This window comes from Ictidomys tridecemlineatus, chromosome 7, assembly GCF_052094955.1.
Source record: "Ictidomys tridecemlineatus isolate mIctTri1 chromosome 7, mIctTri1.hap1, whole genome shotgun sequence".
NCBI lineage: Eukaryota > Metazoa > Chordata > Mammalia > Rodentia > Sciuridae > Ictidomys > Ictidomys tridecemlineatus.
The window spans coordinates 52010357-52154535 of record NC_135483.1 but is presented as its reverse complement, the minus strand read 5'-3'; the positions used below and the strand labels follow the sequence as shown (position 1 = coordinate 52154535).

The window sequence follows — 144179 nt, the reverse complement described above, 5'->3', positions numbered from 1 at the left end:
CTCTTCAAAATGGCTCAGTACATCTATGCAGCTATGTTGAAAGATCATGCTGTCAATTCAGGTCCCAAACTAGAAATTGTCAAAATAATAGTTTCACACAGGGCATTCCCCCATTCCTACAGAAAGCAAATGTTTTTGGAAACGTAAATTCAACTGTTATCTCGAGTTTTCCCAGGTGGTAATTCCACTTGTGGGCAATTGCTACTTTATGGAAGCTGGACTCCCAAATTTTACTCGTTTTGAAAAGTAAAGCAATCCTGACAAAGGTGCACACAACGCTGTATGTTGCCTTGGGTTATAGGAAGCCTCTGTGACCACTCTATTTTCTGCTTTGTATTTTTATCAGGGTTGAAAATTTTTATCAGGATCTTCTTCAAAGATCCAAATTCATTTCCTTCTAAGTCTATGATTAATCTATTTTGATACTACAGAAATTGACTTACTGTCAGTTTTTCTGGACAAAATCAGGGAATAACTTTCCTTCACTGATATGTATGCCTATAGGTCATGATCAAATATGGTGAAAAGCACAAATTGCATGACTTTGATCAAACAAACTAGAATGATGCAATGTTTTTCCAAAGGGTAAGATTTTAACCTCTAATCCCAGCAGCTCAGGAGGCTGAGGCAGGAGGATCATGAGTTCAAAGCCAGCCTCAGCAAAAAACATGACACTAAGCAACTCAGTGAGACCTTGTCTCTAAGTAAAACACAAAACAGGGCTGGGGACGTGGCTCAATGGTTGAGTGCCCATGAGTTCAATCCCCAGCACTCCCCTCCCCACAAAAAAAAAAATAAAGAAAAGAAAAAGATTTTAAAACAGCACTGCTGAGCTGTAAACTTCAGTAGGTTAAGTGTGTTATTGAATTTTCATTATATGGCATTTTCAATTGGTTTTTTTTTCCTATATCCCATCATGAGTCAAAGAACATCTGTATATAGTGAGAAATATAATTTTGTGTGATTCACCAAAGACATACTGAACTTGGTCCTTTATAAACATTATTTTGAATACCACATTTAACATACCATTTCTACATCTTAAATTATGGAAACCTAGAGTAAAAGAAGTTAAAAGATTAGACCAAGGTACCAAAGCTAGAAACAACTACTTGGATTTATACCTTCTTCTGGTCTCCAAGAACTTATTCTTGCCATGGAACATTATGTGCCATCAGTACATGAGACCCAGCAAAAGGAGCCCACCATCTCTAGGAATATTTTTTCTGACTAGAAAAGACATACAAAATGATTAAGAATACCAAGACAAACCTGGAATTGGAGAGACTAAACATAAAAAAATCACAGGCTACCCAATATTTACTAATTCATTCAAGAATTTAGTAGAGGATAGGAAAGGCAGCAGAATACAACAGACACTAGAATGGCAATGTGTAAATCAATGGAAGTGTAACTGATGTGATTCTGCAATCTGTATACGGGGTAAAAATGGGAGTTCATAACCCACTTGAATCAAAGTGTGAAATATGATATATCAAGAACTATGTAATGTTTTGAACAACCAACAATAAAAAAAAAGATTTAAAAACAAAAAAATAAAGAAATAAAGAAATAAATACAGGTCACAAACAAGTTACATTAGGGTATTGTCTGACCACTCATAAGGGAATAATCTCTAAGATGGCTGCCCAGACCCCAAGAAGAGCTAAAATGCTGTGGACACCATCCAAGACCTAGTCCAGCCAATGCCTTTCCTAGTATATGAGCTGACATATGAAAAACACTTAACACAGTGTGTGGCTTACAGAAAATGTTATAGAAATGCTAGCTGCTTTTATTCTCTGAAATGTGCCTCCCAGCAACCATCAGTAATGGACTCTTGCAGCCATGGCTCTGCCTTCTCTCTGGCCACAGATGGTTGAACCAGGAGTAGAAAACTGACTTGCATCAATCCAACCAGATTTTCTCTTCCAGAAATTTATTTGGCAGTTCCACATTGTCAGCATGAAATAGAGTGGACAATAAGGAGTCTGGGAAGGCTATTTTTCCAAGATATGCATGAGTCAAACCAGAAAAAGGGAGATAGAGCAGAGGGGAGGAGAGTGCAGAGACACATGTGGGCCCAGAGAGAAGAATGCTGAGAGCAAGACTGAAGCAGATCCAAATGACTCCATTTCTGACTCCTCCTCTTGGTGAAGTCTGACTTCACTTCTCTTATTGGGTCACTGTATCCTTTCAACATGCTTCTAGTTTTGCTTAAAATTATTTAGCGTTTTATTTTGGTGACAGTCGAATGATTGCTGATGAAAGCAGAAATATATTCCAAAAGAAAAGGGAATATGAAGAAAACATGAGAAACTCAAAGACCCTTGTTTTAATTCATTTACTTCAGAAGAACCCACAAGGGAAACTTTAAATCGAACCTGTACTTGGAATACTCCAGATAAGAATAATTCTACCTTGAGAGCCACTGAGTGCACTTCAGTAGTTTGGGACTTAGATATGTGCCCTTCCTGAAAGGCTGTCTGCAACATTTTTCTGTAAGAAGTGCTACTGTAATGCACACACACAAAAAAAAAAAGAAAAGAAAAAGAAAATTGTATCTTCATGGACTGAAAAGATTAAAAAGCTTCCTTTATTAACAAGCTCTCCACTAAGAAATGACTTGGCTATTAGTCAAAAGAGAGGATTCTAAGAAAGACGGCAAAACCTGGATGTTATTGGTGCACAAAGGAGTATAAAACAAATTTTAAGAGAACTCAAGTCTTCTGGGAAACATACAAGAACTTGGAAATAAATAAAATAGCTTCCCCTTCTTCCACAGATTCAAATATTTTATGGTGTCAGTACCAATACTACAAATGTGAGCCTACCTCTAAGTACTCCCATGGAGGTATTCTGTTTCATTGGACTTTATTTTCCTCACAAGTCATCATTTTCTTATGTGAAACTCTCATCAAAAAATATGCATAAATCAAAAGTGGATTAGGAAGATATTTTCTTTAGTTTTATGTTTAAAAAAAAGTTGCCTAATTCAACAATCCTATTCGTCTAGTGTAGATGAGCCTCCTGTCTCTCCTGAGAATTGTTTCTAATGGATGGTTTGGGATGAGAAGTTTGAATGTACATGCTTGTACTAGAGCTATAAAATGTTGAGATGGATTTTTATGATCTACAATAAAAATCAGTCTTTTTTGATTACACACATACACATCATCCTAATTTACACACAATTTTGATGTGCTGAGAGCCTCCCCAGCCAGATACAGAAGTTCTTTCTACCTCACCATTAATATTTCTCTGTCCCTTTCACTTCCCACTCAACACCTGTTCCACATTCTCTGTACCACACCCTTCCACTTCACCAAAGTCCCAACCTAGATGATCCCCTTCTCAGCCACTCATTCCAGCCCAGTGATTCCAAGCTTACTTTAGAGATCCTAAACTGTGGGAAATAAACCAGTGGCCTCAGGAGGGGTCTTCATTCAGTCTTTTGTGTATTCAGAAAAGGATGGAGGTGGTATAAGTTACTGACATTACAACTTAGAATTCTGCATGTACTTTCCAATGGAAGCAACAATATAACAATTAGATCTTCACTGTGATGGGTATTATTCTTCAGTTTTGCTCATTTATTTGTTTATTTATTCCTCAACATATTCTTTATTTTCTGTTTCAGATTCCACTCATGAGTCTGATGATCATAAGCAAACACATAAAATGGTGGATTTTTTTCCATCACTTCTAGACCTTTTGGCTAAGGTCAAATATAGTATCTTTTCTATCAGTTTAAAATCACAAGCTGTTATGAGTTGATCTTAATACATAAGCATATCGTGCAACATTGATTCTATAGGAAATCATAAACTGAATTCCTGATAACCAATCTACAACATGCAACAGTCAATCAGCTCAGGAACACCTAGACATGTATATCTGTGCATTTACAAATACAAATTTCTCTGTCAAAACTTCATTTATTCATAAACATAGCTAAACACACGTCCTTAGTATCCACACATTATACCAGATGTTCAGAACTCAACTCATTGGTTATGACCTTTTCTCAGTATTTTCCAGGACACCACATCAAATTTCTAACATGTATTTTAAACCCCAAATAAAATTCCAATCTAAACATTTTCTGGGATTTTCATATAAATTAAGCCTAGTTACAAAGACCATGTGCTTTGAAATCAGATAAACTTGGGTTCAAATCTTAGTGGTTTTGATGCCTTATAGAAGTTAAGCTCTCCTAGCCCTAAGAGTCCACATCTTAGAGTAGGAGCTGCTTCATACAGTTGACATGGTGATTAAATCAAGTTAAATAAAGAATACATTAAGCCACAAGAACAAGATAAACATTCAAAAACTTACTAATGTGAAATAGTTATACTTTATTTTATTAGACAAATATCAAAAAGAATTAATTGATTTGTACACTGTTGAGGAAAAAAATAGGTCTCATGTCAGACAAGAACACAGTGGAAGGTAAAAGCAGACAAGTCTTGCTAATTTGGTGGTCAATTTTATTTTTCTTTCTATTTCTGATCATCATTATTTTATCATGCTTTATGATATGTGTTCAAATATTCCTTTGCACCTGACTTTTAGGAAGTTAATAAAGTAATTTCAGGAATACAAATACAACCTAGGCCTGAAAGATCATATGAACACTCCAATCAAACTCAAAAAAAAAAAAAAAAGCTGAAAGTGATATCTGTCTTTAATTAAATCTCTAAATCCATCTGACCTAAATGAGGGGGCAGAGGTGGATCAAAATGATATATGAATTGTCAGAAAACCACTCCCCACAAATAATTTCCTTGCAGGTCTAGGAAATGACATTGATTGAGAAATGACAGGCTATTTCTCACAAAGATTGTTAGCTAAGACACCTCTCTAACATTGCTTTCTATCACTTGGCTCCCCAGGGTAGCATTTCAATATACAACGCTAGCATGGGATGGAGATTTATTCTGAAGGAGAAATCCGTTTACCCACAGCTCTTCCTGAAATGCTTCTAGGTGAAGAAACAGGCTCATATGTCTTTGTCCTAGGATCCCATTTCCAGTCAGTTTCCTCAGCATCTGACAGATGAGGAAAAGTACTTCTAATCACTCAAACATCAAGCAAGAAGAAAGAAAAATTGGACTTTAATTAACCTTCTGTGGAAAACCAAGGATCCTCTTTTCTCCACAGTAAAGCCCTTCTGAACTCTGATGAGTGGGGCAGGGGCAGTGGATTAAAGGGAAACCTTCAGGCAGGAGGCAAGTGCATCTGACCACGTGGTTAAAAGGTGTTCCCTCTCTTCCGGCATTGTTCACCCTGGGATGACAGTTTTCCAGGGGGAGGAGAACTCTGCCTGAGTGGGTGAACATGAAACAGACTGAACATGAAAAAGATTCAAAGTTGCTATTATTTCACAATGGACTCTGGCCTTGGATATGAAATTCAGAGTTCTTTTTGCCCCAGAATCCAAAAAAAAAAAAAAAAAAAAAAAACCCATTCACTTTCGGCTCTGTCTTCCATATATGTGATTTTCTCTCTCCATATTTACATATTGTTCTTAATCTACTCAGCTTGATTAGTAGTCTTTTAGGTCTACCTTGAAAATAAGAATTAGAACAAAAGACACTATTAATAATCAAGGAGTAGAAATAAAATAAATGTAATTGTCTTTCTTAGTTTTTTTACATCTTGATTTTGAAGAATAGATAGATAGATGATTCACACACACATTTGCAGGTGCTGGGCATAGATTAATAATAATCCTCAAATTAAAAAAATATATTTAAATAATCTCTTAGTATATCCGTCTCTTTCATCAAATCATAAGATCCTAATTCGAGTCTCATACATCTTTGTAGTATTGTGTATACTAGTATCCTGAAATTTTTACTTCTGTTTTTAATCAGTAGTATTTGCATTCTAATAAGACCTCTCACAAAATATGTACAGTTAAATTCAAGGATGAGTTTGAGTTGACATTATTTAAAATGAAAGTAATTTGTTTTGTCAAATATTTAAAAACAACATCTAGCAATGATACCATATATGTTTGTATGAACTTCTGTACCTTAAATACATAATTTTATACGACAAAGGTAGCATTGCAAGTCAGTAAAAAAAAAATGGGTGTTTTAATATGGTGTCAAACCAAAGAAAATATAAAACTGGATGTTCATTTCACACTGACAGAACAGAAGTCTAAAATATAAAACTAAAATAAGTTAAAGAAATTATCCAATGGAAAAATATAATGAAGATGAATTTTCTTATACTCTGAGAGTTAGAAAAATATCTTGAATTCAAAATTCAGAAGAAGCAATAAACTAAATAAAATTTGACTACACTCAAATAAAAAAATAAACTATGTATAGAAAAAATAAACAAAAAGGACAAACTTAGAGATTATAATTTACATTATAGACAAAGAGATAATATTTTATAATACAAAGACATCCTAAAAAGTGAAGGGAAAAAAATAGAAATGTGGACAAAAATGTGAGCAAACAAAACACAGAAGAAGAAATAAAGTGTATGAGAAGATGGCTAACCTAACTCAAATTAAAACTGAAGATCTCACTTTTCACCTAAAAACTGACAAAAATTCAAGCTAACAATATAATATGTTGTTGTAACAGAGCAACCACACAGATATTTGGCAGTATCTATAAAAACCGTTTATGAATTTTCCTTTTGACTCAGCAATCCCAAATCTAGGAATCTGTCCAAAAGTGACAAAACTCTGAAATGTTTTATATACAACGTTATCCATTGCAGAATTATTTTTAATACTAGCAACTGAAAATAATTCAAATGTCCATCAATAGGTACTGGTTAAATAAATTATGATAAATTAAGTATTACATAGCATAGACAGGAATGAGAAGACTGCAATACCCTGGTATGAAATGGTTTCCAGGATATATTACAAAGTTAAAAAAAACAGTGCAAAATGGTGTATCTGGTATGTCATCTTCTATACGTGAAAAAGATATTTATTTAGCAAATCATATTTCAAAAAAAAATTTTTGTACTAACGAACCACTAGTTATAAAAATAATAGCTAAAGAGAGAAGAAAGGTGAGAAAAGAAACAAGAATTGAAGCAAAAGCCCCAAAATATGAAAACAAAGTAAAGAAAAACCTAATTGTACATCAAATTAGAGATATAAATGCAAAAAAATATTTCTTCACATAGTATTTTAACTTTCTATATTTAGTAGAATCTAATGTAGACAAATAGAGTTCAAAAGAAATCCTAGTAGTCTAATTGTTAGCAATGACACTGTTAATGCTCCTGAAATTACACACATATATATAAGACTAATGCAAATATGTCAAAGTTTAATATTAAGTAGTAAAATTTAAATTAAATGTCATTAAATTTTAATCTTAGGTTATTTAATTATGTTTTACTAAATAATTTAATGTTAAGCAATTTTTAATATTATATAATAGAGATATAAAAGAAAAGCAATATAAGTATAAAATCAAAAAAGTTGAATTAATAATTTTTGTAAGGTTAACATTAACCTATATAAAAGCCAGATAATGACTATGACAAAAGAAAATTACAGACCAATATCCTTAATGAATATAGATTCAAGTATCCTTAATGAAATATTTGTAAACTAAATTCAATGGTGCATAAAAGAATTACACTATGAACCAGTGATATTTAAGCTTTGGATGCAGGTATCATTCAACAAACACAAATCAAAAAAATGTGGTAAACCACGTTAACAGAATAAAGGACAAAAAAAAATCATGATCATCTCAAAAGATGCAGGAAATGCATTTGATAAAATTCAATTTCCTCTCATAATTAAAACTTTCAAGAAATTACTCATAGAAGGAATGTACTTCAACACAACAAAGGTCATATATGGCAAGCCCACAGCTAGCACCATACTTAATGAAGCTTTTCATCTGAGATTAGAAATAAAACAAGGATTCCCACTCTCACCACTTTTATTCAACATAGTATAAGAAGTCCTAACCAGAGCAATTTAGCAAGAAAAAGTAATAAAAGACACCAAATAGAAACAGAAGAAGTGAATTGTCACTATTTTCAGAAGTCATGACTTTATTTTCATAAAACCCTGTAGACTCCATTGAAAAACTACCAAATTGGATTCAGTAATGGTATCAAATGGCTTCAGTAATGGATTCATTTGGTTGTTAGAACTACCAGATGGATTCAGTGAAGTTACAGGATGCAAATAAACATCAGTAGTATTCTATGTACTAACAAATAACTGTGCAAAAAGAACTCAAAAAAGCAATTCCATTTACAATAGCATCAAAAATAAAGTAAAATGCTTAGGGAAAAAAAAACTTAACCATGGATGCGAAAAAATCTGTACAGTGAAAACTCTAAAAATATTGATGAAAATTTTGGTTTATGGATAGAAATACTTAATATTGAGCCCAGACTATTCTACAGAGTCAGTGCAATCCTAATCAAAAGTTCAATGAAATTTTTCACAGAAGCAATAAAGCAACTCTAAAATTTGAGTGGAACGAAAAATACAAAACAAAAACCTGAATAGCCAAAGCAATTTTGAGCACACTTAACAAACCTAGAGTCATCTCATTACTTAATTTCAAAATACAATTAGTCCTCTGTATCCATGGGTTCTTCATCTGTCAATTGAACTACAAATTGAAAATATTTGAGGAAAAAAATTCGTCTACATCTGAACATGTGCAGCTTTTTTGGTTCTTGTTGTAATTCCCAAACAATGCAGCATTACATGGCATTTACATGGTATTAGGTATTAGGTATTATTAGAAATCTAGAAATTAAAGTATATTCAATGATGTGTGTAGGTTATTTGCAAATACTACACCATTTTACATAGAGGACTTGAGCAACCACAGACTTTGGGATCTGTGGAGAGTCCCAGAATAGAACCTCCAGAAATACCAAGGAGAAATCATATCATGATGCTGTTGTATTAGTTATGGTTTGCCATGGAGACAGAACCAAGAAGAGATTAGATAGATGATTGATTGATTGATTACGTACATGACGTACTAAAGGAGTTAATTCATGTGACTATGGAGCTTGACTGAGAAGGCCCACAATAGGCCATCTTAAAGCTGAATATTCAAGGAGGCCAAGAGCATGGTTCAGTCCAAGGTCAAACACTGCGGAAGCAGGGAAATGGATGGAATAACTCTCAGTCCAAGACTGAAGATCTGAGAACTGAGCAGACCACTGGTGCCAGAGTCCAAAGTTTGGAGAACCTGAAGTTCTGAGCTTCAAGAGCAGGAAGAAAGAGGTCCCAGTACTAGGAAAGAAAAAGGATGAATTTGTCTTTCCCCATCTTTTTGTTCTTTCTGGGACCCCAACTTATTGTATGGTATTCACTCACACTGAGGCAGATGTTTCTCACTGAAGCATCTATGAGGATCTATTCCAGAAACACCTTCACAGAAATAACACTTTACCAGCTATGTATTACTTAATGCAGTCAAGTTTTCACCTCACATGAACCATCATATCCATAGCAATCAAAGCAACATGGTAAAAACAGACCTAGAGACCAGTGGAACAGAGTAGACTGCTCAGGAAAAAACTACTCATTTGTCAGTTCTCTTCAATAAAGGCACCACATAATAAAGCTTTGTGGAAAAGAAACATACAACGAGGAAAGGATAGTCTCTTCGATAAATAGTGTTGGAAAAATTGAATATTTATGAACAGAAGAATGAAATTGGACATCTATCTCACACCATTCATAAAAATCAACCCAAAAATTGTGTCAAAGACTTAAACGTAAGGCACAAAGTTATAAAACTACTAGAAGAAAATAGGGCAGGGCGGCATCCAGTTTTAAAAGTTGACTGGAAAATTATACACCAATATACTCTTAATATGTTTTACTCTTCTAATTAAACTAAGTGAAACAATAAAAGAGAAAGAAAACATAGGGGAAAAGATACTTCACATTGGTCTGGGGAATTGTTTTTATCATGACCTCCAAAATACAGGCAATGATAGCAAAAGAAGCCAAGTAGGATTATATCAAACTAAAAACCTATACAGCAAAGGAAACAACCAAAAGAGTGAAAAGACATGAGGAAAATATTAGAATCACCTATGGAATGGGAGAAAACATTTGCAAACCTCAACAGAGAGTGTCCGGACTTCACAAGAATACTAGCCCATTGCTACAAAATAGCACCCAACAATCTTTAGTCAAGTTATTTCCATTTATAAAATTTTAATCAACCAAGAGCTAAAAGCTGCTCTGATTTAAATCCATCTACCGTATTTTTCCTTCCTGGGGAATTTCATGACTATTTAACCATTGTCTATAATGTCCTGCCTTGAATTAATGTTTTCCTAGAAACTCTAATATATTATTTGTTGATAACTTAGGTCTTTAAAATAATCCATGTATATTTTGTGCTAGGCACTCTATCACAGACTATCTTATTTAAGTGTTCTAGTTAACATGCCTTAGAAGTTCATGAATGCAGTTGTGTTTCATGTTGGGTTCCCAGAAGGAGAACCAGATAAATGTGTAAGACATTTAAAAGGAAGGGGAAAGGATAAGATGGAAGGAAAAGATGGCAGAGGATCAGATTGGACTAATTATGCAGTCTTAACCAAGACTTCAAGCAATGTTATGGAGCTCCAAAGCAGAGGTGACCTTTCAGAATTGTTTCCATTTCAGGAAGAAAGTCTAGCACTTTCCTCAATCACTGCAAATAGGATGATGACCTTGGACCAAACAACTGGAGAAAACAATTTTCAAAAGGGCTGGCAGCTAAGGGACTTGGTTCTTCAGTCCAGAAGGAGAACAAAGATATCATAGCTTAGTTTCTCCTACAGGCATGCTATAAAAGAGGTTTTCTAAATATCTGAGATGCCACCACCGAACATGAAGAAAAAAGAAATGACTTATCAGAGGCAGTTCAACATGCAAAGGAAACCTTGGCTGTGAATAAAGGTCACACTTCTGAAGTAAAGGGGTCCTTCCATCCATAAACTATTTTTACAAAGCACCTTTCTTGTGGTTAGTTGTAGGTGTCAACTTGACATTTGAATCCGTAGACTGAGTAAAGCATGTTGCCCTCTCCAGTGTAGCTGGGCATCATCTAATTGCTTAAATAAAACAAAAGATTTCTTTGTGATGATCTTCTAACTAAGACATTGGTGTTCTGCTTTTGGACTTGTACTGAAATTTAAAAACATCAGCTTTCTTGGTTCTTGGGTCTCTGGGCTGCAGATCTTGGGACTTCTTAGTCTCCATAATTATGTAAGCCAATTTCTGACAAAAATATATAAACAAATAATTCTTATTATTCATCCTCCCTCCCTCCCTCTCTCTCTCTCTCTCTCTCTCTCTCTCTCTCTCTCTCTCTCTCTCTCTCTCCTGGTTCTATTTAACTAGAAAATCTTGTCTAATATAATCCCTTATTTATTTTGTTATTCTTTGTATTAAAAGAAAATGTCTTATTTCGTAAATCCAGAAGTTACACAAATATAACAATCTGTCCTTATAGAGAAAAGATATTTCAGTACTGTCTCATGTACTCTGATTTAGATATTCCCAAGACATTTATTCAGTGACACCCAAATAAATCTTCAGCACTTGAGTGCATACACTTCACAAATACTCACTATGGCAAAGGCTTATTGGTCCAAATGTCTAAAAAAGAAAATATTGGTGAGGAAATTTCCTCTGGGAAGCTTAACAGGTGACCAAATTTTCTAAAATTATCATAACCCAAGAAAAATATAAGGTAGTGCAGAACTCACAACTCTATTTCAAGGATACTTTCAGTATGTATAAATGGATTCATTTAATTGTACAAATCACAAAACTTTAAGTAGGATTTAGTAACAATTTTTAAATTTTCTGGGTATATTGAAATTTTCCTTGCAGAAAGAGGAACACTGAAACTTTTTTTTCTTATTAGTTATACATCATAGTAGAATGCATTTGGATATATACATATATGGAGTATGACTTCCCATTCTTCTGGTTATACATGATGTGGAATTACATTGGTCATGTATTCATATATGCATATAAGAAAGCAATATTTGATTCATTCTCCTATATTTCCCATTTCCACTCTCCCTCCCTTCCCTTCATTCCCTTTTGTCTAATCCAAAGTACTTCTATTCTTCCCTACTCCACCCCCCCACCCAACTTATTGTGAGTTAACATCCACATATCAGAGAAAGAGAACCTTCAGCCTTTGGTTTTTGGGGGGATTGGCTTATTTCACTTTGTATAATATTCTCCAGTTCCATCCATTTACCAACAAGTGCCATAATTTCATTCTTCTTTATGGCTGAATAATTTTAAATTGTGTATATATATACCACATTTTCTTTACCTATTCATCTGTTGAAGGGCACCTACATTGGTTCCATAGTTTAACTATTGTGAATTGAGCTGTTATAAACTTTTATATTGCTGCATCACTGTAGTATGCTGATTTTAAGTCCTTTGGGTATAAACTGAGAAGTGAGATAATTGGGTCAAGTGGTGGTTTCATTCCTTCTTTTTTGAGCAATCTTCATACTGCTTTCCAGAATGGTTGCACCAATTTGCAGTCCCACCAGTAATGTATATAACACTGCAACTTTGCAAGAAGAAGTTTCAGAGTTTTGCAAAAGTTAAGTAATTTAATGATGTCTTCTTTTATATCTTTATTTTTTAAAATCCAAATTTACAGGAAGTTGCATGGATAAACTCCTACATACCCCTTATCTCTACTCACCCTTACCTATACTCACTAACATTTTGCATATTTTCTTTATATCTTTCTCCTTCTTTCTCATATATATCTTTTCATATATTCATTATTACTAATGCTAGACCATTTGAAAATTGGTTTCACATATTATGTCTCTTTTTTCCTCCTAAATGTTTGTGTTTAGCACCTCTAAGAATATAAACATTTCACTTTTATAACCAACAGGACAGTCACCAAATTCAGAAAATCTAATATTGCTATAACATTATAATATACAGTTTTTATTCCAGTTCACCAGTTGTCCCAAAACAATCATTATGTCATTTGTTTTTCTTGATCCAGAATCTGGTCCGTGATCACCATTGAAATTACTTATTATGTATCTTTAAGCTCCTTTAACTTGGATCAGTTTCTCACCTTTTTTTACTTTTACAACACTGATATTTTTGAAGAGTACAGGTTAGTTTTTTAATAGCCTCGCCTTCAATATAAACTTTATATATGTTTTGTCACCATTTGTTCTGAACATTGGGCAGGAATACCACATCATTGAGATTGTCTCCTTAATGCATCTTAGTACCAAAAGGCACATAGTGTCAGTTTATTACATTGCCGGTGATGTTCTCTTCAATAACTTAATTCAGATGGCTGCCACTAGGTTTTTTCAAGTAAAATTAACAACATTCTCTTTGTAACTGGTAAGTTATTTCTGGGAAAATAATCTGAAATGGTGTACTTATCTTTTCCCCATCAAACTTTTGCCAGGTAGTTTTAGCATTTATTAATGATTGTTGCCTGAGTCAATTATTAGTGTTACACTTACATAATTTTTACATGATTTTTTCCAACTCTATCTTTTCCTCTACATTTGTTATATAACATTCTATGATAATAAAAAGATTTTTCTGCAATTTATTTCTTTAGCTTTAGTAGAAACCCATGGTTCTTATTTAATGAGTTCTCATCCATTACTATTAAATTTATTTTTATGGTTAGATTGTCCCCGATTTTGGCCATCAGGGTCCCTTCAAACTAGCTCCTGTGTCCTTTTTATGATCTCCATTACTTTTTAGAACTTCCTTACTTTTTGAAACAATAAAATGCTTCAGACTCATTTGAACTTCCTGCATCCCTGCCACAGAATTAGTCATGTCTCTAAACTAATCAGAAACTTATTATTTTTTTTAATCTACTCAAATTTGTTCTCCACAGTTTTATCAATAAGCATATGTCCCCTCAATATACACTCTTAACAAGTGTATATCTTTCCTATGTATCTGAATATTCTTCCTGTGCCAATCCACATGAAAATGTGACCTACACTTTGACGAGGTCAAATATTCTTCCTGTTCTGGTTTTTTTAGTGGAGAGTGACATTGTGGTATTTCAAAAACAGAATTTGGATGCTCACCATGCCCATTGGTATAACTGCTTCTAAGCCCATCAAATGTATATTCCTAATAAATAAATACTAACTTTGATTATAAATATGGCATATTTTAATCATGAGTTAAGAAATGTGTGTGTATAAGAGACTATGGATTTATGAATTTTTAACTCTAATCTACCATAAGATTCTTCCATACCTTCCCCTATTCCATATTTATATCTCCCTTATCCCATAGTGAGAACCATGCTCTCAACAATGAGATCATATTTAGTCACTTTCTTAATCTTACTATCCATGCAAAATGACTTCAGCATTTCCACCCCATACTATACAAACAAGAAAATTTTATGAAGTATTAAAGATTATTTGCAGGTTTTTGTCTATAAAGATATATAGTCAAATAAATATATTTGAAAATTATAATTTAATCATATTTGAAATCAAAAAAGTTCTTATTTATAAAAGAATTAAACTCCCTTATACTAAATTTCAACCTTAGCCTTAATGATGGTGAGATCTATACACAAAATCCCCATAAACTCTCACTCCTTTGATGACCAAAACACCTTGCTATATTCTGATCTCATTGGATGTTTTCAAAATCTAACATTATTTACAAAATCATACCCAACTGATGTAAACTGCATTTCTAAAGAGGAACCAATGATCACACCCTGCATGATGCACAACCAGTAAACTGCTTTTATAAGGAAAGTGAGAGTCAGTCTTACAACTATATTGAAAAAGATCATTTCATGTGTTTTAACTACTAATGCTACTCTTAAGCTCCAGGACGTATAGCCAGTAGATCTATACTTCTCAATGTGTAAACATACTAAGGATCTTTCCTTGTGAATATCCATACCCACTAACAATCTAAGTCTGAGCTTACTAAGTAAAGGTATCCAGAAGCAGGAAATTAACAGAAATAAACATAAAATTAAACAGACAGTTGCCACAGCTTTCAACATTGTCAGTAATAGAATTTCTTGTTTGAGTCAGACCCTTTAAAATAGCTCAAACACATAAAATCCACACACCTCGACTAAATTCTAACCCCACCTCCAAAATCACTGCTGTTACTTATATATCCAGACCCCCAAAATCACACTTGGGATGTGAGGGACAGAAGGAAGAGGTGACTAATAATGCAAGTTATGATCCCACTATTTTGTCATAAATTAATTCAGAACTGTCACATGATTTATTTAACTCTACCTAGAATGTTTTGTTCTTTGTAATTAGACAAAATACATTCAGGCAGCAACTGATACCAATTATCTTTGTTACCTCAACATGCACCCAAGGGACCATTTTTCCTGTAATTAGGTAGGCCTCCCAGGCTACTGTCATCAAGATGTGACCTACACTTTGTCAAGATCATCCTGCCTTTCCAAGGACTGAAAGAATATCTTTCTGTTTCTTGTATTTTGGGGGAAGCCTGACATAGTAATTTACAAGAAAAGACCCAAGACACCAGGTATTACTAGGACTTATTTATGCTGAAATATGTGATTCCCTGTTTATAACTGATGGCAAAAGAATACAAATAAAACAGCTCAAGTTTTAGAAGCTCACCTAATCAACATAAATTTGTTGGTTAAAATAGTCCTAGCTAATAAAATTGTCCCTGACTATTTACAGAGCAACCATCTATTGAGTCAATACAATAACTAACTCCTGGGTAAACACTTCAGGAAAAGTGGACTCATTAATTTAAAAGGGGGAAAAAACATATAGTTATTTAAGGTGTCCAGACTATTCATGGGATGGATTTTCCTGGTTGGTTCCAGGAAAATGATATATTCCATGCTTTTCTAATTATGTCAAAATGGATTCTACTGTCATGTATGACTAAAAAGATGCAATAAAAAACTATATACAAACTGGCATTCCAAATATTTGTCTTTGTACCTTTTAAATTTTCTACTAAATGATATGCAGGTGCTTAAAAATTACTACACTGCTGTGATGCTAGGCTGACACTCAGCTAGCTATGTCTCATTCAATCTGAGCTGCTGTAACAAAAATACCATAAACTGGGTGTCTTGTAAAGAACAGAAATGTATTCCTCACATTTCTGGAGACTGAAAAGTCCAAGACCAAGGCACTAGCAGACTTGATGTCTGGGAAGTGTTCACTTTCCATTTCACAGATCGTACCTTCTAGGGGTGTCCTGACACATGGAAGGGGCAAGGGAGCTATCTGAGGTCTCTGTTATGAGGCACCAATGCCATTCGCAAGGAATCCACCCTCATGACCTAGTCATTTCCTAATACCATTAACTCCTGATACATTATCTTGGGATTTCAACATGTGAATTTTAAGGGGGACATAAACATTCACTCCATTGCAATGCTGCATCAGAAAGAGTAAAACCATCATGACTCACTTAGCAGACATTGACCAAACAAGAAACTAAGTTATCAAAGAGAAATGATGCACTCTTTAACTTAAGTCAGGTGGAGAGTTCAACAGAAGTCCAGAGTAGTAGTCAGCAGTAGGCACATGTAGAAATAAAATAATACTTTCTGTTATTCACAGCCAATAAGATTTCTCAGAAAACTCCCCAATAAATGTCAGGCTGCTGGGGGAAAATGCTTCCCTGCTAAGTTTTAGCTAATCAGCTTTTCCATGAACAAAAGAAATAATATTTTACTGTTCCCTAGACTGCTGTGGGTTTTGCTTTTATAAGTCCTTCCTTGCCTTGATTCCACAGCTGAGTTTCAGCACATGGGAATAAATATCCACTTTGCTTTTAATTAAACTGAATACATCTGAGTAATTCTTTGATAAGATGATCCTGAATCTAATCAACCCTCTGAAGTTGACTTCCACTTACTGGAAACATGGAAATAAGTTGTGATCACATCGAAAGCAGAAATAACATCCAAAATGTAAGAGAGTTCTTAAGACAAATTGAGCCCGTTTCTGCAATAAATTGATGGTGGGAATTTGAAAAAATTAAGGGAAAACTGCTCTAGATTAAAAGAGATTTGAGAAACATAAAACCAAATATAGCTTGTAGGTCACATTTGGATCCTATTTCAAATGAAACAAATATAAAATAGCATTCTTGAGACAATCCCAAAAATGTAATTATGGACTAGGTATTAAATATTACAATGAATTCATGTTAAGTTGGAAATGTATTAATAGAATGGTATTTGTGTCAGAAAAGTTTCCTACATTTTAGAGATACCTTACTAAAATATGAAAGAGTGAATTTAAATGATGTCTGAGATTTCCATTTAGAAAATAGAGCAAAAAATAAAAAGAGAAAAGATACAAAGACAACAAAATCTTGATAATTTTTACTTGATTAGTACAAGTTCATTATTGATCTTTCTCCTTTTTTGTCCATTTGAAATAGGTCATGACAAAAATTCTACTATTTTTATATTTTTATGTTAATATTTGAGATAAAAGACTTATATATTCACAAGTTTGTGGTTGTTTCTTCTTTCCAAAAGAGAATGTTTCCTATACATTCCAAATAAACCAAATAACACAACTGCTAATCCATGGGCAATTTGTTTGCTATTACAATAAAAAGCATTTTCCACCTAACTGCACTTTGCTCTATTTTTACAGAACCGAATTCCTTGAAGAGTTGGGTTGCTTTCTTAGCGTATTATTCAGAGAACAATTGGGGGGAGGGGGGTAATTCAAGGCCTGAAGAGATAAGAAGAAATGGAATGAAATTCTGTTTTCTATAGTTGAATTTGAGGCTATGTTATGTCAAATTGAATTTTTGATGAAATAGCTTTTTAAAAAGTACTACCTACATGTATTATTTCAATTCTATTTGATAATATGGCAGGATGGGGATGGGGAAGTTAAGAGGGTCAAAGAAGAAGTTAATAAATGATTCATGGGAAAATCTCTCTGAAATGCAGTATAATAAAATCCTTTTGCTCTTTTCTTCCCTAAAGCCTCCTCCTCCCCTTTCTACCTGTGATTTAGAAGAACTATGTTCTTAGTTAACCGATGTTAGTTGCATGTATACTGCTTTGTATATAGTAGGGCTTTTGTCTTAATAAATAAATAAATAAAATAATGCCTGTGAGAGAAATGAAGTGAGTCATACTTTTAGGTTTCTTTTCCAGTCATTTCAGCACTGTCACCATGTGTTCCCACTCAAGGGCTGTGAGCTAGGATGCTGAGTGGCATCCCAAGGGGAACCGACTTCCCAGCTTCTGTGATGTCCAACTAATATTCTCCCTGAACTCAAGTTGTAAATCAACTCATGAAGAGAAGGAGCTATTCATTGCTGTAAAGTCAGAAAAGAATTTTTAAACATTACCAATTTAATATAAAGATTAAGCTTATTAAATTTATATCAAACCCCTTTTATGATTAGAGCAAGTTCATTTTCAGAGAAGTTCAATTATAAAACCATCAATAGGATTTACTACTTTTAATAAGTCATTTTGCTTCCAGGGATGGACTATACTAATTACTAATATGTACAAATTCCATTTAGACATCAAGAAAACCCTAGGTACAGAGAAGGAGGTAATAATAATTAAGCATTTTTCATTGGAAATAATGAAGAAAAAATGATGAAATAATGTCCATCTTGTATTTCAAAAATAAATCTAACATACTGGTAAATTCCTGAACCAAATAGATTGTGTTGTCAATAAAGAAAAACAGCTCTCCCTCCTTGGAATGACTTTTTGAATAAACCATAGTGGACAATTCTATTAAAGGCCTCTGATTCTCTTTGTTTTTATTTAAGTAAGGCAAAATAATCAAAATGCTAGTCAATTAACTATTTTTTCCTGTGCTGTTATTTTAGATGCTTTCCTAGATATTTTCAGCTGTAAATGCATTAAATTCTAAATTTCTAACCACCTAAAAATTTCTGTGGCTTTTATTTTTCAAACTATTTTTTTATAATCAACCAAGATTAGATCAAAAGGACTAATTCAATTCTAACATGTTTTTATATCTTACTTTTAATAATTACTGTAGGATTCTTTCCCAGGCATGATTATTAATAGCAAAAAAAATCATATGACTATATTAGATGACATCAGCTAATCCTCCAAAGCAAACTGTTCCTCTCTAGTTTGGAAGAAAATCAACACAGGCCTCCTTGCAAAGATAATACACAATAGCCTATAACCTGCTGTGATTACAACCTCTGTTAGCATGTCTTTGATTTCCACAACTTCAATGGTTAAAGATAACAAAAATTAACAAAGGCCTTCTAGTGACATGAATTCTAACTACTTCTACCCTTTGGGGAATGAAGCAGGATATAAATAAACAACAGTAAATAGTCTAATACCTACTCCCTGCATGAGCTAAACAAAGAAGGGTGTTTGGACCAAGTGTGGTAGCTTACACCTATAATCCCAGTGACTATGGAGGCTGAAGCAAGAGGACAGCAAGTTTAGTTGTTGTTGTTGTTGTTTTTAATTTGTTCTTTTTAGCTACACATGACAATGGAGTCAATTTTGATATAATTATACACACATGGAATATCTCTTATTCTAATTGGGACCCAATTCTTGTGGATGTACACAATGATGGGATTCACAGTGGAGTATTCATAAGTGTTTATCGAAAAAATTATGTCAGAGTCATTCCACTGCCTTTCCTCTTCCTGTCCTCCCCTCCTTTCCCTTTATTCCCTTTTGTCTAATCTACTGAATTTCTGTTATTCCCCCCCACACACACACCCACTTATTGTGGGTTAGCTTCCATATCAGTGAAAACATTCAATCTTTGGCTTTTGGAGACTGGCTTATTCGCTTAACATGATAGTCTCCTGATGCACTGGCAAATGTCATAAAGTCATTCTTTTTAATGGCTGAGTAATAATTCATTGTGTATATATATCACATTTTCTTTGTCTATTCATCTCAAGGCCAATATCATTCTAAACAGAGAAAAACTGAAAGTATTCCCTATTTAAAAAAGAGGATTTCAAAGTCTGAGGCCAGACTGGAGCAATTTAGTGAGACTGTCTCAAAACAAAAGATAAAAAGGGCTGAGGATATAATTAAGGGTAGAACACCTCTGGTTTCAGTCCCTAGTACTGAGGGAAAAAAAGGAAGGAAGGAAGAAAAGAAGGAGGAGGGGAAGAGTGTGGAGGGGAGGGAAAGAAGAAGGTTTAGAAACATGAATATGACTTCACTGGGTTCAATAATTTTTAATCATTTTGAAGTGTATTATCATTTATTATTATTTCATCAGCACTTATTGACAATCTACTGTATGAATCATGAAGTCAAGACCTAGGAAGTGTATAAAATATGTATTCCTCAGTTCTTACTGTTAAAAAGTTTAAATGTGAGGTGGACTAGGCTTGTACTAGATTCAGGCCCTCATACCTACCTGCTTCCCCCATTTCTTTCCCCCAAAATAAGAAACTAAAAAAAGTTTATATGTATTGGAAGCCATAAATACAGTCATAAAACTTATAATTTATTAAGTATCAAACGTGATATAAGTAGTTTACATATGATAACACTTCAGTCAACTGAAATCTCTGAAAGTACTGTTGTCCTTATCTTACACTGGACTTACGTGGCCCCTATGTTTTAATTTGGGTGTTCAGCAATACCCATCAAAACCAATTGCTTCAAGGAAGTAAGACTGAAGCCCATTCCACATTTATAGCTAGATGTGCCAACAAATCCCTTTGCATTGTCAGAGCCAGTTTAGGTTGTTGTTTTTGTTTATATTATTTGCAACTAAAAGTATACACAGAAAAACAGTCTTCCTCCAAAGTTAATGACATTTTCTTAGGTGGGGTGGCATTTTTTTTCCTTCATTTTATATTCTTAGGCATTAAGGAGAGGTTTGGCTGACTTCATAATATAAAAGCCTGAAACTTCATTAAATAAACATTTGTTGAATGAATAAATTGACAGAAGAAAGGAATGGATAAGTGAAAAAACTACTGAAAATGAAATAATTCATCTGTTCATACTTTGCCCTTACTCCCCAAGGCCAAGATGCATAATAGAGCAAAAGATCTTTGACTTTGTTTAGTTTGTCTTAGCCAGTTGACAATAACCTGCTATCTTTATATTCTATTGTAAATAAGATTAACCTATTCCCTCCCCAATTGACATTATTTGAAAATCCAACAAAACCAAAGTTAGGGGACTAGTAACCAGAAAGTCAAAACAGAGAAGAGTCATGCCCCTGATATTTACCCCTGCATAGGGTTTCCTCCTTCTCACATTCTTATCTATCAGTAAGTAATGTTCACCAGAGAGTGAGAAATTAAGACAGTAGAATTAGTATTTTGTTTTCCTTATAGTGATCAAAAGTGCAATAAATCTCACTGAACTGCCAATTGTAGTTGTTAAAGGCCTTAATGCCATGAATTAGGGCCCTTTTTCCCCCGTGGAAGCTGAAGGAAGTATAGAGGAGACAGCTCAGGGGAAAGAGTGTGGTGGGGAGAAGGGAAATACTTTAAAGATATTAGTCACACAGACATACTGAAGATCCCTCATCTCATGACTGGTAACTACTCCACTGAGAGGGAAATAACTCTCACATTTATACTGGGAAATGACTATAGAGACAAAATGGTTATTTATTTCCAGACCCTGCCAATTTCAATATTGCTCTCTTGCTGTGTCATAGTCACAGACCTATACAATAACAGGAACAATAATTTTTAATCTTCCTGTTCAAAAAATAATTCTATTGATCACGACTTTTTTTTGTTTCCCCATGATTCAGCAGATCAAAACTGCTCCAAGTTCCAGTATCTTCCTGTCATTCAGCAAGAAGTCCAAGGCTTTAAGATGTCTCTGTACAAGTTAATAGAAGATGAAGAAATTCATTTCAGCACCAAGGAGAGTGTTCTGCTATTTAGAAATTGCATATTGTTCATGACACTAAAAAGAAATTTTGAAATGTGGCTTGATAGAAAGCTGCTCCAAACTCATTTTTTTAATGAGAAAAATTTGTCAGGGTTTTACATATGTTCATGACTACAAGTTTTTTCAGCTTTCAAATACATTGGAATTAGTGATTCTTCACCTATTTTTTTTTTCAACAACAAAGCCACAATTTCTTCATGGGCTTAGACTGATTCAGTGCAGTTACAGAAAAGTTAAATTAACAGGGATTAAAATTTCCATGAGAATAAATCCTAAGATATCCCCCACTGTTATATCCTCAATACTGTGCACATGACAAATGTACAATAAATATTTAAGTGAGAACGAGTGAATTAGTGACTGACATTCATTAAATGTACAGAAATAAATTAATAAATATCCTATCTGTAACAAAAAAAATCATTTGTTACAGCTGGTCTCAAAGATCCTTACATGCCACACTGCTCAATCTGAAACTTAAACACATCTTTCCTTGGCCTAGATCAGTGGAGTCTCTGGGTGGCAGAAAAATATCATGCCCCAGACCCTGTCTTTGTCTTTACTAAACTTTCAATGTAATGAGGCGTTTTTTTTTACATTGCCTTAGGGAAGTCACTAAAATTTCAATCTGTGCAATCCTACACCCTCCCCAGGGAAGCATGGCATCCACTGATGGCTCCCCCAATGCCCTGTTACCAGATGGACAGAATACAGACATAGGAACTATATCACTCTCTTCCACCAGGTCCCCATGTGAAACATGCGGTAACTACTGTCCCTATTCCCAAGCAGCCAACAGCCCCTTACTCTGTGCCAAAGGAAGAAAACACCAGGCCTCCCTCTCCTGAGTTCAAAGACACCTGAGTCCAGATATAGGGAAGAAAAAAGATCAATAATGCAAGTCTGCTCCAAGCTGCCACTGCAGCCAGACATAGGCTACCCCTGAAAGTCGAGAATCTTCCAAGGTCAGCCCAAAAGTGAAAAAGAAAACATGAAAAGGTAAGAACATGGATTTTTTCATTCTTCAGAATATTTGTGAGGACTTCTCAGGCTTGTGAATCCCTTTCTCTTTTTTATGTCTATTTGTGCAATGAAACGTGTGAACAAAGTCAAGCCTCCTGGTGCACAGGTAGGCACAGCCCAGTTCTTAGCTCCTAGGAGGATTCTAGGCTAAGGCGCACTCTACTTGGACTGTACTATCAGGCCCCCAAAACGGGGGGAGCTGCCAGGGAAGGACTGATTTCCATTTCAAACTGCATTCTGGTACTTTGTACTCCAGCACCATTGGCCGATCAATATTCAATGCTTGGAGATTCTGACTCTGCGGGAGTCATGTCAGGGGACCTTGGGAGCCAATCTGCTTGAGCTTCTGAGTGATAATTATTCATGGGCTCCTGCCTCTTGCTCTTTCTCTAGCACGGTCCCACTCTGCAGACTCAGTGCCTTATTCAGTCTCCTCTCTCGCTCTCTCCGCTGCTGTAGCTGGACCCTTCGCCTTCGCCACCGCTCAGCATCTGCACATCCCCTACAATGGCTAAAACAGCAATGGGTAAGGCATCGCGCCTCGTTCTCCCTCGGCTCAACCAGGAGCTCGCCTCTCACCTTCTTGCTTAGAGCTTTGAAGGCATTCGGAGATATTTTATAAAGAAAAATACGTTAATGGTAACAGGAGCCAGGAAGGTCGGAGGTAGCTCTGGGGGAGGTGGGAGGGCAAAAAAACGGGAATCCTTGAAAATCTAAAGCGAAGGATTTCTTTAAGAAGATAGAAGCAGGTAAGTTGCCCTCTCACACATAAGGAATTTACTTTTTCATATTTAAAATTAAAGCAATTGCGAGGGGAGCGGGCTCCCTTAACTGTTTGCCTTTAATGGGTTAAGGGGCATTTGGGAAAGTGCTTTGTAACATCCTATATTTCTTCTGTAGTTAAAAAAGGAAATGGGAAAGGGATAGAGGAAAGGTTGAGAGAAAGGAAAAAGAAAAATGCAAAGTCAAAGCGGTCCCATCTAGGCTGTTTGAAAGATGGGTGGAGACGAGGTGGGGGAGGAGGACAGCGGGCACATTTTATGGTATTGTCTCGTTGGAAAAACCGCTAGTCCCGGGGCGCGGTGCAAGGAGGTAAGGGAGCAGGGGGAAGGGTGGGAGTAGGACCTTTCCTTTGTTTTAGGAAAAAGGACGGGAAAGAGAGAGGAAGTCGGGGAGGGCGTGGAGGGCGCGGGTGGGCAGCTGCAGGGGCGGGGAAGCGCGCTGCGGGGAGGGGTAGAGGGACCGGGCTTAGAAGGCGCCGGGGTGGGGTTTCTTTGTGTGCCGACCAACAGTCCCCGGGGTGGGGGGGTGGGGGGAGGCACCTGCAGCGCTGGGCGCACAATGCGGACAGCCCCACCCTGTGCGGAACCGTGTGGGCCCCCACCCCTAACCCCCCGCCGGTTCTGCTTCTTCGGTGGATGAGGGCCGAGTGCGGAGCGCAGCGCGACACCCAGGAGCCCAACCCTGCGGGGACGGCGGCGCCACGCCCCGCCCGCACTCCGCACTCCTGGCTCTTGGCCCTAGCTTCCGAAAGAGACTTGACCACTGACCCCACCCGCCCCACCGTAGCCTCATTGTCTGTTTTGGGGAGGAAAGAGGAGAATGGATTAACATTTTTTCTTTCCAGAAACACATTGAATAGGCTGTTTCAAATCACAGAAAAAGGCTTCTTTGAACTCCTTTGATCCTTTTGAAGAAAAGCTTCTGGAACCTAGAAATGTGTGCAAATATACGGATAAAGATATATAAACGTAATATAAAGCAAAGAGGTCAAAGTCTTAAGTTGGGCGACTGAAATTTCTCTTTTGTGGGTTTGACAGGGCGAACTGCCGGCAATTTCATAGGTTTAACCTATATCAGAGAGACCCAACAAGATTCCGGATCCAAGGCCTTAATTTCCCAATAGGTCTTGCGCTTCCAGTGTCCCATGGTTCAGGAGCTCAGTGATCTGGGGTAGACAGGCTGGGAGACCCCGGAAATCTGGAGGTGGCTGGAAGCACCCTTCCCCCAGGACCTGGCTGCGGGCTGCAGAGAGGGTAAAAGCTAAGGAAAAGGCTGGATGTGGACGGCTACGCCCTGCCCCACCCTTCTCGCCTAGCTGGGAAGACCTCAAGCTCAAGACTGGAGGGGAAAGGGAATCTGGGAGGGGCCGTTGACAGGTCGAGGGTCCCGGGACCCTTTTTTCCAGCCCCGCTGTCCAGATCATCCCAACTCCTTTGGGGATGTGCAGACACCTGGCGTGGCTCTCAGTCCTGGCGCGGAGCCCCTCCCAGCCAGTTGGGTGGCTCTGCAGAAAAGCTGATTTGAGCCCCACCCGGATACACAAAGGCGCAGCCCCACCCCTCCAGGCCTTTAGACCACAGAGGTGACCCCTTCCCTAGGGTGCGGAAAGGTTTCTGTTCTCGCCCAACCACAGCCCACGTAGAGTTCAGGGACATTTTCCCCCTAACCCAAAACCACAATCCACCCTCAGTTTTCTCCGATTTCCCAGGATGGAGACCCGGTAGAGAGTATCTAGTTCTAGAGACCCTCTGTCCTCCAGTGGGGCGCGGCTCAGCCCCACCCCTCCCAGCTGGGGCCTGAAGTCGCCGGCAGTTGGCCGGGTGGGGGCGCACGTGGAGACTGGGCGCGTGGAGCGCTGCCAGCCCTGCAGAGCCTCCCGCCGCGCCCTGCGCACCCCTCCCTCTCCAGAACTGGGCGTTCGCCCCCGCGGGAGCATCCCCAGAGACTGGTTTCTGCGCAGTGTCCTGAGCTACTCCCGTTTGCCAAAATCCGCACTTCTCCCGCGTGGAACCTTTCTGAGAAAGGAGGGTAGGAGCGATCTTGCTCAATGCTCTTCACCCCTACTGAGAGGTTTCTGCTGCACAAGATGTCTACAAACTGTTCATCATCAGTTTTATTATTTCAAATCAGCATTATCATTCCGTGACTCTGTAGCCTTATTTGTTCTCATTTGTTTATAAGAGACTGATTGCTTTTGGTGAAGGTTTAACCCTTGCACTCACTTTTCGTCCATTTTTCTCTCGCCCTTCTTTTCCTCCCCTCTCTCCCGGGGGAAAAAAGAAAAAAAAAGATTTAGTCCCTAGTTGCTCCTTTAGGTTATAAAGCAAATATATATATTTGACTTCCTGTTGGGATTATGTATGTTCATGTGACTGGGATATATATATTCAGGTACTTGGAAAGGGCAGGGTCTGTGTACTAGCGATCGCTGGAAAATTCTCCAGAGATTGTTTGTGGCTGCAATGGGTGAATATTATATAACTATGATATGCATGAGGTTATAGCTGTAAACATATAAATATAGGCTATGCACAACATTTTCACTGTTTTTCCCCAAAACTATTCTTCCAACTGCTGTTCTTGATAATGGTCTCATTTATATGCTGAAATGAGAATCGTAAAATGGTAGCCACAATCTAATAAAAATCTCTCCCCAAATATGGCAAATGCAAAGATCATTTCTGCCATAATCAAGCGGCATTTGCAAATCATGAAAAGAAACACTACCTCTACAATATTAATAGATTTTTGCAATCATTCCAATTTCAAAGCATCACCAGAGTGGCTTCTTTTTTCTTTATTCATTAAACAATTATTGTATTCAGCATGATTGAACTAAGTAAATATAATATTACCCTTCTACGTGAATATATAAGTATATATATCTGAAGATTTTGATTGAGATTAAAATCTCAAAGGATAAAACTGAAAGAGAAAAGTAACATCAGTTAGTCACATATATCTACCAGATGAGTAAGCTAAACCTGCAGTAAGCACTGTGACCCAATGTAGCACATTGCCACTTGCTAGTATAATAGATCTGATGTCTATGAATGTTCAAATTCCCTGAAAGTATATTTTTGAATAATAATTGATTGGATGATTTGAGATATTAAAATCTAGAACTTTGTTAGATCAAAATTCACAATGATTTTTCAATATGACTTAGATTTGTAATATGTTATTCTAGTCTAAAGGAGAGAAAGGTATTTTTACTAACAAAACAATGCTTCTGCTCTTAGTCAGTAAAATTTTAGGAAGATATTACTTGTTTCATTAAAAAGTTTAATTACTTTTGGTTTTTGATTTTTATTTGTTAATGGCTAGATTGCGAGATAAGCATGTGATTATTTGACACAATATCATCAGATCATTCATTATCAGGATAAAAATGCTGCAAACTACATATATTGAGATTCAAGAAATGCCCTCTCAGAGAGCCATAAAGCTGATTCATACAATAATAGTTTTCCTCTTTATAATTTAGGATCAAAATAGTCACTTAATTCTGTGAATATATAATTGTAGCTATCAAGCAGAATTTTTAAGTAAAATCTGAATAACTAAAATGAAATGAAAGATTAATTAATTACATATTGAAGTGAAGGTTTTGTCATTGATAAATCCAGGCCATGTTTAGGAAAATTACTGATTTGTCAATTACTGTTGATTTTTATTTCAACTGAATAAGATGGACTATATACTCCTCCAGGTCAGTAGCTCCTTGCTCCTGCAAGCCTGGATGAAGCTGGCCTCAGAGCAAGTGGAAGCCAAGGCACATACTGGACCTGGGTGTGGCCAACCCCACAGTACTGATAGCTAAACCCAGCTAACACTAATTTCCTTTTGGTTGTGGAAAAACATACATTATTTATTTTCACAAGATCTATGCCCCTATAATAAAAATTCAAGAAATATGCCAGAGCAGAGGAAAATACTGTATTAGTTAGCGACCCAGTTGTTTCTAGAACCTAAACAGCTCTTCTTGATTGTCTCAGTTGGAAGACCTTGGCATCTGCATTAACTTTCACTCCACTAGAGGGCAGTCAAGTTCTCTAAAGAAGTAGATGATTTAAACCTAGCTTCAAATATTAACTGTTTAAAGTCTTTTCTTTTATTGGGAACTTTCAAATGTTGGTTCAATAAATTAGTATTGTGCTTTGCCCTAGTGAATGAAAATGGTCTGTCTGTTTTACACTGAGATAAAATGAAATGAATGATCATAATCTGCAAGTAAGCTACAGGCCTTGGTTAATTATTGCATTATGATTTTCCTTTCTAGTTTCATTACGTTGTTTTTATAATATAATTTATGTTATTTCTGATGTTTGGTAGTGAGTAAGTAGCAGAGAATGTCAGTATTATTAGCAAAATTATTAAGGAACAGAATGTTTTCATATTTAAATAAAGAAATAAATTAAAATTGTTGTTTACCTATTTCTTTATTTAAATGTGCCTCATGTTGGGGACACACCTAATATTTGAGTCTCCACCCTCAGGGAAAAAAAGTCTTCACTTCAATATGTAATTAATTCATTTTTCACTTCATTTTAGTTATTCAGGCTATCTTGATAAAGCAAGTAGCTATAGTGTGGAGAGGGATCCTGAAACCTATTCCTATTTCCCATCTTCTATTTCTCTTTTCCACTTAAAAGATGGCTTTTCAAACCAAATATAATGTGATTTCAATCCAGTTTTTTAAAAACTATCAAGTATTTTCTTGTTATAGTTTCTATTAGTTTAGTAGAAAATGGATGTTCATCTTAAAGAAGAAAAGGATAAGCACAATTTCTAGTATCATCACTTGTGAATTTTTCTCATGTTTGCATTAGAAGGAAAACTATTTTTCTCTTATATTTATGTAACCATAATCTACCTGTAAAATATTTAATAATGTCATATTGTTATATCCCTCATACTTTAATGCATATATGAATTATCTGATTTTCATTAAAGTACAAATTTTAATTTGTTGTGCCTGGGATGAGTACAGACATTCTGCATGTTTAACAAGCTCCCAGATGATTCTGATTCTGACCATCAAACCATCAATTTAAGAATTATGATATTTGTGTGCCCCTCATAACTACCTTCTATTATGTCTTAACAAGTTTAAGTTCATGGCAATCTTTACAAAATATTTCACTTCCAAACTCATGCATACTTAGGGATTTAATTCCTCTGAGGATTATGTGTTTTGTGTCCTCTCTCTTTCAGGTAGATTTTTAAAATATATTTATATTGCAGAATTCAACAAAAGACCTTCAAGAGGAATGTAAGGAAAATAAGGAACTGTCTGTGTGTGTATGTGTGTATGTGTATCTGTCTGTCTGTGTGCCTGCCTGCCTAAAAAATGAATGCAGCTTGTGGCATAGTTGAAAAAGAATGAGAAATAGTAATGTTAGCTTACTGTTATTCACAAACGATACGCAGAATAAAAGTTCAACCCCCCACTTTTTGGATATGGGAAAATGTTTGTGACCTCAGATTGAAACTTTTCACCACAAATACTTCACATAATGAAGAACTTAAAAGAGGAGTGAGCCACACTAACTTTATAGTTTTATCTCATTATTTATCAAATTATCCTAACAGAGTGTTTCTTCCTGGGTACCACGAAAGAAAATTATTAAGAATTTATTGATTATGGAAGTGTATTCAAAAACAGATTATTTTTTCCTTCTGCTTACTTAATCCAACAGAGGACCCCCATTATTCAATACTACCCTTCTAAGGAAGTCAATTAGAAGGGGAAAACGTGGGTCTTCAAGGAATATCATCAAAAATATCATAACTCACTTATCCCACACAATTGTTGGCTGACTATGCAAACATTACCACATTTCTGGAAGTGTTGACCGGCAAAAATCATACTGTATATAAAATGTCTCAAATTAGAAATACAGCATTTTCCAAATAATGCATTAAAAACATAATCCCAAATAAAAAATCTGGGCCCAGAGGTGGTAGAATATGCTGTTACTCAACATGAAGTTGGATAAAGTCTCAAGGTTATCCATTCCTTTCTTCTTGTTTGTTGTTGTTGTTAACAGTTCATTTCAGGGTCTCTCAGAAAATGAGAAACTTTCAATGGTTGCAATTTCTAATTACATTCAAAGAAATACATGCTAATACAGCATTACAAAAGTAATGTGTGTTTTAAACATTTAATCCTGACACTCTGTCACAGCTATATGTAAATTTCATTTGGAGATGTCAAAAATCTAAACTTGAAGACCTTTGAACCAAAAAGTCTCCCTAACTAGATGTTTAATCAACAATTGTCTTGCAATGTTGCTTTAAGAATCATTTTCCTGGTGTAATAAGTACCAGAATCTCTGCAAGTAGTGATTGTTTTGTTTTGTTGTTGTTGTTGTTTTGTTTTGTTTTGTTTTTCAGTACTGGGGATTAAATCCAGGGGTGCTCTACCACTAAGGTAACATCCATCCCCAGCCTTTTGTATTTATTTTGAGACAGGATCTCCCTAAGTTGCCCAGGCTGGCTTTGAACTTATAATCCTCCTAGTTGTTGAGGTTACATGCATGCACCACCACACCCAGCTAAAGAAGTGATTTTTTTTTTATTTATTGAATTTAACCTCTATCTATTTAACCTATAATTTAACCTCTAACATGGGAGGGACTGTTCTGAGCAGTTTGCAATTATCGACTGTGTTAATCATCTAACAATCCTAAGTAGGAGGTCCTATTACAATTGAGGAAACAGACATGGAAAGAAGACGTGACTTGCCCAGGCCCTGTGCTTTCCGATTCTCTAGCTTTAACCTATACCTGCTAGTTTCACATCTATTGCTTGTCAAAAGTGCTCCCACCATAGGCATCAGACCTGACACTGCCATCTTGTTAACAGGCCTGAGAGGATCTCGTCCTTTCCAAGCTCAAACTCACTTTCAAGATGAAATGCTTTCCAACATGACTGGTTTTAATAGCTAACCTGGAGCTTATTAAACTAATGAGCGTGGATTAGTCTTTTGGGTAAAGATAGCTGTGAGGGGTTTGTAATGTATGGAACACGACACTCAGGGTAGCATGGCAGCCACTCGGATGTGAACAAACTGGGATGATGAATTGTGGAGAAAGAAGCTGGCTTGATCTCATCCAGCTCAGGCTCGCTAGCACATTTCAGAATGGATCCTAACTCCTCCCACAACCCCAGACAGTTGATCTTAATAACTGGTCTAATAAAATAAATTTAGAATTAAAAGAGATATATAGCACGAGCATCTGCATTGAATATAACTAGTAGGTCTAGAGGATTCTCTTATTACCTCAGAAGCAGACAGTCAGGCGAGATCTGTGGGAAGGCTCAGAATCCCTTGTGAAACATTTTTAATTATGTTTAATAAAAGAATCAGGCCCTGTCATTTGTCAAGGAGACATTTGCAGTAGTAAAACCTGTGTTTATAATAACCCATTTTTATTAATCATGATTAAAGATAACATTTTGTGTACATTTGTTCTCACAAAACACTTTTATGTGAATGTAAAGGTTAATTAATGCATTTCAGTGCTCATTTTGCTAGTCATCTGGAAATATAGCTTTCCTAGGATTTGTACTTAAGAGAAGCCACACATTATACTCTAAAACCACAGCGGGGCTGGGAACATAACACAGTGGTAGACCACATGCCTAGCAAGTTCAAAGCCCTGGGTTTCATCCCAAGCATAATGATGATGATGATGAAAATAATAATAATAATAATATAAAACCATAACATAAATATTTTAGGTTTTTTTCCTCACTTGTAATGTTGTTAACTTCAAAACTAAAATATTTAACACTGAAAAAAATGCTTCCAATTTTGATTTTGTGACAAGAAATAGACTATTATAGTTCTCAAATGACATATTAAAATAATTTTTTATAGAACAAGAATATTGTCCAAGACTGAATTCTTTTTACAAAAGCATAAAAAGCAGTGTATATAAGAGTACCCATTTAGCAGTTGGAATAATTGCATTTCAGATACTATAAACTAGAGTTTGTACATTCTCCATGAGTCCAAGCATTTTTATAACAATAGATCATCCATGATATTAATCTGTCAATCTTTTAGTTGCATGTCTTTATATCAGGGCAAAGAGAATTAAATCAAATTTAAATCTAGTCCCACAGATATTTTTAAAAGAGATCAACTATTTCTTTTGGAATATTTTTTCCTATGAACTGCATACATAAAGTTTAATTTCCATTGGGGAAAAAAACTGCTCACAGTAAATCTAACAACAGTCTTCTAGTTCTGGTGTCCTGGTTAAGTAGGAATGAAACTCACCTGAAAAACTCCATTTTATCCTGTATTGACTGTTACTGACTCATTGCAGCCTCCCTGGGAATCATGACTTCAGGATACCATTGTCTTTACTGCTGCAACATTTTCATTAATTTCCAACACAAACATCTATCTTTATGTGAGTTTAGAGTAAGATACCCATTAACATCTTCCTCTTGGTAATTTTACACATGAGAAATTACCAAAGCCAGTTCAAATCTTTTTTGTAATAGATCATTCCTGTTATTTTAAAAGTCATCTTTTCATTCTACTTCTGAACAACTTTTTTCTTTTAGAGTTTTTTTTTAAGAGCACATAAGCATAGAAGATTGGAAATTAAATAAATAAAATTTAAAAAGGAAAATAGAACAGCACCATCTATCTATATGGGATCCTGTTGTTTCTAGAAAACATTTTACTTGTCTCATCTTTTTAAATCTCCATATAGTCCTTGTGAGACTGGCATAGTATACATGTTACACTATTTAAGGATGAGTAAATTTCAGTTCGAAGGGTTTACTTAATCAAGTTCACATATGGTAAGCTTCAGAGCCAATACTAGAAGAAAGTTCTAATAAAAATAGATCAGGTAGGTTTTAATATAGGTAAGACATAGATATAAAACTAATGAAGTTTAGCACTCAATCCTCTGTCCTATTTTCAGGCAGGAACAGTGAGGAAAGCTATACGCTAGGCATATTTGTCTCTAGTCCAAAATCATTAATAGTTAATGTCAGTAAAATAAAAATAGATTTGAATGCCGGCTCTGCTTTACACAGAGATTTTCTAAGATTGACAGCTGCCATCCCAGGCCACTACTTATAACCTTTTCCTTAAAGAATCTTGGATTTGGGAAAAATTGGATAAGGATGGAAATAAAATTTTGAGTGAGTTAATTGCTTCTGTTCCAGAGCTGCAAGGTATTATAAGAATATAAATAAACATGGTCTTCACACTTGGGGAATTGAGTCTTAAGAAAATGAGATCCTGTACATATCAAAAACTTGAGCGGCAGTAATGGAAGCTCTTAACTATAGGGTTTTACCATTTTGATAATTTTGTAATAACTTTGATTAGGAAGTACTAAGATCCAATCCAGCCAGAGGATTGTTTAGTTACACTTCTCGGATTTTCTGAGCATCAGCAGCACTTATGGAACTAGGGCCATTCTCCCAGAGGTTCTGAGTCCATGGGTCTGAAGTGAGGAATTTGCATTTCTTACTAACTCCCAGGTGGTGTTGGCCTGGCTGGTCCAGAATCATTTGGAGGAAGCTGTACAGTGGGGACCAATGGGGAGCACAGGAGAGTGTGGCCCCCCCAGGGGAAGAATTATGATCTCTGACTTACTCTACAAAAGGACAGAGCCCAGCAGCTCTGCCCCTCTCCACCAGTGTCAATGCTATGCTGAAGGAGGAGCCCCGGAGCAGGATCTGAAGCCCTGAGTTTCCATCTTCACTCTCACTAACTTGGGCCAAGATTTTCTTTCCCTGTATCTCTAATTCAACACCAGTAAAACAACCTGTCCTTATTAGAGGGTCACAGTCAGAAATGAGGAAGTGAATTTGAAAGTGATTATTATCGTTCAAGTGCTTTATAAATACAAGGGCTTGAGTTCTTTACTATTAGATATAATAACTGAAATTTTTGGTGGAAATACTGTGCATGCCTTTAAAATGAGTAAAGTGGGAACAAGAAACATAGAAAGTAAGTCATCTGGCTTTGAAAAGTACTTTCTAAATGCTGAAAAGTGAACTAAAATGTTGATTGAATCTTTTAGACAATAGCATTTGACATTTTGAAGGACTTCTGATTAGAACCCCTCGAGGCCTATGTAAATAGATATTTAAGCTTGTTTCTTCGATATCTTCTCCCTAGAGTTCAAATCAGAAGAAGCAAATAACTCACCCAAAGTTTTATTTCCATCCTTATCCAATTTTTTCCAAGTCCAAGATTCATTAAGGAAAGGGTGATAAGTAGTGGCCTGGGATGGCAGCTGTCACTCTTAGAGAATCTCTGTGCAAAGCAGGGTTACCCGAGGCAGTAGACACAGAAAATATGAGAGGGTTAACCAGCCAGAAGCAGCTCTCCTACCCACTTTGCTTCTGGTCCCATGTTTGCCTTTTGATGGGACCACGTTGGCACTCTGCCCTCTTGAGTCGGCGTCCTTGAGACTGTACAAGCCCTACTTAGACGAAGTGACCCAGGCCCAAATGTTCAAGTATGCTGAAAGCTTGGTTTACAGCAACTTGTCCAAAGAATTCAAAACACTATGAAAATTAAAAAGCACTTCTATAAGTTCTCCCAAAAACGCTTAGGTAGAAACTGTTCCTGTTCCGGCTTAAGAACTGTAGCAGAGTAGTAGTGGGTGTGGGGATTAGATGGCTGTGGCATTGAACCTGCTTTACTGCTCACCTCCTGGAAATCTTTGAGCAAATAACTCACCATTTCTATAGTACAATTTTCACCATTTTTAAATGGGGGAAATAATGCCCAAGTCACATAGTTGTTAGGAGGATTAGGAAAGCAATTGAATATTAAGAAATTGATGATAAAAATATTGATCCCCTTCCCTAACTCCCTAAATGAATAATGAAAATACTAAGTAAGTACAATAAGAAGTGAAACATCTCAACATTATGTTAATTTCTTCATATAATGACAAAGTTATTAGAAACCTTGGAATTAAGGAAATAATCACTAACCTTCGATGCTTGGTGGCAAGAGTTGAATACAGCTGCCAATGTAGCTACTGACAAATATAATATGAGACGTCATATTCAGTAGAAATAAATAAAAATTGATTTCAGAGGCATTAAAATACAAAAGTATATACTCAGAGCACTTTGAAGAGTAGGATAAAGGGGAATTACACCACACACACACACACAAACTCTCGTTCTGAAAATATTCCCAACCCATCAATTTGATCCAACTCTTTCATCTCAGCTCACCTGACTGATGCATAATTTTTCATTCCCACCTGTCCATCTCCTTCCTGCCTGACATCCTGTCTCCTACTTGCATTTTCAACATTCCTCTTTCAGCGAGGTATCTTCTTTCTGGGCTAATTCCAGGTACCTCCTTTTCTGAATCTACTTTGCCTTCCTGTTCACCCATTACTGGATGAGCATAATAAAGACCCAAGAGCCATACAATACCAACAGAATATCCCTGAAATGACTGCTAGAGAAAAGGATTTCATATTATTCTCCCAGTTGTGCATGAAAGTAATACCTTTTCAATCATTAGTGTTTCACATACCAATCAATAATCTATTACCGGTTTTTTTAAAATCTATAAGGAGTTAGCAAAATATAATTAGAACAAAGGTATCTTGAAAAATCAAATTTGTATTCATCTGGCATCTGACTTTGCAAAGGCTTAAGGAAGGATAATTGACTATCAATATAAAGAGGCATATTAAGCATTTTGTTTTTTCTTTAAAACAGCAATTTATATAAATGTATGGTACATAAACTAAGAATTATATTTATGACATAACTGCATACTTAATTAGAGAAATAAATGCTTCTATTGACAAGTATAATATTTTCCTTTTTCAAATTAGATATTGTTGATGATATACCTGCATATTAAAATGCTCAATATTTTTTTCACATTTATAAGCTATAAAATACGATGGTAAGATATACACCTACTTTCTTATAAATATATAGACATGGGAAAATGACAGAGTAAGAACTTTATATGAAAAGCTCACTATGATTCAAGTCTTCACAAGGTCATAAGATATTGCAGGAGAGAAGGATAGGTCAGCTATGAAGAAAATGTAGCCATTCTCCTCACTTTAAAAAATATTTAATACCAAAACACAAAGACAAAAAGAATTCCATCTCTTCTATCAATGACACTTGATTTTTAAAAATCTAGTAATACAATAAATAAGATGAAATTAGTACTTTCCAGGTTGAGAGCAAATTCAGGAAATACTGAATTAAGCAGCTTCAGAAAACTGGGTTGCATTTGTTGAAGTTTTTCTTAAAATAAAATATCAATAACTGCACAGTTGCAATATGTATTGTTCATGAATTGTGACAAGTTGTATTATAACTCATCTAAGGTAAGAAATGCAAAATATATTATGTTTTATATAATATATAAAATGTGTAAAGTATTATATAATATAAATATATAATACATAAATTATATATAAATATGTGTAAACTACATATTTATATATTATATAATATAATTTATATAATATGCTATATATAATAATGTATTATATATAATTATACATAATTTTATATTATATAACTATAGTATATAATATAAAATATATAATATAAATTATACATATACATATATATCACTTAGGAAAGAACATTGGACTTTGTGTTCAGTTTACATAACTGAGAAGAATAAAAACCTGCACACTTAAACAAATTGCAGAGATAAAATACTGCTTCTGACAAATAGCAAATAGTCATGAAGTTATTCTACCCAAAAAAACTGGCAACCAAGCCAGGAAGCCTCCCTGGATCCTGGCTGGCCAGCTGCTTCTTCTCTGTTTGATCAAACTGCATGAAATTCATTTTTCCTTTTTCTATCATTTGCCTATTACTTATGCCAATTCCAGGCAAGGGAGGGAGGTCTTTGGGCTTCATTTTTAATGAAGTTTTAATGAAGTTTAAATGTAAACTGTGAATACATAGGATGAGAGTTCTTTCATTTATATTTATGACATAACTGAACTGTGGCAACATAGTATGAGGATAATCGGCTGCAACATCAAAAGGATTTCTCGGAGTTGCTTCTGAGTCATGGCACACTCTCCAAGACAGAACAGCATCAAGTGACCTGAGTCCAGCTTTCCTTGATCTTTCCTTGCTGTGAATTCTTGGGAGTTTATTATCTAACAACAAATTTGGCATTTAGCTATGTCATATCTTGTTAAAAGTTTTTTCTCTTATCTCCCTGTAGTTTATTCTTGTCTCTTACTGTGCATGAGCCAGTTACAAGTTGCAGGTCTCTGTGCACTTTTTTCCATTCAATTCTCATGGTAGCTCTGAAACCAGTTTTGTTATCTCTATTTGATAAGAAGAGCAAGAATAAAGCAAGGGAAGTTATGTGACTTGCTCTGGATCACAAATTCAGAAGCCAGGTTTCCAATCTATCACTCTGCACTGTACTCCAGCTTCCTCGTCTTAAGCTAATTTTATTTTTTGTTTCAATAAAGACATTTCTTTCTCTTATATCCAACTATATGGAGAGCTCCTTTAAGCCCAGATACAGTTTGAACTTACTTTGTTTTCCCCAGGGCACATATGGGGCTCTCAGTGATGACACTGTTGGCTGTTATGTATTAGACACTGACTATGTGAAGTATGTTCCATGCCAAGAACCTTATAAGGAGTATCATCCACATTTTTACAGATGAGAAAAGGAGGACAGTATAGTCACATGCAGGCTACTAGTGAAAGGGCCATGATTTGAAATAAAGCAGTATGACCCCAGAGCCCATTTGTTAACCACTACATATGGTCTCCTTGGATAAACAGTAAGAGCTCTGGTTCTGTCAAGTGGTTTTATGATAAGGGTGAAATAAGTAAGGGAAAGAAGCAGGATTATAAGAAATAAAAATCCACACACTTTTCCTTAGCCAAGCCCTTTAAAACTTTAAAAGGTCACTCTCAAAAAATCATGATTCATTTGGAGACGATTAACATTTATTAAGGATATCTTACATCAGTACAGCACTTAAATTTTTCCATCCATTACCTGGCTCATTCCTTAAAATAATTCCCTACCCTCCTTTGTGCATGATCTCTTATTCAAAAGGTTTAGTAAGGCATCTAAAGCTGGGTATCTACCCCAAGCTGGAGCACAAATATTCAGTTCCCACCAATATTCTCTCCCTTACCTTTGGGTAGTATTTACTCACCTCTAGTCATTATAAAGAGCAGCATTAATTCACCTGCCTCTTTTGTCCACCCAGCACAAAGAATTGGTTGTTGATGCAAAGCTGCATAGAATGATGGAAATAGGTGAATTTTCTTAACGTGTGCCTGTAAACCAGGTAATTCTAGTCATACCACTAACTGGTGTCTTAAAAACCTATCGACAACCTACCGGTAGGGGACAAGGGCCAAGGAAGAAAAGGCTACTTGAAAGTACAAAAACACCAGCCTGTGGCATAATGTAAAGCTAGTGAATTTCATGGAGCTAAGAGCTGAGCTCTATTTGGCTCCCATCTGGGATTATGAAACCCTACCCTAAACTTAGTCTCTATGAGGATGTCAACTGGATCACTAATAGAATCAACAGCTATCCTTTGCCTCTGAAGGATTCCCCCCTCCCTCCTCAGCAACACTGGATAAGCTAACTGCTGCACAGACTCACATACAGGGGAAATACAGAAACAGTAAAGCTCTTAAACACCTTCCTCACTCTCAAAAAACTTAAAGAGTTAGGAAGTAACGACCAGCAGCAAACAAAGCAATTGAGGAATGAGGGCTAACCTAGGTGCATCTATCCAGGAAGAGGACTGTCCTGGACGACATGTCACCACAAGGCTTTTGCAATGGAAACCATTTGAGATGGATTCTGTTTCTGGGGATATACAAACCCAGACTCTTGAACTGCAGTCTCAAATGACTGGAGGCATTTAGGAGTCGTCCCTGAATCTGAGTCCAAATGACCTCTGTCCTGTTCTACCTATTATAACTCTGTTAAATTTTTGGAGATATGAGCAATGTTCCAAACCACAAATTATTTTTATGAATAATATTTAGGCTGGATAAGTCCAGAGGAAATAGAACATAAAGGAAAACCAATATTGTGCCTTTAGGTAGTTTGGATTTCCAAGTTGTGGCTTTTTTTATGCCAAATTCTAATTCACATATTTCTCTGCAGGTCAAAGACTTGATTTAATTTTTTTCTTCACTTTTATTGGAAATGTTTATGACTGATAAACATGATATTTTCTGCCACAAATAAAATAAACTACATAAACTCTTTCAGTCTCACTCAACCAGTTAAACCAACATGTGATCCTTCTCTTAAAAATGACTCTTACAAATTCAAGGAGAGTTCCAGATGGCATCCAAAAAAGCTTATATTTTATGCATCACTCTGCCTCACTGTGAGAAAAAGAATATTTGAAGCCAAAAATAGGCCTTTCGTGTAATATGAGGGAAAGTAGAATTTGCCCTGATAGTTTAATAATTTGAAATTCAAGACAAGCTTTGCTCATGAATCATTTGTCACATTAGATATAATATTTTATGTCTATCATGTAAATGGTTATGAAATACCAAGATTCAGAAAAAAGAAATAATTTACAAAGCAGAGATATGAAGATTAAGTTTCCCTTTTCTTTCATATGAGGCATAATAAAATGATTTGTCTAAAATAAGGTAAAGAAAGCTCTTACCGCAGAAAGCACAAAAAGATGAATATGTATGTAATGGGAAAATTACTTAAAAAGCAAAATTTGCTAAATTTGTAGAATCATAGAATCCTAAAGCATTGAGAGACTAATTATAAATGAGAAAAAGGAGTCCAGAAATGGTAAGTGACATGATCAAGGTCACAGAATAAAAGCATCTGAAGTCCTCAAAGTCCTTAAAGGTTATTTAAGCCAATCACCATCTGTTGCTTATTTTCCTATCCGTAGCAGGAGATTAATCCAGATTTGTGCTTCTATCTAAGATAGAAGCAAACACATTTTCATAGTTTTTTTAAAACTAAAGGGAAGTGCAGTTTTTCACCAAAAATTTTGTAACTGAAGAGATTCTGAAAGTATTAAAAATACACATGTATGGCAATGGTTAGAAGAAGAAGCAACAAGGACCACACTTAGGGTTCATCCCCCAAATTAATACCCAAACTTGAAGCACGGTATTCACAGACTGAGGACTGCCCTTCCCAAGAGGAATTGAAAAATATGACCCCTTTAAAGTCTGCTCTAAGTGCTCTGGAAGAGAGAATAGACTAGAGGGGTCTCCCACAAAGCAAGAGTTTTGTTGTTTTTTTTAATTACCCAGTACCAAAAATATACAAGTTCGTTTAGAAACAGAATTTAAAAAGTCCAATATCAGATTAAAATACTGATTTTCCTTTAAAGGAAAATCCAGTCCCATCTCTTTCCCACTTTGTTTACCATTCTGTCCCTGCTCCTGCCACCACTTAACCAACAACAACCCCCAAAGGGAGGGGGAACAGGGTTATAGAAAAGGGTTTTAGGTCTGATTGCTTTGTCTATAAATTGAAAATATCATTAGAAGATTTCTACTGCTCCTTCCAGGTACAAGATGCTATGGCTGGTGATTCTAATTGCACAAGTTAAAATGCAAACTTATTAATAGTCTAAACTTATCTATATTAATGAACTGAAAGTAACTTTTTGAAAAGGTAATTTTTACCAATCCAAATAAACCAGTTCCTCTTCACAATATATTTCCTCAAGGTGCGAGCAAATGTCCCTGATCTCACTGAAATTCTCATTCATCACTTTATAGACATTTGATTCCGTATCTTGACTTTTTGTTAATAGTGCTGCAATGAACTTAGGAGTGCAGATGTCTCGAAGTACTGATTTTATTTTCTTTAAATACATAACCAGAAGTAGGATTCCCGGATCCTACTATTTTTAATTTAGGAAACTCTGTACTGTTTTCTGTAATAGCTGTACTAATTGCATTACACTGTTGGTGTAATGCAATTAGTACAACAGAAAAGCAAGCCTTTTCTCCCACATCCTTACTAACACATGCTATCTTTTGTCTTTTTTTATAATAGCCAGACTAATGGGTGAGAAGTGGTATCTCATGTGGTTTTGATTCGCATTTCCCTGATGCTTAGTGACAGTTGAACATTTTTGCTCATTTACCTTTTGGATTTTTGTATGTCTTCCTTTGACAATATGTGAAAATGGTCACTTCTTAAAGCTTTTATCTCCAAATATCCAGACAAACTAGATTCCTTGGCATATGCCTGTAATCTCAGCTACTCGGGGAGCTGAGGCAGGAGAATTACCAAGTTTGAGGCCAGCCTGGGAAACTGAATGAGATCCTGTCTCAAAATAAAAAGACACAGGACGTATATCTCAGCTATAGCGCTTGCCTACCATGCTTAAGGACCTAGGTTCAATCCCTAGTACCACAAAAATAATCATCATCATCATCATCATCATCATCATCATCCAGGGGAAAACAATAAAATAAAATTTGGAAAGTTTATCCTAGACTAAGTTGCCTTTTATATTTTCATCCTGTTTGTCACATAAACGGGATGACGCAAACCAACTGTAATGCAAAGTCCTCAGATGCATTGCTTACTTGCTCTGTATGTTGCTTTATATTCCTGGCAGAAAATTATACTAAAATTCTAGAGTATTATTTGATGGGAACTATTTCAGAAAATGAGTACTCACATGACAAAGCCTGAAGTCACATTGGAATTCCAAAATGCAAAAGCAATGTTCAGTGTCATATCTGGGTTAATCTGAAGAATGCCCTTTTCCCTATTCAGCTGTCTCTAAAATGGATGCTGAACATAATTGCATCGTGGAAGCATCAGTAAGATGCTCACCCCAGGCTCTGTCACTCTCGAATGCTGCCAGAGTTGCTCAAAACAAAATCACTGCTTCTGCTTTTTTGACATAGATAGTTATAAACCTTGACAGTATTTATATTTCCCACTTTTAAAAAGCATGTGTATATATTTGTGTGTTGTATTCATTTTATTAAACACAAAATTTTCCACAGAACATGTGACTAGCAAACTTACAAGACTTTTTATCATTCAGTAGAAAATCTTAACCAACTATTCACTTTTGCACCAGGTACACCAGCAATTTTTCAATGAACAGTTAACACTACCATCAATGTGATTTTGAAAACCCATCTTTTAGGACACTATTGAGTAAATGCTACATATTTTGCATTTTACGAAGTTTCATTGAAGGAAACCCTGGAATTCTCCTTAGGTTTAGGTAAACAAGAAAATACCAGCTCCTACACGAGAATTTCATGACCTTTATCTGAAATACTTATCTTCTATTAATTATTTACATACCATTCGTTTCCTAGGAAAACATTTAGGAAGACTACCATAAGTATAATTTGTACCAGATAACAATTCTATTTTGTAGAAACCTGATAAATATTGTTTGTTGATAACACTAAAATAATTATTTTATTCATGAGTATATTAAAAACCATCGTACATGGGTTTTCTACTACACACTCAGAACTAAAACAGTGATGTGGATCTCTTCTGATACAGTGAACCCTTGTGCCAGTTTAAGGAAGTAGAAATTTACATGCAAGAAGAAGTTTACATGCAAGAAACGTGCTTCAACAAATATGCGTTGAACTTTCAGCAACTTCCAGATTGATAGAGGAATTAAATCAAAATATAACTGATAGGGCCTGTCGCAGAAATTGCTGCAGCGTCCCTGTTCAATTTCAGTCTGTTTCTTCCCCGTGTTCTTTATAAATTAGCATATTCCATTATCTGAAGATAGTCAACCCCATCCTGTGATGATAAATAGGGTTCCTTTGAACTCATTAAGTGTATCTTCAGTATTCAAACCACTGGTTAATTCAAATGAAAAAGTCACCTGGCCCATGAACTGAGATAAAGTCTTCTGGATTTTACCATTTTTTTTCACTGTGATAAAAGTCTTGCACTTTCCATCTCTGAAAGTTCCTGCTTTCACTGAGAACATAATAGGTAATCTACTATATATAGCCTTCCTTGAAGTCACACTAAATTCTAAAATTCATGTGAGGTAGAATCCAGGGTTTACTTTCTGGAGAAAAGCTATTACAACAAGTGAGCAAGAGACGAACGTCCTTATTATTGGTGACCAAAACATTTGCCACTCTGGATATTGACTCCACAAATGCAACAATCGTTCTGCATAAGAAATGTCAGTTTTTCTGATTTATGAATGTGAGCCATGTTCAGCCATTTTGGAGGATCAATCCAGAAAATGTAATAGCAGCCTTTAGCAAGAGCCTTCTGGCTCAGGAAACTACAGAAGGAAAAGCAAAGTCACCCTTAGAGCGATTTCTCTGTAGCCAGATGAACAGACAGGTTTTAATATCTTGGCTTTGCCTCATTTTAAGTCACAACCAACCTAGCTGTTACTTCAAGGTTTGTTACTGCTATGTAGAAGCATTTAGGGGATTGGGAAGGGGAGAAATCCCTCTACGCTTGGCGATAAAATCTTGACACAGAAGCAGATTCAGTACTAATAGTCCTTTAAACTACAGTATAGTTCCAACTACAGTTTAGTCTCCATCAAGGACTATAAGAATTTCTTTCATCAGGGGAAGGAAAAAAAAAGACAAGACCCTGCATGATGTATTGGAGCTCTCATTAAACACAGCAGGAGCTTTAAGGAATCAAGAGTAAGGTGAGATCCAGGTCGGGACAATTTACTGCTTTTATTATAGTGTTGATCACAGGAACTGATTCATGTCATCCAGTTTCTTTTCCTTGTCACCATTTTACTGAGGCCAAAAATCCTTTGAATTGAAATTTAAGAGGCTTGTATGTTTCTGTAACACCCAGTGATGGGTTGTACTGTTTTAACCTTGCTCAGTGTCCTTTTATTTGATTGGATAGCTATAGCCTACAGAAAAACTGAGATGCTTTGGTTGGTCAAGATATGAATCTTTCAAAACTTCGCTATCTGAAGAGACCATAATTCTTTGTAGTGAGGGATGTGTTGAATGAATGCAGATTGAATCTAATTTTATGCTAAACCAATTAGCATTACATCACCACAGCAGAAATATCTAGAGCATTACCTCATATCAGTGATTTTTCTGGGATGTTAAAATAAGCCTTTAAATCTGAGTGATTTATTTTTCTTTCTAAACGTTACATCTTCAGTTACATATTCATCAACCAAAATATTTTTATGCTCCAAATCTGAGCCACTATTGTATGTAAGTAGTATTTTCAACAAAATTATGTTATTCACTTTCATCTTTAAAGAAAAATATCACAGTGATGGAAGTCCCAAAAATATTTTTAAATAAGATGACATACCTGAGTAATCATCATCATCATCATCTGACCTTCAGTTCTAGGACTCCAAAGCAGGCAAACTACCAAACACAGATACAGCGTGGTCACAATCCAGTTAAAACAAGCACCAGACAGAAGCTTAAATTTATGAAATGAAAAAAGAAAAAAAAGTACCTAAAAGAGCTATAGGTAGCTAATTGCTCTCTATGTTAAAGAATCAAGTAGTGGGGAAAAGAGAGAAAGGACGGGGGAAAAAAAGAGCAGCAGTGTAACAGGTATAGTCCTAGCTCTTTTAGAATCAATTATCAGAGAGTGTTGTTTCTCCCGTTGTTTGTTGACCTTTGAAATCCTTGGCACCTACCGCCAGGGAAGTAGTGTCCACAGTTATCACCCCAGAGTGCCTGGGTGACAATATTCTTCCTTGAAAAAAAAAAATGGTTTGTGATTGTTTACATAAATTAGTAAGTTTCAAGCAAAGGACTTTTGTCCTTTTTTGTCCTTTTATAAGGAGCCATGCAAACTTAATTGCTGTAAAACCAAGCACAAGAGATCTGCATCCTACATTTTATAGCATTTGACTTTATCCTTGACTATCTCCCCAGAGATGTTTCAAAAGAAATTTAAGTTGAATCCAAAGTGACTCTTTGAGACTTGCCAAGAAAACCTCCCTCTTAGACTAATTAATGTGACATCAAAGAACAAAATAAAAGTAAAAAGAAAAGGAAAAGGCGATGTGCTGAGAGACCCCAGGGACTCTTCCGTGGCATCCACCTAAAACACAAGCCATGGGCAGCCATCCAGTCTTCCAATGCATCCCTGTGGTCTCCAAGAATGTCAATGTGTCAGGACAAAGAACCCCGTTCAGATATTTCCTCCAAGACTAGTGTATCAATGACATTTCCAAAGTATTATCAGCAAGAAGTCTAAAACAGTTAACTCATTTTTCCCACTCAACATAAAGCAAAACTAAGGAATCAAACAGTGGCACAGAATGAATAACAAGAAAAAAATGTTGATGATACACCAATTACAAATTAAATAAAAACAAAACAATATGTATGAGAACTCAAATGAATGGTTCTTCCCACATCAGCCAAATGAAGTGGAAAATTGAAAAAATTTAAGCCACTTCCTTCTAATTGTTTGAGCCTTTAAAAATAATGGAGCATAATGTCATCACTAATATATATTATTTTCTTCTTAAAACAAGATCTATATAAAATTGAGATGTATTTGAAAGTGAGCAAACAGCTCAGAGTTTACATGTTTAAAAGAATTGGGGAAATGCATGTGTGTGTTTCTGTTTTTTTATTTTACCAAGTATGCAGATCTCTTTACTGTCTTAATCTATCCCAAAATCAAAGCTGATTATTGAAACTGTATATTATTTTGAGAAACTATTCCTGAGATATCTAGCCATCTCTGTAACCAATATGTATTACCCAAGTATGACCTACATATCAGAAACTTTATAGAGCATGTAACATCCAGCCCTCTGTATCCATGGGTCTTGCATCATAGATTCAACCGTGAATTGAAAATATTTTTTAAACATTCATCTGTACTGAATTTGAACTTGTAGACTTTTTCCTTGTCATTATTTCTAAAAAATACAGTATAACAAATATTTTTATTGCATTTATATTGCTTAGGTATTATACGAAACCTAGAGATCATTTAAAGCATTCAGGAAAATGTGTGTAGGTTATTGGCAAATACGATATCATTTTATTTTTTATTATTTAATTCATACTGGTTCATTGTAGTTACACAGAATAGCTGGTTTCATTGTGGAATATTTGCACATACATATAACATACTTTGATCAATTTCATTTCCTAGTATACCGTTGTATATAAAGGACTTCAGCATCCTCAGATTTTGGCATTGAGAGGGTGGTCCCAGAACCAATCTGACATGATACCAAGGGACTAAAGTACAATAGTCATTAAAGTACCTAGGCATTACAATAGTCAATGACTCACATGTGGGAATTAACTAAGGAGCAAATGCCAAATAAAACTGGAAAGAGAAAAAAAGCCTTATGACACTTTACCTTAACAATCAATATGACACTTTAAAAATTAATAAAAAATGTTATTCTTGTTAGAAATATTGTGGACAGTGAAGACGATGGCAAAACATCTGAGCAAATTATTGGAGGAGTGAAGAGTATTAAGAACAAGGCAGAGAGTCAGACAGGCCTACATTCAAAGTAAACATCACACTTCAAAATCCATCAGACTTTAGACACATAGTTCAAACTCTCTTGAGTCTTTTTTTTCCCCCATCTGTCAATTTACACTAATTATAGTACCTTTCTCATAGCATTGTGGAGATGATTAAATGAGATGCATGCAAATGCCCTCATACATTGTTTGTGCTCAATAAAGAGTCTCTGTTACTATATAACTCATGGTTCATTGTAGCCATTTGGAAGAATGGATTAGTACAATTAGTGTTTACACATCATTAGGTTAAGTGACTATTGCTACAGAACCATTATACTTCATGTGGGATGAATTTTAAAAGAATTCACCAGAGAAATGCACTTAACACCCAAACATTAATAGTTAATAGCAAATGCAACCAACCATTTAAAAAAAGTGTTTGGAATTACCTATCACGTCCCACATTCTTGCAAACACATTCAACATTGCTTGGTATTGGAATGTAGTGAGAAGATCAATATGCGTTGTTTTCTATATACCCGTAAAGAAATGGTTGTTCAAAGTATGGAAATATCAGTGGTGAAACCTTATTAGCGCATTTCTCATAGTCCTTTGCATTTGCCGGAGATTTCTTTTGTAGCTAATTTTTTTAAATATCCAAATTATTTATATCTCACTGCCGAGCCCTCATCCTGTTTTCCTCTGATCAAACCATCTAACCAGCCTCATCTTAGGGACACTTTCTCTGGAAAACGTCCAGGGATCTTTCACACTCTTCCCTCCTCACTCTTAGAAACTTATCCCCAAATTCAGTCATTCTTTCCTACCTGCTCTTCTTTCATGAGGTCTCTGCTTCTTCCTTCCTCCCCCTTTGAATCCTAAGCCACACTGCATTCCCTGCCCACTCATTTTCATTTGTTTCTTGATGTGCCTCCTGATCTATCCTGCATAAAAAAGTCAGAAAAAAAAATCTTTCCAAAAAAGAGGATCCTGTGAGGTCTCTCCTCCTATCAAAGTGTTCAGAAGCTCCCTATTGCTAAAATGATCAGAATGGCTGAGCCAGGACACTTTGGGCAGTGAACGGCATTACAGGCAGGTGCCCATTTCTTGTATCCTTACATGACAGAAAGAGATTGAGGTAGCTCTTTGGCCTTTTATAGGGAAGCCATTTCTGAGGGCTTTGCCTGGATGACCTAATTACTTTGTAAGACCTTGCTTCTAAATGCTATCATGTTGGGGATTAAATTTTAACATATGAATAAGACGAGGGGAGTTGATACAAACATTCAGGCCAAAACAGTCAAGATTATTCATCATGCCTGGGGCTTTGTGTGTGTTGGTCCCTGACAGTCTCTTCACTAGCTTCTCAAGCATAGTTAGAGTCATGGTCTTACTGAACATTACGAATTTAATTTCCAAGAAACTAAGGACAGATGTTGAAGAACATTCTCTTCAGTAGAAATTCATTAAATTCAGCAGAAATTCTACAAATTTAATCCGTTACTACTTTATGAGTTGGAAAATCTTCTCTTTTTATGTTTAAATTATTTCTTAATGAAGTTGATGCCTATAATATATATTCATTCTTCAATATGTATAGAGATTGGTTCCAGGACCAAAATCTGCAGTTGCTCATGTGCCTTATTTAAAACGGAGTCTTATTGGCATATAACCTACACATGTCCTGTCACATATTTTAAATCATCTCCAGATTACTGAAAAAAGTATATGTGTCCCGCACCAAAGCAGTTTTTATTTTGAATATTTTCCATCAGTGTTTGGTCTAATCCATGAATGTGAAACCCACTGATATGGATGGCTAACTGTATATTTAATTTTGCAAAAATTTTTTGGATGCCGTATTGCATTTTCTTACAAAACAGTTACCACCATCCAAAAAAAGCCTGGATGTTATTGTTTTCAGTCAGCTCACGGAATTAAATGTATTAAACCACCAAATGTGCTGACTTCTGATAGAAATTGTGATTCACACTGAACATTCAAGTAAAGATCTGCTTAGGTCTTTATAAAGGATGAAATTTCATTAACCAAATAAAGACATAAGACAGGGGCTGGGGCTGGGGTTCAATGGTAGAGCACTTGCCTAGCACATGCGAGGCACTGGGTTGGATCCTCAGCACCACATTAAAAATAAATAAATAAAATAAAGGTACTATGTACAACTAAAAAATATATATTTAAAAAGAAAAAGAAATAAAACAAAGAAGTATGGCTCAGCCTTCTCAAATTGCAAAGGCATTTAATAAAGTTTCTCAGAATGCAAATGGCCAGGACTTCTATGGCACATGGTAAATTGTGTCGTTTATTTTAAGGTAATAAGCAGCAGAGATTCTTTTAGTAGGTCCTATCAACATGTCAGGTTGAATTATTATACACAACTGAAAATATTTGATCTTCGTATGTGGTTCAACAATATGCCAGCGTTCTCAGCCCTAACTGTGGCCGAGAATGGGTCTCCTCCTATACGTAAGCTAGAAAACTCTCAGCAATCTTGAGTTAGATTGATTTACTGCATTTTATCCAGAGATCCCATCTTCATTACTGTCTATGTATGGACTTTGGCCTCTTTGGGGCTTAGTTTCTCATTTTCTCTTAAAAACTTCTCATTCTAACATTTTGTGGCTCTAAAGCATCTAATTATTGAATCTGTTTCTTAGTGGCCAAAAAAAAAAAGATGCACCTGTCAATAACATCCAAACTCATCTTCTAGGACTTCTTTCCTTTCTAAGGTCTTCACTTTCCCTTGGGTTACAGTGATGATTAAATGACCCTGTCAAGATGCAAATGTTACCTGTTAGGTTCCATGTGCTCTGTCATAGCCTCTGGGTATGCCTCATTTTCTTATGCCTCTTTTCTTCCTTTTTCCTTCACTTATTGATTTCATTAATTCAATAATCAACAAAGGTGAGGGTCCTGCATTCTTATCCCTTTCTGTTTAAAACCAGTAGTAATGAGATGCTCACCAAGTTTACCTCTGCAGGAGGAGGCCTCTTTTACAAGAAAGGAGAAAATGGAATAGAGAGGGGGAGGAGAGGCAGCACAGCCTGAAGTCCTGCAGCTGCTTGACAAATCCCAGTGGTTGTGAGAAGAGGGAAAAATAATAAAATGTATTTGAGGATGAAAAGAAAGCAGCAAGAATAAGTCCCTAGAGGATGTACCTACTTAGTAACTGAGTTCTCTGACTGTGCCCAAATGAGTATGTGGTGGTTCAGGCTGAACTCTCCTGAGTCTCACTTGGATACAATAGACCTGCTTTTACATTTTCTAGAACAGGCATGTCTCTGCTAATTGTGCCTGTTTCCTCTATATCTTTCCTATTTCTCCCTCCTATCCTATTTAACTTTTTTAACTAACTTGCAATACTATGCAATTCATGTCCTCTGTAATAAGGAATATGCTTCTCAGAGCTTTGTCGACATCTTTTATTCATTGTGAAAGAAAGCAAAGCAAAGTACCTGGCGATGTTCATTTTGCTGGAGGTTACGATTATTATACAAGTTTAGAGAAGCATTCAGAAGCAATTCAGAAAACAAAAGATCCTAACTTGAGTCTTTCTTTTCAGCCTACAAGGAAAAAATGAAGGAGCTGTCCATGCTGTCACTGATCTGCTCTTGCTTCTACCCGGAACCTCGCAACATCAACATCTACACTTATGATGGTGAGTGCCTAAATGGAGATGCCCTGCCAGCAAGATCATTTGCAAAAGCTTGCTTATATTTGCTTCCTTCTCATGGCTCTTGGTATAATTAAATCAATATTTTTGTAGATCTCGCTATTGACTTACTGGGTCTAGCTATTAGGTCTTATTGATTGCCTATTGCTCAAAACAGTTTGAATTTGGTGCTAATAACAGCACATTAATGTCTCTTAGGAAGCATGACTGGGTTGTTATTAGCAACCACATCCAGTAGATCAACATCCACAATATGTCTAAAGGCTTCTCTTAGCAAATAATGTAATATATATTAAACTGCAATTAGAATAGTTCAGAATTTGCAACAAAATGCTTTATACTTAGAATGCTCAAGAGAAAATTAAGAACCATCACTATTTTTCTTTATGAAGTTCCTGTATTTTGCATATGTATACCAACAAGTTCATAACAGTAAGCAAATTAAAACAAAAACAAAACTGACTTATGACGGAGGCCCCAGGCAAAGAGGAATTAAAAGGACAACCCCCCACCTCCAAAGAGCTGGCATGACAACTTGACTGAAGCACAACCTTCTAGGTTTGATCTATCTTGATTGATTGTGCTTAGTTTGGTTTCCTTTCTGACTCTGCCACTCTCCACGTGGCCTCAGGCAAGCCAACACTTAGATTCTCTGAGCTTCATTTAACACTAGCATCTCCTCCCAGGGATGCCATGAAGTTTAAATGACTGAATGCAAGCTAAACATCAGACCCAATCCTGGCCCCTCAAGCACTTGACAATGGTAACTGTTATTATCAACAATATTATCTTCATCCAATTCAGTCATCAAAACATTTGATGTCAGGTATAGCTGAGGCATAGTTTGCTACCTGATAGGCTCACAATTATTTTTCCTTTCCACACGTGTAAAGAAGGACATTCAAGACAAGACAAAATGACCTTGTAGCCGGTAACCCCTTGTATGCCCTTAAAGCCTAGTTGAGGACTCAAAGGCAAATATTTTCCCTCCAAGTTGTTCTGTTGTGGTGCCATCATTGCAAATGCTCTCGCGTTCCAACCACAATTTTCACTGGAATGCAGAATCAATGCCTACTTTGTAACACGTTCATTCAGTCAACAAATAAACTACACAGATCTTTATTATCTGCCAGATGTAGCTGCAGCTGGGAATCCAGAGGTGTTTCCTATGGGAATCTCTTAACTCCATATTGTCACTGAGGGTCCAAAGACTAATATGGAGTGGTCCCCACCTTCAAGTGACTCAGGGCTTAGTAGAAGAGTCTTCCAGTATACAAATGATCAGGAAGTGGAACACAGTGGATAGGAGAGAGGAGGCCATGGTGGTTTCTTCCAGCTTAGGGACGGAGGAGATGGGTAGAAGAAAGCAAAAATTCCCTATCACCAGCTCTTAGATGATGAGTACCCAAGTCCATTAGCACTCATGCACTGCTTTGCAAAGAAAGTAGGTGGGGAATTTCAAATTTCTGAAGTTTTTAACTCACCATCCTTGTATTTCTATCTTGATGATAATAAGACAATCTAACAAAAATTAACGATAATTATTATTACCATTTACCTTTATAAACAGGTAGTGCCATGGCCTGTGATTTATATTAAGTGTCTTTTATTTTTTGATCTTTACAACAATTTTATGAGGAAAGTGCTCTTTTGTTCTCTGTTTTTTAATAAGGAAATGAAAACTTAAAGGACTTAACATTCCCATGTCATGTAGCTACAAGAGACTCTTACTATACTGCAAATACAGGAAGTTCAGACTCCAACATCTAACCTAAACTATTTAAAATTCCATCAGCTTACTAAATAAGCTATTTTCCCATGCTCCCTTGTAACCCTTTTCCATAGGTTTACATAATTTTTATTGAGTCATTTAAAATATAAGTATAATCTTGAATGCCTTCAGGAAATTTAAAAATACTTTTACCTTTAAAAAAAATGTGGCTGGGTGTGGTGGCTGATGCCTGTAATCCTCAGAAGGCTGAGGCAGGAGGATCACAGGTTTGAGGCCAACCTCAGCAATTTAGCAAAGCTATAAGCAATCTAGTGAGACCCTGTCTCAAAATAAAAATAGAAAGGATTGGGGATGTGTCTCAGTAGTTAAGCGCCCCTGGGTTCCATTCCTGGTACCAAAAAAAGAAACATGATTTCCAATATACTTGCTGAACTAGCTATGACTGGATTATGTGTTAGCATTTAGGGATCTGTCAGCCTGGGGTTTACCTGACTGCAGCCTCACTGTGCGCTGTGTCTGCCCAGAAGAATATCAGTGGAAGCATCATCTTCACATTAGAAGTGAAGCCGCTTCTCTGCTCTACTCTGCTCTAGTGAGAGCTGGCCTAGAGACCTGGCCAACTCTTTGCTACAACTTAAAAGGGACATCAATAAATTAGAGGTTTAAGGAGCAATTTTACTCTAGGGCACAGAGGGTGTTTAGCCTGGGGAAAAGACTTGAAAGTGGACATTGTAACTATTCTCAAATACAGGGGGCCTTCCACATCCAGGCTTTGAATCAGCAGATTCAACCAACCTCAAGATCAAAAATACTTGAGAAAAAACTGTGTTTGTACTAAACACACATGAGCTTTTTTTCTTGCCATTATTCCCTGAGCAATACAGTATGATAACTATATACAGAGCATTTACTTTGGATTTGATAGTATAAGTAATCTGCAACCAGTTAGCATTCAGGAGGATATGAGCGGGCTACGTGCAAACACTACACTGTTTTACGTAAGGGGCTTGAGCATCCTCAGATTTGGGTACCCTTAAGGGATCTTGGAATAATCACCCAAAGGTCCCAAGGGACAACTATACCTGAAGATTGGTAATGCACAACAGAGAACCACCTAATCTGGGAAAGGTTCAGGCTGCAAACAAAGACAAACTGACATCAGAGGGATGTCAGCTGGGACTGAACACAAAGACAGCTAAAAACGAGAACAGACCATTGAAGTTTTTCTAAAAAAAAAAAAAAAGAAAACATTATATTTCACTCTTATGAGTTATGTAGTTGTAAGTGTCCTGGCACATGCTATTGCTCTTTTTATTATAAATTATATTATTTTATATTATAAATCACATTATTTGGGGGTAAAATCTGAAGTTCTGATAATCTGTTTGTCTTTACCACATAAGCCGCTGGTGGAAAAAAAATTAGCTAGCCATTCTTCAGGGGTTTTTATAATTGTCAAATAAAATATTATATATGAGTGTGAAGTACAACATGTTTTGAAATATTCATATATTGCAGAATGGCTAAATCAAACTAGATAACATTATTATACCATTTACTTATCATATATCATTTTTGGTGAGAACGCTTAGAATCTACTGTCTCAGCAATTTTTAAGAACACAATTCATTGCTGTATTTCACCATGTTGTGCAATTGACCTCATGAATGTATTTTTCTTGTCTAACTGAAATCTCTTACTCTCCAACCAACATCTCCCCATCTCCACATCACCTCCCTCAGGCTCTGGTAACCACCATTTCTACTCTATTTCTATGAGTTCCACTTTTTCAGATTCCATACAAGTGAGATCGTGTGGTATTTGTCTTTCTGTGCCATGCTTTTTTCACTTGGTATGATGTCCTCCAGGTTCATCCAAGTTGGTGCAAATGGCAGAATTTCCTTCTTTTTAAAGTCGGAATGCTATTCCACGTGTATGTATACATACTAGTAAGGAGATGCTGTCCCCTCACCCCCACCACTACAATGACTCTTTCTCTGACTCCTGACTGCATCTGAGCCGTGCTGAAGGAGGATATTCCAAAGAGCAACAAAATAGTGGCTCATGTCCATTGTCCCCATTAGATTATGATCACCTTGAAGACAAGGATGCCCACACTTAATCACTGGGAGCAGCAAACATACTGATGGACAAGTCAGGAACCAGCAGGATGTTTTTCACATTAGCATTGACTTTGTCAAATACTCCAACTGCTTAGGGGGCTATATTGGTTCTAACGAAGTTCCTGTGAATCCCTGCTACAGGAATGGTAATACTGTAATAATATGTAATTTATACACACACACACACACACACACACACACACACGCACACACACAATTATATCTGAGAACCTGATAACTGTGTTCTTTTCCTCTTCCATCTAACCAAAACATGCCTCCAGTCATGGTAATTCCAAATAAATAAATAAATAAATCTGTACTACTTGATTTTTATACAAAGTTCATATTTATCCAAAAGGAAAATAGACATCAGTCTAAAACCAATCCAGGCTATTTTTTGCAAGTATGCCTAACATTATTCAACTCCCTGCAGACATTGTTGAGTTCTTGAAAGCTAAATATTTATTCTGTTAAAATATACCCATAGTTCTACTAAAGAGAGGTCTTATACATTCAAACTATTGTAGAGCAAATTGTCATTTGCAGCAATTTCTTTCTATTTTTCCTAGAAAAATTATACTACTTATAATTGCTGAAATCCAAATTATTAAAATAAGCCTAAGCTTCAAGTTCCACTTGCTTAATATTCCCCGATGTTCATTTCTTAGATATGGAAGTGAAGCAAATCAACAAACGTGCCTCTGGCCAGGCTTTTGAGCTGATCCTAAAGCCACCATCTCCTATCTCAGAAGCTCCACGAACTTTAGCTTCTCCAAAGAAGAAAGACCTGTCCCTGGAGGAGATCCAGAAAAAACTGGAGGCTGCAGAGGAAAGAAGAAAGGTAATTTTCCATAAGTTTTGAAGTTCTTCTCTCTCCCCTTCCCTCTCCTCCCTCCTTCTCCTCCTCCGGTTCTCTCTCTCTCTCTCTCTCTCTCTCTCTCTCTCTCTCTCTCTCTCTCTCTCTCTCTCTCTTTCACACACACACACACACACACACACACTTAAAGTAAAGTTTTCAGGGGACAGTGACACCTGAACCTGTCATTCCACATGTGTAGGTAGGTCTTCAGTAGACACCGGGTCGGGCTTGCTGTGGTAATACTTCCTCAGTTAAACAAACACTGTTGAGGCTAGCCAAAACTGGAGCTCTCGAGCAGGCTAAAAGAACTTCAATGTCCTGCTGCCTTTCTTATATCTCTTACCATAACAACCTCCCTCCTCTAGTCAGCAGCACAAACGCACTAGAAAAAGCACAGCCTTAGGTGACTCCAGGACTGGAGCCCAGAGGTGGTGATTGTTCCCTATCAGGGTCTGTATCACACCCCCAGTGTCCTGCATGGTTTCCTTGAAACCATTAATTACCAGTTCTTCTCCCTGAGATCTTTCCAGCCCAGATGTGGTTTGCCACATCTGGCTAAGGGCCAGAGCTTGACCCTTTCCTCCTCAGAGTCTCCCTGTCTGCCCTTGAAGTCAGTCCTTGCAACATCAGGACCTTCTCTGAGATCTCTGGTATCTTCCTCTACCCCTCTCTAAACTTTGATGGGATTATTTCCTTTCTCATTTTGTCATTGGCCCCTGACAATATTAAAGAGCTTTTCTCTTGCCAAATCTTTAATTTTCTGTACTCAGATCTCAAGATATTAAGATATCAAAGATACTAAGATTGGGGGATACCAAGACATCCTGGAGGCTCTATGCCTGGAGAAGTTGCCTGAATACCTCTGTTCCAGCCATGTGGTTTTGGTAGTTCATCCATCAAGGTACACTTGATCACACAAAAATTGAATTTTCTTAGGTAATTAATTCCTACATTGTATTTCCCAGTTACTTTTTCATAATATATTTTTAGGCTCATGTAGTCACTGAACATATGCTCCACATAAAGTGGAAACTGCATTTTTAATACTTTTCTTATTTTATGAAGACACTTTCTACAAAAAGTCAGCCAACACATTATACACTTCTGTGTATAGAACAAAGAGCATCCTTTTAGTCTTTAGACTAAATTCTCCAACAAGGAACACAGAGCAAACACATGTGTGTGTATGTGTGCTTACAGGTGTGTATAGTATATATGCATACATATGTATATATACACATATATACATAAATGTTTGACATCAAATAAAAGGCCCAAAGATTAGAATCTCTCAGGGTAAATTTTCTGAATGAGAAAATGCTAACATTTGTGCTTAAAAAAGTCTTCCCATGATACATAACATAATAATCTAATTTTCACCTAAGAGTGAGGTTCTCCAAATATCTGAAGAATATTACACACACGCACACGCTATTGTATCAATTACTGCTGATACGAATACAGATTTAAATAGGAAGAAACTGAACTATTAACCCAAGGATATCTACAGAGATTGCCATTTTTAAAAAATCATTATCTTTTTGTTATTTTTATAGCTTTTTTCTCATAGTAAAGCTACTAAATTATTCAATAACATTTCACTAAAACTTTGCTGCCAACAGATATAACCAACTGGAACACTCAGACAGCTTAAGTACCCACCCTAACATTGGCATCCTGCAGGTGGTAGGTATAGAGATGGGCATAGGTGTATGTTAAGGCCATAAGTTGATGTGCAGAGATCAGAATACAAAGTTATTGACTGACCAGAAATTAAAATTAGAAACCAGAATTCAGCACCATGGTTGAGAACATTAATGGTATTGCAAGGTGTGGAGAAAATTATTGGTGGGAAAAGAAAAACACAAAGATGATCAAAATTAAGTGGGTGTTAATTTATAAGTCACATAAAACTCCCTCTGATAACTAATTAATAATTCTGGTAAAACTCCTGCAACCTGACATCAATAAATTATCAACAATTGCACGTTTAAACAATTAAATGCACATTTAAACTCAACTGGAAATTGACCACATAGCTTAACAACATTTACAAATGTAACCATTCAGCATTATGATGCCAGAAATATATATGTTCTTTGGAACACTTTTAAAAAGCAGTATTCTATCACATTTTTCATATTATTTGTTAAAATCTTTCAATCCCAAAATCATTATGTGGATTATGTCCTAGTGGCAGACTTTTAATTAGAAGAAAGTGTAACTAATTAACAGAAAGAACCAGCTTAACGATTCATCAATTGATTTTCTTCTATTGGATTGTACTGACTTAATTAGCACTCATTTGAAGTACTGTTAATTCTCTTTAAAGAGTCTTCAGTAAGTAGATATATCTCCGTAAATATCTTAGTGAGGATATGCAAATAACCCAAATCCAATTCAACTAGCTGAAACAAAAAATGAATATATTACTAAAAAGTCAAGGAATGGCTACAGCATCAGAAACAGCTGGATCCAGGTAATCAAGCAATTTGATATCTGTCATTTCTCCTTGCATCAAATTGGTTGCATTACTGGAAAAAAAAATTAGTTTCAGTCAATACCAATGCCAAATTACTTTTCTTACAACAGCAACTCCAGCAGAAAGATAGTTTTTCTTCCCTAATAGGGCTAACTAAAGTCCTGGAATTGACTCTCAATGACCTTACTTGGATTGCATGCCCAACCCTAAAGGAGTCATTACAGCCAAGGGGATGCAGTAGTTTAATTAGCAAACCTGGATCACATGCCCACCGCTGACCTGCGGGGAAGCTTAGGTAAGATCCCTGGGGTGAGAAGTGTAGAGGGGTGGTTCTCAAAAAAAAAAAATGGAATGAAAAATAATCAATCTATGTGGCTATGAAGAACAGCATTATTCTTTCAAAATATAATGTGAGCTACAGATGTATCAAAAATTTTCTAGCAGCTATACTTAAAAGAATAAAAAGAAATGTGTGAAATTACTCTTAATAATATATTTGAGCCCAACATATCCAAAACATTATTTCGACATGTTATCAATACAGAATTATTAATGAGATTATTTCACATTATTTTGTTCATAGTAAATCTCTGAAATCCAGTGTGTAATTTACACTTTAATGGAGTTAAATTCAAACTGACCATATTTCAAGGTCTTTCAAACCATCCATGGCCAGTAGCCATGGAACTGGATAGCACAGATACCAGTGACTAGGTGAGAAAACCTCTAATGAACAGTGGGGGAACTTCAGCCTAAGTCTTTCAAATTGTTACCCAAATCTTATTCAGATTTAACTTTTTAAAAATATTGATTCTCTAAAAATTACATTGATGTAGAAATTCAGAAAGTTAAAAGGAAACTTTTGTACTCTGGTTTCAATATTTGCGTTATGATGTTGAGAACCCTCTGAATCTCACACTTTCTTCCTTGTCCCTATGGTTTCTGTGCGCATGTTGATTCTAGACTGGAGAGGGGACTTCTCTGAGCCCAGGCTCATCTTCTATTCTCTTTCATTGTACCCAGGTTTTCCTTAGAAGCACTTAGCATAATTGGTAAGAATAGGTTTATCTGCATACTTTTTATTTAAAACCTTATCTCCTATTAGAATATAAACTCCATAAAGGTAGAAATATATATCTTTTGTTTAATAGTGCCTAACAATAGTTAGTACTGCAAATACTTTGTGGTGGAGGGATTAAATCCAGGGCCTCATGCATTCTAGACAAGTGCTTACATCCCCAGCCCTTTTTATTTTTAGGACCTTGCTAAGTTGCCTACCTGGCCTTGAACTTGCAATCCTACTGCCTCAGTCTCCTGAGTAGCAGGGAGGACAGGCACTCAGCACTACAAATACTTTTAAGTGAATAAATAAATTATAACCCTTAGGCCAAATGTTACCATGGCAACATGTAACTTATTTTGATTTTTTTTTTCTATTCCATCCTCCCATCCTGAAACAAAATTACAGTCCATAAAAATGAATCTGAAATTGCACTAAGTAAACTCTAATAAAACATACCAGAAATTCCTCATCTGGGGAAAGGCACTCTATCGCCATATCCATCAAGCACCTGCTGTTTGGCAGACTCTTTTCTAGGTGCTAGGAAGACCCCCACCAACCTTAGATTCCAATGAGAGAGAAGTAGCTAATAAATTACTATAAAATATGTTAGATGGTACAAAACAAAGGAAGGCAAAGGGAATCTGGAGTGTAGGAATGAAAGGAGCTATTTAGATAGTGCAGACAGGAAAGGTCTCTTAAGTAAGAGACTATTTGAAAACAAACATGAAGCCAGTGAAGGAGGTAAAACATGCAACTCTTCTCTGGGGGCAGGACACTTGAGACTTGCAAGTGCAAAGGCCCTGAGGTGAGAGTATACTAGTTGTGTTTAAGAAGCAACACAAAGACCAGTGAGGCTGAAGCAGCGAGTGCAAGGGGAGACCTAGCAGGAGCTGAGGTCAGAAGCTAGTATGTGGAGGTCTTTGACTTCAAATGGAATAAAGGTCATGGGAGAAAATAAAATCATGTCACTACTTGATGTGAATCACAGCATCGTTTCAAAGAAGTATCTGTTCTTAAGAGGACGGTGACTAGAAAAGTAAATAGTGTTCGATAAATACAGAGAAAAAAGAAAAATGTTCTAGACTAAGAAAATCAAGGGCAGGTTTTACAATGCAGAAAGTGTGTTTTCAGGGCACTGGGTGACCCAGTTTGGATGAGTTGCTTTGAGGAGGAAATAGAAAGCTGGGAGGTGAGACTGGGGAGGGCCTTGAATTCGAGGTTAGGGTTCAGCTGCATTACACAAGACACGAGGAGTCAGTAAAGGTTTCCAAACCTTTCTACCATGATCCAGTAGTCAGCAATAGTCCCGTAGCCCTGGACTAATTTCCTTTCCCATGAGTTAGAAATTTTGAAAGAGTCTTTCTAGAACTCATACAACATTTAAATAAGTCTTAGTAAATTTTCTTGCCATGGTTATAATCAAAGACACCTATTCCTGCCAATTTGTATTTCTGATTATCCAAAGATAGTAAGCATTTTCTCACTACATTGATGTAGTTCTAACTCAAAGTAAATATAAAAAGATAGACTTGGATATAGATGTGAAATTTAATTTCCGTTAGGACATTTTAAACACAAAGTCCCTTGTGAGATCCACACACACCACCATCCCCGTTGATATCTATAAAGCCTGATTCTGGGAGTTTAGGGAGCCTATCTGGGAACTGGGGACCTGCGCTGTGTGGCAGAGGCTTCCTGGATTCATAGCCAGAAGGCTTGCCACAATGGTGTTTCCATGTGGGATCAAGTCTACTTTGTGTTAAATGTTTTGCCGGCTTCTCCAACTCCTCACTCCATCTGTGGACACTATTGCAGCAGGGACCATCTGGTTACTAGGTGGACAATACTCCCTCAGCTTCCCTTGAACCAGAATTAATGTTCCATTGATTGGCTAGTAGAAGCGTATTATAAAAAGAATACATCTCTTTCCTGCTTTTCTCCCTTTTGTAATCATCTTTGAGAGTCAGTATTCACCCCCACTGAGACTGTGTTAATATCATGCAATCATCTTGAAGCCTACTTCTTGAAAACAAAGTCTCTAGACTGCCACCGATTATGTTGAACCATTTACCCATTCACTTATTTATTCATTCAATAAACACTTATCTAGCAAGACTTAGCAGGGCTAGGCTACCAAATGACCTAGGAAAACTTTCCCCCTTTTCAACACCATTATTATGATTCCTCTTTCCTTTCTTCAGTGTTCTAGTTTGGGCAATCATTGAGATGCAGCAAAGTGCAATGTTTAAAGCATTTTTTAAAACCATGGTAGCTGCTGGGCATGGTAGCACACACCTATAATCCCAGCAACTCAAGAGGCTGAGGCAGGAGGATTGCAAGTTCAAGGTGAGTCTCTGCAACTTAGCAAGGTCCTCAGCAACTTAGTGAAACCCTATCTCAAAATTAAAAAAAAAAAATTAAAGGGCTGGTTAAAACACCTCTGGGTTCAATCCCCAGTACCTAACAAATAAAACCATGGTAGCAAAGTATATATGATTAAGGAAATGGCTGTGGTTATATTCTAACCTGTCACTTATTAGCCTTTTCACCTAATCTCTCAGTCTTCTCGTACCCAGGTATGAAATGAGACTTGTAGTAGGTCCCATTTCATGAAGTGATTCTGAGAATCAGAAGGTTACTGTACGTGAAGACAGGTAACAAGCACTGTGAAGGGCTTAGCTATTATTTTGTAAAGATGCTTCCAGTTTCGGATCTCACAGAGGTAACAGTCCAACAAACTCATGATTTTATAAAGGAAAGTGTTTTAATTGACACAGTGAAAAGTTACCATATGATCCACTTTATATTTTTAATATAAATAAAATATTCCTTATCAAATCACATAGAAGTATAGGCAGCTTGATAGATAATAGTCCAATTAATGTGGCTTGAAAAAATTAATCTGAAAAAAATGATGAACAGGATCTCAGTGATGTTGATAAAATTGCACACTGAAACAGAATCATTAAAATGTGCCCTACTGAAACCAGTGCAGTGAGATTTTAATCGACATACTGACATTACTGGCATGATGAACCCCAAAGTCACTGAAGCCCTAAATAGAACATGTGTTGCTTACTCTTAATGAGATGGCATAAAAGTGAGTCATTATTCACCAAACCTGGTAGACTCACCCTTTCCATTTGTTGGCCTCTCTCTTGGTAAATGGCAATTCAGATGGGATTCAGGGAAAGATGGGTGGTTTGTTTTGTTTGGGGGGAGTACCAGGGATTAAACTCAGGGGCACTAGACCACTGATCCACATCCTCAGCCCTATTTTGTATTTTATCTAGAGACGGGGTCTCACTGAGTTGCTTAGAGCCTTGCTTTTGCTGAGGCTGGCTTTGAACTCACGATCCTCCTGCCTCAGCTTCCCAAGCCACTGGGATTACAGACATGCATCCCTGTGCCCTGCCAAGATGGGTGGTTTTTACAGCATTGGATTATGAAATCCAGGGCTGGATTATTCATTGTTTGGCATTCAGGAAGCCAGTTGGACACACAAGCTGCAGAATCCTGCTGGGGCTGTCCTCTCAGCGAACAGCACCCCAAATTTCTGAGGAGTGAAAACCGTCACAGGTGTTAGAATGGCAAAGACTCATTCCAAAGGTCTTTGGGGTTTAATCATTTCAAATTTCTTATTGTGCTTCTAGCTCTGAACATTGCCCCCTTTTGTTGAACATAATTATACTCAATTGTCATTTAAATAAGACATTGTTTGTGATTTTAACTGGGTTAATAATGTTTCTTCCTGGTGAGCCCCGTAATGCCAATAATTTTAGACGTATCATCTAACCTACCAGCATAGAGGCACTTTGCTACTTGGAGTTTAGCGTCTGATCAGTTGTCCTGGATAGCAAGTAATGAGTCTTCCAAATGAAAAGATGCCATAAAATAAAGGATAGAAATGTGTTTACTATAGAAATAATGGAAAACTAGAGCTAACTAAATTGTAGCCTTAAATCTCTTATGTGTACATAAAGTAAAATGAGTTTTATATACCAGCTAACTCAAATTTATCTTCCATTTCATTTGTGCAGTAATTAAACTCTTATACTGGGTAATAAAAGAAATGGTAATTAACCTCTTTGGAAAAACGTTAAAGTGTTCCTGAATGTACAATAACTCTTCTTAGCTGTCTCATTACTTTTCCTTCATGAGCCTCTCATGTCATTATTCCAGAGATTTGAGTTCCACGCGAGGAGGTTTATGCCTAGGAAAGGTGCTCACCAATAATGTGCATTCGTTTCTACAATAGTCCCATGGAGAAGCTTTCCTAGTCTCCCAAGATGCCACCTCAGGCATCTCAGCTCTGTACTTTGCCTTGACATTTGCTTTGTATCAGCTGATCATCCACTTGCCCTAATTTTCCAATTTCAGTATATCAGCAACTTTTCACAATTAGGTACACGGTCTTCAGAAATGTTCCTCCAAGGACAGAGGCCTTTTGGCATGAACCATTTCTTTTTAACCACTTTTAGCAAATGCCACTTCTCCAACCTCTCAGCCCACCTGATCAGGATTCCTTTCTGCTAATCTGCCCATCCAAAGTATAAAAGGAGAAGGAAGACCTATTTGAACGTGTAATGAAAACTTGACTTCTACTGAAAATGAAAAGATATGCTACCACTTTTGTATATCACATTTTTATTCTCCAGCCTTACGCTTATTTCATGTCATATTTCAAGGCAGTTTTTCTCAACTAACTTCTTACTCGCTCGTTGATACCAATACCGGAATCAGAACCAATTTTCTTCCCTGAGGGTATAATTGGAACATTAAACTTTATTCATGTGGGAATCAATTTCTTCCCAGGAATAAAGCAGAGAAGTTATAGGCAGAAATAGCTGGAAACTAGGCTGTAAGAAAGAGCAACAGTTGTGACTATCTGCAGCAGTGGAGTAACAGAGATCTTAGGAACTGAGATAAAGGACCCCATGGCTACTAGCTCCACAGAAGAATTTGTCTAAGAATTGAGTTCTTGTGAGTAGGGACTAAAATAAGAAGCCAGAAGTACTTTCTCAATGAACAATGCTTTCTACCATATTGGACTCCACATTCTGTTTTTTTTCACAGAATTGAATTTTAAATAGAATCTCCAAAGGCATTAGTTGAGACCTTAGTAGATGGTACATTCACTTTGAATGTATAAAGAAAGGCACCCCAAAAGTTTGCAGCCCTGTTTTCTAGATGTTTGTCAACTAGCCTCAGACTCAGGTGATGACACTCTGTATTGCTTTCTGTTTCTATTTCACCCTATTAATTGTGCTTAGAAAAATGCCCCCGGACACTTATGCTGTGTATCTTGTTTAGCCCCAACAGCTGCAAAAGTACTGACCCCAGGAACAGGCATTTCAAAGTGAGCCAAGTACTGCACTCCAGTAAATGCAATAGACACTGCTCAGGGTGGGAATTCTCCATTACTCACAATGAAATCTGTGGGAGGATGTGTGCATGCAGACTAAATATGTCCCACCAAGGCCAGAAACTTAAAAAGGTATGTGTTGCTATATTACTCTTTAAAGTCTTCTCAATCTTCCTCCCCTGCTGCCTCCTCCTGATTCCAGCTCTTTTGCAAAGAAATTAAGAATGTAAATATACACACTGAGTTAAAACACAACTCAGCTAAGTGCCAATTTAATTTGAGCATCTGAAAATGAGACATTCAGCTGTTGCAGTGGCCTCCTGCTAACTGTCCATTCATGATGCCTTTCTCTATAAGCTGACCCTGCCTGAGGAGCAGCAGGTGCATGTCCCTTGCCTTGCCAGGGACTCCATGTCCACAGCACTGAGTTGGGCCCGCACTCAACAAAGCAGCACACAAGCACAGGTTTTCTGAACACCAGGTTGGAACCCAATTTCAGTGTGCCACAGGAGCCCCTGTAGAAAGGAACAAATGTCCATGAAAAATCCAGCTGGATCCTGCCAGAGCAGCTTTGGAGAAATCCCGATCTATGGAGGAGGAGGAGGGGCAGGAAGGGAACTGCGAGGCAGAGAGCTGGCCATCTTCCTGCCTTAGCAATTGTGTTGCTCAGAACATTCCCGTGTGTTCAGATGGAAAACAATTTTAAGAGCACCACACTGGAGGATTTTGACCGTTGAGTTTCGTTTTGATTCATTTGGTTTGGTTTGGTTTCCCAGGGAACTTTCATGGGTTCCTCCCCCCACCCCCTACCCCACACACCCCCCCCATGCATTATAAGAGAAGTCTAAAGCTCTGATCTAATCCCTAGTTCTTGGACTCAGCTTACCCTTGTTTGGTGGTAACCCAACCTTCTTATCTGGCCTGGAGGTTACCTAGATTGAACTTTCTGAAATGGAAGATCCAAATTGCTTCCTCTTATCTCTTTGTGGTGCTCACTTCACTGTGAGATTTCCTATCAATACTGTCTCATTCCATGGACCTCGAGTATGGTGGAGAGGAAGGAGTTTTAGGGAAGAACTTGAACTGTCCTTAACCATGACCCCTGAATCCACTAAATATCCAAAAAATCTGAGGCGTCTGAACAACATGCTCACATGAGATGACCAAAAGTTTATAACTGCTCTGAGTTATACTCACAGGTTCTATGCCCTCATCTCCCTGATCATACGGGACTTGAGTTTTATTTTCAATAGTAAAGACTGCCATTTGTGCAGCTCTTGAACCAATTTTCCGTGGAAAATCTACCTGGATCCTCTTAGGGCAGTATTGGAAACACTGACCTACAGGCAATGCAAGGAAAACATTATTTGATCCTATGAATAACCCTAGGAAATGGATACTATCCTTACCCATATACCAAAAAATTAATTTCATTAAGACTTTTCTCAGAGAGAGACACTTTAAAAGCACGTCCCCCCATATCCTATAACAATACATCTCTCACCCTCTCCTTCTACTTCTCTCTCTCTCTCTCTCTCTCTCTCTCTCTCCCCCTCTGCTCCCCTCCCCCGTCTCTATCTCCTGCCCTCGCTCCCTAGCTTCCTCTTCCTCCCTACCACCTTACACCCAACAATTCACAGTTCAGTAGTCCTAGTGAAAAAGAGTAAATGAGCAATGCTGGAGTTGAAGCTCCGTGGCAGAACACTTGCCTAGCATGTGTGAGGCACTGGGTTCTATTCTCAGCACTGCATAAAAATAAATAAATAAAATAAAGGTATCGTGTCCATCTACAGCAAAAAAATATATATATATATATTTTTAAAGTGAACTTAATCTATATAGGCTGCTTTAACAACACCACCCTCTAGAGGCAAGAAGATAAATCATCTAGAAAATGTGTTATCATTTTCTCATTATTTTTTATAATAGCTTTCCTGAAAGCTAAATCAAAGGAAGAATGTGAGGAGTCCAGTAAATGTTCAGTAAAGACCCTTATGAAGTTAAAGCAGAAATTAAGACTAGTTCTCAGGATTTTCTGTCTAACCTTCAGTGACCACAGATCTATTCCTGATAAACTTCCAAATAAACATGGGAGCCAACACTCATATGGCTGTCTGGTTTTACCATTGTTGTAGCATTTTACTTGAAGAGAATTTTTTTTTCTTTTCCAGGCACCATATTGCCTGTGCATCAAGATCTCTCCAGTAAATCCCCACAACCACTAACATCAACTAAGGATTTTTCCTAGTAACACTTTTGATTGTAATCAGTATTCAACAGGCCACTTTTTAATTTTTTGATCTACATTTGTTTAGATACTCGTATTTATCATTATTCCAGTGAAGGCTCACCTCAGAGCATCAGTTTTAAGTAACTGCCAAGGAACCATGAGTGTATGATAATTTGGTCTTAAACTTGGATAGTTCAGGATTGGGTAAGACTTCTCTCAGTTACATAGTGTAAAGGAGAAAATAACACATCTAGAGTCACCAACAGAACTAAGGCTTAAACACAGACCTGACTCTAAAGCCCATGACAGTGTGTTTTTCAAAAAAGTAGACTGTGGCCTGCCTTGCAGTAGATCTGCTTATCAAAAATGTAGATACCTGGACCTCGGCAAAGAACCTTGAAATCAGGATTTCTGGAGGTAGATACCAGGCACCTGCATTTTTATCAAGTACCCCTGAAGCTGGAGGAGAATTACAATGTACAGAGTAACAAGGGGGGATGTCAGAGGCACAAGTGACACTGACATTTCTGCTCAAATCACTGAGCAAGCCCAGGATTTTAATGAATACTCAGAATGTTCAAGAAAAGGTCATAACAAGGAGCTTCTGCTGTCTCTGGCCAAGTGAGCATTAAATTTGTACTGTTTTCAGGTCTCCAAAGGGAACTTGGTTTATGGGTAAAAAGACAGGAGGGGGCAGGCATATAATAAAAATAGAAAGTAATTTGTTGATTTCATTGAGGAAAGGTAAAAATCTTATTGTAAGTCCCAGCTTATGGTTGATCAGAAAAAAAATAGGGCAGGAAAAAGGGAAAAAAAAATTAGCCCCAGTCGTCACCCATTTTCCTCAGGCACTGAAGGAACATTGCCATCCAGTGATTAATTATAGTATTTCCTGTTGCACAAATGCTTAACGAAAACGTATTTAAAAAAAAAAAATACTCCTCAATGAGGGTTAAATACTGTTTCTTCTCACAGTGGAAAATTGAACTAAGCACATTTCCCAAATAACCACATTCTATAGAAAATGCTAGAAGTGCTATTCATTTGAAAAGAGCACTTCCTGGAATCCATGGACCATTATTATTCTGCCACATTGGTGTTCAGGTAATTATAAGATGGATGTGTTTTTCTTCCACAGTCTCAGGAGGCCCAGGTGCTGAAACAGTTGGCAGAGAAGCGGGAGCATGAGCGGGAAGTCCTTCAGAAGGCTTTGGAGGAGAACAACAACTTCAGCAAGATGGCGGAGGAAAAGCTGATCCTGAAAATGGAACAAATCAAGGAAAACCGTGAGGCTAATCTAGCTGCTATTATTGAACGTCTGCAGGAAAAGGTAATCACAACACAGGTCTGAGCAGATAGGTGCTTTCATGTGCCACGCAATTGAATGAACCCCACAAGTGTGAGCACAAAGACTTAGTCCAAATTTGCTGCATGTACTAGGACAACTTGACCCCATGAGGAGGGTCTCAGAGTCGTGTTGGCTCAGCTAAGGACTAAAACATAGTAGAGAAAGTGGGACACCCACATTAACACTGACATTTTTAAAAATTGTCCAGTGATGAATGGGTTCTGTGAGGCAAATTCATGCTTTTCAAATGTGTCTGTCAAACCTTAAGAAATAAACTGTTGAGCTCTGGGGTTATAGCTCAGTGGTAGAGCGCTTGCCTAGCATGTGTGAGGCACTGAGTTCCATCTTCAGAACCACATAAAATAAATAAATAAATAAATTAGAAATAAACTAGTGGGAAAATATTAAATTGGAAATATTACACATTTAATATAGTAATGTTATATTAATATATAATGCTAATGTATATTTCATTTAGTTAATATGTATTTACTAGAAATATTAAGTCAGGAAAGGCCAGGATATTTGTGTACACTGGTAAGACCATTCTCTACATTTTGGGAAATCTACACAGAAAACTGACGTGTAATAACATTGGATGGAACCACAGCAAAGACGAGCTAATAGTGGATGTTTGGTTCATCAAGTTCTGCCATCCTGCTGCCTTTCTCCTCAGCCATCTGCACATATACTCATACCAATTAATTAATCAGCATGAGCGGTGCTGGAAATCCTCTGAGAAATGTTTTCTCTTTCTATTTCCTAGGCTCTATGATGTCTATACCCCACCTCACCTTCCAAAAAACCTTTCCTTTGAAAATGTACAACATAACAATGAGTAATTTAGCTTTCTCCAGTTCCAAACATTGGGTTAAGCTCAAAACATAGGAACTTAGAGAAAGATGCCCCAATCCTTTTCTGAGTAGTCACCCTCCTGGCCAGTACTGAGAACTGTTAGATGTGAGGTTCTGAGGATACAGAGAAAAACAGGACAGTCCTGTTGTCATAGTGCTGAGAGTTTAGACAGATCCACTTCCTGTTTTTTTTTTTTTAATATTTCTTAGGAAGCTTCATGTCTTCTATCAGAGTTGGCCCATCTCATTAAATGTCCAGGCAGCCTTATGTGGAAGTACTGCAGTCTTTCACTCCTGTTCTCTGACTACAAATTCAGACTAAGAGAAAGGACATTAAGCATAAAATCCTTTAAAAACTGTAATTTCAAGGTTTTCATGAGCATCTGTGCTTTTAAGAAATTTTTGTAAGTTTTGCCGGGGAAAGGGTGAGACATTGAGGCTATTGGGACGTGAGCAGGAGCCAGAATAGCCACTAGATGACTCAGCCACAACCTGAAACTTGAGATGGAAATCTTTATTTATATACCAGTGTTTCCAAACTCTCAGAACTACATCATCTTGTTTTCCCCAAATGAGTCAGGTCAGGATTTGAAGGAAACAACAGAATTTGGCTCTCGGCAGGTTACTGTATAGTGTCAAACAAATGCTATGTACAGATGAGAAAAGTTCATTTGCTAAAACATATTCCTCTGACCTTGAACCAGTCAGTCTTCCCCCAGTTATCCTCAATTCACACTTTCCTAAAGAACTAAGGAAATTCTTGCTTGGCCAATGTTGGTACCATGGACAGCAGAGAGTCACAGTGTGCTCTATGTGCTATACCAGTGACTCACTTTCATTTCATATTCTAAGCCCAAATAAAAATCAAGTGTAGTTTCTTGGTATGGCATATGCTGATTTTATTCCAGCATTCTCAATTACACCTCTAGTATCCAATGCAAAATTTTCACCCACAGTCCAGGAGCATTATTTTCTTAAAGCATACCCTTCCTGATGTAAACTAAAATTGCTCATAAAATTTGACATTTTAATCAGTATTTCCAGAAGTACTATATTTAAATAGACAACTTTTTCCTTCATTTTTTAAGTGTTCACTATCTGGAATCATTGTGGGGAGTTAAAAAGAAATATATATATACATATATATGTATATATATATTTGTAATATAATATATAATATTTATATGTGTAATATAATATATAAATGTATATATATACACATTATATATGTATATCATATAATATGTATAACCATATATTTTATATAAAATATATATTATATATAAATTTACATATATACACATTTCTTTTTTTAAAAAAATATTTATTTTTTTAGTTGTAGTTGGACACAATATCTTTATTTATGTGGTGCTGAGGATCAAACCCAGGGCCTTGCACGTGCTAGGTGAGCGCTCTACCACTGAGCCACAACCCAGCCCCTACACATTTCTTTTTAACTCTCCACAATGATTCCAGTATGCAGCCAGCCTTGAGATTTGTGGTTTGTAGCCTCTTCTGATTTTAAATCTCAGCTATCAATATTCTATCCCATTGTCAAATAATGCAGCCAACATCATTTCTAGAACCTCATTTTTTTCTGGTATTCCATAACTAAAAAGACACTTTTTAAATATAATAGGATATTTGACCACTATCAGCCAACATTTTTTATATCTTCAATAAAGTAGAGATATTTCTTAGAAAGTAAGAAAATAAGTTCCATTTGATATATTTTAAATAGATTGTAGATATGGTGCAAAATTGTTGCATATTGTATCTGTATAGATTAAAACTACTAAGTAGTTTTTTGTATATACAAAAACTATTAAGTTTTTTGTCATGATCACTATCTAACCTTTTGTTTAAACAAAATCATCTTATGAAATTAGAAATTTAAAAGATCAATAATAATGCTGGAAATGTGTAAAACTGACCATATAGCATAAGCTCTTCTGAAATCTGTCACATTCAATGATGATTACTTCAGAAATGGCACCTATTAATGAGTTAATTCTCCAATGAGTATTTATGAAATCCCTACTATATGTTTAGGAACCTGAAAGGGAGTGTAACATCAAAAGATATTTACCATCTCTTTCCTGATGCAGGTAACATAAAATACATCACTAAATAGCATAGATAGCTATTTAGATATCAGAGAAGAAGACAATGTGTAATATGGTCCAATCCAGTCAGTAAAAACCTAGGTGCTGAAGAATATCAGTGTAAGCGAATCCACATCAAGGCTGCCATACCAGGAAAAACAGCTGTTCTATCAGCAGGAATGATTAGAGAGATACTTTCTTCTTTCCCTAACATGACCCTTCCTCCCTTGAAACACTTCACAGTGTACTGCCAGAAATTCTCCCCTGTCCCAACTGCCTACCCAACTTATAATATCATAATAAATACCAACAGAGCTTTTGGGGTGTTCCAGAGCAAGAAAGGTAAATCACCTAGACAAGCTTGGCATCTAATTCACCCTATCCAACCACAAAGGATGGTACCTAGAAAAATAAAAGGCGTGATCTCAGGGTAATTGGTAATTTCACTTCTAACAATCTACCAAGTGCCAAGCAGAAGCCTTCTAGCCATTGTTCTGATGAAAACAGCATCACATAATATAATATAGCTTAAAATGATAAAAATAATATTCTTGTTCTCAGGGAATTAAATGCTGTGGTTCTTTTCCTATGAGTGATTTTGATAACACAGAACTCTCTAGGCATAGATTTCAACCATTCTCAATTTGTATCTGTTGTAACCTTTCGTTCTTCTCATCTGGCTGGTATTTTCTTTTTTTTTTTTTTTTTGTCATTCTGATTCACAAGTGCACGTGTGAATGGTGGTATAGCCATTGAACACGTGATGAGTGAATAATGAAAGGGGAAAGGAGATTAAAATTAACTTGTATCCATTGCTCACTGTAGGCCCAGCATTTTTTGCATTTACCGACACATTTAAGCCAAACTATGCTGAAAGAAAATACTGTTAGTATCGCCATTTCACATCTAAGGAGCCTTATAAAGGTTAAGCTGTTTGGCTGAGGTGACAAAGCTAAGTAGATTGCAGAGTCTAGACAAGACTGTGTATCTTTGACTCCGAATTTTTATACTACGCTAAAGCTACTGTTATTTATTGAGTCATCAAACACTGCATTTATATAAGCAGTCCCGGCACAAGGACTGGAAGTTGCACTCCATGGCTACCCATGACCCCACAGCCACCATCATTTTGATGTTTGAAATGGGAGCTTTCTGGACTCTCATGACTCACCCTTGACCTCTCTTTCTTTCATATTAAAGAAAGATTCTTGATGACATCAATATCATTTTGCACTTAAATAGACTCAGTAACAAATTTCACAGGTAGGATTAAAACCCTTGGTCATCTCGTTCAAGCCCCTTGATTATATTTGATACTTAATGAAATTAAATGGACATTCAAAGACAAAGAAAAAAAAAGAGATCTCATACTTCTTACCTTTCAGTGGAGAAATCTACTAAACTTCATTTCTGGAGGACCAGAATTTTTCCTAAACTGACTTTAAGACATTTTTTCATATAAGAAAAATAGTTACATACGATGCAAAAATACTATATGTGACACTTTCCTCTTACTAAAGGGAGAAAAAGGTTAATTACAGAAACCTTGTAAATTTAGATGTTTGGGTCTGCCTAGCTGAGAGGTTCTGACAGTGCCTGGCCAATTTTAGGAGCCCAACAATGAAATGAGTATTATCAAAGAAGAGTATTCTGAATGAGCTTCATGGAGTCCCCAAACTGCCTTAGGAAACTCTGGACTACAGGTTTTCTAATAAAACAATTTACTGATAAGAAAAGCAGATGATGCTAACAATTGCATGTCCCCCATATCTCTGCTTTTGGTTATCCTACATGTTGATGTAAAGTCGCATTAACATTTCATGAATACATATTTAATAATTGGAATGTAAAGTTTTCAAGTAATAGACTGATTAGTAACTTGGAAGGATGTATCTAAATTTCCTTTTTCTCATGTTATCTAAAGCTCACAGATTATATTTGTTTTTCCCTATGGCAAAATTCATTTCTTTGCAACAAATTTTGAGTGTAATAAAAAGTGCATCTTAGAGGAGATTAGTAATACTAATTATAATGCTTCCTTTTATGAAGTTGCATTAATATGAATCTTTAAGCTTGAGGCTTTGTGTTTTTCTAGCATAGTAATGGTCTAGGCTTTTTCTCAATTTTCCTAAGAACTTGGCACTCAATAATTAGTCTCTTTTTCCATGAGAAAAAAATTTTGCTGCATCTTTTCCTTATAATAGCAGAACAAAAACAAGAATCAGCTGCATCCATGCTAATTTCCCCAGAGTCATTTCCAAACAGGACTTAATTTCTCTATACATGCCTCTTCCTTTTCTTCATGGTTTTTGAAGCTCATTTAAGCCAATTAGATAAAACTGCTCTGAAAATGTCCCTCTAGCATCAAAGTCCTCATTCCTCCAATTATGTATCATTGAAGGAAGGGTAGAGTCTATGAATTTTTCTTCTAGAATCTAGAGTGGAAAAGACTCATTTTCCTTCACTCCTATGCAACTGTCACCTCACACTAACCCTGAGATTGTACAGCAGTGGTTAGCGAGAGTGGACTGTAGAACTGGGGTCTCTGGGTTTGGATCTCAGCTTACTACTTGTTAGTTAGGTGAACTTCGGCAAGTAATGTAACAAGTAATGTAGTTTCTCCACCTGTAAAATGGGGGTGATAATAGAGTCTCTATGATAGGATTGCCATGAGGATTAAGGAAATTGATAAAAGTAAAGTCTGTGTTGATATACGCCTGGTACATATTAAGAGCCTAATAAAAGCTCAGTATTATAAAGAATATTATAAACATATAATCCTTGAAGTGAATGGAGTTTAATGATAAGATTTACTTTATATCTATTCAACGTCATTGTCCCTGAACTAAAGGAAACTACAGAACCTCAAGAAATTTCTGGAACTTTGAGGAGGTGGGAAAGCAGTATAAACAATATTCTAAATAGAATAATAAATAACACTACTAATAACTAACACTTGACATGTGTTATATGGAAAACAATATGCTTATAATCATCCGATATAGAACCATGTATTAAAAAAATACTGGATCCACCTTTCCTCCATCAGTTTTCTCAGAAGTTCAGTTCAAGGCTAGTGCCTCCATTCCTTGTGAAAATAAACATCCACCAGTCCTGGGTTATGTGCAAAGCACTCTGTTAGTGGAACAGAAATGAAAAACAAAGGACAGACCCTCAGTGAACCTGTAGTCAACTATAACAGATGAGACAAGGACAGGAATGCTCTCAAGTTTACTTATGCCACAGAAAAGGAAATACTGCTTTATGCAGGTGTTCACATAGAAGGTAAGATTACATTAACCTATGGTGTCATGAAAATCTTCATGGAGAAAGGGACAGCTACCACAGGGCTTAAAGAGTAAGGTCACAATCCTGGCCAGTGGCCCTGGAAGACTAAGAATCTAAAGCATGAAAATACAATTTCATTAAACAGAAACATCATGTAGGTGTGGGGGGGGGGTGGGAAATGGAGCTAAGACTGGAAAAGTCATTAGACAAGTTATAAAGGGAACAGGTCAAGAGTTTAGAAAACAATGTGAAAGTTCTTCTTCCTGGATCAAATCTTTCCAAAGTGTCCAGAAGCAATGATAAAGACCTAAATATTAGGGAAAAGGAAAAGCACCATTAAAAACATGATAGATAAGGCAAGCCGGGCATGGTGACGCATGCCTATAACCCCAGGAGCTCAGGAGGCTGAGGCAGGAGGATCATGAGTTCAAAGCCAGTCTCAGCAATATCGAGGTGCTAAGTAACTCAGTGAGACCCTGTCTCTAACGTACAAAATAGAGTTGGGGATATGGCTCAGGGACCGAACGCCCTTGAGTTCAATCTCTGGTACTTCCCCCAAAAAATTCCAAGAAACCAACAATTTGATATTTTATTGCTATTCTCTTGATTTACACAGAATTCATTATATTCAAATTTCTCTTAAGTCATATGACTGTTTGGTCATGGTTTAAACCAAAAGAAACAGTTTCAAAGGTACTGTAAGTCTTGTAAAATCCTCTAATATAACATTTCTCAGTGCCCACATTTTCCCTTCTTGTGAAATGAAAATTTACACAGGTAGACCTCAAACCCAGGCACTTCCAGCCACAAGCTCATTATGCAGAGGATGGAACAGGCCATCCTGCTCTGTGTGGACCACACGGCACGGCTCTGTGACGTTCTGTCCCTTCTGTGTTTTCTAGGAGAGGCATGCCGCGGAGGTGCGCAGGAACAAGGAACTCCAGGTGGAACTGTCTGGCTGAAGACATGGAGGGTATGGCACGCCCCACCGATAGTAAATCCCCCTGCCTATATTATAATGGATCATGCGATATCAGTATGGGAAATGTATGACATGGTTTAAAAAGAACTCATTATAAAAAACAAAAAAAAAAACAGAATCAAAAATAAAAAAAAGTCAATGCGGTCTCTTTGCAGAATGTTTTGCTTGATGTTTAAAAAATACCTTGGATCTTATTTTGTAAATACTTACATTTTTGTTAAAAAATACAAGTATTGCATTATGCAAGTTATTTCATAATCTTACATGTCCTGTAACAGGCTTTTGATGTTGTGTCTTTCCACTCAAATGGATTTGCTAGGTCTGTTCTTTTGGAAGCTCCCCATGTCTTAACTCCATTCCCTGCCCTTTTCATTCTAACAGAAAAATGAGGTCAGTAGACAGTCTATGGTGCTAGAAACCCACCATTGCCTAATGACCTAGGTGGCTTATAGTCTCTGAGCTTGACCAAGACCATACCCAGACCACAGGTATTGACTCCACATGAACCTCCACATTTGTTTGCTCATAATCTACTTACTGCCTATAAATTATAAACCAGGCTAAGAAAAACCATCAGTCATAGCATTTACTTCTGCTTCTCCTGGATTATGTGCTACAAATGTGCTTTGGCTTTAGAAAGGGATGGATGAGAAGACAGATCTGAGATCAATCCGGGTAGAAGCAAAAAAAGTTGAAACTTTTGAAAGTGCTGAACACAAATCCACATCCGAATGGTCCGAGCAGCCGCAAAATCGCTCTTCATAAAGTGGGCTGACTTCTCTAGTTTAAGTTCTTTTGATGGAATGAATTAATTAATGTGTCAGGTGGCTTATTTGTGGATGCCATGATTGATGATGTTCATTTTAAGCTTTTACCTATAGTACAAGTACATGATGCTACTGAATATTTTTCCTCTTGGAAACTGTGAGCTGGTTGTTGCATTCAAACACAAACTAAATCAAAAACACTGCGGACTTCCACTCAAGCTGGTCTTTCTTCCCCAGTGTGAGGCAATCCTGCCTATTAATAAAAATTTTAAAAAAGAAAAAAAAATCACTCCATCTGTGAAGCTGATACAGTCATAGGGGGCTAGGCAGGGCATTTGTGCCAACTAAGAATCACCAGATACCCACCATAAGTACCTATCGCAGTTTTGAAGTCGTTTCTCCCCCAACTCCCACCTCCCAACTCCTGAAGGTTGCTGCCTGCATATATACTCTTCATTAGTGCTATTTTCCTGTATGTCATTGTGAGCAAGCTGTGATTAATAAAGAATTGGAGTTCTGTGAACTAATAAAGGTTTGGTCTGTTCACTTGCCCCTAACACCTTCTAACCCTGGAGTTCCATTTTTAAAAGGGTAGCCATTGGATTGGATGCTCTCAGAAGCAAAGAGACAGTACTAAGCTGGAGGGAAGCCAGGACACTGCTGACCCCTTCCCTTCTGCAGCAATGGGCCACTCCTCTTTGCCCTTCCCAGGGACAGGCCCACAGGTGACCGAGTCTTCAACCTCTTCTTCTTAACTACATATAGGCTGAAGGATAAACTAAAGCTCAGATTGATAAAGCCAAGGAAGAAAGCCCCTCTCAGGGTACTGGAAGTTTCCAGGCACCAGATCCTCTTCTGTCACCCACAGGACACCTCCCCCTGCCTGGGCCGTCTGTTAAAATGTGATTTCTCTGCCATACTGCTGCATTTTGTACTGCCAATAAGCACATTGCACACACGGACACAGCAGGGTCCTGTCATTGGCCCAGATGGATCTTGCAGGACCAAAGGAACAACATCCAGTTTTAACAGAACGGCGTAAAGGATAGAAACCACTCAGATTTATGAATAAGCAAATTGGGTTATTATCCCCAGGACCACTAACAAGCCAAGTGTAGCACTGAAGCTACCTGGTCTCTAAGTCAAATATCCTTTAATATCTGTCAGAATCTAACACTGCAACAAATGAGACAAATGCTTTAGAATATCAGCGCTTCAGTTTAGCATGAAATAGGCTCTATTTTCACAATGATTTATATAAATCAGTCCTAAAAACATGATTTTCCTTGGGCCAGACCCTGTGTAAATCCCTGGGAACATGAACATGAATGGTCCTCAGCTCATGGTCTAGTAGCTTATTTTGGCTCTAAAATAGAAAACAGGGCCATATCGGTCAGTCCATGCAGCATATGATGGAAAGCAGATCACTGCCATGAAGCTTTCTAAAATATTAAAAATAATGGACAGACCTCTCGTACTACTGTGACCGCCCCTGAACTGCAATCACGGACCACTCCAAACTGCTTCATCTCCAGTCTTCCCACCACTTTACACCAGCTAATTCTAAGTGAAGAAGCAAAGACATGGAGAGCTAAATAGTGTGTTCCAGGCAACAACCACTTCTCATGATTTTTTTTCCTCACTAATAGTTCATCAGCAGACCACTCCCAAGACTCACGTCTCTGGTAAGGACGAATTATGTCTATGAAGCTCCCCTAGACCAGCCCTCCTCAAACTTGAGCATGTCTCAGGGTCATCTGGAGGGCTTATTAAAAGCAGATTACTGACCTCTAACTCTAGATTTCTAATCCCTGAGGTCTGTGCCAAAGCCTGAAAATATGATGCTAGTACACTCAGCTGCTATGGACACAGAAACTGACCCAGCATGTGACTTGCAGTGGCTACCTTAACAAGGGCACCTTGATCAGTCAGACCATGTTCCATGCCAGATGGAGCATAAACAGAAACTCTTTCAAACTTATTCAAAAAGTGGAAGTAGAAGAAATCTAAAAAAGAAAGAAATGAATGACTATACTTTGCAGGATACTGAAACAAAGAAATAATCAGGCTAGGGACTGGGCAGTGCTAAGAAGCATGTGAGGTCAGGGAACAACCGTCTGGCGCCTTTCACACAACACATTATGTTAGTAGGGCTTAAAAAGTCCTAAGATACTCCCAACCCTTTAAGCAATGACCTAAGCATCTTGCAGGGGTGATGTCAGTCAGTGAGTTATCCGGTGTGTAGCCCACCCCACTTAAAGATGTTTTTAAGTCTTGGTTTCCTCAGTGCTATGTTTAGCTTCTTTAAATGTCTTTGAAATATTCTGTGAAAATTCACAAAATCACATTGATGATTCATCTGTCTCTCATATCTCTGCAACACTCCCAAAATGTATGGAACAATTGAATATTGACAAATGGTGAGAGCCCTGCTGTGTTAGTCTGCTGTTACTATAACAAATAATCTGAGATCATCAATTTATTTTAAAAAGTTCTATTTCAGATCACGGTTTTGGAGTTTCCATGGTCAACTGGGTCAGTTGGGCCCCTTTACATTTTAGGACCTGTGGAGAGACAGCACACCATGGAAGAAACCACAAGACAAAGCAGCATTGCTCAACTCATGTCCAGAAAGCAAAAGAGAGAGAGGAAGGGAATAACTCCCACAATCCCCTTCAAGGGTACACCCCTAATAACCTACAGACCTCTCTCTAGACCCTGCCTCTTAAAGATTCCACCACCTCCTGATAGCACCGCAGGCTGGAAAACCAGTTCTTTAACGTGAACCTTGAGGAACATTCCAGATCTAAATTATAGCACCTGCCTTTGGGCTCTTCACCAGCCTCCACATCACTTAAGAAGAGAAAACAAAGTAAAAAATCTACTGATAGGGCGTATCCACACCATCCATGGGCTCCTACTGAGAGAGAGAACAAGAAGGTGGAAACATGGCATCCTTGGCTTTAGCAACCACCTGTCATGTTCCCTGCCCTGGACAACACAATCATTCTTAACTTCTAAGCAGGCCGCTTGCTGAAAATTGCTAAGGCAAACACAGAGCCTAAAGCAAGAGCTTCCCAATTACCTCATAGTTATCTTGATTTCTCATTGTCCCTTATCAATCATCCCCACCTGACCATTAAGTAGCATCAATTTGACCTCCACAGTATCCCTCATTCATTGCTGTCTCTACTTCCACAACTACTGCCTACTTTGGCTCCTATTAGACTCTTACTCCAGCCTCATCACATGCCTTCGCTCCAGCCTGCAGGCCCTCCAACAGACTGTCCACTACTTTACACTGCACTTCCCCCTTACCTGAAGAATAAGATCCACACTCCTCTGAAAGGCTACCCACTGGATCATCCACACACTGATGGTATCTCACCATCTCTCTTTTTTTCCTCATGAATGTTATTCCCTTTGCACACAAATTATTCACTCTGACATGCCAATGATGTGACATTTCAGACCTTCCATGCACATGCTATAATCTCTGTACAGAGGCATTTTCACTACAATTTAAGTCAGGAGAGGCTGCTAGGTTGGATTGTGATATATATTGGACCTCTACATATATTGGATAGAGAGTGCTCCTTGACTCTGCCTCTTTTCTGCTCCAGGGAGGAGCTCCCCAGGCCATTTTCTTCAAAGCCTTGTCCTCTCATCAGATCTTCTCAGTTCTTTGTTCTCCTTGGCCACATTTACAGGGGCGTTGGGGAATATGCGCCCCTCTTGCTGCACACCTACTTGCTGAAAACCTGCTTGCTGCACACCAAGCTTGGAGGCCCCTGGATTTTTACCTTTCCACTGATTGTCATATTGGTCTAGATCCTGGCAGGAAACAAGGGTACACCACAAAGGAGGAAATGAAGAAAGCCTAATGACCATTCTTTAAAAGGGAGCGAGTGAGTCGTTTAGGAAAAACCAATAGAGGACAGTTAAGCATCTAGGAAATGCACACATGGAGAGACCATTTCCAGCCATGGCCTGATGACCCAGGGGATAGTAGTAGCTACAGGACACTGCCTGACCTGTAGCCATGGCCTTCAGAGAGGAATTCAGTCTCTTAACAAAGGCAGTCCAGAGAGGAAGGACCTGGGGAATACATAACTAAACATCTTTCTTCCTTCACCCTTTCATCTCTAGCCAAGACCTCACATTGGCTAAATCCAACCAAAAAATCAGAGGATAAGGAAGTCCAGTTAATGCTGTATAAGGCTGAGCAAGATGAGGAAAGGCAAAGGGAACGTGGAAAGGCAGAGGACATTTCCTGCAGTCCAGATGGCGGACTCAGTGAACAGCACTAATGACAACTATAATACTCTCCCACCTGGTTGTCATCAGTGCCACTGACTAATATTTCTGGCTTCTCTCCTTCTGAGATTGCACTTCCTCTACATTTTGGGTGGGGGATGGCTTGTGACTTGTTTGGGCCAATGAAATGTGAGAGGAAATAACGTGTGCCACTTTCAGGAGGAAGATTTAAGAGCCAATTCAGGGTTCCCTGTGCCCTCTTTCCCTCTGTTAGCATGACCTGGAATAAAGATGAAGTGGAGAAGCGTCCCCTACGAGAGACACAGAGCATGTCTGAGAAATAAGCTCCATGCTCCTGGACTTTTGAGTTATTACTGCTTAATAAATACTGGACTGAAACTCTTTTCACCATCCTGCATACCTCGTAGCCAGCCACGCCATCTCCAATCCAAAAGCTCAGGTTGAGGGCTCAAGGAAGTGCGCTTGTTTCTCTGTTTTTCAGCAGCTTTCCGGTGGCTTACATATCTTCTGTTCACTTGAGCCCTAAATGCCAAGAAGCTAATTAAAGCTATGATATTTGTAGGGAGGCCTGATCTGCCAACTGAGCTATTAATCTCAGAGTCTGAAAGGCAGATTGAATTTTTTTCCATTGGTTTATTTTGGCAATAATCACCTACATTGTTTTAAAGGGCAAGAGAGGGGAAAAAAGTGGAAAAGAAAACTGTATATGAATTCTAGTATACGATAAGCTTCACATGTAAAGTTGTGTCCACTTCACATGTAAAATCATGTCCACCACCTCTGACAATTTCCTAAGATCCGATTCCCATGACTGACACTTCAGTGGACTCTTTTGCATGTTAAATGGTGAAATGCAATTTGCTAACCTACCACTGTTACAGCATTAGGGCCTTCAGAGAAACTGAGGCAGCATAAAGATTCCCCTTTAAACCCCAATTCTTGTGATCAAGTCAGAAAAATTTCACATACACCATCCAGAGTAACCGGCATGAGCTCACTGAAGGGATTGGAAAGGGAAAGGGGACACTCTCAAGGGAGAAAGTGGGTCCTGTCAGAGAGGAGAGGAACAGCATAGCTTTCCTGCACTCCAGTTTTATTGGGTATAGCAGAGAAGTTTCCAGATAGTTCTATCCAGGTTCACCTCTTAACTTCTCACTGGCAGCAAGATGACATCAGACTTTTAAGTCCCTATTGCCATGACAACTCTAGGTCACTTTGGCCCATGCTGACTGATTCTAATTGGATTTTTAACAGTAAATTCTTAGAGATTTTATGGTAATTAGGAGTAATTACCCTGATCTTCCTGATTTTCAGATCTGGAACTGTGTAAGGGGTCACAAAAGTTTCCCCCTTTCAGGGTAACTTGGCTTCCTCTTATTGGGCCTGCATTTCTCCTGCGGGTAATAGGTAGTTTGCTGAGGAATGTGACATATCCTGTCCACTTAAGCCAGGCAGGGCTGCAGGTAAATTGCTTCTTAGAAAACAAACATATGGGGGTCAGCACAGTGAGCTCATCTTATAGAATTATTCCCTTAAACTCCTGTTCCCGCCTCTCACATCTGTCTGTTCCCTAACACCAATAGTGTGGAATACTGTGGACAAGTCCATCTGAATCAATGGATACTCCAAGAAAGTCTTTTCAAACTTGCTTGTTAAATATGTTACCCTAAATATCATTAAATAAATAGATCAACCCAACTCTGTAAATTCCATGACAAATATTTAACTCAGCCATTGACATTATTCCCCTCTCCCTCTTTTTGACGCATTTTCAAAATCCCTCCTTCTCACTGTCCCCCAACTATCTAATGGAGTCCACCTTGTACCAGGGGACAAGGATGTGAAGGACATTATAGAGGTCAAATCCAGATCCATCAGGATCTCTCTACTAACTTTGAGATTTGTACTAAGCACTCAGGTTATTAAAGAAAAAAAAAACAGTATCCTCTCTCCTATTCCAATCCTATTGCCATATGTTTCCTGCCCGTCACAGCCTTGCTTCTGGAAGCTCTTCCTTCACCTCCCACTCACCCCTTAATCTACCACCATCTGCCTTCTGTTCTCACCTCCCCAAGGAAACTGCTCTCACCAGTGATAATGACCTCTTTGTTTTTATACCCAATAGAAACTCTTAGTCTAGCTAAATGCTACTCAGGATCAGCCCTTCCAGAGCTCTCTTTAACTCTTCACACCCCACTAGGCTGGCAAGCCACCTCACCTAAGTGCTCCCAAAGCATCCTGTGCAAAATAATTTAGTGGTTCAGTGCATGGGCATTCAGGTTTAAGTTCTAGCTTTATCATTCCTAGTTCTCTGACCCTGGGCAAGTTGCATATCTTTTTTAAATTTCTTTACCTGTAACTTAAGAATGATATCATACCAAATGACTCTGATTAATGAAATAAAATTGTTCTCAATTCTTCACTTGTCCTTGTATCCTTGAACTGCAGGAAGCAGAGTATGTGTCCAGCTCATTGATGTTGGGTTTGCTCATACATCATACTCTAGCCAATGGAATAATAATGGATTGGAAGTGAGTAGAGGCTTTAAATATACAGAGGTTTGGCAGCTTACACTCCTATGGTCTACTATGAGAACATATCCTAGGGAAGCCGCTGGAACAAAGAGACTATGGAGACCTGTGGAGCAGACTAGAACCCCACCAAAAGCCTGGAACCAAGCCCAGCTGACCAGCAGCCTGAAAATATAATATGCGGGAAAGCAAATATTTGTTTTCACAAGCCTCAGGGGTTTGGAACGGTTTGTTACAGCATTATTATGAAATGACTCATATAAGACCTATAAAGATTGCTGAGAAGATTAAGTGAACTAAGATAAAAGGGCTTAGCACAGCACCTAGTACATAATAAGTATTTAATAATTTTTAATTATTAATATGCACTACACTGTATTACAGTTTCCGTTTGCTTAGCTGTTTTTCTCATATAGCCATAAGCTCCTCTGAAGCACAGTCTCTAATTGGTTGTTGAATCCCTAGTACTCAGCAAGTGTTCAGTTCACAGTATGGAGTAGGTGACTAAATAAACAAACCAAATTAATGAATCCAAATGAGAAAAACACTTAGAGCAGTGTTTCTCCCATGTAGACAGTTAATTATTAATTCTCACTTCCTATCCTTCCTCCATAGTCTGATAGTGTCTGCTTGCCTTTACGTTATTTGAGCTTGAAATTCAGTTTCATGTCATGGTTTAGATGATCAGAAAAATAGGTCTTTTCCATGAAAAAGGAAATCTTTCTAACACCTAGTAATAGACAAAATTAGAGTCAAATCTCCTGGAGCAACTACTTTGACTGAAAATATGATGTCAATCATCAAACCTATTCTGACCCCAGACTGCATCACGTGAGGTTGCCAGTTCCAGTTGCAAGTCACTTAAAGCAACAGGGAGACCAGGTCTTCAAAGCCTGATGCTCCCTTTCTGTCCTGATGACATGGAATCTAGTTGGACAAAACTGTCTTCAGAAATGGCAAAGTATTTTTTCAAAGAATCAGATTTTTGTTTTGTAATTTTTTGAATTGTTTCTTTTGTTTCAATTTTATTGACTTCAGCCTTGATTTTAATTATTTCCTATCTTCTACTACTTTTTGTGTTGGTTTGTTCTTCTTTTTCTAGGGCTTTGAGCCCAGCAAAAGAAAAAATCAATGAAGTGAACAGAGAGCCTACATTTTGGGGAACAAATCTTGGCCACACATACTTCAGATAGAGCACTAACCTCCAGGATACATAAAGAACTCAAAAAACTTAACACCAAAAACAAAACAAAAAAAAATTATCAATAAATGGGCTAAGGAGCTGAACAGACACTTCTCTGAAGAAGATATATAATTAATCAACAAATATATGAAAAAAATGTTCAATATCTATAGTTATTAGAGAAATGCAAATCAAATTTCATCTCACTCCATTCAGAATGGCAGCTATCATGAATACAGACAACAATAAGTGTTGACAAGGATGTGGGGAAAAAGGCACACTCATACATTGCTGGTGGGACTGCAAATTGGTGTAACAATCTAAAAGCAGTATGGAGATTCCTTGGAAAACTTGGAATGGAACCACCATTTGACCCAGCTATCCCACTCCTTAGTCTATACATACAGGACTTAAAAACAGCATACTACAGTGACACAGCCACATCAATGTTTATAGCAGCACCATTCACAATAACTGAACTGTGGAACCAACCTAGATACCCTTCAATAGATGAACAGAGAAAGAAGCCATAGTACATATACACAATGGAATATTATTCAGCATTAAAAGAGAATAAAATTATGGTATTTGCAGGTAAATGGATGGAGTTGGAGAATATCAGGCTAAGCAAAATAAGCCAATCCCAAAAAACAATGTTTTGGGGGGCCAAATGTTAAGTGGATGCTAATCCATAATGGGGGGGGCATGGGATATATGGAGGAACTTTGGATGAGGCAAAGGGAAGAGGGGAGGGGGCAAGGGTGTAGGAAAGACTGTGAAATTAGATGGACATCATTACCCTAGGTACATATATGATTGCACAAATGGTGTGACTCAATTTCATGTACAACCAGAGAAGTTAAAAATTCTGCTCCATTTGTGTACAATAAATTGAAGAGCTTTCTACTGTCATGGATAACTGATTATAACTATTTTTTTAAAAAAAAGAAATGGCAAAGTGCACATCAGCACTGTTCATAGAGTTTGATAACAATTAAATTCCTGGTGCTTTTGTGCAGTACCCTATGTATTGTCTCCTTTAAAGGTGAAATTCCCTCGGTAAATAAAACCTTTCCCAATGGAGAGCTCTGTCTCCCTGAGGACACTGCTTTCTCAGCAGGTTTCTCAAGAAGCTGTGCTAAGTATCTGCCTTGCTCGGTTTGCCACTTCTAGATCATTCTGAGTTCTTCCTAAAATACCCACTCTTGAATTTCCTGTCACCAGATATTCAACCTTTTGTCTTCATGGTTGGTATTCACCAGCAACCCCGGGGTCATCTTCCCTCAGTCTCCGAGATTCTAGTTCCTGGATCACTGTTTCTGTCCTAATGACCACAACAATATCCACATTCACCAAGTTTCCATATTTTGTTCTGAGTTCCTTGACCACCACCCCCCTATGATCTTTTTCCTCCTCTTTTCCTTCTCGCTTAGCCCCACAGTTATTCTCTAAACCTTATCATTTTCAAAAGCCACAATCCCTCTGTTATCTCCATTCTAGGTCCTGACCACCATTTGTCTCCAGCCAGATACCTATCCTTCAACTGCACTGAGACTAGGATTCATTAAGAGGACATTTTCATGTGCCTTATTTTCTTTAGTCATCACTTCCTCTTTGCTGAGCTTAAATTCCAATCATTTAATCATTGCCATCTCTCATGCATATCCCTACAACTCTCCCTCCCTCTCCCCACCTTTCTCTGTTGTTCTCAGTTGGCCAAACCTATAACAAACTTGCTCTCCATCTAACCCATGCCTGTGCCTGTGCATATGAACATAGTTGTATAAACCACACAGCTATGCTCACTGGTTTCTCTCTAAATTCATGAACATGAACTTCAAGCATGCCCTTCATTTTTCTGGCAATCACATTTTATTTTTATAGTCTGATTCCCATATTTCTCAAGCTTCTTCAAATTTCCAACACCTTCTTCCCTATCCTCACACTCAACTGATATCTCTCCTTTTTACTTGACTGAGAAAATGAAGCAATTTAGAAGATAATTTCCATAGAGTCCTAGCTTATCTGTATTACTACAATAAAATACCTGAGGCTGGATGACTTATAAAGTGAAGAAGTTCATTTGGCCCACAATTCTGGTGACTGGTGAATCCAAACAGCTGATACTGACATCTTGGTGAGAGCCTCCCTGACTGCATGACAACATGATAGAGAAGCAGAAAAGGAACTGGCCTCTTGCAGAAGGGGTCAAGCAGGTGGGGTGGCCTTGATTTAAAGCAACCCACCCTCTCAAGAACTAATCCATTCATGTGAAATTTAACCTACTCCCAGAAGACCGCATTAATCTCTTTCAAGGGTGGTACCCCATGATATAACCATCTCCCGCAGCCCCACCTATTAAGGTTTCCACCACCTCAATACCATTACATTAGGAACCAAGCTCCCAGCATATGAACTTGCAGAGCACACACTGAAACCACAGCCAGACCTCAGCAACTCCCACCACCACACCCACTGGCCACCACATTTGTGCTCTGTTTATCAGGAGAGTAGAGCAAAGCAGGAGGTCCCAGCTCCTCTCACCATCTCAGATACGTTGCTCCAGGAATTCTCTTTCTCCCTCCTATCTCATAATTTTTTTTCTTTCTACATCAGCATAAATACATGCTATTTTTTCTTCCATCTTAAATAAATTATTTGGTTCCATTTTTTTCCCATGAGCTATTGCTCCCCTTAGCAACAAAACTTTTGAACCATTTCCCACACTCAACGGCCTCCATTTCTCCCCCTCCTTCTCTCCTGAACCCTCCCCAATAAGGCTTTGACCCCCATTCCACTGGAACTCCATCCACTATTCTTGTCAGGTTACCGATGACTTCCCTGGTGCTGGATCCAATGATAAATTCTCAGCCTTCATCTTACTTGACCTATTATTTAGTAGAACTGGTGAGTCCTCCTCCTTGAAGTCTCTCTTCACCTGGCCTTTCCTGCCCCCTACTTTCCTGACTTTCTCTCACTGCTTCATAGCCACTTCTTTGTCCCCTTTGTTGGACTCTATTCTACCCAAGCTCCACATGATGGTGTGCTCCAGGGATCAGTTTTTGGGCTTCTCCTTTTCTCTTCCTACATTTATTCTTATTCCTTTAGTGATCTGTGGCAACCCTACATTTCAAATATCATCTACATACTGGCATCCCCAAATCTCTACGTTTGCCCTCTGAATTTACAAACAACTCAATCTCCATTTTATATATCTAACAGGCCTCTCAAGGTGAACACCTCCATAACAAAAGTCCAGTGTTGCTTCCCAGACCTGCGCCACCACTTGCTCTCCTGTGTTTTTGTCGGTCAGTCGCATCTTCAGCCTACTACTATAGGGGAGCCATGCAAAAACCAGGAGGTCCCGGCTCCTCTCACCATCTCAGATACATTGTTCCAAGAATTCTCTTCTCTCCCTCCTATTTCTTCACGTTTTCTTTCTGCAAAGTCAGCAGAAATACATGCTATTTGCTCAGCCAAAATTCTGATTCCTCTTTTTCTCATAACCCACAAGTGAATATCAGAAAATTGCTTGGTTCTATTCTCAAAATCTACCAAGATACAAATTTGGATAGGTACCCTGTCACTTTTGTTAATCTATCACCATCTTTTGTTTGGATTCTGAGATAGCCCCTGAGCTGTCCCAGAGTAGGTTGTACTGAACAATAATATGGGGCGTTTGAGCCAAACTGTCCAGGTCAAAATCCCATCACTGGCACTTTTCAGTCACATGGCAATAAATAGTAGCTTAATCCTTTTTGCCTCTGCTTCCTCAGTTATAAATTGGAGGATAATTATAGTACTCATTTCATAAATTTATAGTGAAAATTAAATGAATTCAAAAATTTAGGCACTAAAGTCAATGCCTGATTCTGATTAGTATTACATGCCACTTGTAAAGTATCAGTTATTTTTGCAATTTTTATCTAGATGAAATGGAGGCACAATCATTTCTTTTATCTTTTATTTATTCTAATTTGTCATATATGACAGCAGAATGCAATTCAATTCATATTACACAAATAGAGCACAATTTCTGATGTCTCTGGTTGTACACAAAGTAGAGTCACATCCTTCATGTTTTCATATATGTACTTAGGGTAATAATGTCCATCTCATTCCACCATCTTTCCTACCCTCATGCCCCTTCCCTTCTTCTCCCTCCCCTTTGCCCTATCTAAAGTTTGTCTATTCCTCCCATGCTCCCCCATCCCCATTATGAATCAGCATCCTTATATCAGAGAGCATTAGGCTTTGTTTTGGGGGGATTAGCTTACTTCACTTGGCATTATATTCTCCAGCCCCACCCATTTACCTGCAAATGCCATGATTTTATTCTCTTTTAATGCTGAGTAATAGTCCATTGTGTATATATACCACATTTTCTTTATCCATTCATCTAGTGAAGTGTATCTAGCTTGTATCTGCAATTTAGCTATTGTGAATTGTGCTGCTATAAACACTGATGTGGCTGTGTCCCTGTAGTATGCTGTTTTTAAGTCCTTTGGGTATAGACTAAGGAGTGGGATAGCTGGGTCAAATGGTGGTTCCATTCCCAGTTTTCCAAGGATGCTCCATACTGCCTTCCAGATTGGTTGTACCAATTTGCAATCCCACCAGCAATGCAAGAGTGTGCCCTTTTTCCCACATCCTCACCAACATTTATTGTTGTTTGTATTCTTAATTGCTGCCATTCTGATTGGAATGAGATGAAATCTTGGAGTAGTTTTGATTTGCCTTTCTCTAATTACTAGAGATGTTGAACATTTTTTTTCATATATTTGTTGGTTGATGGTATATCTTCTTATGATAAGTGTGTTCAGTTCCTTGGCCCATTTATTGATTGGATTATTTATTTTTTTTTGGTGTTAATATTTTTGAGTTCTTTTTATACCTTAGAGATTAGTGCTCTATCTGATGTGTATGTGGTAAAAATTTGATCCCAAGCTGTAGGTTCTCTATTCACTTTGCTGATTGTTTCTTTTGCTGGCAAGAAGCTTTTGAATTGGAATGCATCCCATTTATTGATTCGTGGTTTTAATTCTTTCACAACAGAGATCTTCTTAAGGAAGTCAGGTCCTAATCCAACATGATAGAGATTTGGGCCTACTTTTTCTTCTGTTAGTTACAAGGTGTCTGGTTTAATTCCTAGGTTCTTGATCTACTTTAAGTTGAGTTTTGTGCATGGTGAGAGATAAGGGCTTAATTTCATTTTGTTACATATGCATTTCCAGTTTTCCCAGTACCATTTGTTGAAGAGGCTATCTTTTCTCCAAAAAAAATGTTTTTGGTGCCTTTGTCTAATATAAGATAACTGTATTCATGAACTTTATCTTAAACCCATCTCAAATAGCTATGTGAAAGATTTTTTTACAGCTATTCCAGAATTTTGAGATTTTCTTACAAGTTTTATTAGCAATTTAGCTTTCAGACATCTCTTTGTATGCAATGAGAATATTTTTGGAATAAAAAAAATCTCTTTGCCTATAGTGAGGATCTATATCTGTATGTATCTACAAATATCTAGAATCATTTTCAGAACAGAGTGGAGTATAAATAAATATATTTCCACTCATTATTTTTATAGCCATAACATATTAGTCACATACACTTACCTTGATGAGGGAACCCGTTGCCCAACACAACAGTAAGAATCAGTATAAATTCAAGCAGCTGTCATCAGTTTTGCATGTGTCATCCACTTCTTCACTCATCAACAAGCATCACTTAGGGATGATATTTTGCATATACACCTTTTTCATTATCTCCTGGGAGATGAACTATTAATAAGAAAATTATATACCAAAAAGAAATAAAGCAATTCTAAGATTCCTACTCCCCAGTTTAAAATCTTGAATATTATCTTTCTGGGAAAGTTAATGATCACACATTCCATATGAAATTGATGATTACAGATGAAAGAAGTACAATGCTATAAGCCAAGCATAGTCACCCATTGGGTGGGAAGATCACAAAAGGGATGTGAAATTGCACTAAATGGGAGCAACGTGTACTACAGAAAGCCTATTACAGAAGTAAATGCAACCTTCTAAATTAAACTAACTCCTGTCCTTTTGATTGGATTCTCATTTTGTGCAAATGAAGCTAACACCAAATGCAGGCAAAGGACAAGAAAAAAACAGTGTTAGAACCAGGAAAGTCTTCTGCACAATAGTTTTACCTACCTCCAATTTGTTCTAGGTTCCAGCCTGGGGTAGGGGTTAACATGTCACTGCTCCTCTTGAAATATTTTGGGCACTTCTCATTGCCCCGTAGACAGCTTAAATTCCCTCACTATAATCCACAAACCTGTGATCACACTATTTTAATTGTTCTTTATCATTTAACAGTTATAGCCTCATAAACAGTGTAGCAGCCTTGCTTCCTTCAATTTCCGCAAAACTCAGAAATTTGCTATTTACAACATTTAACAGAGTGCCTGGTTCATGGCAAGAATATCAGAAATACTTGTGGAGTGAGTGAATGAATGAATGAAAATGAATAGATAAAACAAAGAGAATATATAAATTTTCTTAATGAATTAATTCCTCTCCTTTTATAGCTGTAGCTCACAACCATGAAAAAAAAATTTTTTTTAAAGACTGGGCAGTAAAAACAATGAAACAAACTCAGATTCAAAAGTAGTCTCAAAGGCTGGGGATGTGGCTCAATGGTTAAGCACTCACCCAGCATCACAAAGTCCTGGGTTCAATCCCCAGCACCCCCCAAAAAATAAATAAATTTTTAAAATTTTATAAGAAATCTTAAGGTTCTAGTTGGCTTTGTTTCTCTGTAACCAATATTTCCTACAAAAATAACCTAGAGAAAGAAAAGTTTTATTTTAACTCATAGTTTCAGAGGTTCAGTTCATGGTCAGCCAACTCCATAGCTTTGGGCCTAAGGTGAGGCAGAACATGATGGCAGCAGGACACGGGGGAGGAAAACTGCTCAATTCATGATAGTCAGAAAGCAAAGCGGGCTTGAGTACAAGAATCTAGGAATAAAATAATCCCCAAGGGTACTCCCCTAGTGAACTACTTTCTCTAGTCATGTCCTACCTGCCCACAGTTACCAGACATTAATCCATTCAAGTTATTAACCAATCAAATGGATTAATCTGATGATTAGGTTGTGACTCTTGTGAACTAATCATTTCACCTCCGATGATCCCTATATCGCCTCACACATGAGCTCTCAGGGGACACCTCATAACCAAACCATAACATTCTGCTCCTGACCCCCAAAAGCTCATGTCCACCTCACAATGCAAAATGTATTTAGTCCATTTCCCAGAGTGCCCACAGTCTTTAAGAATTTCAGCATTGCCCCAAAGTCCAAGCTCACAGCCTCATCTGAGACTCAAGCCAAACTCTTGGCTATGGGTCCCTGTAAAGATCAAAAATATATATCTATCCAAAATATAATGGCACAGAGTCAACATCTCCATTCCACAGGGAGAAATTGGGGTATATAAGGAAGTGATGGGAACAAAGCAAGACTAAATCCAGCTGGGAAAACAAGTCCTGTAGCACCATGTCCAGCATCTTGGGCACATGGCATCATGATGTTCTCTCCAAAGGGATAGTGTAGCTCTACCCTATGCCCTTGCTGGCTGCAGGCCACATGGCTTCTCTCTTGTTTTTGCTTGATTTCTGTGGCTTTCCTCAGCAGACATTCCACATTACTGGCATCTCTTAATCTTGGTGGTCTCCACTGCAGAGTCAGCTTTTTGTCACATCTTCATGCCTTACCCTGCAAGGTATTGCCTGTAGGGATTCTGACCTTGCTTCACTTTGCTGGCCTTCCTTTCAAAGCTCACTGGAAGCCTCCATGACCTTCTAACTCCAACACCTTACATTCCTGCAGAACCAGCACCATGTGGATGATACCAAAGTCTCCCACCATCTTGAGCAGTAACCAAGCCTCCAGGGACCACAGCTGGAAACAGATTTCTAAGCCTCCCTTTGCAAGCAACGTGCCACCATAGCCTCTTCTCAAAGAAATTTTTACTTTTATACCCTTGAACCTGCAATAGGTGTGATCTTGCCAATTCCTGAGATGGCTTCAAGCCATCCTTCATACTGCTTCTGTGTAAAGAGTATTTCACACCTCTCTCTCTCTCTCTCTCTCTCTCTCTCTCTCTCTCTCTCTCTCTCTCTCTCTCTCGTTGGGAGTCGCCCTGGCTCCAAAGACTAACTTCCCCATCCCCCAAGAAGAGCTGTCCAATGGTGAGCCCTGCTGGTTCACTTGATCCTTACCCACCAATCAGACTAGCCCTGGTGGCTCACCTGATCCTTACCCACCAATCAGACTAGCCCTGGTGGCTCACCTGATCCTTACCTGTTGGGAGCCAGCGACCACACCCTGAATATGGTGCTGGTCTCTGCTTCCGCTTCGTTAGCAGTTAGAGTTGTTAGAAGTAAACAACTCCTTGTAAGGCTGTGGGGCTGGGCTCTGGCCTGCTTCCGCTGCGCTGTACCTATTAGACTTTTCCACATGGTGCTAGTTCATTGGCGGGGCTGGGTACTTAAGCTAGGGCAGACCGCTCGCTCTCTTGTTCCTGTTTTCTCATCATGATTCAAAAGTCCTGAGTAAACTGCTGAAAGAAGAATCCTGCGTCGTGTTTCCCTTGCCGGCGAGGGGTCGCAACACTTACCCACCAATCAGACTAGCCCTGCTGCTCACCTGATCCTTACCCACCAATAAAAAAGCATCCCATGCCAACTGTCAAACCACCCCCAGCTCTATAAATATGCAGAGCTGTTCCTCAATAAACGGGCATTTTTCTCCAACGGCAAGCCTTGATGGTTCTTTCATTTTTTAAATTGGTTCTTTTTAGTTACACGAAAGTAGAATCTATTTTTATATATTTATACAAGCATGGAATGAATCTTATTCTAATTAGGATCCCAGGCTTGTGAATGTACATGATGGTGAGATTCACTGTGTTGTATTCATATATGTACACAGGAAAGTTATATCAGATTGATTCTAAGGTCTTTCTTATTCCTATCCCCTCTCCTTTCCCTTCATCACTCTTTGTCTAGTCTACTGAGCTTCTATTTTTCATCTCCTTCTCCTTTATTGTGGGTTAGCATCCACAAACCAGAGAAAATAGTCAACCTTTGATTTTGGGGGGATTGGCTTATTTCACTGACAGTCTCAAGATTCATCCATTTACCAATGCATGTCATAAAATCATTCTTCTTTATGGCTGAGTAATTACATTTTCTTCATCCATTCATCTGTTGATGAGCATCTAGGTTGGTCCCATAGCTTAGCTATTGTGAATCATACTGCTACAAACATTGATGTGGCTATGTTATTGCTGTATCCTCACTTTAACTGCTTTGGATATATTTTGAGGATAACTGGGTCAAATGGTGTTTCCATTCCAAGTTTCCTGAGGAATCTCTATTCTGCTTTCCATAATGGTTACACCAATTTGCAGCCCCACCAACAATGTATGAGTGTACCATTTTCCCCACATCCTCGCCAACATTTAATGTTGGTACATGTATTCTTGATAATTGCCATTACGACCAGAGTAAGATGCAATCTCAGTGTAGTTTTAATTTGTATTTCTCTAATTGCTAGAGATGTTGAACATTTTTTTTCCAATATTTGATGACCACTCATATTTCTTCTTTTGAGAAGTGTTGGTTTAGTTGCTTTGCTCATTTATCAATTGAGTTATTTGTGGGGCTTTTTGTTTGTTTGTTTATGCTTTTTGTTATGTTATGCTTTTTTGTTGTGTTTCTTGCATATCCTGGAAATAAATGCCCTATCTGAGGTACAGTTGTCAAAGATTTTCTCCCATTCAGTAGACAATCTCTTATTGCTACTGATTTTTCCTTTGCTGTGAAGAAGTTTTATAGTTTGATACCATCCCATTTATTGATTCTTTATTATATTTCTTGCTTCAAGAGTCTTGCTGAGGAATTCAGTTCCTAAGACAACATGTTGCAGTGTTCAGCTTCATTTTCTTCTAATAGGTGCAGAGTTTCTGGTCTAATACCTAGGTCTTTGACACACTTTGAGTTTTGTGCAGGGTGAGAGATAGGATCTAAATTTCATCCTACTGCACATGGATTTCCATTTTCCCAGCACTATTTGTTTTCATTTGAGCTTTTAATTTGGTTTATTGTTTCTTTCATTTCAAGGATTTCTGTTTGGTTTGTTTTAGAACCTCTATCTCCCTGTTGAGGTGAACTTTTGCTTCCTGTATTTGTTTATGTAGCTCCTTGTCAAAGTGATCTTTCACTGCCTGTATTTGCTCTCTTGTATCTTCCTTGAGTTCACAGATCATTTTAACCATGTACATCCTGAACTCCTCTGTCATTTCTTCTGCTGTGGCTGCCAATGATTTTAATGAAGTGGTGTCTTCATTTGTTTGGGTCACTTTTTTCCTTTGTCTTTTCACGTTGCTTGTGTGTCTTCCTTTCCAGCTCTGTGAGTCTAGATTGTTATTGTTTTTACCCTATAGGTTTTGTAATGCTCTTGTAGGGTTCCAAGACCTCTCCTTTGTGGGGAAGGACAATGTTAACAGATCCCAATATCAACAATATACCACCTCTGAACACTTTGTTGTTATTAAGACATTTAAAGTTTAGTCTCAATGTACAGAAATGTTGGATTCAATTATTATCTAAAATATAATCAGTAGTTTTGTAAAAAGGTTTACAGTTTCTATGGTGGACAATAAACTGGGGGTGGGGCATAGGACAATATGCTGAGGAGGTAGGATGTGAGGATATAGAATAATATACCTCAGAAAGTGTGAAGGAGAAATCTAATGAAGAGGGTTAGTAGCAAGAGAATAGACAGGAAGTAATTTAGGGTAGGCACGTAGGTGGGATGACAGTAGAGTACATAAAACAAACACACATATGTATTTAGAAAAATACAGATGTTAAAACAGTAAAATTTGGAAGGGAAAAGAAAAATGAAAGAAGAATAAGGAAAAGAAAAAAACAAGGGCATATACAACACCTCTATATTATATTATTCAGTGATTCAATCCTCAAAATCCTATTTCATGCAAAGTTCTTGGTTTCACATATGTTGGGGATGTAAGGGCTAGAGGATGGAGGGGTAGAAGAGAAAAAAAAAAAAAACTCGAAGGAAGAAACCAGGGTTGTAGCCAGCTTTAGAGATCCGTAGCTTTCCTGCTTCTCTTCTCATCCAATAGGTGGGGTCATGTGTTGTAAGCTTGTGTCTCTACCCTCCGGATGGTGGAGGTAACCAAGGTGGGAAGACTGGTCCTGGTGGAGGGCGTCTAGAAGCAGGGAGTGGCACCCGCCAGTACCTGCAGGGAGTCTCTTGTTGGGACTGCTCATATGACTTGAGTGCCTGGTACTTTCTCCCTCTCTTGCCTGGAGATTTCCCAGTTCCTGGTCTCTGGGTTAGGCTACAAACTGTAGCCCCATCTCCCTCTCCCCCAGCAGTTCCCAATTGAGGAAATCTCTCACCCCAGGGCTCCCGTGGGCAGCTCTTTGTTCGCCCTGCACACCTGTGTTGGGCAGCTACTGTGTTAGGTTACCACTGCTGGGGAGGGGGGAAGGTTGGGAACCTGGTATCTGGCCACTGTAGATCAGATCTGAGAACTGCCCCCAGCTAATACTGTGAGAATGTTAAGCCAAGATGGCGGCAGTCTGCTTTCCGAGCCAGGGTTTCTGGTGAGGTGGGAGGAGCCTGGTCAGGTGGGAGGAGCCTGGTAAAGTAGGAAGAGCCTGGTGAGGTGGGAGGAGCCTGGCAATGGCGTTTTGCTGTGGGTAGGTAGCAACTGAGTGACCTGTGTGGGAGCAGAGCAAAGTCCTAGAGATCTGCAAATGTGTTGATAGGTGATTCTGCTAAGGCGCTGGCCTAGCCTTGCGTGGGCTAGAACTTTGGGCTTTGGGTCCTGCTCCAACACCTGGTGTCCTACTAGAACCCTGAGGCCCAGAGCCCTGTGCGGGGTCACAGCGCTGGTGATTTCTGTGGAGAGCAGCTGGATGGGGGTCCTCTAACACTCTCAGAGATGGAGTATTCCGACTAGGTGAGATCTGGATCACAAAGCGACAAAGGATGCTGCCTCCCTCTGTCCCGCAATCTTCCTTCTCCCCCCAGCACTATTTGTTGAAGAGACTACCTTTTCTGCAATGTATGCTTTGGGCACCTTTGTCTAGTATCAGATAACTGTATTTATGTGGGTTTGTCTCTGTGTCTTCTGTTCTATTCCATTGGTTGACATGTCTGTTTTGATGGAAAACCATTGCTGTTTTTGTTACTATAGTTCTGTAGTATAATTTCAAGTCTGGTATTGTGATGCCTCCTGCTTTGCTTTTCTTGCTAAGGATTGCTTTGGCTATTGGGGATCTCTTATTTTTCCAAGTGAATTTCATGACTGCTTTTTCTATTACTATGAAGAACATCCTTGGAACTTTAATGGAAATTGCATTAAATCTGTATAGCACTTTTAGCAGTATGTCCATTTCGACAATATTAATTCTACCTACTCACAAGTTTGGAGATCTTTCCATCTTCTAAGGTCTTTTTCAATTTCTTTTTTTAGCATTCCATAGTTTCCATCACTTCTTTTGTTAGATTAATTTCCAAGTATTTTATTTTTTGAGGTTATTGTAAATGGGATAGTTTTCCTGATTTTTCTTTCAGATGATTCATCATTGGTAAATAGAAACACAATTGATTTATGGGTGTTAATTTTATATTCTGCCACTTTGCTGAATTCATTTACGAGTTCTAGAAGGTTTCTGTTGGAATTTTTGGGGGTCTTCTAATAGGATCATGTCAAGAGCAAATAGGGATAGTTTTGAGTTCTTCTTTTCCTATTTGTATCTCCTTAATTTCTTTGACTAATTGCTCTGGCTAGAGTTTCAAGGACTCAGTTGAAGTGAAAGAGGGCATCCCTGTTTTCTTCCATTTTTTATAGGGAATGCTTTCAGTTTTTCTCTATTTAGAATATTGTTGGGGCCAGGTGCAGTGGCGCATGCCTGTAATCCCAGTGGCTCGAGAGGCTGACACAGAAGGATCGTGAGTTCAAAGCCAGCAAAAGCAAGGCACTAAATGACTCAGTGAGACCCTGTCTCTAAATAAAATACAAAATAGAACTGGGGATGTGGTTCAGTGGTTGAGTGCCTCTGAGTTCAATCCCCAGTATTCAAAAAAAAATTGTTGCCTTGGTTTTATTGTATATAGCTTTTACAATGTTGAGGTATGTTTCTTCTATCCCTAATTTTTCTAGTGTTTTAAACATGAATACATGCTATATTTCATCAAATGCTTTTTCTGGATCTATTGAAATACTCATATGATTATTTTCTTTAAATCTATTTATGGGGAGAATTACATTTATTGATTTCTGTATGTTGAACCAAACTTGCATCCCTGGGATGAAACCCACTTGATCATGCTGCACTATCTTGTTAATGTGTTTTTGTAAGTGATTTGCCAATATTTTATTAAGAATTTCTGCATCTGTGTTCATCAGGGATATTGGTGTGAAATTTTCTTTCTTTGATGTGTCTTTGTCTGGTTTTAGTATCAGGGTGATATTAGCTTCATAGAGTGAGTTTGGAAGGGCTCCATCCTTCTCTATTTTGTGGAATAATCCGACGATACTTAGTATTAGTTCTTTAAAAATCTGGTAGAAATTCAATTGAGAATCCATCCAGCCCTGGGCTTTTCTTAATTAGTAGACTTCTGATGGCATCAATTTCAAGTAATTTCATATTGTTAAATTTTCTACATCTTCCTGGTTCAATTGGGGCAAGTCATATGTCTCTATAAATTTGTCTATGTTGTCAAGAAATTCGAATTTATTGGATTATAAATTTTCAAATTAGTTTCTAATTATTCTCTATATTTCAGTAGTGACTTTGATGATATTTTCTTTTTCATCACAATTTTTAATCATTTGAATTTTTTTCCTCTTTGCTTAGCTTGGCTAAGGGTTTATCAATTTTGCTTGTCTATTTTCAAAGAAATAACTTTTTCTTTTATTGATTTTTTAATTTCAATTTCATTGATTTTTGGTTCAAAATTTAGTTATTTTCCATCTTCTACTAATTTTAGTGTTGATTTGTTCTTCTTTTGAGGGGCCTTGAGATGTACTATTAGATTATTTATTTGGTGTCTTCCTATTCTTTTAATGAATGAGCTCAGTGCCATGAGCTTTCATTTTAGAAACTTCATAGTGTTTCAGAGACATTGAGATGTTGTATCACTATTCTCATTCACCTCTAAGTATTTTCTTATTTCACTCCTCATTTCTTCTGCTATATTTTCATCATTCAATAGAGTATTATTTAGTTTCCCTATTTATAGATGTTAGAATAGCTTCTATTTTTATCTTATTGTTGATTTCTAATTTCATTCCATTGAACATCACTTTAGTGACCATAACTATACTTTCTTTCACCCCAGCTTTACAAGCATGGACATCATCAAGTGGGTTTTTCAGGTCAAGTTTACATGTCATGCATTGTGGCAGATAGAATAACAACTTTATAATTTTTGAGCTATAAACCAATGACAATAATTTTGAATAGATGTATTTTGAAAAAAAAATATTTTTTAATTAAAATTCTAAAAGCAAGGAGTGGTTTCCCCTTATTTAAGTGACATCGAAATGATTTAAAGAACAACACTTTTTAAATATAATTGAGATGTTACCAGTTGGACCAAGATGTAGGACTGGGTGTACTCATTTCGTTGCTTCTGCTCAAAACGTGTGAAATACCTTTAAAGATATTTAATGATAAAACAGTTTAATTGCAGTAATAGAAAACAGAAATGCCATGCCAAGGCCAGAGATCTTGAGCAAACTTTGGAAGTCAGAGAATGGATGGACTCAGATATGGAGCAAGCCAAGAATTGCACAGGTAGGTGAAATTTGGGGGTACTCTGAGCCAAAGTCAAGAGTTATAGGATTCAGGGGCAATCAGCCAACAGTGTTCATCTCAGAGCACCTGCCTTTTCCCTCTCAGGTTTTGGTGCACTGGGCAGCAAGCTGTGTCCGTGCTAAACTAATAGTTAGTGAGGGTTAACCCTAAGGACAGAGAGGCAAAGCTGAACCTAGATACCTACCAACCCCAAAGAAGAAGAAGTCCATAAATCCAAACACTGCACCTTCTCTCTCCACAGAACACCCCACTCCTCTTCACATCTACTGTGTGAAGTTTAAGCTGAGTAGAAACAACATTCAAATGCTGGCAAGCAGAAAAACTCAAAAATAAGGAAAATCACGCCACAGAGAATCACAGATGTTTCAGGAAAACAAATGTCATAAAACAGAGGCACTAAAATAAAACAAAGCAAGCAGAAATAAAAACAAATGAGCAGGAAAATTTAAGATTGATTTAATGAAGAAAACAGAGGGCTTTAAAATAAGTTGGGCTGGGGATGTGACTCAAGCGGTAGTGCTCTCACCTGGCATGCACAGGGCGCTGGGTTCGATCCTCAGCACCACATAAAAATAAAAAATTAAAAAAAGATGTTATGTCCACCAAAAACTAAAAAATAAATATTTAAAAAAATAAGAGGGCTGGGGATGTGGCTCAAGCAGTAGCAGGCTTGCCTGCCATGCATGCAGCCTGGGTTCGATCATCAGCACCACATACAAACAAAGATGTTGTGTCTGCCGAAAACTAAAAAAAAATAAATATTAAAATTCTCTAAAAAAATTTTTAATAAATATGAAAGCCATGACGTATGGCTTCAGGAAAGTTAAGGAAAAAGAAGGATGGATGGAGGGCTCCAACATTCATCTGAGGATACTTGTAGATTGCTTGATTTGAAGAGCTAAGTTCTTATAAAAAATAAAAAGTGGAAAATTTCTTGGGCAACATGAGTTAGCAAATAGAAAGAACCAGAATGAATGAAAAATGACCAGAGCCACACACATGCTGAAATCTTAAAACATCAAGTCTTTTACATTTCCACTGGACATTAAAAATAATAGTAATAATTTGCCTGCCCAAGAATGAAAATCAAATTGCCTCTCACCCGCTTTTGGCAATTCTGAATGCTAAAGGATAAGGAGTAGTACCTTTAAAGTCTTACAGAAATAATTTTGGAACATAGGATTCTATATCCAACCAAATTATCAAACAAATATAAAGGTAAAGTAAAGATATTTTTAGACATCTACAAACAATTCCAATTTCTGAAAGAACTACTCAAGGATATGCTCCATCAATGCAAAAACCAGTGACATGTATTTTGATCTCTGCTGATGACTATGATAGATATTGTCCAATATCACTCAGCATGATTCCTGTTGCCTTCCATTACTCTTCCCAGTGACTAGACACCTGTGAACTACATTGCCTTGTCCTCTGCCATTACTTTGTCCTCTGCCAGTGAAGCTTCTGGTTCTCGGAAGGTTCTTCCAGTGATCCTACATCAGATGTGGATGATGGAAGGGAAGCAAATGGTTTTTCCCCCTCTGAAATTGGCAGCAGACATATCGGTTTGAGCAAACACCATCTTCTGCTGCAGCCATGTTCCCCTGACAACCCTTCATTTCAGGACAATGGTTCCCTGGGCATCAGCCTTTCCAGCCACCTCCTAGCTCTTGGCTGGCAGCAGCAACTCCCTGAAATTCTCCATAGCAACTATGGGTGGTTACCCTCTGACTTTTACTCCTCCAGTACTTCCAAAGTGCTGCTGGGCACTTACATTCCTTAAATCTCTTTCTGTTTGACCTAATTAGAGAGGCTTCTGACTGAATTTAACTGGTAATGATCTTTGTAAAGGTAATAATATTTTGAAGCTTTATGTTTTAATGTCATCCAAAAAAAATATTTTCATAAAGAGAAACTCTCTATAGTCTAAATTAAAATCAGAACTATTTTCATGCCTCTTATCAGGCATCTCCCATTCTTATCCCTAAAGAATTCAATTCCCTAAAGTATACATTTAAGAATATAAGAAACCTCCACTTTAAAAAATTATTTAAGATTTTTACAACATCCAGAATTCTTTTAAGTTGCTGTGCTAGACACTTAAATTTTCACATCCTCCAGTAACTGCAATGAAATCTAGAAAGGATTTTGCCACATGATGAAACGCACTCTTAAATAATATATTTATGTAAAGACCCCTGAATTTCAATTAGTCTCCACAAAGAGGAATCGTATAAGGACCTTGTTTGTAGTCGATATCTAGAAGAGATACTCAAACTTCACCGGATTTTCTTGTCTCCTTTAATAGCTGAAAGCTTACAAAATGTAGGTTAAATCTAAGCAAATCAACCACTAAGATCTTTAAATGGCACAACACTAAAGGCACTGCAGAATAATCAGTACAATAAGAGGCCCAGAGCAAAAAAAAAAAACAAAAAAAAGCCCAGGGCTGGGGTTGTGGCTCAGTGGCATACTCATACATATGAGGCACTGGGTTCGATCCTCAGCACCACATAAAAATAAATAAATGAAGGTCTAAAAATTAAAAAGAAAGAAAAAGAAGAATCCCAGAGCAAAAAAAAAAAAAAATGAACCAGATTAATGCATCTGGCACAGTGCCTTGCATACAATAAACACTGGGTAAAATTTTGCATCATCTGTAGAATTGCAACAATTTTCAACTTGATATTTTTCTGGTAACTAGCCCTAAGGTTCTTTGGCTCATTCAGAAAACATTCATTGAGGATCTCTCATGGGATAGTATAGTCTGAGTAATGCACCCTCCATCCTCTGCTCTCCCACACACAAACACATGCCAAGCCCACCATGGTCCTTTTTTCATCCCTATCCATACTGATTTCATTTTTTGGCAGTCAACACGGATGTGGTTCGTTCTGCCCATCAGGCCTTGCATACAAGTGAATAGAATCTGATTGACTGCCTTGAGGCCCATCCAGGTGGCGATCTACTTAAAAATAAAAGTATCTCATGCTCTTTAAATAGCTTCCAGTTTCCCTCTGCATCGTCTTAAGCACACCTTGCACAACCTGGCCTCTCTCCTCCTCACCATCCGTACCTCTTACCACACCCTCTTGAACTTTACCTCCAACATTGCTGAATGCCAATCACAGCTCCTGTGTACTCCAAGCTCTTTCTCAGCCCAGGTCTCTACTCTGCTGTTCTCCCTGCTATGGAGGCTTTTTTTTTTTTTTTTTTTTAATCCTCGCCTACCTCCTCCCATCACTCAGGCAGCCAACAGCCTCCTTCAGGCACCTGGGTGGAACACACTTCCATCCCCTCCCACCTCCCCCACCTGGATGGCTCTCCTCTCACCTTCTGTCACCTTGTTTGCCTCTATCAACAATGATCACATTTCAATTGAAATGGTCCCTTTAACTTTTACTCATTCACTCCTCTAGGATTTGGCTAGGTGCTACACACACAGCTAAAGAGAAGCAATCTTGTGTTTATGGGCCTCACGGTACGGTGAGGGGAGATCAACAATAAATAAGTAGGCATGAAAGTGATGATAATCCCTATCTGTGAGAAAATAAAGGGAGAGATCCACTAAGATAAGTGGTCGAAAAATTCCTGTATGAGATGTGGCAAAACGCCTGGGACGTCGTTGAGTGATGTTTTTCTTAACAGTGGTACTGAACACGTTTATAAAGAAATGGTAGAAGTGTACATGACAGTTAGGATGCCATAAAGTAACATGATGGAGAGCAGAACAGCAGGGAAAGTAGTTAAGTTAGAGGGCAGAGAGAAAGAAATTGGTGCACATTTCCTTTGGCTCAGATTCCCCTTCTGGAGAAGATGTGAGACCACATTCGACCACGAGGGGGCAGTGTCTGCTCACAGGAGAGGACTCGACCCAGGCAATCATTCTGTAGGGCAGCGCTCCCTCTGCTTCATCTGTCAAGAAATCAAGGACCAGGACATAAAATGCTATCCATTCCCTTTACATCGCTAATAAACACACAATCCTTGAAAATGAAAAATACTGTAATTGGATTAAAATGTATTAAAACGGAAGGAAAAAGAGGCGTTTCATATTCATAATTCTGCAATTATCCTTGTCTAGCGGAACCAGTCTCCACTTCCTAATCATTTATAATTTTCATCACTCAGCTATAGGTCACAGCAGGTATTAATACTGGGTGGGAAGGAGTTTTCCGGTTTCTTTTCAGCATTTATACTGTTCAAGCACCTCCAACCTGTGCCTTCCTTCGTTCTGAATAGTCTTGTTTAGCCTCCTCTTAACTCATTGAGATCAATGAGAGGCAATTATCATTTTTGCTTGGCAGATAAGAACACAGAGGAGCTCTCTATTGGTTGGGGCAAAACTGAAAACGGCCATCCAGGCTGGACAGGCTGCCTGTGAGGCCTCAGATCCACCATTAGCCAGGATGAACAGGCTCTGGAGCAGTGCCATTTCTTGGCAAAAGTCAATACCAGGTGCTTCCAGAATATGTTATTTGAGACACCTAGAGATGTGACTCCTGCCAGAGCAGATCAGGACATGTATAAGAACTCAGAGCCTTTGCTTGGCTCAAGAAGGGTGCCCAAGAGGCCCCTGCAACGTCCTCACTATGAACCACTAATGGGAGAGACCAGATATCATTCCAGGAAATAAAATACTATAAAAGTTGGAAAGAAATAACCCAAGCTTTGCTACCTGGTTATGCACTGGATGGCTATTCATTAAATAGGCCCGAATGAGTCGCTGTGGGGAAAGCAATGTATAAAACACAGTCCTTCTCCTGAAGGAACTTTAGTATAACATAAGTGTAAAAACATTTGTGAATAACAATATAAAACAGACTTTATTTCTGTGGTATATTTCAACAAAGATTGTCATTAAATATTCCCTGATCACCAAGTGCCAATCACCAGTGGAATGAATGAGTATATATGAGTGTATACTGTGTTTGCTCTTGCAGACTTCACAGTCTGATTGTAAAGAATACGGTTTCTTCATTTTGGTAATTTATTCAGTGAATATTAATGGGCCTCCTACAACCTGTAAAGCATCATGCTCGATGAGAGGGATATAAAGAACCCATGAACCCACCAACAGGAACTCAGAGTCTGATAGGGGACCTTGCAGACTTGCAAACAACCGCTTTCAATGTAGTGTGTGTGTGTGTGTGTGTGTGTGTGTGTGTGTGTGTGTGTGTATTGGAGATTGAACTATTTGTTTACAGATATAAAATAATGAATGGATGAATGGATACTTGGATGGATGGATGGATGAACAGATGGACAGTCATTAGATGAGCATGAGAGGGGCTAGATTTGTGGCTCCATGGTAGAGCCCTTGCCTAGCTGTGTGAGGCACTGGATTTGATTCTCAGCACCACATATAAATAAATGAATTTTAAAAAATCTTCATCAATATATAAAAAAAAATTTAAAGATGAGCATGAGAACTAGAAGAAACATCACAAGGGACATTTGAGGCATCTTGAAGGTGTCTTCTAAGTAAACACCTGAGTGAAGGATCTTCCAGATAGAAGGAAGTCAACTTACAAAGAAGAATCAGGAACAGACAGTGTTCAGTAAAGGCTGAAGCTCAGAGAAAAATATGGGCCAAAGGGGGATAAGAATGGTAGGGGCCAGAGACAAAGGGGAAGAGGATTTAAACTGTACACAATAGAGACTAGCCTTTGAAACAGCAAAAGAAGAAGATATAAAAAGTATCAAAGTCCACATTCTTCTAGAAGAATGAACATGAGGACAAAGTCACTGGTCATGGTAATAACGGAGAACAATGTTCTTTAGGAAGCATCTTAGGCCACTGGGGGTCAGTGAGTGATGCAGACAGCAGGAAGAATCTTGGTTTCAAGAAATTCCAAAGCAAGTGAGTACTAGATAAACAGGCTCAGATCCAGAGGCCTAACACTCCCACGGGGGCTGAATATTTAATGTTTATTTCTGTTGGCATAGTTTTCCATTTCACAAACACTCGCAGGTTTTTTTTTTAAATGTTTGAACACTTTCTGTTGCATTATCCCATTGAGGGGGACCCTTCCTGTCATCAGCTTTGCAGTCCCACTTACATATAAGGAAACTTGATCTCAGATAGAAATGTGATTTCCCACAACCACGCAGCTGCAAAAAGGCCACATGGACCTGGCGATTGGCTCTCCCGCATCAAGTCCCTGTGTTTTGTTCTGTGTTTTGTTCAGCAAGAGCCCCACAGCACAAAGTTTCTTAGTGGCCCTACAAGGGAAGCAGGCCAGAACAAGGAGAGTTTACTCCCGTGGTTAAATGAAGAGTGGATCAGGGGAACCCAACCAAATCAAAGTTAGCCTTCCTGTGCCTGTACCTAAGGCAGGAAGCTGGGGTCTTCTGTTCCTGTCTGCCACACGCTCCCTGTGACCGTAGGAAAGAAACTCAGGTTCTCTCTCTGAGTGAGATACCCACCTTCCTCCAAGTAAGAACTGTGCTTAGGCCAATTGGCCTTAGCTTCGAACTTCTGGGTAGAAAGTGCTCCACACAGCTTGCCTGAGCCTGTTCCCTTAGAAGTGACCCTCTGAGAACATGTCCGGGAAGATGATTTGTAGTGTGGCCATTTGACCCTCACTCACCTCATGGCGAGAAGAGCCCGCCAAGGTGTCTGAGAGACTAAATATAAACTGAAGCCACACCTGCTGAAAGGTGCTGGGCTGCCAGGAGCTGTTAGAAAAGCTGGTATCTTTAGTAGTCACTATTTGTGTGAAAGAATGTGACCAACCAAGGCCAAGGTCAAGGCCAAAGGGGATCCACCCTAACCAAAGAAAACCCTGTGGTGAGTGAGTGTGGGAGTAAGACACAATCGTGTAACTTGGAAGCGGCAGGCAGATACCGAATCTCACTTGGGAAAACTGAGTTTCTCTTTCATGGCTTCGGGACAACAAATCATTCACAAGGGCTTCTTTGGGGTGGTTGAGGGGCCAGGCCTGAGTAAATAACACAGGTGTTGAGAGATGAGGAGAGATGATGCATTGGCCTGCATCATCTCTTCACCCAGCAAGAGGGTCAGTACCTGAAGCTGGAAGGCTCTTCCGTGGTGCGCTCCTTGATGTCCTTTCTTCTTCCTGCCCAGCCTCTTCCTCACACAGGAGGCCTGACACACAGCTCTGCATGCCAAGACTCCCTCAATGCTAAGATTCGATGCTGGGTTTTCCCAGCCCAAAGATGTCCTGCACATTCTATCAATGAAAGTCAGTGAGCAACAGTCATGGAATTCTAAAACATGGTGTTATAACTAAGAGATGTTACCCAAGCTGATAGCACGGGTTTAGAGGGTTTATGGTCCATGCACAGTGAGTCTGAGTTTTCCTTCTTTTAAATTATAGCAGAATAAACAAAATTACCTAACACTCTCTACCGCTCTGTTTATAGGAACTCTTTTCTCTAAAAAAATGTCTATTTTTCAGTTTTAGGTGAACACAATATCTTTATTTTATTTTTATGTAGTGCTGAGAATCGAACCCAGTGCCTCACACATGCTAGGCGAGTGTGCTACCACTTGAACCACGTCCCCAGCCCCTGTTTATAGGAACTCTTAAGAGTGCTGATACACCTAAACATCAAACCTCTCACTGATCACAAACAAGGTACTATAGCTTAATTTTAGTTACTCTGCTAAATAATACTTGTAGGGGGGAGGTCAAAGGTTTTTTTCTTTTGCGGAGGGGTATTATTATTGTTTGGGATTGATTTTATTGTTGTTTAAATATGGTTCCCTCCTTCCAGTAGGTCTCAGTGGAGTGGGGGAGCCAGTTCAGATAGTCATCTTCAGGTTCAGAGTCAATGTTGACTGATCCTCCTGTCTGACACTAAGCCTAGGCACTATAGGACATGAGAATGTATTCGGTAAGGCCTGCACTTTTAAGCACAGAATTTGTGGTCTGCTTGAGTGGTTAAATTTAGTTTTAATTGCCTGGTATACCACAGAAGTTCTGTGCCTTGCCTATCAAAAGAGAAAGCCAAGGCCATTGAGGGCATAATGCAGATCCATAAAGGAAACAGCAATTTTTCATAATTCCTAGATCCATAACCCTTGGTGGGCATCATGAAAGAGCAACATGACACCAACAGAATTCAGGGGGCATGGCTGAGCAGCTCCCTCTTGCAATGAAGAACTTTCCCTAGATTCTTTGCATTAGGAAATGCTGAGAGAGAAAGGAAGTCAAGGAAAGATGAGAGGAGGAAGAGAGATAAGGGAAAGGGAAAGGAACGAGGAAGAAATTACAAAGGAAATTTTTCTGTTGTTTTGAGAACTGGATAAAATGTTTTTTTAAAAACATTCTGTTGGTTCCCCAGGATTGAAGTCACTGGTCTTCCTTCTTCTCTGTTGGAGCTACAGTGGTTTCCTTTCCAGAGTTCCCCGCCTCTTTCCACAGTCTCACTACAGGAGCCCCCAATTATCATCCTATTCCTCTCTGCCCCTGAATTTCTGCCAGAGAAGCTGCTTCCCACCCCTAACCTGTGCAGCGAGTGAGTACCAGGTTTCAGCTTGGAAGCCCTGCTTGAACTCAGAGGCTGTGTGGGGCATGAATCCACTTTGAAATTTACCCACTCACCACTAAAAATAGGACACCAAACTAGATCCTTGGATCTGTGAGTTTAGGACTTCCATAGTGCAGAGAAAACAGGCAAAAGGGACTTTCTGAGCATACTGCTAGAGCCTTGGGATTCAGTTTTTGAAGACTCATAATTGGACCTAAAGAACAATCTGGAAGAGAGTCAGCAGTCTCCTTCAAGATGCCTCTGTTCACACCACGGCAGCTGCAGGGCCAGGTCCTGGCTCAGGCCACCAGCAAGCCGTCCATCAGCACTCAGTCCTGTTCCTGGGATCCCTGACTATTTGCACAACACTCTGATTTAGACAGGCCTAGTGTTCCTAAAATTAAATGGCCTGTGTTTCATTGGCTCTGAAGATAAAGAAGACATGGGAGGAGAAATGAAAAAGCAGGAGGACTTGGGCCCAGAACTGAAATCCCTGGGGGAAACATGGCAGATCTCAAGATTTTATTTGATTCCCAACATCCAAGCCATAAAACAATTCTGCTGAAATACACAAGAAGTCCAGAGGGGGAAACTCCAGGAGATGGAAGCACCTTCATTGCCAAAATCAAATCCCTTGGCCAGTCCGTCTCCTCTGGACTCTCACCACCAGAGCACTGTTTGCAAGTTGGCACCTGAAGCATAGGAAGACATCAAAGCCGTGACAAAGTTCACAGACTCATGTGTGGTGACAGGAGCACTAGTGGGCACAGAGTCCTAAAAGCCAATGAATGCATTTCAGTTTCTTTAGACATATCCATCTCCTAGTGGCAGAGGGGAAGAGATCCCACTGTTAGTTTGGCAGCTGGCAAGTTGTTCCCAAAAAGATTTAAATAGCCAGTAAGTTTCTTTTTTTTTTTAATTTACTTTTATTTATGCATTTATATGCTGTGCTGAGAATCAAACCAAGTGCCTCACACATGACAGACAAGCACTCTACCACTGAGCCAAACCCCCAGCCCACCAGTAGGTTTTCTTACTGTATTTTTCTATTTCTTATGACGAGGCAAGAGGCCCCACTGCGGCTCTCCGCTCCCATCTCCATCCCCTCTGGGTTACTTATTTTCTTATAGCATCAAATCAAGCCCCATTAGTCATTTAGGAATCTCATAAGTTCATTCAATCCCTCTCTCACTTCACAGGCATTGTGGTTCAATATGCTGTCAGAATGTGGAGCAAATAGTACATTGTATTAATTTCTGCATAACTACTGTGAGTTCTAATCATTAGAGGGAGCCATAGCCCTTACTGGGTCAGTTGGTTTGGTATAGACATTAGAACACTGGGATGAAATACTCAAGATGAAACAGGATTGAACCTCTCCCCCCACGTTCTACTTCCTTGACGCTACGTGATTTCCTCCATTCCTTATCACAGATGGCCTGTTTTCTTCCACCATTGAAATTTCTCTTAAAAGTCTCTTTCACAGCCTCCTGTCCCATGGGCAGCACTGAATTAGATATTCTCAAAGGACTTGCAAGATCGTCCCCAAGTAACCCAGAGCTTCCCTGGGAAAAGCAACTGGGCTTCCAGGGCCGTCCCTGTCCTGCCTTAAATCATGTCTTAAACCCAATGACACAAAAGCCTACAAGTCTTGCCCTCATCGCTGAAATCATCTCAAAAATTTTCTAGACTATAGGGAAAAGAAGTACCACAGCATGGAGTTGGATTTAGTAGCTTTGTTCATAATATATTTGGAGTCCCCCATGAAGTTTCCAGACAGAAAGATGGCCAGTTATATAGAGTCTGGGTAATAAAAGAGCTACTAGCAACATGTGGGCTTCTGAAAGCCGCCTTCTGGTACAGAACCTTCAATCTCAGTCACTATATATATATACACATATATAGGGTATTTCTTGAGTTGGAGAGATACCCTAATCTAATGACGTATAATTTCTAAGAGTCAGAAAGATTTAAAAAAAATCCCTGATAATTATATCTCCTCTACCATTTTTCTGCCAAGGGGTTCATATTTGTGTGATTACTACCAAAGATAAACCAAACACCACTGAGGCTGACCATTGCATCCATGCCAGTGCAGCCCAGATCTCAAAAAAACTACCTGAGGACCAGTCTCAACTACCCCACTATCTTTAAAATGCTGTCTTCAGCATGCAGTGTAAGCCCCTTGACTGAAGTAAACCCCTCTTGTCCCTGTTCTAGGTCAAATGTAAGTGATTCCTAGCTTGGTCTTAAATAATTGTAGTGTTTTCTAGAATCAACCACCCAGACCTCTTGATCCTCCTCAAGCGAGCTATGCATTATTCTCTCCATGTATTTCTCATCATAAATCATTCCTTATCTCCTTGAAGAACTTGTGAGAAACAAATTAAGCTTGAATATAGAGTATTGCCCAGTACATAAAACATGACTTCTACTAATATCAGCTATTATCGACTATTATTATCTATGTCCATTTCTCTTTTTATTGCACTCATGGGAGCCTCTTTTTTGAATTATTTTTAGTTGTAGATGGACACAATGCCTTTATTTTGCTTATTAATTTTTTATGTGGTGCTGAGGATCGAACCCAGTGCTTCCCACATGCGAAGCAAGCACTCTACCACTGAGCCACAGCCCCAACCCCATATAAGCCTCTTTTGAAGGCAGGGGCAGATGAGTCTAAAAAGGACCCTTGGCTTTCTTAAATACAGTGGCACCTAAAAAGATCCTTGGTGAAGAGCTGTCCCCACCCCCTGCCCCAGGAGGCATTCCATCTAAAATAACCGTGCCCCTTCCACTGGGAGATCACGTTGCACACATGGGTCTCATTAGCTTCCCATTATCACCATGACTATTTTGACATTCCTGTCCTTGTCATTGTTCCTAGATGCTTAACATATACTCTGAATTATTATCCTTAAAAGCAAACAAAAACCTTCTTCACATAGGGTTTTCGTTGGTTGAACTCTTTCTCTAGTATATGCTACTCCTTCAGTTAAGTGCATTACTAACAAATGGTAATGCACTGATTGTGTTTCTGTTTTAGGTTTCAAAGGTGCTATTTGGGTAAAGACACATGAATACTACATGGTGATATTTAATTAAAATAACTGGGCAGTTCATTGATTGCTCACTGAGTATAATGCACTGTTATAAAAAAAAAAAAAAACCATAGCAGAGACTCAACAAATATTAATTGATCCCTACCATGAGCAAGTTACTATGGCAGACTTCTTATGTAGAAAAAAGTGTAACTTCATAGGACAAGATGGAGGCTAATTGAAGTATAAATCTATATGAAATGTGAAAGGTGTATAAGAATAGATACTAGAAAGAACCATCTGGAGTATTTCTTCATCCATTACCAGCAATGGCAAATAACTAGGCTTTCTCCCTGCTGACCTCTGAGTCATGGCTTATAACTCAGTCCAGACAAAGTCGGAGAATCTTCCCCAACACAGTTCCTGAGGCAATTGTACCAATCTATCCGAGTTCACCTAGTCACTCACTGGTTCAACGAATATCGATTATGTGTCTGCTATGTGCCAGGCAATATAATATGTGCTGGGATACAGCAGCAAAATGTGGCTCCTGCTCTCCTAGAGGGTTACTAAATGCCAACCTCATCACAGAATTGATGAGACTGGCATTTAATTTAAAAAAAAAAAATCTGCTTTCATCCCTGACTTAGACTTCCTGTCCCTCAGAAGACATAAGATGAGTGAAAGGGGTACAGACACAACTGCTATGACTGTTTGTTAACCGGGTGACTCCAAGACTTGAACTTCTGGATCAACAGACTGGTTATTAAAGGGATTTCTAGCAGAGACTCAACAAATATTAATTGATCCCTACCGTGATGAGCAAGTTACTATGGCAGACTTCATATGTGGAAAAAAAAATTTAACTTCATGTGATAGAAATGGGGTTATTTAGTCTAGATCTCTTTGCTTGGAAGTTAACAGAAAGTCCAATATAAACTCGTTTTAAATGGTAAAGAAGTTGACTGCCTCACTGTGTCAGAGACTCAGCTGTCCCCTAATATGCCGAATATAAACTACTTTCCCAGCCTCCATCACACTAAGTTTTAGGGAACAAGATGTAAGCAAAAGTGTATTTAACATGCATTTAACAGTTTATAAGTAACTTCTTCAAAAGTTAGATGGTAAATACACTTCACCTTCTTCTTTCTAGGCCTTCCCCCTTTTTAGCTGCCTAGAAGATGGCTATCATCTCATTGGATCTTAATGGGAAGGATCCTATCTTAGAGATGATGGAGTGATGATCTGGAAATTTCTTGGGTCCCTGAGAACTTATAGAGTGGAGATGGTACATCAATTCTGAGCTGTGTTTCTGCAGACTTTTACATGAAAAACAATCAAGCATCCTCCCACTGAAGTCCTAGTTCCTTTAGTTCTGTGTGACTCACAGTGAAGCCTGATTCGAATGATAAACTCACGTGATGGGAAATCCTATAAATAAACTCACATGATGAGAAGTCCTATGGTGGAGTGGGCTTTGGGAATGGGGTCAGCTAGTAGTCACAGTTCCATTCCTCTGTGATACTCTCAGCCTCTTCTCTCCTCCATGGTCAGGTTTTATCTTATGCTGGCAATGACGTAGGTGTCAGGGTTCTGGACACTTAACATCTGCACATAATAAGATCTAAGGAAAGAGGGGAAGAGTGCCTTCCAGATGTCTTCTCAGCAGAGAGAAAATACAAGTACTAAGAAGTCTTCAACAAACCCCTCTTCTTGTAGCTAGACCTAAACTAAATCCTGAAACAACCACTGGAAAGCACACTGGATTCCCCTAAGCCAAATAGAACAAAGAATGGGCCGGGGGGCCTCCTTCTTCTAGTCAGTCATGCAAGCTGGAAAGAGAGGGCCAGATGGTAGAGCAAACTTAAAATTGTGTTAGGAAGGAGGAAAAGTAATGTTCTGGTTACTTGTGAGTATAACAAACCACACAGAAGTTGGTGGCCTAAAATCAACAGTAATCAAGTTTACCTTACAAGTCTGCAACTTGGACAGGAACAACACGTCTCTGCTCTGCACGGTGTCAGCTAGGGGAGGGGAGCTGCTTGAAGATAAGTGGATGGCTCATTAAGCATTTTTGTCTCTGTATAATCTCTCTGAATGGTCTGTCCAGAATGGTGGCTTCAGAGTCCCTGGACTTCTTACCTGGCAGCTCAGAACTCTAGAGGCACATGCGTCAAGATGAATCAGGGCAGCTACATCGTCTTGCCTAACTTAGCTTCACCTTCGTCACCTATTATTTGCCACCGAATTTCAAGGGAGATAAACACAGATTCTGCATCTTGATGGTTTGGGTGGAAAGGTTCTGAGAGAGCATATGAAACTGGAATTATTGTTGCCACATTTTTTGAAAAAATTCAATCGGCTGCAGGCAGAACGGAAGTTTGAAGATCACCAGTAATATCCACTACCAGGAGATAAGTCATTTATGTAGACATTCACCTGTTTGCTGTTCAAAGTGATAAGTACTTCAAGAGAGAGTTTGCAACCACCAAAAAAAGAACGAGTATGTTATGTAAAACTTATGCTAATGAACTTGATTTAGCTGTTCCACAATGCATATGGATGTCAAAACATCATGTTGTGCACCATGAACACAGATAATATTTGTGAATTAAAAATAATAGAATGATTTTAAGAGACACAGGGTACAAAGTGCTACAGCAGTTCAAAAATGTGAGAGATTTCTGTTTCTGATGGCAGGATTGTGCAAGGAATACAGTCCTTTAAAAGGGACATGAAGGATAAGAAAGGAAATGAGGGGAATGAGAGGAAACATGGGCAAGGAGATTTACATGAGAGGCCAAGTAAATGCCAAGACTCAAGGAGATGCATGGGAAGGGGGATTTCAGATCAAGAAAGCAAGTAAGGCAATCCAGAGGGGCAAGAGCCTAGGCAGCAATTCTAATTGGTTCAGCCCATCACTAATGTCTTACTACTGACTAAAGATTTATAGTAATGTTTTCCTAGGTGTCCCCTACGAAATAATATAAATAAGCAAATTTAATAACAGTTAAGGCAGATCAGCTGACAAACAGAGGGACAGTCCGATAAGAGAAAGACAGACAGAAATGAAGCACATGCATAACAGGGGCCCCCTATTGGAAGACACTAGCTTATAATGTGGACCCAAATGGATGTCCACCTGGACAGCATGGCACTCAGCTAACTTCCTCTCTTAGTTACTCCGTGCCAATATAACAGAAGGCCTAAAACTCAGTAATTTATCAAAAACAAAAATTTAATGCTCACAGTTATAGAGTCTCGAAGTCCAAGATCAGGGCATCAGCATTTGGCGAGGGCCTTCTTGTTGTATCCTCACATCTTGGGAGGTGAAAAAGGAAAGGGACAATGATCTCACACCCACAAGTCCTTTTAGAGCAACATTCATCTATTTACAAGGGTGACCTAAACACCATCCAAAGGCCCCACTTCCCTAACGCTGCGCTGAACAGTTAGTTTCCAACACATGGATTCTTAGGGGACACATTCAACCATGGCATTTCCTATCACTGAAGGGATTGGTTTTAAACAAACGGTTCCCTCAACCTACTTTACAAAAAATATGGTCACATTTCTTCCAATACAGAGGAGAAAGATTGAGGCTAGAGGTGACCTCCCCTGCTCAGGGGCACCAGCCACGCAAAGAGCTGAGAAGCTCAATATCCTGCTACACCTGTCACCTGCGCAGTTGCACACTGAAATCCTCCAGAGAATTTTTCCAGTATGGCTAATGCAAAGCTTTCACACAGACCCTGATTTAATTGATCCCAGGTCCAGTCAGGGCAGGACTTTTTGCATGGGTTTTGAATACATTGCTCTCTAACAGTCTTGATCATCAAGAGCTCCCCAGCAATGACTCGTAGAGAACGACATCTTGGAGGTCTACTAGCTCAGAGTTCATCTTCACAATTGGGATTTCTGCCTGGTAATAATATTTAATCATTACTCTACAGGGGAAGAGAACGACTCTGTTATGAGGGAGAAATCTGTCTCTTAGGCGTGTATTATGCTGAACTTCCATCTACATAGAAGTATCTTATGGTTTTTTTAAAAATTTCAGTCCAGATGTGTGACTCCATTTAGACTCTCAGGGGGAATCATTTTGTTTCTGGTATTCCTAATGTGCAGAGGTGTCTTTGTTATTAGACACTGAGGAATTTGAGCATAAATAACCCAAGCCAGGAAAATTCCCTGTGCATCAAATTGACTTACCTCCTCATTGGTCACTGTGACAAAAAAAAAAAAAAGCAAAATAGACTGCTTTTGACAATTTCCACTAAGTCCACATGACACTCTCCAGTGAGAAGTCAGGAATAACTTTAGTAACTCTATAGCAGAAATCCATGGAAATTTTCCTGCCATTTATTATACTCTTTAATTCATCAATACCATCATTTCAAGAGTAAAGAAATGTTTTCTAAGGCCAAATTAGCTACTGCCCTATTGTGAGCTCTCCTCTGCTGAATCAAATGTGTTCAAATAAGGACTAGGGGAATCAGAGAGACAAACTCTCAGAGGTGTGGGACAGAGACTTGGGGACATGCAGAGACGACATATGTAAGACATGAGCCCAAATGTCAGCTTAGGACTGAAGTAAGGATCAAGTGGTATTTGGAAAACAGAGGTTACCATAATCCTGAGCCTGCTGGACCTGATTCCTAAATGGATACTGACAGTTGTTGACTTGCCTAGGCTGGTTGTGAGCATGCACCAGAATTTCTTCTGACTGCCATCACTGGGATCCTGGGACAGCATGCACTGCTGCACAGTGGAGAATCAGACTAAAATATCACCCAACAGGTGTCCATCTCTTACGTATTGATTCTGTCGTCTTCCCCATCATGGGTAGGAGTTGGACTCCATAACATAGCCAGCACTTCTGGTTGGACACTCCTCTATCTTCTACACAACCTTTCTGCCTCCTCCTTTGCTAGGGACGGTCCGTGTTAGGAAAGTGCTGATCTTCATAGAGATTGCTCATTTGTCTCAGATTCATGCCTCTGGCTGTGCCTCCAAATGAGGATTGTTCCAGTCCTCATATGAGCTCCAGGTCTTTCCTCTTATCCTTGTCTCCTACTTTGCCAAGGTCGTCTTCCCTGCCCACTTTTGTTCACACGATGTTTATGCCTGAGATATATGCCCTACAAAGGTTTGGGCAACTCTCACCCAGCCACTTGTCCCTGAGAGGAGGCTGTGACCACTGTGGTAGCAGCCGGACACTTAGCACTGGGATTAGCAGGAAGCAGCTCACCGATGCAGAGCAGGCACACAGTGAACCAAAGGAAAATGGAGTCATGCCAGGTAAACAGGCTAAAAATTAAAAGCTCCCTCAGTGGGAAAAGTGAACCAACCACTGAATCACACCCTCCTGATTGCACATCCTGCCCCAAATTCCAAAGCCCACTTCATTATTCAAACCCACCATGAACACTTGACTAGAGTCACTCCTGCTGGCCCCACCAGGCCTCCTGCTCCTCAGGATTGCTGCAGAACATTCCATCAGAATCCCGTGCAGTGGCTCCATTATAGATGAGGCCTGAGAGTGTTGGTGACATATCTGTTACTAGTTAATGAGTCCATTGTTGATCATTGTTTTATGTAAAACAAGATTAACAAAACAACAAATTCAAACAGCAATTTATTGGGGCTGTGGTAATTTAGCTAAAGAGCAACACCCCACAGAGGAATGAATATGGTCATTTGAATCCTAAGGCCGAAAATAGAATTCTTGTGTTAAAGCATATATGTATCACTAGAGTTACCTGCTTTATAATCAGAACAATTTGAATAATGCCAATTTGGAAGTAATGCCTAGTTAGAACATGAAGAAAAAAAAAACTGGGCTTTGGAATTAGGCAGACTTGCACTCAAAAGCTATAACTTCCAGGAACTTCAGACTGCAATCTTTCCCTAAGTCATACAACCCCCACAAAAGTAGCCTTGACTTCTCTCTGATGCTCCACACCTGGTATCTTACCATATCCCCTGCACCCTCATTGGCCAATCCATTGGCAAGCAAGAGGCAGCCTGGTGAGCCGGGACTCCCCCAGAGAGGTGGCTTTGCTGGCTCAGCAGTTTGCTACTTCACCTGTCAAAACAGCCCTGTACAGATAGATAGATAGATAGATAGATAGATAGATAGATAGATAGATAGATAGATAGATAGATAAAAAGAAAAGCAGAGAAATAAATAAATTAATTTAAAAAAAAACAACAGCCCTGTGTCATCTCTTGCAGGAGCTGAAGACAACTGCACAGCAAGTGCAAAGTGTCAGCCCCTGGCCAAAACCTGGAGCACAGGCTGCACCCTGCTTCTTCTCCTCACATCCCAGAGAATGCTGTCACGTGTGACTCAGAGCCAGCCACTGCACCAGAAAGACCCAGTTTTCTCAGATGAACTTCAACCAGCTGCAGGCTGCTGGCATTCTACTCAGATGAGTAGCAATATGTGTCTCTCCATTTTGTCATCTGAAATTCAAAAGAGACCATGTCATTCTGCATGGTGGCCTGACTTACTGGCCGTTAGTGGAGATAATGGCTCTGGAACAACCCTGTCATGAGGCCTGGGAGGAAGGGGCTCCTCTGCAACTTACAGCTTGGATTGTAAGTTGCTGGTTAAGTATTGGAAGTCAGAATCTTGGGGTTCAAGTCCAGGTTTAGTCATTTACTAGAAACATCTTGAACCAGTCATTGAAACTCCAGGCTCCTCATTTGTAAGATGTGTCTTGATTAAATTTTGCCGCAAACTTAGTTTTAAAAAAAAAAAAAACAGCAATTGGAGCATTTTGGTTCCAATAGTGAGTTAGTCTAAGGACCTGCTATAGAGCAAAACATGTGGCCTTTTAAGCCACAAGACAAGTGTAAGACTCTCAGTCACTCTGCATTTCTGTTTCCTCCTGGGTGATAGCAAGGTACAGGTTGGTGACCTGGGCAGGCTTGTGGTCTGGCCTCAGGGAGGTCACACAGCCACACCGAGTCTCCATTTTCCTTCACCATTCAGAGAGACTAATATCTATATTTTTAAATGAAACAAAGAGTGCATATAAAGAATCTTCTAGAGAGATACCTAGCATATAGGAGATCCTTAACAAATGGAAACTTTGATTGTCATCATAATATGGAATATACCTTGTAATGCATGAACAGTTACACAAATACCAGTTATTATTAATTATCTTTTTTCCGCAAAACACCTAAAGATAAAAATTGTGGAGTGCCTAGAATTATTGCCTTAGAAAAGTAAACAAATTAGCTTGTGGTTGGAACACAATAATTTAAATAAACATATTTGAAAATTGAAGAGCTTGGAAGAGGAGTCACACTGCTTGGGTTAAATCCCAGATGTGTGACCTCAGACAAGTCAGCCTCCCTGAGCTTCAGTTTTGTCGTTCCTAAAATGAAATGCTAAAACTGTGGCTATCTCATATGATTATTATGAGAATCAAAGAATTTAAATACATTGAAATATGAGAAGTCCTTTGAAGGCATCTAACTCATAGTAAATGTTCAGTAGATGTTGATTATTTTCCTCCTGTGTGCCCATGACTACACCAATAGTTTAGGACAGATCACTGGTTTCTCTGCACTCAACTCACAAGACAAGATCACAGATTAATACAGAACTCTGGAAATAAACTCAGCCTCCTTCCCAATTTCACTCCCTAAGGCAGCACTAACCAAGCATTGCCAATCAGCCCAGGGTTCTCTTGCTCAATAAAAGATAAATATCACAAAACAGGAAACACCACCAATGAAGGAGGCTTTCTTAAGACTTAAGCTCAAGCACAAGGGAGTCAGCACAGGGGTAGGACCCTGGACCCTGGACTGCCTTGCACAGGCACACTTGGTAGCAGTTGCACTCAACTCAGGATTGCTGCACACGTTGGTCTTCTGCTCCCAGAACCAAGGTTTGCACTTGATAGGATGATCTGCCTTTGTGCATTGGGTTCTCTGCACTCGATTCACAAAAGATGGCTGAGGTGCTCACTTCCACCACCCCATGAAGGTTATACAGCAGTTAATATCAGGCATTTTGCACCAAAGTCTATTGCAAGCTTTGGAGGAAGTCAGCAGCTCCTGAAGCTGGCCATATATGGAAACGTCTTTTAAAAACAGCTTATGTTATATATAAATACCTTGGTGGAGAGAGAGGAGCAGGGATTAAGGCCTCCCTATTCTGTTTCACAAGGACCGAGACTGTGGCAAAAGACAGGCTGTCAGTGTAGAGTGAATGATCACTCCACTCAACACAAAGAGTTGCTAATGATTAACCCCTGGGTGGCTCTTTTCCTGCCTTTTGGACAGGTAGACAAGACAGGAAGGGGGTTGGGGAAGAGAAGGAAACATGAGATCTGTAAAGGGGCAAGACACACCTCCTTCACACCAACACCAGTTCTGGGTCCCTTCTGTCCTGAGAAGTTTATTTCTGTTCGGTCCCCTCAATAAAAGCTACTTTCTACACTTGCCTTGTTATTTCTCCATTGTTTAACCTTCAGCACATGTGAAATGAGGAACTGATTCTGAATTCCAAAATCAGTATCAGCACTTATATATCCCCAGTCAATCAAGTCAATTCTGGACAGCAGACAGCACTAAACCAAAGCCTTCGGTCTCCAAAAAGATCCAAGACAGGCCGAAGCTTCTGATCTGAATAAACACACAAAGTAGAAGATCCTTAAGTATACTAATGCATTCTGCACAGAATTTTCTTTGAAGCCAGCATCAGGTAGTCTTCATTTACTGAGGGGCAGCTGTTGCTGAGCAACCTAGAAGGCAGGATTTTCATCATAGCAAAAGCTTCCTGGCTTTGGAAAAAGGTGATAAAGCACAAAAACCCCGTGTGCATTTTTTCCTCACATGTTTTAAGTTTTCTCTCTAGTTTCATGGAACTGGAAAGATATTCTGCTAGGAATAGTTCCATGGAGAAGCAGATTTTTCTATTGGGATTTGCACCAAGGGATATAGCAGCATAAATAGCAAGGTAACACTTAATTGTCTGTGCACAACCATTTTTAATTCATGCGATACCCTTCATAAATGCTCATAGCTAACTCAAGAAAACCTGTTGAAGTCACACACAAGAAGCTGCCTAGAAGCCAAACGTTGTTGTTAAGTTGAATTAAGTGTTTTATGTGTCGGTTTCTGAAAAATAAACGGCCTGACACATTTAGCAGACCAGAAACTGCAGAAACACTTAAGATTTTGCCTGTCGCCCAATCGAGGCTAGTGCATTTCTTGATTCTATAGCAGTAAATTGTTCATTGAGGGATCACAGAATAGATTACTTAAGGTAAATATGGGTCATTACAAAATGAGTGAAATAATTCTGTCTGGGAAGTTTTCCTGACACCCCCAGAGTGCCACATAACTCTGCAAGTTCTGTTCTCTGCAGCAGCTTTGCATGCCATCACGTTCTCAGTACTGTCACATTGCTCTATGTTCCCATCTTCTCTGTGGGTTACTCACAACAGAAAAATAAATAAATAAATAAACCCTTAAATAAGAGAGTATTTTGTGTATTTCCTTTGAAAATTCTCTTAGACCACAGTGACTATGAGTTTAATAAATGAATCCTAAGCTTTCCAATACCCATGAAATACAATACAATATACACACGCACATTTTACCAGATGGTGCACCAGGAATCCAAAAAAGGCAACCATGGTAATTTAAATGCTCAGGGTTGGTGTTGAATGTAAAACAGTTGACTTCTTCAGAAGCATGATGAACTTAGCTTATGAGTTTGTGGACTAAGTTAAAGCTTTGAATGAAGAATTAAATAATACATAAAGGCACTTCAGATCAAATTAGGCTACTGGATACAAAGATATTTGCAGACAGAGCTCTTGGGAGAAAAAGTGGGCTTATCCATTCAAGGGATCATGGGAGTTGTGACCTTATTTTCAAAAGGCAGTTCCTTGGCATATAAGCCATACGAAAGAGAGTGTGGTTGGAGAGAAGGGAGGAAAAAGAGATGTCCTCTCTTCTTACTTTTGTTTTATCTTTTTCTAGGGAATAAGTTGATAAAGGCATGTATTAATTTTATATAATAGCTATCACAGAACATTTACTCTGTAAGTACTGGGTGAGAAACAAGTGTGCATTAAACACAAGTCCTACATTCAAGGATTTTAAAGTCCAGAGAGAGAGCAAGAGATATGTACATAGCTGAGTGCTATGGTGGGAGTAGGCACAGTACCTGCCATTAGACTCAGAGAAGAGAACACTAAACCCATCTTGGGACCCTGGGAGACATCTTGAAGGAAATGCCATCTGAGCAGATGATGAAAATATATGTTAGGAATGCTTTCAGGTGCAAGTAATAGAAAAATCTAACTTAAAGCAGCTTTAACATAGGGTAAGTTCCAGAGGTAAGTAGCTGCTACCTTAGGTGTCAGGTCTGCCATTTTGAGGACCTCTTGTTCTTTCTCTCATATTTGTCACCATCTGGCCCAGAAAGACTGACATAGCTCCAGGGCTTGCATCAAGGAAGAATGAGGAAGAACTGAAATAGCTATGCTGTCTTATTTTCAGCAGGTTACAAAAAAAAAATCTTCCCCAGAAACAACCCCCAATAAATTATTATTATGAGCCATAGACCATAATGAGACCACATAACTGCCCTTAGCCACTAGGGAGGCCAAGAGGATAGGCATTATTGAATTCAGCCTCTGGAGTGGAAGGTGACTAAGGGAGAAGTTGACTCTGAGCAGCCATCAATAATTCCTGCCACAGACAAGTAGGCATTCATCAGGCAGAGAGAGCAGGGTGTGCAAAAGTCTGACCATGACCATAGAACAAAACCTGGGAAGTGAATATATTTCTGGGAAGTTAAAGGGAAGGCGCAAATAGGGGCAGCAGTATGGGAAGGGGCTGGAGAGACGACAGTCTGGTTTTATCTTGAGAAAATTAGAGAGACAGTTAAGAGTGTTGTTAAATCAGGAAAGACACACTTCAGTTCTTGATTTTTTTCTAGGTGTACTAGTAGAAAGTGTTTATTCCAAAGTGCAAGGTGGATTAAGCATTAAAATAGATGTATTTGTCATTGTACTGTCATGTGTAACTAATTAAAACAAATAATAAATAAATAAATAAAAATAGATGTATTTGCTTAGGCAAAAAATGCAGAGCTTGAATAGACTTAGGCATGGTTCTATCAGGGACCAGACTCAATTGGTGACCTCTTGGTTCTGTGTGAACTAACTTTATCTCAGGCTGGCTTTCTCCAAGGACTCAGGAGAGCCATCAGGAGTATAAACAGCCTCCTGCAAGCTCCACTCAAATGTGGAAGAAAGAGATGGCCATCACCAAAGGCTTGAGTTTTGTTAATCACATTTACCAAATGAATACCTTCTAGCAACACCAACATTAGTGTTTGGCTGAATAACATGGAACTACAAATCAAGTGTTTGTTGCTGCAACCAAAAGATCTGATAAGAACAACTAGTGGAGAAAAAGCTTATTTAGGGGCTCATGGTTTCAGAGGTCTCAGTCCAGAGATAGCTAATTACATTCCTGGGGGCATAAGGCAAGGCAAAACATCATGCAGAAGTGTATGGCAGAGGAAAGCAACTGGGGACATAGCACTGGGAAGTGGGAGGTGAGAGAGAGAGAGAGAACTTCCCTCACCGCAGACAAAATATAAACCCCAAAGGCTCAACCCCAATGACCTACTTCCTCCAGCCACAACCCTACCTGCCTATAGTCACCACCCAGTGAATCCCTTGATAGGGATTAATATACTGATTAGGTTAAGACTCTCATAACCCAATCATTTCACCTCTAAACTTTCTTTCCTTATCTCACACATTAGTTTTTGGTGAACACCTAATATTGAAACCATAACATCTAGTCAAATTGACACACAAAATTGACCACCACAACTGCAACAGAAAAGGAGAGCACACCTTTCTCTAGAAAGAAGATTCTTTTTGTCCCCTATTTAGAAAATGACTAAAAATAGGCCACGTTATTCACTGAAGGCAACCTTAACGCCTTGCCCTAGTGAACCATCTTTGCACATGGTCATCATGAGGTCAAGGAAGAAAGACAAGAATTGAATCTACTCTTTTTGATGGAGATGATTTAATGTTGAATCAGAGCAAGTTAGAAGCTATAGACCAGAGGAAGTCCACTGGTGGACAGAGATAAGCTATTTCCACACATCTGGTATAAAGATCTCCTTAAACACTAGCACTCATTTTATGGGTAGAAATATAAAGACATTAACTCTTTAAAAAAAAAAGCAACTCAACAGTAATATTAAAAATTGCTGGAATACATCCATCATGTATTCCTGAGGACTCTATATTATGGAAATAATCAGAGAGGCTGGGGAATGCCGCACAGTGGCAGAGCACCGGCCCAGCAGCTTGTGGCCCTGGATCTCATTCCAGGTAGGCAGGTAGGAAAGAAGGAAGGAAGGAAGGAAGGAAGGAAGGAAGGAAGGAAGGAAGGAAGGAAGGAAGGAAGGAAGGAAGGAAGGAAGAAAAGAAATAGAGATTTAAAAAAAGATATGAGAAAGCATGTTTATCACCACTTTATAATATCAAAATATGTAAACATCATAAATTTTCAAACTTATGGTCCAATAAAAGGCAATATTTTACAGCCATTAGAAATTAAGATTTCAAGCAACATTGTATAAACCATGTTATAAAAATACATAATGGTTCTGCAACATGTACACACAGAAAAATGAGAAATTATATCCCATCTATGTATGATATATCAAAGTGCATAAATGCATTCTACTGTCATGTTTAACTAATTAAAACAAATTAAAAACTTAAAAAATATGTATACATAATATAGCCATCATATACTGAAACGTAAAACTTCAAATAAAGTAGTATGATTCATATTTTATAAGTAAAAAAGAGAGCAGAAAGAAAGCATTTTTAAAAGCTTAATATCACACAAAGATGATGAACCCATGGGCCTCCGAGCTGCCAGGAGTCTGGCTTCTGAGTCAGTGCTGGGGGGAGAGGGTTGTCAGGGGGCGAGGGGAGAGCAGTGGGGGTAATAGTATCTCAGGACAGTCTGCTTTGGGTGGCTTTAATTTTATCTTTTATATCTGTCTCTAATATTCATATTTGTAGTAATGAGTGAAACAATAGCTAGTGTTTATGAAGCTGTATTATTTCAGTTAATCCTCATGACAACCCTATGAGGTAGCAACCATTATGATGAAGACATAGGAAACAGCTTTTAACCAGGAATGACAGAAACACAGTCCTAGCTTGCTGCTCTCTCTTACTAATGGGGCATCCAATAAGCAAATTAGTCATCTTCTTTGCCCATCAATTTTTCCATCTGTAGAATGGGAATAGTCACACTTTGTCTTAGTCAGTTCAGGCATTTGTAACAAACTACCACAAACTGGGCAGCTTACTAACCACAGAGATTTATTTCTCATAGTTCTGGAGACTGGGAAGTTCATGTTCTAGGAACCTGCAGATTCAGAATCCGGTGAGGTTCATAGTGGCTTCCTTCTGAATCTTTTTTTGGTGAAAAAGACAGCAAGCTCTTCTGGCCTCTTCTGTCAAGTACACTGCAGCCGCTGACCTACGCGGGCAGCTGAATTTAAGATTGTTCGTGTGAATTTGCAGGGACACCAAATAAAACACAGACACAATTTACCTTTACCTAAGCTTCCGGTCGGCTTCCCAGCTCTCGGCCTCAGGCTCCCCAAGAGGGAGAGCAAGAGAAAGTCACCAGAGGCTGGCGAGAGAGAGCACACGTTTGGAAGTGAGCTTTTATTGAGGGGACTCTTGTTCTTTAGAAAGTTCTATCCAAAAAAGGCCAGAAGGGGCAAGGCTACAAGGGACAGGTGAGTGTAACTCAACCCTGGAGGCACATCCCATAAAGAGGACCTTGTTACTGTCGGAGCTACACCCCGCCCAAACCAGAGCAAACAGTGGTTTGTCAGAATCTGAGGCATCAGGCCTGGAAGAGTGTGGTCATTCATTGTGGCTCCCCACGGTCCACTAATCTCATTGATGAGAACTCTTCACTCATGATCTAATCACCTCCCAAAAGTCCCCCCACCTCCTAATACCATCACTTTGGGGGTTCAGATTTAATGCATGAATTTTGGGAAGAGGAAGGAAACATTGAAGCCTCCTAGAGTTTTTTTAACACTTAAATGAAATGTATTTAGTATTGTGCCTGACTCATGAAATATCAACTAATTTCAGCTATCATAATTATCCCACTTAATTTTATTAGTCTAATGGTTAGTCGTGAAGTACAGCCAATCAGCTTTTAGTTACATATTTCACCTTTTATTAAGGAGTTCATGAACAGTGTTGTGGTGATCAGGGAAAAGCCCTGACTTGTAGTGCTTGAAGATTTCCAAGTTATAAGTATTCTTACAGTGGATGATTTCTATACTATCAAAGGTTTAAGCTCTGGCTCTAAACATTCCAAAATATTCAATAAATCTGCTCTCACAAGATGGTGCTATCTAACTTCAGATGGCTCTGGAACTACTGTCTAACTTCCTCTGCCTATGTTTACCCCTCCCAAAAACTCATGACCAACACTAGCTACATAATTTGATGGCCCAAAAAATATAAGCCCCTTGTTCAAAAAGTATTAGGCTGGTGACAACAGAGTCTTAACCCAAATGCAGGATCCCTGTGAGAGTGGGACCTCCATAGCTGCACAGGTTGCACATCCCTGAACCTGGCCTTGTTCATGACTCTGCTGAGTTTCCACATCTGCTGTCTTCAAACCACTAATTCTCTGAAGGGCAATGGGCCATGGGTAGTTTTAAGGGATTCAACTTCTGTATCTCAACTTCACTCTTCTAAAACTGATTTGCTACAGAAACTCCTATGGTAGAAGTGATCTTTCCCCAACTTCCTTTTCACAGTCATTTTTCTACTTATTTCAAAACAAAGGATTACTTCTTAGTTATTTAGAATCTTACCATGGTGCTATTAAAATAGTGACTTTAAATCAAGATGCCACAAATATGCACCCAAAGTCAACCCACTAAAAGTTGTGTTTATATTTATCAAGTTATTTGTGGTGTTTTTATTTAACTGCAATAGTATCTATGATAATCTAATAAAAAAGTTCTTTTTTATTTTAACACTTAGATCCTTTTGTTCATAAGAACAACAGACATGTATTCTGCAGAGAACTAAATTGATAGGATCAAAAGAAAACATTCAAGCATAAAAGTACATGATAATAATAAAATTCTAAGAGAAGGACAAAAGATACTAAGTTCTGAGGAGGGAGAGGAAAGATGTAAATTTTTTTACATGCAGAAAAAACCTGTTAATGCATTTTTTTTCTTAGTATATTTCTTTTTTTTATTTAACTGATGTGTAAAACACAAAAATTGTACATACTGCTGGGGAAACCATGTTGTTTCAATATAATGTTTACATCAGGTTAAACAGGCCTATCTCTTCCAATATTTGTTTATTAGTTCTTTTTTAAATTTTATTTATTTATTTTAATTAGGTATATATGACAGCAGAATGCATTTTGAATCATTATACACAAAATGAGCATACTATAGTAATGCAGCCACATCAATAGTCATAGCAGCTCAATTCACAATAGCTAAACTGGAAGCAACCTAGATGCCCTTCAATAGATGAATAGATGAATGGATAAAGAAACTGTTATATATACACACACAATGGATTAGCATTAAAAGAGAATAAAATCATGGCATTTGCAGGTAAATGGAGGAAGTTGGAGAAGATCATGCTAGGTGAAGTAAGCCAATCCCCAAAAAAACCAAAGGCCAAATATTCTCTCTGATAAGTGGATGTTGATCCATAAGGGGGAAGGGAGAGGCATGGGAAAAAATGGAAGAAATTTGATTGAGAAAGGGGGAGGGAAGATAAGGAGGGTGTATGGGGACAGGAAAGATAGTGGAATGTTCATGCATTTTTTTAATGTGTCATAACTCATTGGATTTTTATTCTATTAAATTCATCGAAATAAGTGAAGCATCAATTATATATTTATATAATATATTATATAAATAATATATTATTTATATAATATATTATATAAATATATAATTCTGGTAACTGAATCATGCATAAATACTTAAAATTATGATGAAAAAGGCTAGATGATTATCTTTAAGTGTTCAAAATTTAGTTCATAGGTATGCATATGAAATGTTGAAATATTGGTTCTCAAACTGAAAAAGCACGACCCAAGAGGTATAAGGGAATTTGAAGCAATACAGAGAAGCTGATAAGCAGAACATTCATCAACAGTGCAGTAACAGCACAAATCAAAGTGACCTTTACTCAGTGCAGGAAGGTCACACTTAACAAAATTTCAAGAGGTGAAGAAGGTCAGAGAGGCACCAGAACCTTCCAATGAATCAGTCTCGGCGGCTACAGGACTTGTAAATCTCCGTCTGCATGCATCCTTTTGCCCACAACTCTCTGTGAAATAATATATCCTCACTCAACATTTCCAAAACCTTAGCTTTTAACTTAACCACTTAATAACATTTTCCTTGTGTGCCACCACCAGGATGGCTATTGAACCAAGATCTCAAAAATCAATTCATTTTTAAAAATTTTATATTTATAATACAGATTTTTTTCAGTTCTGGGAATTGTATCCTAAGAGTACAGCTTAATTCTCTGCCACTAAACTACATCCCAACACCTCCCCACACACTACTTCTTTTTACTGTTTTCTTATTAACACATTATAATTATACCTAGTAGTAAGATTCATATGTGCATACAATAAAAATGTTTAATTGGTTGATTTCATTCCCCAGGACCCCCTCTTTCCCTCCCCTTCTCCTACATTACAAAATTGAGTCTCCCAAATAACATATTTGATACATTTATTCTACTTTTTCTAATACATATTTAAATGATTTTAATTTTTTTCAAAAGTCCCACACTATGTCAATTAAAGTCACTCAGCACATCTACTTTTAAACCACTAAGAAGCTGCATTTTGACTGAATCTGCTGGAAACTAAACCTTCTATCTTCAAAAACTTGGCCTACAAAACTATTGTATTATGTAGGAAGGAGTTGGGGCTCTCTCTTCAATGTGAAAGATAAAAATCTATCTCCCAGGTTCAGAGAATGTGTGTGGTTAATGGCAATGTCCAACATTAACCCAGATGTTCATTTTTTCTCTCTCAACAATGAGATAAAATTATGTCCTTCAAAAACTTCCCATAATGCATTTCACTTGCCACTCTGTCTGGGGAAATGATCTGTTATAAACCTGTTGGACCTCTTATAACCAAAGCCAGCTGAACGTCAATGACATCATATTTAGCAATATTTGTGTTTGAGTTATCAGTTAAAAAATAAAACAATTTGCATATAGCCAAAAGTTTGGTGATGGATTTTAGGCTTTTACAACTGAAGGAGGAGGAAAAGAAGAAGAAGAAAGAGGGAGAAAGAAAAAAGAAAGAAAAAAGGTAAAATGAGACATGTTAGATTTAATGACTCTATGAGAAATGTCAGCAATTAGTGGGTCTGTATAACCTTTTTTACATAGATGTTTTCTTCTCCTTTGCCACTACATCTTCTAAATATCTCGTTAAAATATTTCAGACAAATTATTAAATAAATGTGTGTAAATAGATGGGAAGACAGACAGATAGGCAGGCAGATGGTAGATCAATAAGATAGAAATAGGTAAGTAAATAAATCTTGGAAATGGGAAAATAAGAATAGTGAAAATAAAAGGAAACCAGAATTCAATTCAATACATTTAATACCTGCAATCAGTACACTTACTAGAAATAAGTTATGGGTTTGGTTTCAGCAGCCAAACATCAATACAAAAAAGGAAACTCAAATCTGAGAATAAATATTAGAGGACCCTGCAGTTAGAAAATTGTGCATTTGGGCTGGGCATGTGGTACATGACTGTAATCCCAGTGACTCACGAGGCTGAGACAGGAGGATAGCAAGTTTGAAGCCAACCTGGGCAACTTAGCAAGACCCTGTCTCAAATAAAAAGGGCTGGGGAGGTGTAGCTCAGTGGTAGAGCACCCCTGAACCCAATTCCCAGTATGGGGTGGTGGGGGGAGGGTGTTAAAACCTCTATTTGAATTCTATCTCTACACAGCTGTGTGTCCTTGAGTGCAAGTCATGAATCCTTCTAAGCCTTGGCTTCCTCTTCTAAGCAATGGGAATGATGACACTCCCAGAGGTGAGAAGTCTGCATAAGAGCACCTGGAATCCCACAAGTATTTCATGTAAGCTTTCATTAAACAGCTCACTTTCTATAGAATAAAACATAAAACCTATTGCTTGAGACCAGCTAGCAAGTAGCTAACCCATTAATACCAGCAGAACTGTAGTGAAACTCAAGAGAGCATAGAGATCCTACATACTTTCTTTAGTAACACTTGAGTTCTGAACCAACTATTGTAAAAATTAAAATAATTTAATTTTAGCCTATGGAAGAGCTAGAAGAAGTTTGGGAGTGGTTTCAGGTTTCTACATGGAGCATCTGGGTTTTCTTGCACGTGTGTGTGTGTGTGTGCATGTGAATGTGTTGTGCTTTTTCTAACTTAGAAGTCCCTTGACTAAAAGAAACACATTTCCTCACACATTTGCCTAGGTGACTTCAACATTGACCTTCCTTTTTCTTTTCTCTTCAGAAATAAACTAAACTTGCAGGCTCTGCCTTCCTCTCCCCCGCTTCCCACACACTCATGGAGACTATGAGCTTTCTCTTGGTGGGGAAGGCAGGTAAATCCATTGGGCCACGTGAACATAATGGATCAAACAGGGACAAGAGCTGGACTTACTAAGTAGGTGGGAGATTTCCCAAACGTATCCCCTTGAAGGGTTTTAGACTTCACGCACACCCAGCCCCCTTTGACTCAGTCACATCTTTCAGCTCCAGATCTACTGGGATTTAGTCGGCAGGCTCTTGTGCTTCATTTTACTACTGAGCCGTGATGATTTTTCCACACCTCCTCCTGGGCTGTGTCAGCATATAAAGTCAAAGGACTTGAAGTCTTTTGAACTCATTAAAAAAGATGCACAACCGGGGCTGTTAACTCTGCTCACTATGATTTACAACTCTGGTTCCCATATCCTATTGTTCCCCAAAGCTCAACATAGATTTCATTAATGAGGGTACACCTAGCTGTCCCTAGTGGTCTGGAATCAAGAAGGTCATATTTAATTCCCACTTGTGCCTGACTTTACCTGAAGTACAGCCATAGCCCATGCTGCCTCCCACATTAGCATCCCCCGGAGCCCATAAAAGACATTGACTGGAGGCCAAAGCACACTTTCCCACAGAGGCCAAAATTGCCACATTTCTCTGAAAACTACATTATTTTTATCCAAAACTGATGTGAAATGCTAAAAAAAAAAAAAAAAAAAAAAAACTTTTAAAAGTGAGTAGAAGTGAAAAACAGCTAAATGCCCTTTACTTGATAAATTTAGTACTTCTTGGAAAAGAGACATTTGATAAGGGGAAAAAAAATCTCTGGGTCTCAGAAGGCACGCAGTAGCATGAAAGGAATATGTTTTATTTTCAAAGACGTCAGTAAATAATGGGTGAGGCCTGTTTAGTCAATCTTTTCACAAAGAAGTATTTCACACCAGTCAATAACAAGATGTGAATGCCTAACCAAGCACTGCTCAGGACCAGGCAAGGAAAACAGCTTCAGTCTTAAGACCTGGAGTTCTGAAATCAAGACGATGTGGGGATCACTTTCTAGGTTCTTATTGTGGGTTGTTAAGGTGGTTCTCCCACATAAGAGCTGTGTGACTTAGGGTGAGCAACTTAATAGCTTAAACCTCGGTCTTTTCATCTATGAAATGGGACTCATTATATCTCTTCCACAGGGCTGCTGTAACTGTAAATAATTTAACTTATTAATATGTACAGATCAGGGAGGGCAACGTATTTTTGTAAGTACCTATTATGGTATAATTATATAAGAAGTAGTCATGGCTTTCAAAGAGGGCACGATATAATGAAAAAGAAAAGGGCAAATGTTTAATTATAACATAATGCAGAACCTGCCTGAGGTTAGACAGACTGTTCTGGGAGTAGAGAACAAAGGATCTTTCCTTGATGGACCCAAGCTGTGGCCACTGGCAGTGGACAGGGCCTCCCCTCTTCAGCCTGTCCTACATGAGAGGTCCTCAAGCATGCAGGGGCATGATAATCAGTCCAGCTCCCAACATTGTGTTCCATGTGAGAAGATTCCAAACTCCACTGGCCACTGAAACCAGTCACTCCTGTGCCCTTTCCAAAACCTAGAAAACCATCATAAAACAGATCCTGCCTTTTTTATTTTTATTTTTTATTTATTTCATTTTATTTTATTTTTGTCGTGCTGGGGATCAAACCCAGGGCCTTGTGCATGCAATGGAAGCACTCTACCAACTGAGATGTATCCCCAGTCCCTCATTTATTTTCTTGAGTCCACCCCCACAACACCAACTCATTCATCGACACAACAAGTCTTTCATCAGAATCTTCCCATAAGGATGAAATGTCAAAATCAATTTTCTTGAAATGAAACCAAAAAATGACCCTTTTTTTCCCTAAAATTATCTTTATAGAAGAATTTTTGAGAGTGGGAACACATCCTCAGGGATAAGATGGAAGCCTAATTTAAAGGATCATTTTAATCTGGACTGAAGAAAGCCCTGGAGAAGTCAGCACAAGAAAATGGACTGATCCCCAAAGGATGGACCGATGTCGAAATGTTTCCGCATTTTCTAACAGCTACAATTCTTCTGTGACATGCTGGTTTTCTCTCACAGCTAGTGTGTTGGCAAGGTGTTTTATACAGGAAAACTGAACAAGCTAGAGTTCATGTGACATGCTGGTTTTCTCTCACAGCTAGTGTGTTGGCAAGGTGTTTTATACAGGAAAACTGAACAAGCTAGAGTTCATGGGCAGAGGCTGGCACACATACTGCAGACAGCTCAGCAATGAGGAGGTACACCTGGGTGCCCAAGATACCTGGAGAAGCCCAGAACCCTGTTAAACCATCTGGAGTTTTAATCGACAAAGAATGTAAAACCTTACTGGTAAACATCTGAAAGCATGGTCCAATTCAACCCGGATCACTACACAGGATTCATTGTCGAATGGGAAAACTGTAAAACTGGTCCCTTTTCCATGAAAGAGACAAAGTTCTGAAATCAAAATTAGAAAGAGCTTTCCCCAATTCTGACCCTGCGTTCCACTAATTAAGTACACAGAATTTAAGGACCATTAGATAAAGGTAAATGAAAGGGGGCGAAGGGGGATGGGAAAAGGAAAGACGGTGGAATGAATCTGACATATAACGTTCCTATGTTCACATATGAATACCACAGTGAATCTCCACATCATGTGCAACCATTAGACTGGGATCCTAATTAGAATAAGATATACCCCCACGTTTGTATAACTATGTCAAAATAGACCCTATTGTCATGTATATCTAAACAAACAAATTTTTAAAAAGTTTTTATACATTTAAGGACAACCTCAAGGATGCCAAATTCCTATCCTCCCTTGATCCCTCAATCTCCTTGCCTCATCCTGGTGGCTCCAGAAGTACAGACAACTGTTACTGAGTGTCAAGAAATAGGGCAACATAAAGAAAGTTCTGGCAAAATATCAGGCTGGTAAACAGGAGTGGTTACAATAGTGGGCAGACCTGGCTTGGGGACACCAGGGTCCACGATAGCCCAGCAGTAGTAGGCTAGAAGCACCTGGGAAAACAATCAGGGCTAAGTATTAAGGGACATCAGCAAGGACACAGTAAAGCCAGTCCTAGTCAGAAGGCTGAGGGTAGTGGTGGTTCTAGAATTTCTATATAGGAAGGACTTAGAGGCTGCAATTTTATTTGAAGAGGACTAGAGAAACTGTATTTGTGTAGCACCCTTTACATAGGATTAAGAACAGGTTAACAATCCATATCCAAAAGATGGAAATGCCGTGGAGGTTTGTGGGGAGAGCTCAGGCCTCTTAAAATGTCTACTGCCAGGCGCCTGGATCCTGCAGGATAGAGACGTTTCTGGCATTTAGCATGCTCTGATGTCATCCCTAAGCAGAATGGTGGATTTAGAAGCAGAACACACTGTAGAGGGCAAGCTGTGGCTGGAGAAGTCAGCTGTGGGTGTCCTGTCATAGCAGACAGGAGTGGAGGCGGACAGTTGCTGCCACCCCAGGACAATGCAGCAGGAATGTGCATCCTTGGCTGGCAGGCTGGAGGGCCAGCATGCCTGGATGTGAGGAGGGCCTGGCTGGGTCTGCTTAATTGCTTCCTGTCTCCAGCCCAGATTGGTCTGGGAAGAGGCAGGGCTTAGGCTGCAGGTGGGAGATGTGTGTGGCCAGCTGTGATGAGCTGAATCGGCTGAGTCAGGGGAAATGGGAAGGAGTGTGGGGGAGAACAGGCTGAAATGAATCCTTGAATGTCCTGGGGAAGGAGACGGGTCACTCAATGTGTGGAAGGAACTTCCTTCCCTCTTTCCTTACTTTCCTTCCTTTTGCCTCCCTCATAGGCAAGCAACTAGAGACACAGGATGAGCTGTCTCAAGGAGGAAGAAATAAAAGCAGCTCTTAATTTACTGGAGGTCGTGTCCTGTTTGAATCAACAACAAGAAAAAGAGAACAGAGAGCTACCTCTCCCGCAGAGCCCAAGCAGCCATGATCTGTGGCCAAAGGGATTACATTCAAACTGTCTTCATGGCCTTGGGGCTGAGGGTTGAACCCTCAAATCTCCCTTCCTCACTTCTTTGAAGAAACTGCTCACCACTTCCACGTAAACCGCTGAAAGCACGTGTTTCTTTTATTGCGGACATTTCTGCACAGTCCTCCCCTGAGATCTGAGCTCTAGTGCAATAATCCAAGAGGCCAGGTCTAGGGCTCTTTTATCCTTGACCCATGCTCTTACACATTTAGCTTAGTGCGTAAAGAAGAGACTCTCAGCGACAATAAAACAGCCAAGGAGTGAACATGACCACAGTTCCCCTTTTCCACCTCAAATTGTTTAGGAGTTTCTGGTAACCCAAGAAATATTGGCCACTTTTTAATTTGCAGATGAAACATAACTGTCTTCAGAGTATTAATCCTGCCTTTCTTCAATTTAGGCCATTCAACCAAGAAATATTTACTAACTGAACATTCTGTGTTCTCTGTAGGGAGAGAGAATGCACAGCAGCAGAATTCACAGTTGTCTAATTTTTTGAGTTCTTTGTACATTCTGGATATTAGGGCTCTATCTGAGGTGTGAGGGGTAAAAATTTGTTCCCAGGATGTAGGCTCTCTATTTACCTCTTTTACTGTTTCTCTTGCTGAGAAAAAACTTTTTAGTTTAAGTAGGTCCCATTTGTTTATTCTTGTTATTAACTCTTGGGCTACGGGCGTTCTATTAAGGAATTTGGAGCCCGACCCCACAATATGTAGATCATAGCCAACTTTTCCTTCTATCAGACGCAGTGTCTCTGTTTTTATATCTAGCTCCTTGATCCATTTTGAGTTAACTTTTGTGGCTGGCGAGAGAAAAGGATTCAATTTCATTTTGTTGCATATGGATTTCCAATTTTCCCAACACCATTTGTTGAAGATGCTATCCTTCCTCCATTGCATGTTTTTAGCCCCTTTATCAAATATAAGATAGTTGTAACTTTGTGGATTAGTCTCTGTGTCCTCTATTCTGTACCATTGGTCCACCTGCCTGTTTTGGTACCAGTACCATGTTGTTTTTGTTACTATTGCTTTATAGTACAGTTTGAGCTCTGGTATCGCATAACAAATAATCCAATCAACAAATGGGCCAAGGACCTGAACAGACACTTCTCAGAGGAGGACATACAATCAATCCACAAGCACATGAGAAAATGCTCACCATCTCTAGCAATCAGAGAAATGCAAATCAAAACCACCCTAAGATACCATTTCACTCCTGTAAGATTGGCAGCCATTATGAAGTCAAACAACAATAAGTGTTGGCGAGGAAGTGGGGAAAAGGGCACACTTGTTCACTGCTGGTGGGACTGCAAAATGGTGAGGCCAATTTGGAAAGCAGTATGGAGATTCCTGGGAAAGCTGGGAATGGATCCACCATTTGACCCAGCTATTGCCCTTCTTGGACTATTCCCTGAGGACCTTAAAAGAGCACACTATACGGATACGGCCACATCAATGATTATAGCAGCACAATTCACAATAGCTAGACTGTGGAACCAACCTAGATGCCCTTCAATAGACGAGTGGATAAAAAAATTGTGGCAGCTATACACAATGGAGTATTATGCAGCACTAAGAAACGACAAAATCATAGAATTTGCAGGGAAATGGATGGCATTAGAGCAGATTATGCTAAGTGAAGCTAGCCAAGCCCTAAAAAACAAATGTCAAATGTCTTCTTTGATATAAAGAGAGCCACTAAGAATAGAACAGGAAGGAAGAGCATGAGGAAAAGACTACCAGTAAACTAAGACGAATGGGGGGAGAGAAAGGAAGAGAGAAGGGAAAACATATGGAAATGGTAGGAGACCTTCAGTGATACACAAAATTATAAGAGGTTATGAGGGGCAAGGGGGTGGGGGGGGAAAAAAAGGGGAGAGAACTGAACAACAGCAGAGGAGGTAGAGAGGGAAGATGGGAGGGGAGGGGAGGGGAGGGGGGATAGTAGGGGATAGGAAAGGTAGCAGAATACAACAGTCACTAATATGCCATTATGTAAAAACGTGAGTATGTAACAGAAGTGAGTCTGTATTATGTATTTGGGGAGTTCAAAACCCAATTGAGTCGAATGTATGAAAGATGATATGTCTTGAGCTCTGTAATGTTTTGAACAATCAATAAAAAAAAATAAAAAAAAATTTGAAAATTAAAACAATTCCCAGTATTAAAGTAAATATAAATAGCAAAAAAAAAAAAAAAGAATTCACAGTTGTCACTACTTTGGTGCTTCAGAAAGGGTCTTAAAAAGAGAATTCCTAAGACTGAACTTGGAGAGACAAAAGGTAAAATCAGTACTTGCATAAAACAGGCCAAGTCAACTGAAAGAGTCAGAATAGCTCCCTGAATGTATCAATCATTTGTTGGATGGGGAAGTAGGAGAGCTGACCAACCAGCTGCAGGACGACAACACTGACCATCCAGGCATCCAGGGAAAGGAGTGCCCTGTCCTGAGGACTTGGTTCCTGTGTTCCAGTGACAGGCAGATCCCACAGAGTAAAAAGTGCATCAGGCTGATTATAGTCCAAGGGCATGAAACAGGCAGTTCATTTATGTACAAGGCAACCTCTGATTATTGTTGAGATCCTCTGTAGGCCCACATAGGAAGGGTGCACCTGCCCAGGGTCAAGGGTGCAATACTAGTCCACTCAGTAGTTCTGGAACTTATAAATGGGCTTGGCTACTTCATTTATTAGTGAATTTAGTTACTGTTAAATCTGCTCTTTTTAAAGCCTTTTTGGACATGTATTAATTGTACATATTAGTGGGGTTCAGTGTGCATACATACATATAGCCACCCTTCCCAATCTCTAGTAGTCCCAACTCCACTTTCAGGTCAGTAAGCCTGCTTTTGAGAGGTTGGATCAGCTGAAACAGTCAGTGCCTATGGTAAACACTCAATCAACATTTCCTGAGTAAAAAAAAAAAGGGGGGGGTGGGGGAGAATAGACTTCTGAGCCCTTGAGATTGTTTGGCTTTAAGCCATGGAAAATCCATCAAGGCAATGCCTCCCTGCAAACAGCTTGATAGAGATCCTGCAGATCTTCCTAGGCTACAAGCACCCTGCCATTAGTCTTGACCAAATATGCTCCAGCTTTTTCTGATGGAGACTAACACAAATGAAACCATTTCCTTTAGAGGTGGGGGGGAACCTTCATACTTCAGCGATGAACAGAAAACAGCAAATAACTGCTAAATTATATGGTTCAGAAAAGCAGGAACCACTGAGGAAAGCATTTTGGAAGAGATGCTCTTAAGTTGGCCTTGAAGGATGGAGAACTGGTCCAGCACTCCAGCTAGGTAAGGAAATGGTAAGAACCAAAAAGAAAGTGAGAATGCTTAAAACAGATTATATAGGTACCAATACATGCACCAAAATATGATGCTAGAGACTAAAGACTGACCAGATCTTGCAGTGTCTTAAATGCCAGACTGTTGCAAACTTATGGAGCAAAAATGGGCCTGAGAAAACTGATCTGGAGATGGTGCCTAAGCTGAGTCAGACAAGAGAAAAACTTGAAGAGAGAGCAACAAATCATCAACGTAGGTATAAAGTGAAAGGGGCTATTGAACCTATATTTCATGTTTCGAGACCTGTCAAATTTTCTCTTAATTCTAGGATAAGCTCTTTGAATAGTGAGGGCTAGGCTGTGTGTGTGAGCTATGAGCATTTGAAGGGTATGAGGGGACTGGCCTGTTGTTGCTGCCTGAGTGGGATGTGCGACGACGTAGGTGTGCCTTTTCTCTCGCTCTGCCTGTGATCCTGCAAAGCAGCTGAGATGGGTGTGGCCTTCCAAGATGTCAATCAACCTGCTGACCACAAAACATGACCAAGCAAGACTCCATCCTTCAAAGCCTTATTTGGGTGGAATATTCTATGAATGGCTTTTCACCAATAAATAGGAGGGTTTCAGGTGTGCTCTCTCTCTTTCTTGCCTCTCTTGCTCCCCTTTGCCCTCTTTCCAGTGTGGGAGCTGATCTTTGAGGTCAAAGAGCCGTCCTGACCCCTGCAATTGAGAAAAAGGTATCTTCGTGTTTTTGTGGTTTCTTCGTCGTTTTCTTAGTTATTGATACAGCCAGCTCCTGGAACCCAGCTCATCTCATCAACCTGGCCAGATGGAGACAGTTGGGTACACTGATACTGGGTCTAGAGATCATTAAGCAGGGCAATGATGTTGCTGTTATACAAATAGTCAACCAACCTAAGTCTCATCCTGAGAACTCACCCTGTCCAGAGAAGTGCTTTATCTTTAGATTTACAGAGTAGAAAGTTGTGTAGCATTTTTAAAGCCAAAACCAAAGAGAGCTGCTTTGCTTCCCAGGACCACCAGAAGAAGCCTTTTGCTGGTAAAGTGGACTCCTCCGTACTCTTTATTTCCTAAATGGACTGAACATGTTTTGGGATTAAGGCAGCCTTGGAAATTTTTCAAGAAGTACAGAATTCAGGCTTTATCCAAGTAATTCTGATTTAGGGAATTCATAAGAAAAGGATCAGCTATATCCATGATTTCCTGAAACAGGCTGTTTAAGTACATGAAAACAACTTTGGAATCATGATTCCAAATTTTCCAACTATTCCAGAAATTAAAATCTGTGGAATTTCAGAGACCTACCATTTTTGACACTGTCATAAAACATGAGCCTTTTCCAACTGAAACTAACTTTGGAGAACTATTGTCAGACAGTTCTCAGTCTAGGTAAACAATTCCAGCTCACCTCTAAGTAAAACAGTGACCTATTTTTAGAGACCAAGAGTTCAGTGTTTTACCATTCCGGAAATAAACATCATCATCATTCCTTCTATTTCAATGAGCACAGCTGTCTGGGTGGGGATGTAAACATCCCTTGGCCATGTTGTGAATCCAAACACAACAATGTCAGGCTTGTGTGTGAGAACCAGGAAACGAAGCTGACTACAAATTGCACAAGAACCGATCTATTCTCGTTATCTAATCTAAGCGAAACAAGACCTGAAAGACAGACAATATGCTTGGACCTCTCTTTAGAAGTCAGCCCTTTTATCAATTCTCCTATTACAAATGCAGAATACTGCTGGAACTCCACAATAATCGTGTTTTTATTTTCTACATTTTATGGTATCTTGACATCTGAGGGGCCCAGGGACAGGGAGACTTCCCTCCTGTGGCAAGCTCACTTCCAAGATAATAAACTAGCCTCAGATGGAGGCTTTACCCTCAAGACTAATTACTACCCAAAGGCCAAATACCTTCCCAAATACCACCACATCAGAGATTAGACTTTCTGCATATAATTAAGGAGAAGACACAAACATTCTGTCCAGAGCATGGTGTGGAATACTCTGTCATAGGAAAATGTAAGTCATAAAAAAATCTTCTTTCAAAGACATTAGCTTCTGATGAGTGTCATAATCCGATCACTTCTGTTATACCTTAGAATCCTGCAGATTCAATCTCATTGATACAAACTTCCTTTCTCTGGGACTTCTCAACATAGTATTAAATGCAGGTGTGTAAAGTCCCTCTTTATTTTTTGCCTAGACCACTGTGGTGACCTCTGAACTGGCCTCACAGGCCCTCATGTAGTGGTAACCAGTGGTAACACTGGCCTGCAGGCCAAGTCCAGTCCATGAATGTGTCTTATTTGGCTATTATGTTATGGGTTTTGTTTGTTTATATAGGAAACTGACTTCACTGATGAAAATATCATGTATTCCAACAAAAAGCTCCTGCAACCCGGAGTCTCTGACTTCTTGTAGAATGAACATAAAAAGTTTAAAGTCCATTGGTTAGCTAATATAATCCATAAAAGTAAAAAAAAAATTCTGTTTGTAAGGCTAGGGATATAGCTCAGGGGTACAGTGCTTGCCTAGCATGCACAAGGTCCTGGGTTCAGTTCCCAGCACTATGAGAAGGAGAAGGAAGTGGAGGAGAAGAGACGAAACAGAGGAGGAAGAAGAGGAGAAGAACAAGGGGAAAAAAAAAACAAGAACAACAACAACAACAACAGCAACTTTGCTTTTTTGCTCTGAGATAAGATAGTTGGCCTGGACCAGAAGAAAATGGAGGCCAGAAGAAAGAGGTAAGGGGGTTAACTGAATGAAGAGCAGGGTATCACCATTGTTCCAAACTAGAATAATACTGGTAGCTATGTTTAAAGACTTTATTTTTTCTAATTGGAAATAAAAATGTTAAGAGAACTTTCCAAACCACACCACTCCTTCACTCCTTCACACCATATCACACCCACAATCATATAGCGTGCTAATGGAAAATGATTCCTAATATCCATAATATCATGTTGTGGAAAGAAATCAAGCATCAGGCATTCCTTATCACCAATGTAAAGTTATTTTTATCACTTGATACAACCGAAATGCTACAAAATACATCAAAAAGTCAAATTAAAGAGATAAAAGGAAGATTGGCAATGAGTTGGAAATCGATCACAACTCATGATGACAATGATTATAGCATTATATTTCAGTTCACTGGAGCCACCCCTTAACAATCAAGAGATTTCACATGAAAGTCTAGATTACCAGCTTTTAAATTTTGAAAATGTTGTTGTGTGGCCTTTTTCCCGACATGGGCAGCCACCCACTAGAACTATCTAGGTACCGCAGGCTCTCAGCTCCCACTAGGCTCAGCACACTGAGAATGGGTGTGAGTGGCCTCTAAACTATGCTTCTACTTGACTGTCTTGTACTAGGCACGTCCCAAGGCATCACCAGGTGGTAAAGAACAAGGGGCTATGCAGACCCTGCCTCGAAGTCCTGGGCCGCCACTTTGTCATCTCATTGTGCCTCCCTAACTTCATCAATGGAAGGAGGTATATCATCACACCAACCTTGTGGCATAGTTGTGAAGACAATAGTTTTTAAAGCACTTAGAACAGTATCTGGTACAAGTTAGAGCACAATTAATGTTAGCTTCTAAAATCCAGGTCTTTATTCCAACATGAAAGTGATGGGGGCAGGGATGTGGACAGAATATACTGAGAGAGGAATTGTTTCTTGTACAATAAAAAAAAAAATTCACTCCTACATGTTTAATAGGCAAACCAATAGCCAGTTTCATTTGGTCACTACCGGCAAAGCCTCCATATATAGCAGAGCCTTGCTTCATGCTGGGTCATTTCTGATCAAACATGGGAAACTTTTCTAGCTTAATCTTCCTGGAGCAAAGTTCTACTCATTTCCCTCAAAACACTTACTGGGCCAGTCTCCCAGGCTGGCATCAAGGTCCTCTATGAGTAGTATTTCTTTTTAATTCCCTGCCTTCTTGCCAAATGAAGCACCAAACACCTATCTAGAACCTCCAGGCCTTTTCCCAGAGGGATCACCCCACATTTCTCACACCTCCTGTGCTCACTGCCATCTCCAGACCTAGTTCCTGCTATTGGTTCTCCCTGCCATTCCCTGCCTGCCCCACACACAGTTTGGTCACCTCTAACCCATCTTTTAAGGTTTAGCACAAGACTGCTTCCTGGTAAAAACTTTTTAATATTCACTAGTTGAAAATAAAGGGTCTCTTTAAATTCTTCTAGCATTTCTCTTACATCCTCATTGAATCACAGTCCTGTGTGTGTCTCTTCTTTTTCTTAGTAAACTGTAAAATTCTTGAGAATGTCCATTTTTCTAGTTCCTGGTAAATCATTACAGTAAAATGCATTTAGCCTGGATTAATTAAAAAAAGGAAAAGATAAATTTTTTCCATTTAAGCCTTTTTATGGGTTCAGGTATAACACAGAATCTAGCTAACCGTTAGACAGACTCTCCCAAATTACCAGAAGAGTAGTAAGAAGTGAGTCACGGAGGTGGAGGTAAGGAAGCCAGTAGAAGGAAGGAAGAAAGGAAAGCGCAGCCCATTGAAGACTAGGGCCACATTTAGGTGGTTCCAGAATCAGGAAGCATTTTCATGAACTTCAAGATCAACATAACTGTGTGTAGAAACATGATTTTTGGCATTCAGAAGCAAAGGCACTTGAGAGCCAGGCCCAGTGGCACCGCCTGTAATCCCAGCAGCTTGGGAGGCTGAGATAGGAAGATCACAAGTTCAAAGCCAGCCTCAGCAATGGCGAGGCACTAAGCATCTCAGTGAGACCCTGTCTCTAAATAAAATACAAAAAATAGGGCTGGGGGTGTGGCTCAGTGGTCATGTGCCCCTGTGTTTGATCCCTGGTACCAAAAAAAAAAAAAAATGAAACAAAGAAAAGCAAAGGCACTTGAAACAGAGAAAACCTGCTCACCTGGAGAAAACTGGAAAGATTTCATCACTCCCAGTCTGAGGTCATGAATGCAACTGATAAGGAAATAAAACTACCTCTATAAGAGACAATTTTAAAGAGAATATTATATGTACACTCATAACAAATTTCTAACTCTACTAAATTAGACTTTGGAGAAATTGTTTACTGAAATTGACACCAGAGAAGTAACAACATGAGAAGAATAAAACAGCAACTGTGGAATATATTGTCAATAAAATAACATCCATCTCGGGCTGGGGTTGTAGCTCAATGGTAAAGCACTTGACTAGCATGTGTGAGGCACTGGATTTGACTCTCAGCACCACATACAAATACATGAATAAAATAAAAGTCCATATGTCTAAAAAATTTTTTAAAAATAACAACCATCTCCAAAATCGAAAAAAATGCACTAGCAACTACATCACAAATTATGAGTATGGATTTCTTTTCTCTATTATACTAATTTCTATCTTCTGTTTTCCTAGAACTGCCTTTGTAATAATAATGAATGCGGGGCTGAGGTTGTGGCTCAGTGGTAGAGCGCTTGCCTTGCACATGTGAAGCACTGGGTTCGATCCTCAGCACCACATTATATAAATAAATAAATAAATAAATAAAACAAAGATACTGTGTCCATGTTCAACTAAAAAAAATTTAAATAATGATAATGAATGCTATTACTAAGTTTTAAAGTGTTTTAAAATACAAAATAAAATGATATGAAATACTCTTTTGTCCATTAAAATGCAGAATAGAACTTTTTACTACAAACAACACACAAAACATTTTTAAGCACCTTATTAGGCAGCATTCTCCAAAAAGGTCCAATGGGATAGAGAAAAAGAAATAGAGATGTATTTATTATGGGAACTGGCTCACATGATTATGTGGCAGACCTATGATCTGCCATATGCAAGCTAGAGAACTAACAAAATGGATAGTGTGATTCATTTAGAGTCCAAAGGCTATGAAACAGGGGAGTCAATAGTATAACTCCTAGGGTGATGCTGACAGCCTGAAAATTGGGCAGTGGCTGGCATAATTCATGGCATCCTGTGGTCCAAAACGCATTATCTTTGATGTCCAAGGGCAAAAGAAGAAGAACGGCCCACTCAAGTAGAAAGAGAATTGTCCCTTCTTCCACCTTGATCTGTTAAAATCCTCCATGGATTAGATGATGCTGGTCCACATTGTTGAGGGCACATCTTCTTTATTCCATCTACTGACTCAAATGCTAATCTTTTCTGAGAAAAAAAAACATGATATGAAAGTATATTTCACACAGTTCTTTTTTGTAAATGTATAAAAATCTGCTTACATAGACATGCACAGCAAAAGTACTAGGAGGAGGGCTGGGGCTGTAGCTCAGTGGTAGAATGCCTGCTGCATGTGTGAGGCACTGGGTTCGATCCTCAGCACCACATATAAATAAATAAAGATATTGTGTCCATCTACAACTAAAAAAAAATTTTATTTTTTTATTAGTTGCTCAAAACATTACAATGATCTTGACATATCATACATTTGATTTAAATGGGGTACATAATCTTATTTTTCCACGTGTACAGATTGCAGGATCACATTGGTTATACAGCCACGTTTATACATAGGGCCATACTAGTGTCTATTGTAGTGTGCTGCCCTTCTATCCTCCCTCCCCTTCCCTCCCCTCCCATCACCTCTTTCTACCCAATCTACTGTGACACTTTTTTGTAAATATATAAAAATCTGCTTACATAGACATGCACAGCAAAAGTACTGGGAGGAGGGCTGGGGCTGTAGCTCAGTGGTAGAATGCCTGCTGCATGTGTGAGGCACTGGGTTCGATCCTCAGCACCACATATAAATAAATAAATAAAGATATTGTGTCCATCTACAACTAAAAAAAATTTTTTAAAAGTACTGGGAGGAAAAGAGAGAGAGAGAGAGAGAGAGAGAGAGAGAGAGAGAGAGAGAGAGAGAAAGAGAAAAGTGTCATAGAGTGCGTAGAGAGAGGTGATGGGAGGGGAAGGGAGGGGAGGGGGGTATAGGAAGGGTAGCAGAATACAATAGACACTAATATGGCTGTATATGTAAACGTGGCTGTAAAACCAATGTGATACTGCAATCTGTACATGTGGAAAAAAAAGAATTCATACCCCACTTGAACCAAATGTATGATATGTCAAGATCATTGTAATGTTTTGAGCAACTAATAAAAAAAGGAGGAAAAAATCACACAGTTGTTATTCATTGTAATGAGATTGTAGATCTTTTTATAACATGCTAAGCTTCCATATTCATTATGATAAACAAATGATTTTTAAAATCATAAAATTATTTTTCCATATAAAAGACATATTCTTTAAAAGTCTGATTTGTACTCAACTTTCTGGATTGTACCTATTGCATCAAAAATAGCTTTGTTTAAAGGGGATTTTTTTTTGAGGTGGGGGCTATATAGCTCAGTGGTAAAGCACCTGCCTCGCATGTGTGAGGCCCTGGGTTCAATTCTCAGCACCACATAAAAATAAACAAAGATATTGCATATTTATCTACAACTAAAAATATTTTTTAAATAAATAAATAATAAAGGGGATGTTTTTCATATTTTTAATCTCTAGCACATATAAGCAAATATTAAGATATTTCAAATGAGCACTATTAATGATAATAATATAATAAATTTAAGTGACAGAAAACCCCCAAATTAAAACATGATCATTATTAGAAATAAAATTAGGAGTTGTTTTATTTGTAGCAAATGTCTGTTTATCTTGGATCCAACGTACTGGAAAACTAAGATAAACATAATTACTCCATGCTGTACAATTGAAAGATAATTACTGTTCATAATGATGACTCTAAGGCATTGCAAGACCCCCAAATGCCTTCTAAGCCACCAAAGAAAGATTGCATTACATTTAAAATAGCTTCATTGTCAAGACTGTTTTATTGTGCAGAATTCTCTGGAAATTGACTAACCTACAGTTGGCAGGTATAGTTAGTTTCAGTAAGCTAAAATTGTCGATTAATCTAAATGGCCTGCTCCCCAAAGCTTTTGAAAAAAACTGGAATGCACTATATAGTCATCAGAATTTGTTCAGTAAGTGGGAGCTGTGAAATGCCACTGGACTTCATCACTCCAAGCATACCCTTGTGACTCTAAGCCTTCCCTTATGATGTGGGGGCTGTGAGTCAAAAAACCAGAAAATTTACTAATGGACTGGTAGAAAGAGAAAGAAATCTTTCAGGCATCTCAAGACTACAGTAGTCCCCCATATCTGTAGACTATTTCCAATATTCCAGTGGATGCCTAAAACCATAAATAGTACCAAACTCTGTTTATACTCTCTTTTCTGATACATACTTAGCTTTGAGAAAGCTTTATTAATAAATGAGACCCAGTAAGATATTAACAATTTATATAACAAATTAGAACAACTTACTATGATAAAAGTTTATGAATATCATCTCTCTCTCTCTCAAAATATTTATTGTACTATAAATCTTAGCAACCTTAACATATGGTTCATTTTCCATAAGTTGAGAACTTTCACCAGTTTACCCAAAAGAAGCTCTTTGCAAGGTCTCTTTGGCATATTTGAATTGCCAGCATCACTACTAGTATGCTTTGGGGCCATTATTAAGGACTTGAACACAAGCACCTTGATATCAAGACTGTTGATCTGCTGAGATAGCTACTAAGTGACTAACAGGCACTTGCCTATACAGC

At 38.4% G+C, this 144179-nt stretch overlaps 1 protein-coding gene and 1 long non-coding RNA gene across 4 annotated transcripts; one reads left to right on the top strand and one right to left on the bottom strand.

Moving 5' to 3' along the window:
- Positions 1 to 23260: 23260 nt before the first annotated feature.
- Positions 23261 to 75640, top strand: Stmn2 (stathmin 2). Its single transcript, XM_005341358.4, has 5 exons — positions 23261 to 23490; positions 49801 to 49896; positions 54435 to 54607; positions 66904 to 67095; positions 74263 to 75640. The coding sequence occupies exons 1-5, from the start codon at positions 23472 to 23474 to the stop codon at positions 74320 to 74322; spliced, it is 540 nt and encodes a 179-aa protein (XP_005341415.1). The 5' UTR covers positions 23261 to 23471; the 3' UTR covers positions 74323 to 75640.
- LOC144365469 (uncharacterized) lies at positions 70759 to 117779 on the bottom strand. 3 transcript variants are annotated; one of them, XR_013423936.1, is made up of 5 exons: positions 117683 to 117779; positions 115525 to 115649; positions 112797 to 112868; positions 88717 to 88881; positions 70759 to 79909 (listed from the first exon to the last, which is right to left on the bottom strand). It is a non-coding gene; the product is annotated as an uncharacterized LOC144365469 (long non-coding RNA). The 3 variants fall into 3 exon arrangements; XR_013423934.1 differs by lacking the exons at positions 70759 to 79909; positions 88717 to 88881 and adding exons at positions 107014 to 107198; positions 110995 to 111171; XR_013423935.1 differs by lacking the exons at positions 70759 to 79909; positions 88717 to 88881 and adding an exon at positions 92451 to 101922.
- Between the last annotated feature and the right edge of the window lie 26400 nt (positions 117780 to 144179).

Coding starts and splice junctions, on each gene's coding strand:
- Stmn2 (XM_005341358.4), top strand. Junction 49,897..54,434: donor CAACATCTACACTTATGATG/GTGAGTGCCTAA, acceptor TTCATTTCTTAG/ATATGGAAGTGAAGCAAATC. Junction 67,096..74,262: donor TTGAACGTCTGCAGGAAAAG/GTAATCACAACA, acceptor TGTGTTTTCTAG/GAGAGGCATGCCGCGGAGGT.